Source organism: Tiliqua scincoides, chromosome 4 (genome assembly GCF_035046505.1).
Source record: "Tiliqua scincoides isolate rTilSci1 chromosome 4, rTilSci1.hap2, whole genome shotgun sequence".
In the NCBI taxonomy this organism is placed as follows: Eukaryota; Metazoa; Chordata; class Lepidosauria; order Squamata; family Scincidae; genus Tiliqua; species Tiliqua scincoides.
Genome location: NC_089824.1, coordinates 193378605 through 193522783, shown reverse-complemented (window position 1 = coordinate 193522783; position 144179 = coordinate 193378605). Strand labels below are relative to the sequence as shown.

Genomic DNA, 144179 nt, shown 5'->3' with positions numbered 1-144179 from the left:
TATTCATATAAATAAAAATCAAAAACAGACACAAATTATTGAATAAAATCAGCAGTGCGTATAGTCCAATATCAGGAACTAAAAAGCATAAGATAATAAAAGATTAAAGGAGTGGTAAGAGCATAAATTGATTTCTTGCACTTGAAAAGAGATTGGCGATGCCACAAACAAGTCAAAAACAGAGGTTGTTTGTTCCAAAGAGCTACTCTGAGGAAATTTGAGCTTTTCCCTCCTGTGTTTGCCAGGAGCAAAGGGTCTCCCTGGGCCAACCCATTCCCATCATTGGTGCAATAATAGGCAGCCCTTGGCTCCTTATTCCTTCCGTTTATGTGTTTGCATTGGGGAGCCATGAGTAGGCTTGTCAACTGGCCTGATATGTGGTTTTGATTTATTGCCTGTATAGCCTGCCTTTCTCAGGACTCACAGACTTAAGGCAGCTTGCATGGGGTTCCCAATATGGGGATCTCCCATCCAGGCCTTGGATCCCTTTAGCTGCAGCAAGGTGACTGCATTACATGGTCTCAGAATATGACATGTTTGGCTTGCATTCCCATTGTCAGAAGTTTTTCCTCTCAAAAGCTTTTTATAAAAAGAAAAAAAAATCTGTACAGCGAGTCCTCACTTAAACTCATTTCATTATAAGTCATTTCATTTTAAAGTTGTTGAGGAAAAAAATCAATTTCTATTCGGGGTCACTGTTTGTGTGTTTGCATGTTCTCCCCATAGTCTGTGTGGGTTTGCTCTGGCCTGGAAAGCTCACATTTATTTTAATGTTGTATATCAGAAGTGTTTTGGGTTTTTATTTAGATGTGTGGTGATGTTTTTGTGACCAGAAATATGATGTAGGAACTTGTCTCTTGTTTGCATTTAAGCCTATGGTAAAATTGGTTTCATTATAAGTCATTTCATTTAAAATTGTAGTTTCCAAGAACCTATCAATAAACTTTAAGTGAGGACTTGCTGTACTCCTTAGGCAGATTTTGCAGTGGCTCTGTTCCCATATCTGTCCCAGATCTGCTGGGCTCCACGCCTAGACTTGTTCAAAACCACTGGCCTGAATTCTTGACATCACCCCCCAAAACTGTAGAGCTCCACCTCTGGCTGCACCCCAAGACCCTCTTTGGGCTCTGCCAAGGTATCCAAATTCCCAGCTGTGAAGGCAGAGGCTGCACATGTGGGTGTATCTGTGCCTAGAGTGGCCCTCCTATGGTTGAGATGAAATGACCAACAAACCAAACTCTTGCCTGACTTTTAGCAAGGGTCCTACAGCCAGAACATCTCCTAAAAGGGCATTCAGGAATTCCTCTGGATCTGTAAATCAGAGCAGCCATTAAGATAGTTGAATATCAAGTAACATGCTGAATATACCCCTCACACCCACGGCCTGACTCTATGGACATATCCCAGATACATCAAAGTGCCCATATGTTTTTTTTAATGGTATGGGGGAAGCAAGCAGTGGCAAAGCTACCTCCCCTTCCCCATGAGATGCAGATAAGACATCATGCTATCCTCGCTCACCTTTCTCTTCTGTAATGAAACTGTCACACTGCAGCAATCTCCTCAAATTCATCACATTCTCAGCTCTCACATCTGGCAAAGATCAATACTTTTATGAGTCACAAGTGATCCTACTTTATGGTTTGGCCACTGACAATGAGAACTAAAGAACAAGCAATCCGGATCAGTTAAGGAGTGCACGTCACACCTATCTACTGGAGTGGGATCTGAGATCTATGTTTTATATGTATATGTGCTTGTCTAGCTGTGGAACCTTTAAACATGACCATGTCCTAGCCCAGGTTGTTTCATGATTATAGTCGCTCCCGGCTACACAAGAACAGCCGCGCTGGATCAGGCCATAGGCCCATCTAGTCTAGTTTCCTGTATCTCACAGCGGCCCACCAAATGCCCCAGGGAGCACACAGATAGCAAGAGACCTGCATCCTGGTGCCCTCCCTTGCATCTGGCATTCTGACATAGTCCATTTCTAAAATCAGGAGGTTGCACATACACATCATGGCTTGTAACCCTGTAATGTCCATAGCGGGAGGAGGCCCCTTCCCTGGGGTTGCCACTGAATGCGAGGGGCTTACCCGGTCGATGAACAGAGGTCAGGGGGGGATTAAAGGACGGGAGGCAGGTATAGTTGCTCGACACAGGCGGTTTAATCGCATCAGCTGTTTTACATTCATGTGGACTGTTACTTCACAGCCCACCATACATCATGCTGACACGTGCTGTCGTCATCTGGTAGGCTCCAGACACGACCCTGCCCATTCCTTGGCATTCTCAGCCCAATCTTTTCACCAAGCATCTCTGGGCCAGGGGTCAGGGTTCTTGAGGGCTGCAACCCTGCTGGTCAGGGTCAGGCTAGCTGGCCTTAGGGGGCCCCCCAATACCTCCATGCTTGTCCCTCAGGCAGCTAGCCACCACGGGGTTCAATTGGCTGTGAGCCCCTGTCCTGATAACCCCATCTCTCCACACTCTTGGTCCTGGCTGGTCTGGGGTCAGGGAGCTCTTCCCGAGCAAACCTCAGTCCTCTCCCTCTGGAGGCCTCTCCCTCTCTCCTTAGGCAGGGGTGGTTTTCCCCCTCTGCATTCCCTCTCTCTAGAGAGGAGCCTCCTCTCTCTTCCCTCTCCAGGCTTCTTATGGGGCCCCACCCCTTCTGTCTGCTTGTTGTTCCCAGCTGGTCCTTGTCCCTACTCCCAGGTAGGTGTTTGGCCAGGGACCCCAGTCCTGCTGGCACTTTGGTCTTACCCTCGAGGAGGCCTCTACCCTAGAGGAGATCCCTGCTCCTGGAGAGTTTTTGGCCACCCGGGCTGGGCCCAGGTGAGAAATGGATATTTCCTCTAGAAATTTGTCCAATCCCCTTTTAAAGGCATCTAGGCCAGATGCCATCACCACATCCTGTGGCAAGGAGCTCCACAGACCAACCACACGCTGAGTAAAGAAATAGTTTCTTTTCTAACTCTCTCAACACTCAATTTTAGTGGATGTCCCCTGATTCTGGTGTTATGTGAGAGTATAAAGAGCATCTCTCTATCCACTCTATTCTTCCTGTGCATAATTTTGTAAGTCTCAATCATGTCCCCCCTCAGGTGCCCATTCCTCACAAGGAAGGTGCCCCAGGCCAGTGATCATCTTAGTCGCTGTCTTTTGTGACTCTCACAGCTAACTGTGAACACAAACTGCAAATTTGTTCTCTGGGAAGCCATCATAATCACACCAATAAACAGACATGTTGATGGTTTCAATCTCTCATATGAATTTCCACTGCTCTAGGGCAAGATTTCTTGTTGTTTGTGAAAATTTCTGAAAGCTGTACAGCAATACCTGTATCTTTCTTTGGCACACTTGATTAAGCAGAGTGAAAAACCTAAATGAAGAGCAGGGTGTCAAAACATGTTCCCCTTGTATGTAGTCTTCCCCATAGACACTTTAAATTGTTGATCTCTCCCTTCTTTTTAAGGACATCATACAATTGTAAAATAGTATTGTGAGCACAATCCTATGGTTCCCCTCCTAGTATGCAGATGTGCCAAAATGGGCTGCGCTTCATGCTATTGGGGAAAGTCTCCTTTCTCCGCCACCATGCTCTGGGCCTCCAGAGCTTCTCCAGTGACAATCCAGAAGCATGCACTTCCACTTGTTTCCAGAGGACCATTTACAACAGTTGTAAAGCATCTACTGCTGCTGGAATACTAGTTCTGAATTGGGCTATGTGCATGTTTTTTTTTTATTATGTTTTCAAAGATTACAATAACACAAAGAAGAGACACACACACCCCAAAAGGACATAGCCTGTGAATGAAGATGAGAATGGGGTATTGCGTTATTTTTATTTTAAGATTTTTCTGCTGATGGTCATAACTGGTCTAATTTGGACAACACCATCTGAGCTGATCTATTGAGGATATACAGAAGTACATCCTAGTTCTTCTTGGAGGTCATCCTAACATCTCTCTCATATGAGGTCTACCACTGCAATGCAGTTAGAGGAATCAGGAAGGTGTGCCTGGAGGGGGACTGGGATGTGGTCATGTATGTCCCTAATCCCATGGTACAGGGCCTGCATGAATGGTATTATACAAACAGCCCTAAAACTGTCCAATAAGTGATCTGTCCATGTTCTGGAAAACATAAGAACCATACTCCATCGCTACAGTACAGACACTTGAGAAAGCAGTGGAACTCACTGTCTCAAGGGTTGCACAATCTGCTGCCTTAGGATTTGCTGTGCAGTTGTATCGCGCACCTCGCACAGAATAGAGAATGTCATCCAAGGCAGTGGAGAATCTGAATAAACTACAAAGAAATGAAGAGACACACACAAAATGTAAACTGAGATATGAAACAGATGTTCTGACTGAAACACACCAAGGCTACAGCAGTCTTCTACCAACCTACCACCCAATTCCAGCCTGAGCTCTGAACAGATGGGACTAGCCTTCAGATAGTAACACAACCAATTGATAAGTCAGCAGAGGTGCACTGCTTCAGTTTGTCCTGCTGTGAGTCCAGGTCACCATCTTGCAAGGGTGGGGGAAAATGCATATTGCAAATGGCCATAGCTGTTGGAAGAGGCAATGAGCGCAGCAAAATAAAGGGGGCATATCCATGCATGGCCTTGGAGTAGTACAGTGGATAATGAAGAGAAAGCTGCAAGATCAGGCTGTAATGGAAGATCAGAAGATCATCAGGTGGATGATGTGGTGTTGACAGCGATTCTATGTTTTGACAGCTGGTTGACAGCTCTGGGAAGGACAGGGCAGGGCAGGGCTGGCTCCACAGCTGTAATCAATCAAGGCCAATGGAGACCTGGTTGGACACCTGAGCTTCATTTGACCTTGATGGGGCTTTAAACAAGCTAAGGAGGTAGCTCACAGCTGAGCCACATTTGCACTTAATGGGACACAAAGGATAAAAGGCAGCTTCAGAAGGACCAAAGGAGCAGGATGCTGACCCAGCTGGAAGCCAGACCCTGATACTCTTTGGGCCTGCTTGGATCTTTTCAGTCACAATGAAGGCCTCTTTCTTTTTAAGAGTAAATTCCATGTTTGGGACCCTGAAAACATGGAAAACAGCTGTGTAACAGAAATATAAGATATACCCTTAAACCATGAATGGTCAATAGATTTTATAGGAATTATAAGGGCTGTCACTTGATTGAAAGCATCTTTTGATATGCCAATAAAGGTTTCAGAAAGAGAGAGAAAGCATCTTTGACTGCAATCCTTCATGGAGTTACCTGAGAGTAAGTCCTACTAAACTCAGAGATTACTTCTGAGCAGACATATATGTTTTAATTAACAATTGAGTTTTAGAACACAATCCTATGCTTGTCTACTCAGAAGTCCCATTATCTCCAATGAGGTTTAGTCACTGAAAGTGTGCACAGGATTGCAGCCTAAGATGATTAATTGATCAAACCATCATGTTGATCAATCAGTCAAAATTTTGATTAATCATATAATTAAATACAATAGTTCTGAGGCAAATATTATGTATTCTCCCTCTTTAGATGATATGCTGGTGTGCCAGAGAAGCATTCCCACTAAGTGATGAAAATGAACATCTCTTCTATCATGATTATTTTCTGAAATTTTGTCCAGACCTGCAGCCATACATATAACAAGGATGCAAGATGCCAGGACCATTTACCTATACAGCAAGTTTAGGAAATAGATAGTTTTTCAAAATGAAATGCCAGGTTACACAGTTTCAGGAAATTTGTGATACAAGGAAAGACAGTTATGATCTTTTAAGAAGCAGTGGTGAACAGGAAACAACCTCAGCATTGCTCCAGTATAAAAGGCAAGCTGCCAGGCAAAGCCCAGGAGCAAATACATAGAACTCACTCCCAGCTCATGCACTTTACTGTGTTTCTGATGTGTATTCTTCAGTTAATGTTACAGCTCTTGTGTAAGAGAAGACCCCATTGCTTGGCTTATAGCTAAATTGGCAAAGCATAAAAGGTATCATTTAGAAGAGAACATAAGAACAGCCCCACTGGATCAGGCCATAGGCCCATCTAGTCCAGCTTCCTGTATCTCACAGAGGCCCGCCAAATGCCCCAGGGAGTACACCAGATAACAACAGACCTTATTCTAGTGAAAGAAGACTGTTCAGACAAAAAGCATCAGGCTAATTTAACTCGGCTATTTTAAAGAGAAAAAATAAAAAGGATTTTGTGCACTTGGAAACAAAGTCTGTCCCTAGATATGAAGGCATTAAAAACATTTTTTTAACGATTTTCATCTGTACATTTCAGATGAATTTTTAGTTTGATGCTGACCCCAATTGTTCAGGTTCACTAACATAATTAATGAAGTGTTAATTAATGCACCAATTAATTAACCAATTAATTCCGGTTGCAGGTTGTTCCGTTCCCCCCCTTTCGCTACATGCAAAAGTCAGTTCATTATGGAAAAGCATCTACACATTTCCTAGCTTCAAATTTTTTAATTTGATGGAACAGAAAATTAGTCTGTACTATGAATTGCCATCACAAAACTCTGCAGAGCTGCACTTCACTTACCTGGGCTCTGAAGGGACTTGATTTCTGGTTTGTCAGAACCTGGTTTGGAATTGTTATACATAGCACCAAAGGCATGTCCTGCCTCTTGTTTAACAGGACAGCCTAAAGGGTGGATTTTGAAAGAAAGGGCTGCACAGCCATGTCTTGATCATGCCCTTGAAAATGAGATCCACACTACTGTAGATACAAGCTTAACAATATTTTTTTGGGTGTTCCCATGTGATTTGTTTTTGTGTTCCTGTTTAAAGAAACCAACAGGATTTCCCCTTTTGGGAAAGCTTATCCCATTACAGCAAGCCTCCTTCCCCCTTCTCCACCATTACATGAGCGCAGTGCTGCAAGATAGGGGCTAGTATCAGCTAGCACCAAAGGAGAGGTCAATCCTGTTCTAAAAATGATCCTCTGTACCACAGTCTCTGGTCTCACATCAGAAGAGCCACCAGAGTGGTTCTGCTTTCCTGTCACTGATACAATGTTGTGTCATTGGTGACTTGAAGTGGCAGTGTAGGATTAATCTGCCACATATTATGAACCAGAGAGCAAACTAGGTTAGAGTGTGAATCAAGGCCTGGGGAGATCTGAATTCAAATCCTCATTCAGCCAGGAAGCTTATAGGGTGTAGGATGCTGGACATATACACTGGACAGGTCGTTCAACAACCAGTGCCCTGAGTCACCCAGAATTTAACCCTTCATCCGGCCAAGCAGATTAGATTCTGTAGGGCAGGAGCACCATTTAAACTGCACAGCGGGGCTACATGCTGTCAGCTGACTACGAGTCAGCTGATCTCACAACCCAAAGGGGATAGATTCCTGTTTCCAAGTCAGTTCATCAGCCTGACAACTTCTTACCCGAACAGCCAGAAAGACTCCATCATCTTCACTTCAAGTGCCTCACTTATCCTGGTACCTGACCACCAGCTGAGCTCTGACCATGCCTTCTGCCTCTTGCTTCCTGTTTTCATCTGCCTTATCTAGTATGTACTGATCTAGTATGTACATCACCCTAGCCCATCCTTGATCAGTTCTCCTGCCTCCTGCCCCCACTCCTTGCCTGTTTGTGCCTGTACTACTGGACCACCCTCACTGTGGCCTGCCAGAGCATGATCAAGATCCAACAGGGGATGACCCTGAGCAAATCACTCTCTTGTTACTTAATTTAGCTCAGAGAGTTGGTGTGAAGATAAAAGGGAATGGGATGGACCATGTTTGCCAGGCTTGGAAAAGGGGCAGGCCACAAATATAATGAACAAATACATGTTGGCTTGGGATTTCATTGGCAACAGCCTATTTCACAACTGGAATCTGAAATATGAAGGAGAAAATCAAACAATACATCTTTTTTCCTTGCCTTAGTTGCATGACCCACCAGTTATTTCCTCATCTAAATAATTTGATCCTCATTTTCAAAGGTGTATATTTCAAAGATATATTTTTAAAAAATATATCAATGGAGGCACTGAAATTCTTCTTTAAAATATTTTCTTTGCAAGGCAAGGCAAAGGTATAAATGGATGTGGCCTCACTGAGCATGTTGCTATGTAATAATGACATAGAAACATTTCCAGTTCAGCAGAAAATATTGTATGATTGCTTACAATAGCTTCACTATGGTTTGCACACTCATAGTAGCCTAGAATTTTATAAATAATGAATAATTAGGTCATCTTAGGTTGGGCCCTCTGGGACACACTGAAAACCTTCTCCTTGAAAATAATTTATATAGCATATGTACAAAACAAAGTCATGAGTAAGAGGTAACTCCTAGGCCAACTTGATACATCTCCAAGATCCAGTGGATCTCATGCAACAGTGGAACATGACGGTTCCAGCAAGTCTGGCCCAAGACGTTCCAATACCTCAGGTGGCATATGAGCTGCTACCTCCCTTCCTCAACTATGTGCCAGCCTCTCTACCCACACTTGTATTGGAGTCACGGAAGATCTGGCGAGGAGGTAGATGTGGTGTCAGCAGTGGCCCCTTTAAGGGTAAGGCCTGGGCATCCAGCAGAGTGTGCTGCACAGCTGCAGCCACTTGAAGGCAATAGGGCCCTCAGGGATATAAGGAGCACCTGAGGCAGGAAGGGTTTGTGGGTTGTAGAAGGAGTGCAGGTTGGAGGAGAGCTGAGTTGACTTTGAGTTGGACACGCTGACTGACTTACCTGGAATTTGATCTTGGACTGTGACTTGGCTTATTGACTTTGCCCTGGATACTCTGACTGACTTTGTGACTACTTGAACAGGCTGCAGAGAGCTGAGGTGTGCTGCTATACCAGGAAGGACTGCTGCCTTAGGAACTGGGTCCCTGCAGTTTAAACAGGCAAGCTACCTTGGTGGTGGTGTCTAGCAGTGCTGCTGTAGAGAACTGGGGCCATTGTTGGGGAACAAAAGGGGAGCTAATTAGCTTAGAGTGGGCATAAGTTCCCTAAGTGAGGCTTGGAGTGGGAATCTGGCAGAACAACACTCTCCAATGTTTTTGCTCAGCACTGTCTTCACATTTCCTCTTTGTCACCTTCCCCTTCTTCCTTTTCTAATCTAAGGAGTGGAAAGAGGACAGGAAGTGGAGGCAATGAGGCAGTGCTCCTCATCAAGCTATATTGCTTGAGACAACTGCTTCAGTTTGCCTCATGGCAGTGGTGTCACTAGGGCGTGCTTCACCCAGAACTGGAGGCCAGTGTGTCAATCTCATGATGGACCTCCTCCCATGTAGTGGGTGGGGCAAAAACCTGGGTGGTGGGTATGGTGATGTACCATTGCCCCACCCCCACTGGTCTTTTGGCCATACCTCTTGATAGAATAGAGACATTTCAAAGCAGTTTGTTTCATTTCATTCTGCTGTAAATTACACACTGAATGGTATATAACATGATGGTATTATTCCTACAAACAGCAATTTTAGCCATTTTGGTCACTAGTGGTGTCACCCCCCCCACCTTACTTACACCTTATTGGCTCCATGCTATGTCATAGTAACATCTCATTGGCTCTTTGAACAATCAGTCTTATTGGTCTGTTTTGAATTAGGGAAATGGTGTACCCCCTGATGAAATTCCTCTCAGAGGCCCTGAGTTGAGGTCCCCCTTCTTTTGGAGTATGCTGTTTGTCAATGACTATGGCCCAATTCCTAACCCATTTTCCAGCATTGGCATAGCTGTGCCAATGGGACTTGTGCTACATCCTGCAGTGGGGTGGCACTCAAGTAGGCCTCCTCAAAGTAGGGGACTGCTTGTTCCCTTATCTCGGAGCTGCATTGCCCTTATGTCAGTACTGGAAAGTGGGTTAGAATTGCGCCATTTGTGTCCCTTTCCATGTGCAACACTGGTGACAACTAACCCCCTTCCCCAAATAACAGGTTGCACAGGCTCCTTGTAAGAACATTTGAGTCTCCCTTCCTATGTTGGTCTCCCAGCTCAGGTGGGACCTAACCGTAACAGTAGCACTGCCTCTCTGCTAGCATGGACACTTTGGACATGTTCCAGGCTGACACACATGGGATGGAGATCTCAATAGTCTTGTGGCATGGTGGCATTCTGACCAGCAAGTAGCAACTTGGGGCTGCCACCACACCACTAAAGCGAACCTTTGCATCAGCCTTAAGATCAGCCTCCTCTTTTCCAAGAGCATCAAAGAGCCCAAAATCTTAACATACACCTGCACTTATCTCATTATCACATATTCATACCTCCCTTCCTCCAAGGAGCTCAGGGGTTCCTCCTCACCTTTTGTCCTCACAACAACCCTGCATGGTAGGTGTGGCTAAGAGATAGCAACTGTCCCAAGATCACCCAGGAAACTTGAGGGGTCCTTGAAAATCCTGGACAGACAGCAAGATGATACAGGTTGCCATCCTCTGTACACTTTCCTGGGAGTAAGCTCCATCGACTAAAATGGGACTTACTTCTGAGTAGACAGGCATAGGATTGGGCTCTCCAGTTCGCAAACCTCTGCACACCTTCCTGGGAGTAAGCGCCATTGAGTACAATGGAACTTACTTCTGAGCAGACATGCCTAGCATGGGGCTGACACGTGGCCAGGAGCGCAGCCGGGGCCGGTCGTCTGCCTGCAGCAAGGGAGCAAGAGCCTCCCGGGCGAGGGGGACCCCCAGCGGCCAGACTCTGCCACTGCCCCGCCGCCAGCCTCCCCCGCCTGCTCCGCGCTCCCCTCCTCCTGCCCGGGCGCCGCAGTCACTTCCGGAGCAGGCAGCTCGCCCAAGCCCACCTGGCCCGGGAGGCTGGAGCAGGATGGCTGCGGCGGCGGCCGCGACGGCCACGGCGGCTGCCGGGGCTGCCGAGAAGGAGGCGGGCCAGCAGAGCAGCCTGGGCGCCTACTCGCCCGTGGACTACATGAGCATCACCAGCTTCCCGCGCCTGCCCGAGGAGGAGCCCGGCAGCGCCAGCGCCAGCGCCAGCGCCTCGGACAGCTGCCTGCGCTCCAGGAAGGAGGAGGATGCGTTCCTGGGCGAGCAGGACACCGGTGAGCGCGGAGGCAGACGGCCCGCCCGCCCGCCTGGACCAGGCAGCATCCTCCATCCATCCAGCCAGGCTCCATCCACCCTCCATCCTTCATCCCTCCTCCCGTGGTCCTGCCATCCCTCCCGCCCACCTGGACCCTGAGCATCTCTCCGGATGAGGCCCTCTCCTGCGTCATCCTGGCCTCGGAGGCGGCAGCGGACAGCCGCGGCCCCCTCGTGGTGCAGCCACCCCGCATCCCTCTCCCCTGCACAGCCCACCTCCGCCTTCTCCCTCCTTCCCCCTGGCCGGGCTGCCCCTCTTTTCCTGCTTGGCCCTCCCTCCTCCCCCCAGATCGAGGGACGATGCTGTGAGCATCCCTCTTCTCCTGCCTCCCCCCCACCCACACCCCTGTTATTTCCCTTCTCTTCTCATTCCTCTCTGGCAGACCAATCCTATGCATGTCTACTCAGAAGTAAGCCTCATAAAGTCCATGGGACTTACTCCCAGGAAAGTGTGGATGGGATTGGGCTGTGGCTCTTCTCATTCTCTCTCATCTCCCATCTCATTCTCTCCACTTTTCCAGCTCCTTTTCACTCCAGTAGAGGGGCAATAAAGTAAGTGACTGGGCTGCTCCTTCCCCTCCAGATCTTGTAGCCTACAATGTGTCCACTGCCCAGTTGCTCCAAAAAGAGTGCTCTCTGACACTAGATCACCCTTCTCCAGTCATTACTCTTCCATCTCCTATGAAAGCATCTCATGCTGATTAAGGGAACTTTTTCAGCCTCATGATTCCCCCTCTCTTTTTTCATGAGGTGGCTACCTACAAAATCCCCAAGTTTCAGTCTTCAGAGTGCTGCCAAGTTAATTACCAAGCTTGGTTGCTTCAAATTAAAAAAGGACACCTAGACTTTCTGCAATATTCTTTGATCCCCTAATGCAGTGGTTCCCAAACTTTTTTGACTGGTGGCTTCCTTGAGCGACTGGGCCATTTGGCCTTGGCTCCCCATTAAGGCTACAATCCTCTAAATTGTAGGCTGCAGCCTCCCAGGTCAGGCAGGATTTTCACAAGCATTCTGCAGCTCCCCTGGCTGGTTTCTTTGGCTCCCTGGGGAGTCAGGGCTCACGGTTTGGGGACCACTGCCCTAACGCCTGATAACCATGTGAAGATAGTTGGATTGGAGAGATTCATTGAAGTGAGTGAAGGCCCAGTGAATACTCCAAAAATCCACCAAGGGTGGAATTTTCAAATACCTTATCAGAAATGGCCAGGACTGCTTTTCTAGGGTTGCAATCCTATACAAATTTTCCTGGGACTAAGCACTACGGACTACAATGGGCCATAGACATGCATAGGATTGCACTGTGGGTTTTTGTCACCTTTGCATCAAACCTCTTTTGCAAGAGCCAGATTGACATGGGTATTCAAAACCTACCCAGTTTCTTAATTTCAGATTCTACAAATTATTGCAGTGTAGTTGTACAGAGAACAGTGTGTTTCTGATATATATATTATAACTGTAAATGCAAATATATGTCATAGTTAATAGCCAAGACTTAAGCATGATTTTATCTTTTGGGAGGCTACCAATGAAGCTGATTTGCAGTGAGTTCAAGACTGACAAAAGAAGCAGATCTTCATACAAAGAGTAATTATCATGGAGTTCACCACCCCAAGCTTGGATTGCTTCGGAAAGACAAATTTGTGGAAGACAAATCATAATAGTTAATGAAGCTTCCATGTGCTGAGAGATTATATCTCTGAATCCCAAATGTTGGGACCAATCACAGAGGAAGGCCAACAACTATATGGCCTGCTTTTGACTCTCCAGGGGAGAATCTGCCTAGCTGGTGCTAAGCCCCTTCCCCCAAGGAGCCGCTGCAGACTGCCCATATGCGCTCAGGATGCTGCAGTAGCCATTTTGGCACCGTGGCAGCCCTACATGCTGAGCAGTTCAGGATTGGGCCGTCATTCAGCAGATCAAAATCATTGCAAAAGCCAGCTTGTGCTGATGTCAACCTATAAAAACGTGCCATCTGATGAATCTTTTTATCAGCCTAACACACTGTACATTCCTATACAAGTTTGCATGGAAGTAAGTTCCACTGAGTTCAGTCGGGCTTACTCTCACATAAGTGTGTTTAGGATTGCAGCCTTAGAGCCCAATCCTATGGGCTGTGGTGCTGGCAATGCTGGTGCTAACAACATGCTGCTGACGCTGAGCCCAGTGCCGGTTGGCGCTGGGCCTCAGTGCCCAAAGATGGACATCAAGAGCTCCTGGTAGTAAGCATGGCTGGCAGCAGGGCTTTTGGGGGTGGGGGAGGGTGGAAAGGAGCAGAACTGGGCAGGGGGAGGTGAGGAGCAGGCTCGGGAAGGGGACAGACAGTGGCAGGCTTTGCACCATATCCTAACCCCCCCCCCCCGGTTTGGGAAACCCGACACTGGTCTCCTTGGTTTCTGCACCTGCTCAGGAGCAGGCACAGATCCGAGGAGACCCATTGGGGCCACCTGGGTTTTGCACAGGTAAGGGAACATTTTACCCTGAGGAGATCTGGCGCTGCTTCCCTGGCCCCATTGGATACAGTGATCACCATTTTGGTGCTGCTGTAACCCTGGGCACTAGGGAAGAATAGGATTGGGCTGCTTGACAGGTACAGATCCCCAAATCCCCAGACAGGTGTTTTTTTTGTTTCCTTTCCCCTTTTCTCTTTTTCCCCCCAGGGCTACATCACATGTAGCAAAAACATGAGAAAGCCAGAAGTGTGGTTGCAACCCTTTGTCTGGTAAAGAGTTGTATGGAACCTTGGATGAGCAGGCACACAAAACAGCATACACCAGCAGAGTTCTTTGAATGCAGTGGTTAAATTTCAGAGCAAGGGTTATCACAGGTAGAGTAATCAGTAAACAGTCCTAGTCAGCACAATGAGCAATCAGTCCATAAACAACAAATCCAAATCAGTTTTCCAAGATACACAAAGTTCATTCCATGGTCAGTATCAACATGTATATACTCACATCCAGCCTCCCAAGTTACTGGCGGCAGCAGTTCAGTACTCTCCTACTGCTGCACTGGAAGCTCAACAGACCAAACATTAAGTAGTTGGAGTGGCCAATCAGTGTAGGCTAAGCCACACCCAGGGTGAGGCAGTCACAGGTGTTTGCTGATCCTGCTGACTCCAGCAATCTGCACCTGTTCCTGAACCACCTTGTTGGCTGTGTTTGTGCCTTATCCAGAACATAGACCTGACAGACTCATACGTCCCTTCTTCTACTGTACACTGGAAAGTGAGATCGGGTCTTCTAAATGATGACACTTGTAAACTCATGACAGCTCTTGGAACTTCTTGAGTTTGCACTGGACAAAACCCTTAATAAAGACTTTAACGGAGAAGCAGGAAATGAAGAAGCACAAAACATTAGTGCTTCTTTTTTCGCAGCTCTTGGAGGATGCAGGAAACTGTACCTGATATGTAAATGGAACTTTTATTTTACTTCCCATCCCAGTTATCACATCTATGACTTCATTTGTGCAGATCGTCCTAGCCCAAAATTTTTTAAAAAGCACTCACATGTACACACACTTACATACAAATAAACACACATTTCTTACTACTATCCCAAGCCTCTGAAGTTTGAGAAAGGAAATCAATCAATCAATTATATTCAGATGTCATTACATTATCCATTCTTCTTGCATTGGTTTAATGAAAGCAGAAAGATCCCTTCTTTGAAGTTTGTTTGATTGCCAATCAACTTTTAAAGCTATAAAGTGTTGGGAGCTCATTCCTCTCGCTTTAACAGTCTGTCTTGTCTAGTATAGCACTTTTCCATGTTGAATTTTTCCATCCATGAAAAGAAAGAATCAGTGCAGAAATATAACAGCTGAAAAAAATCTGTGGAGTATTTCTGTCCTGACTACGGAGATGTTAATGAAACTATAACCTTTTGCACTTTAATACATTAATTTTTATAATACTTTGTATTTATATAGTGCATTCTGATTACACAGGCCAACACACATTTTGCTTATGTTACACCAATTCCTGGGTATATTTGGGGTGCTGATTCCAAAAATGGCATCCGTTTTGCCCTATCACTTCTAGTTTTGGAGGCATGGCATAGCCTCTTTAGTGAATGGTTCAAGCAGCTTCCTTATGAGGAAGCCTACACCATTGAACCATTCACTAATGAGACTATACTATATCTCCAAAACTAGACGTGATAGGTCAAAACAGATGCCATTTTTTGGAATCAGCACCCCAAATTCATACCAAACCACCATAAAGTTTGGGAAAAACTTTTCTGACCCTCAGTTTTGTAGTCCTGTGTTATTTAAAACACTTCATGTATATTTGGAGCAGAGTAGCATGGTGGTAAAGAGACTAACAGTGCAATTATATATATATTTACTCAGACGGTCTGCTGTGTTCAGTGAGGCTTATAACCCAATCCTATCCGCTGTTTACTACAGTGAAGCTAGCATTCCACCATAGCAACAGAGCTGCACCACCATAAATGGCTTGCCGCTGCTGGGTGCGAAGGAGCCACCAGCAGAAATGGCCAGTGGCTCCCTGCACACATCAACAGTTCACCCAGGTTGCACCAGAGCAAGTAAGGTGGGAGTGGACATTGGAAGGTTTGGGGGCAAGAAGTGGGCTGATCCAGGGGGCAGTTGGAGAGCAGGACCAGGAGGATTTCAGCGGCAGTCATGCATGCTAGATCTTATCTCTTTTCTGAGCCTGGATCTGTCCGCTTCCTCTCCTTGGAGTTATGCCAGTGAAATAGCCAGTATGGGTCTGATGAGACCCATAGGTGACCAGAGGGCCAACTGAAAGGTAAATAAGTTTTACCTCTCATCATCAGGCCAGGCCAAAGTATTTTACTTACTTGTCTTTGGTCTTCCAGTCACTACCCCACCATAGCATTCAGCATGCTCTCTGTTGGCATGACTGCATGGTATGGAGTGGCGGGGGGGAATAGGATTGAGCTGTATTTTTCAGATATGTATATAGAATTGCACACTGGGTTGCAAATCAGGACTTCCCTGGTTTGAAGTTTCTGCCATTAACTTGCTTTGTAACCTTAGACAAGTCACTTCCTTATCACATTTGCCGCCCACTCCTGCAATATGGAGATAATACCTTATAGGATTGTTTTTAGGATTACATCAAGATAATACGAGTGAAATGCTTTGCATCCTCCAAAAGCACAATATAAATGCTAAGTATTCTTATATTGTATACATTATCTCTATAATTATATAATTTACAGGTAGTTAAAACTATCTTTCTTATGGGTCCATATTTTTGTTTCTCTGCTGAGCCTCATTTCTGTTCTTCCCAATGCATTTTTAAACTGCATCTAAACATTAACTCCCCTGGCAACAGTCGGCACAAAAGAGGAAGCGCCTGATATAATGATCATCCTTGGGTGGGGGAGCTACTGCTGGCTTTATATAATGTTGTTGTCACTTCCCTCTATTGATCTTAGTGTCGATTGTACTACTATCATTGCACTGATTTCATTTATGCCACTCTGTGCCACTTCAGTGTTTGTGGGCACAAGCCTAACCAGGTCTACTCAGAAGTAAGTCCTATTTTCTTCAATGGGGCTTACTCTCAGGAAAGTACGGTTAGGATTGCAGCCTGTGTCACTTCAGTACTTATAATGAACCTCTCTTGCACTGTCGCTGAGCATGTGTAAAAGACAAATTAAGTTTTAAATGTGCTTGTATGGTTTTTGTTTTTAATTGATTGACCATAAAGATGGATATACAATTGCACTTCAACCTTCCTTGACTTTTTGTGTCACTGGTGAACAGCTGCATTCTGTCTAATGATAGATTCTTCATTCATCTATAGATTGATTTATATATCTACCCACCATTCCCCCCCATAGATATGTATGCCTTTGGGAATGGTTCCCCCCTCCCCTACCATTTTAACTTCTCTCTGAATGAAAGTGTCTCTTTGGTCACCATGAATGACCACAGCATGCTGGTTTTACTCAGTTCCTTCTCCCTTTCTGTGGCAGTGGGCACCTGCTGCTGGGCTGTTTCCTTCATCCCTCCCCCTTCTAGATTCTAGTGATACTGACAAGGTCAGGGAAAAGTCAATGTGCAGACTTTTGCTGTGGCACTGCTGAGACCAGTGTTGCTGGAGGGGGGGCTGCTTTTAGAGCAGTGTTTCTCAAACTATGGGTCAGGACACACATTTTATTTTTAATATATTAGACTTGATGCTACCCTGGTACATGACTGCATTTGGGGAAATGTTACAGATCTGTACTTTTGAACAGGCTACTTACTATGTATATGCTTTTAATAATGACAGTCAATTGGGCTTGCTCCTGGGTAAATGTAGGTAGGATTGCAGCGTAGGATTGTTAAATAATTTCCTGCTTAATGATGTCACTTCCGGTCATGACATCACTTCTGGTGGGTCTAAACAGATTCTCATTCTGAAAAGTGGGTCCCGGTGCTAAAAATTTGAGAACCACTATGTTAGAGAATAGATTAATCTTCAGATCCTGGGAAAGTCCGAATTCCATTACCTAGTACCATTAGCAAAAAACTTGGAAGAACTGGTTTAGAGGCATAAGGCTAGCTTTTAATTTATACACAACTCTAAGACACCGTTGACTTGAACTTCATACAGTTAATAATGTCACAGGCAACAACAATCAGTGTAATGCTCCAGTAAAATACAAAGAGATATGGAACCCAGTCCAATGAATGTTTATTAAGAAGTCAGTTCCACTGAATTCAGTGGGATTTATGGGGTCAGTGCAGCAGTTTTCAAACTCTCAGGGAGTTTGGAAACCACTGTAAGTCCTTGTGGGGGCTGGGGGTACACAGTGGGGGTGGGGGGAAGACAGCAGCACGATCCCCAGGATCACACCGCTCAGGGGGCTGCAGGGGCTTGGCTGCACTTACCAGAGCCTCCTGCAGCCCCCCAGGGGTGCGGGGAGCCCTGCATGAGTGTCTGCAGGACTCTCCGAAGCTGCAAAAGTGAAAGTGGAGCAATCCTCCTCCCTGCTTCCTGGTTGCCCCCACCCCTTAAGGAAGCAGAGGCCAGGGCCCACAGGCTGGGTGCATCGCGATGCCCCAGTCTGAAAAGCCCTGGGTTAGTGTCTTGTTTTGAATGGAGTATTGTTTTAAACTCAGTATTGTTGTTTGTGTCATAATTAGCTATGTTCTACTGGATGATGTACACCACAGTGTGAAATTATTTTTAGTATGTAATTTTTATATGCAGTATGTTATAATATGGTAGTGAAGTCTTATGATCCAATCAGAATGAAGCACTTTTAGGTGTCATTGAACACATGCCTAATTTTAGATCAATGGGGTGGGAAAGTGTTGCACTTTGTCCAAAGTGTGCTCTTAGGTTGTTGTGATGATAGTCATGGCATCAGCTGATCAACTGACACTGCAAGAAGAACAGTGTAAAAGGATTGCTCAGTTTTAAAGAATCATTGTATTAAAACGCATGTTCCATCCATTTTACTTTCTTCCTGCCCTCTTAAGTTCAATAATCACATATTCTGTGAAATAGTGGGATTACAGACTCTGATGCAGCCAAGTGTTAGATGAAATGGCATTGCTGTGCATCTTTTTATAGTTTTCTTCACAGAGATGTTGAAATGTGGCCCTTTAGCATTTCAGCTCATGTTTGGGAGGTTTTAAAGGAAAAGAACCAGGTTCAAGACCAGAACTGGAAGAGATCAGGTGCACTCTTGCAGTTCATTTCTGATGTCTGCAATCCACATGCCTTGTGGTTTTCAGCCATCAGTGATCAATGCTCACATGGCTGATGAGGAGATAACAGTACCATTGTGGAAGAGGCAATGAGCACAGTCAGATTCCTGGTCTAAGAATAAAAGAATTGCTGAAAGAGACCAAAGACCAACTGGGTCAGCCAGAAGCTCCCTGGAAAGTTTACCAAGGAGATGATGGAAATAGCTATCCCTTGTAGTTTGGTTCCACCACCTAGTAGCTGAAGCTATAGGAACACAGAGTCCACAGCTTTAGCTGCAATGGTGAAAGATACATTAATTCCTTATAAAATTGTCAATCCTTTTGTAAGGATAACATCATTTCCCACCACTAAGCCACCATGTAAAAAAAGGCAGAGTGCATGTCAGGTGCAGCATCTAGTGGTTAGTAACTAGCACCCACTTCCTTGCTCCCTGCATAAACCTGCAAACTGGGAAATAACTGAAAAAAAGTAGTTGCTGTCATGACTCAAAGCTAGAGATCCCAGACAGAAAGAGGTCACCTTGGGGAAAAAATCTCTCAGGATAACAGGGAGCCCCAAAATCCTTCACTAAAAATAAAACAATAGCAGAACATAAACGGTCTGGGAGTCATGGAGACCTGCTCGTTCCTGAGTGCACTGAGACCAGGCAGGTAAAATCAGAAAAAAAAATACAAGGCATGTATTAAAAGGCTGTAAAGGTATCAAAACAATGGATAAAAACGACTTTGAGCCCAATCCTGGGCTCGGTGTGCCGGCTCATCACCAGCGTGCATTGTTGCAAATGTGCTGTAAGGCACGTTTGTGGGTCCTAGTGCTGGTGCTAGTGCCAGGCGAGCACCAGAGCTCCACTGCTCGACGGTCTCATGGGCCACCAAGCAGTGGTGAGATAGGAGGAGGCACGCCAGGGGGAGGAGCAGGGCAGGAGAGAGGCGGGAGCCTTCGTTTTGGACTGCCGGCCAGACTCAGAGGCTCAAAATTCTATACTGACTGAAGGCTCGAATTTCTATGCTGACTCAAGGGTGGAATCAAGTAGCCCCATTGCAGGACTACTCAGCTTACCTAGGGGAAGGGAACAAAAGTCCCCTTCTCTGGACTGCTGGAGGAGCTGCTGGCAGTGCCTGCAAAGTGCGCAGTATGCTGCAGCAGCCATTTTCGGCGCCACTGCAGCCCCATGCACCAGGCAGCTCAGGATTGGGCTGCCCAGTATGCCAACCCAAGAATTGGGCTGCCCACCACCCAAGAAAAGGGTGGTGCAGCAAAGATTTCAAAGTTGTTAAAATGCAAGAAACAAAACAAAATGGCTACTCCCCCTACCTTACACATACTGTTCAGACATCCCCAACTTTGCTCTCTTCTGGCAAATATTTCTTGAAAACATTGAGAAAACTATGAGATACTGGTAGATTTTTTGCTTTGGCTTTTCTGCAGCAAAAATGCAGTATTTTGGGCAGAAGATAAAGAACTCCAAGTTCATTTATTAATAGCTGCAAAATTGTTTGTTAGTCAGTGCTGGAGGAATGCAAACCCTCCAACATTGATGGGCTGGCTGAGTAGATGTGGTGCATGTAGTGGAACTACCACTTGTAGTTGCTTGTAGTGGCAATGAGTGGAACTACCACTCATTGTCACTATGTTTGACAATGAAGACCACAAAGTGATAGATCTGTTCAGAAATGTAGCTTTTCAAATTCACCACTGGAATAATAAAATTCAGGACAACATGTAACCATATTCTGCAAAGTTAGCATGGGATTAAAGTAGCAGAAACAGTGTTTGGCTTTTCCATGGAGGCTTTCCATACTGAGAGCATGAGAAGCAGGTGTGCAGATACTCTGTGTGCACCCATGTTCACAGTTCCCACTCTGTGAAGCACAACATTCCTCCTAACAAATGCCCAAATTGTCTACATTCACTCCAGCTACGTTAGCAGTGCAGGATCAGGTAACAACATTTCACACAACAAAAATGGCCTTTGGTCTCCCCTTACACATGGTGGTTCCATGTTCAATATTGTATTCTTTATATGAAGTTCATAGCCATGCACCAAACATATAACAAGATTCATATCTTGGGTTTAAGAATGAGTGGGATACTCTGATTCTGTTCAATTCTAGGTTTTTTGTTTTTGTTTTTTCTTAATCATGACCACCTCTGTGCACACACCTACTTGGTACTATCTATTCCTTCCTCAAAAGGAATACCATCCCTGCCATGTGTATTTGTAATCTCTAAAAATAGCTCAGAAAATATACCACCTACAGAACAAAACTATTCTATGAGGACATGCAGGAAAGTAATTTTGGCAACAGTTCCGCATGATGCACTCTTCCTCCCTGGAATAATATGAATGAAACATTGGTTTTTCAAGTTGTTCTCTTTCAAATCTCAAATGCAGCATTTCTCAGGCCCACTTAGGTGGCAAATGTGTATGGATGTACAAGTCATGCCTTGTTATCCACTGATTTGGTATCCACTGATTTGACTTACCACTGATACCGAGGTTCACCTTGTAACAAGGCAAAAAATGCCTTGTAACAAGGCAAAAAATGCACCAAAATCCAATTTCCTTCCTTTGCACTGTTAGATATTTATAATTTCTTTCCATTAGATTCCATTATTCACCCCATCTAGTGGCTGAATGCAGTATAGTGTCTATACCAATGCATTCTGGGGTAACAGTAGAGGAGCAAGAAACCTGGAAGTGGGTCTTCAAAAGTGGGTCTACCATTTTTCGACTGATGTGGCAGCCACTGATTTTTTTTATCCACTGAGGGTTCCAAAACGGAGCCTCCATGGATAATAAGGCACAACCTGTATGTATATACAGAGTTATACTTGATATGCATGGCATAAGTATAAGTACTTGAGTTGAACTTGGTGTACATGGCACATGATGTACATGATATTTCTTATATAAATTGTAAACCTGTCTTCTGTAGGTACAGTGCTCATGTGTGGTGGATTACCATATGTCCTGTGCTCCCGCACTTACCTGGGTGAACAGATGTGCATAGTGTGCATAGTGTTACTGGGTGTGCTTTTAAAACCAAGTGTAATATGTGTATGTGGGGTAAATCTATTACAGGTGCAGGGACTGAGTGCTGTGGCCAATGATGCAACTCAGTGGAATGGTACAGAAAAAAGAGGGAGGCAGGAGAAAAGGACCAACCACAAAGAACTTTTATTGTAGGGATAATAACAGTGGGGAAGAGGAATCAAAATAACAATGCAATGCAATTTGTGCAGCAATTGCTCACACAAATAGGCCTAAAACATGAGACAGAGAGAACAAAATCCATGCGGGGACAAAGAGGCATAAAATGGCATAAGGAGGGAGGAAAGGCCATTGGGAAATCAGTTCTCTGTAGCTTAAACCAGGGCTACAGGCAAGGACTGAGCCCTTAGAAACCAATCATTTGTGGGAGGGCTATTCTCTCCCCCTGAAACATCACTCTTAACCAGGCCACAAAAATTCCCCCAAGAATTAAGTGGCAGTGGTGTTCTTGATGAATCAGCCAAAGAGAATAACTTGTTTGAGGTCTGAGTGCTAATCTCAGCCTCACCCTTAAATTTTTTTTTAAAAAAGACAAACGACACAATCCTATGCATATCTACTCATAAGTCAGTCCCATTGTGTTCAGTGAGTCTTACTCCCAGAAAATGTGTATAGGATTGCAGTTGGGCAGTCCAAACCCCGTGTGGCAATGCAGTGGCACCAATTAAGTGTTTGCTGTATCCTATGGAGGAGTTTCAGCCTCCAGAGGTCTCCCTGGGGTAAGGATATATTTCCCTGCCCGGGGTTAAGCCCAGGGCAACCCACCAGGTCTACTGGGTCTACTCAGACCTGCATCAGCAATATCACTGGTGAAAGTCTGTATGGACCTGTGAAGGTGGATCAAGCTCAGGAAGGGGGTGAGAATTCAATGAATAGTGCTGCCACCAAACCCATACTGGATGCTCTTTCTCTCTAATAACATAATAGAATATAATATAAAATTATGTCTTTCCTATTAGTAGATTTGGTTGTATTTAGTTATGTTGTTTAGTTTTTTTTATTGTATATATTGATTTTGATTTGTTATAAATAAAATGAATTTTAGCGCATGAAATTACACACACACACACACACACACACACACACACACACACACACACACACACAAACCCATCCTGGACCGAATCCACCCTCCTCCCTATCCCCGCCACCTCCCATTTTGCCCACCCCTTGCCCCGTTCACTTCCACCCTGCCTTCCTCTCATCTCTGCGTAGTCTTACTTGCAGCAGTGGGCATCTCCTGTTCATCACTGAGTGAACCTGGCTCACTACTTCTGGTAGTGGCCAGGCTGCGCTCTCTGGCATGCTGCATTTGTGATACTGGGATGCATGTTATGACACTGGAATTCACATTCTGGTGGTGTAACAAGCTCTTAGGTTTGGGCCTTAAGAGTCCTAGACTCTCAAGCACACAGTTGCACAAAGAAGGAAAAGACAAGCTTCACTGTAAGCATGCCGTCTATTTGACTGTGTATGAGATAAGAAGATAGAGGGAGGGAGCTTGTGGGTCAATGGCTAGGCTTTGCCAACAACCAAGGTTACCTGCCTATATCTCCTTGAGTGCAAATCGTTGCAGAAATCATGGGGGCTAGGAACATGGGTGATGTAGAGGTCACTGGGACTGGGGCATGGGAGACACAATTGCAAGGAACAAAGTGGAGAAGTGGAATGGGGGTTCTCCCTGTGGTTTCATGTGTGTCTTTACCAATGTACAAAGCATGGGCATCAAACACGATGAACTAGATGAACATTTGCTTCAGAAAGTGAGCACAATTGAGTATGCATTTCTGAAACCTGGTGGGGTAATCTGTGGTAATTGAAGGGTATAACTTCTTCAACAACCGACATGTTCGGAAGTGTGTGGGGAATAGTGCTGTAAGGTAAGTAAATTTATGTCAGACAAACTTTATGGCCTTCTACATTAGAGTGACAAACTCAGTAGTTGAAGAGAATGCTGTGAACATAATATATCTGGATTTCAGTAAGACCTTTGACAAGGTTTTCCACAACATCTTGGTGAACTAGCTGGTGGGCAGATGCAGGGTAGATGATGCTATTGTTAGGTGGATCTTGGCTGGCTGGTGGACCATACCCAGAGAGTGCTTGTCAATAGCTCCTTGTCCACCTACAGGAAAGTGATGAGTGGGGTGCCTCAGGGCTTTCTCTTGGGCCTGGTTTTGTTCAATATCTTTATAAATGACTTGGATAAGGGAGTGGAAGGCATGCTCATCAAATCTGCAGATGGATCCAAACTGGGAGGAGTAGCTCATACTTTAGAGCAGTGGTCTCCAAAATGGCAACCACTGTGTCCTGAAAAAGCACTCCCCGTCCTGAGCAGTGCTTACCGTTCTGCCTCAGCACTGCATTTCTTTCAAGCTGATCTGGACACAGGGATGCAGAATGGTAAGCGCCGCTCATGGGTGGGCTTTTTCCAAACCCCGGATCTGCCCTGTGAGCCAGTATTTGGAGAGTCCTGCTTTAGAGGATAGGAACAGGATCCAGGATGATCTTGATAGGATGAAAAACTAGGCGAATTTGAACAAAATGAACTTTAACAGGAATAAATGCAAAAATTCTGTGTTCTGGTAGGAAAAAATCAGAAGCACAAATATAGGAATGGGGATACTACCCTAACCAGCAGTACATGTGAAACAGATTGAGACCTTTTAGTAGGTGACAAGCTAAACATAAGACAGCAGTGTGATATGGTGGCAAGGATGCAGCAAATGTGATTGTAGGCCGCTTGAACAGAAATATAGTATCAAAATCATAAGAAATAATGTTATCTCTGTATTCTGCTTTTGTCAGACCTCACCAGTTTAGGGCACTGCAGTTTGAGATGGATATTGACAAACTGGAGAAGGTCTAGAGAAGGGTGTCTAGGATGGTGAGGAGGCTGGACACCATGTTTTATGAGGACAGGTTGAAGGAGTTGGGCATTTTTACCTTGGAGAAGAGACAGTTAAGAGGTGAAGTAACTATAAGGGTACAATCCTAACCCCTTATGGCAATGCTTTCCAGCACTGGCATAGCAGTGCCAATGGGACATGTGCTGCATCCTGCAGTTGGGTGTCACTCACAGAGGCCTCCTCAAAGTAAGGGAATGTTTGTTCCCTTACCTCAGAGCTGCGTTGTCCTTATGTCAGTGCTGGAAAGCACTGACATAAGGGGTTAGGATTGCGCCCTAAATATCTAAGGGGCTGTCATGTGGAAGATGTAGCAGATTTGTTCTCTGTTGTGCCAGAGGACCAGGAAAAATGGGTTTAAATTACTACAAGGCAGATTTCAATTAAACATTAGGAAGAACTTCCTCATAGTATGAATAGTTTGGCTCTGGAACAACCAGTCTTGGAATGTGGTAGCCTCTCCATTGTTGGAGGGCTCTAAACAGAGGCTGGGTAGCCCTCTCTTTGGTATGTTGTAGTTGCAGACAGCCTACATTGGCAGAAGGCTGGACTTGATGATCCTATAAGTCCCTTCCAACTCTATGACTCTATGATCCCCACTGCTGCCATGTTGACTCTTGGTTGTAGCTCAGTGGAAGAACACATGCTTTGCATCCAGACAAGCCCAGGTTAGGTCCTTTGTATCTCTTGATAGAATTGGAAAGGACACTTTCCTGAAAACCTATAGAGGCACAACCAACTAGGGTAGACGACACTGAGTTAGTTGAACCAGTGGTCTAGTTCAGTACAAGGCAGCTTCATATTTTCTCATGTGCAAGAGTACATGGTTCAAGAAATATGGTGAGTGGGGTTGAAGTGCCAGTCATGATCATGTTCAGCAGGTGCACATGTCAGGTGGTGAGCCCAGGAGGTAGAATGGCCCACTTACACTAAACTATTTAAGACTGCCAATAATTAATGGGAAGTATGTGTAAGCTGAGCCCTTAATAGTGGCCCTGAGCCAGCAAATTACCTCCAAGCTCAAACCAAGAAGGAAGGCTGGCACAGGTGTAACATGAGTGCCTGTGCAGGCTTTGAAATAGGAAGAATCTGAGTTTGTGCCCATTCAGTATCTAACTCTCATTGGCTTTCTCTCCTTTCTGAATGAAGATCCAGACTCCTTCTTAAAATCAGCTCGCCTTCAGCGCTTGCCTTCTTCTTCATCTGAAATGGGCAGTCAGGATGTCTCGCCACTAAGGGAGACCAGCAAAGACCCATTCTCCAGGGACTGCAGCTGTCGCCAGGACGGTCTGACTGTGATCATCACCGCCTGCCTAACGTTCGCTACAGGAGTCACGGTGGCCTTAATCATGCAGATCTACTTTGGAGACCCCCAGGTAAGAAGAGGTATCTGACTCACCTTCTTTCTCTTGTACTGAAGTGGGAAGGCCTGCCTTTCAGGTATAGCAGTTGTTGTGTCTTATTTTGTATGCAGCTGTTCGTTGTGCGCTCAGCTGTGTACAATTGAAAGGGCTATGTTCGGAACTGCGTACTTAACCTACAGTACCCATTTGAGATCAAATAAGATTTGCATAACTACTTCTTGCTTTTAATAGTTCCCATAGTTACCAGCAGTTTTCAGTGCTGTGAACTCACCTTCAACTTTGGGAGCATTAGAATGGCCTATTTATTGAAGAAGTCAGTTGCATGTCACTGTCCCTGCACTGCTGTGAGGGTGTACCTACAACCTGCCATCTTACTCCAGGATTGATAAGTTTCACCTGTAGCTTATTTTGTCCTGCTCAGGAATGCCCATGCATTTTTCTCCTTGGAAAACGCAGTTTTCTCATAATAGGGAATTGCATCTTCCCCACACTTGAACTGCAATATATTTTGGTGTGAGATAATGAAACGGCACCATGAGAAAATATGACTAGATCCTGTGCAACATTTCCTGAAGGAGCCCCAAATAATCTCTCCAGATTTCTTGGGTAGCTGTTCATTTCTGAATGTCCAGTTGCCATCAGCGTCAGCTTTTAACTGACATTCTGGCTTCTCACAGATATTTCATCAAGGTGCCGTGGTCACGGATGCTGCCCGTTGCACCGCGCTTGGGATTGAGGTACTGAATAAGCAAGGCTCCTCGGTGGATGCAGCCATCACCTCAGCCTTATGCTCAGGAATTATTCACCCACACACAGCTGGCATTGGCGGGTAGGTATCCACCATCATCTCCTTTTCTTGTAATTTGCCATCTTGTTATGTTGCACTGGGAATTGTACAAAGACAATTAGTCATCAGAAACCAGAGCTCAGCTTTTCTCTTCAGGTGGATTCCCATGATCAGCAGAGAAATTATTTTTTTAAAGGTTCCACAGCAGTATCTATCTTGTTCTTGCATGAAACTTGTCTTCTGAAAAAGTCCCAACCATGTTCGGCTCCCTGGCCACTTGTGGATGGCACATCTGAATGTTGATGCTGCCACTTGCATGAGAGCTTGGAAGTCAGCAGTATATTCATTGCCTCTCATAAGACTGCATGTTGTATGCATCTTACTGTTCAAACAAGTGGTGGTTGATGCAGGTTTTAAGATCTGGTTCCTTTATGACCCCCTTCATGAGGGAATGCGTGGGATCATGGCTGCTGCTGTCAAATGGTCCTCTAGCAAAATGAAACATGCATTGTTCTACTATGGCCAATACAGGGAATGCTGGCTGCTAGCTCCTTCTGGGCGCAATCCTAACCAACTTTCCAGCACCAAGTTGGGCAATGCTGGGCAATGCTACTCCAAGGTAAGGGAACAAACATTCCCTTATCTTGAGGAGACCTCCATGACTGCCCCCGCCAACTGCAGGATGCAGCACATGCCCCACTGGCACAGCTATGCCAGTGCTGGAAAGTTGGTTAGGATTGCGCTTCTACTTGCTTTCCCATGCAGGAAAGATCAGCCCAAACTTCAGGCTTTTCGCCTTAGATTAGAGGAAATCCTGCTGCAGGTCTGAGTCAGGAGACTTGCCAGAGAGCTGTATATTCAGATCAATGAAGTTATCAATACCTGTTTAGAGCCTGAATTCAATGATCAAGATTTAACAGCCAACACAAGGGCCTCCTGAAAAAATTACTTAGAATTGCTGGAAGGAAATAAGCTTCACCAGAAAATTTCTATCCATGACACAACAACAGTACTTTCTAATACTCTGGGCTGATATTGTGTAAGAATCAGGCAGATTGCAATGAGTCTATGCATCTAAGCGTGTCTTCAGATGTTACCCAAAAGTGCTGAAAGGAGATATGATGGTGTCATTCTTCTCCTTTTTAAGGAGTATGTGTAATGGACTAAAGATGCATCCAAATGGCTGCTTCCCAGTTTGGTGTTGTGGCATATATCCAGTGGCATGGGATTTTATTTTTTAAAAATGCAAGTACATTTTTTCCTTGGGAAATATCTGTGCTTGGTGTGAGCACTCAGTTATTTGGATGTCACATCCTGTGTCATGTCAGCCAGGCACGCTAGTCTTTTGTAGGCTAAATATCCCACGTGTTTGAACTATAAGGCCTGAGAGTGTTGAAAAAACACACCTAACCCTCAGATTTAGAGCTTAGTCCAAGGCAAGGTGGGCAGCACCCAAGCTTCTGCCTGGCCTCTGTGTCTGCTGGAAAAGTTCATGGTCCAACTGAGCCACCAAACTCTCAGCAGTGTACACAGTGACATCATTCTGGTCATGCCACAATGGGTCAGAAGTAAATGTTTGGAACCTGTCTGCTGTTGCCTCCAAAGAGGTCTGAAAAATAAAACCGTGAAAGGACTGTTGTGCAGCCTCATCCAAGAGGCAAGCATGTTTCCTGGAAACTAGGAGGATTTCTTCACTCCTAGCTTTGGAGATTGTAAGCTGGTAGAATTTCTGCATTCTAAAGGCCCAGTCGCGCTCTGAGCGCGATACCAGAGACTGAAGGTTGCCAACTAAAGGCCCAATTCAGCTGCCAGTTTCACCAATCTTTGCTTCCTTTAAGCCTGACCCATTGCCTGGAGCTGTTGCCTCCCTTCATTCATGGCAGAATTGTTTTCAAAAAGGCATTATGCAAGAGAGAGATTTTCAAGCTTTTGGTGGCCAGAACACCAGGAAGTTCCAGGGTATATTATGTAAACACTGTCACCTGAGAATGGCCCATCAGATGGGATTTGAGAAAACATTTGCTGAAACTGGAATCTCTTATTTGGTCTCAAAGCTGATTTTGAAAAAGCAACACAAACACACACACAATGTTCAGGTTTCACTAAACAGACAAAAAGACCACAAAGGTTAAAACGAGTTGAGACTGCATTTACCTGCTGGCTGATTTAATGTGCAAGATTGTTGTTCTAATTGGGGATTAACATGAACATACCTACAGTTTTAGTAGAGAAGTAGCCACCAGACTTGTTTCCCAATGTCACTGACTAAGAGCCCAATCCAGCATGGTGATGCAGCAGTGCCTGTGTGAGCTACATTGCATCCTGTGGGGGATTTTTGGCTGCTGGAAGTCTCCTCAGGGTAAGGGGACAATTGTCTCTTTGCCCCTGGGTAAGTTCCAGCAGTCACAACAGGTCAACTTGGACTTGTGCCAGCGATATGTGGATCAGGCCGAGGAATGGGGTTTGGATATGGCACATGCTGGCACCACCAATCCTGCTCCTCTTTCAGGCCCTATTTGCCCAGTCTTAGCCCACATTGCCACCCCGTTCAATCTACCCTTGCCCTGTTCTACCTCTTCCCAGCCCTCCCCCAACTCTGCACTGGACCTACCTGCTTCAGCAGGCTTCCTGACAACCACGCCGTACCTGGGCCTTGCGCTGTCACAAAGCACTTTACAGCACTTTTGTGAAAGTGCATGCTGGAGGAATGTGTGTTTCACCAGCACAGGCCCTTATTAGGATTGGGCCGTAAGGTTTTGTATGGAACTCAAATAGCCAAAAGACACTCTTTAAATGGTCACATTCATTTCACTCTGTCCAAGTTTGGAGAGCAGAGTGTGTCTTGAGTGTAGGACTACTTGTTGGCATTGTACAACTGTAGTGTTATATGAATGTGTGTCAGGCACAGAACAAGCAGCAGCCAGTCATCCTCATAGCAATACCAGCAGCTGAATAAATAGGGCTAAGGACAAATTCCCGATTTGGCAGATCAGGGATGCACAAGTTATGGTATTCCCACTTTATTCTCCACTTTGTTTCAAAGGTGGTTTTGCTGACAATTTTTTTAAAAACACTTTGGGACTTCTTATCTTCCTCATCCTTCATTCTAATGTTGTTTTCAAAGAAATTCTGTTAGAAAAAAGAGCTTTGATTGTGCTCTTCATGCAAGATCATAGGAACAGTGTTGCTACATCTGTATTTTGAAAGTGACATCATGGAGATGAGTGATGACTCTCCAATGGAGCTGTAGCAATCTGGTGCTCACTGTGTTCAATTTTTTTCCCCTGTGGATGAGGGACAACCCTTTGTAATAGGAAGTAGCCAGCTGATAGCAGGCAGACCAAATCTAGCCCATGGATCTGACCTCCATTGGCTCTGTCCAATTGTAATTAAAGCATGGTTTAAAAAAACAATCCCTGCTCACAGTTCTGCTGCTGGGGAAAAGAGACAATGATTCTTTGTATAGTCTTCTCTCTCTTTTGCATGCTGGACAGAGAATGGGCTACTGCTGGCTATCTCTTGAGAGGATTTTTCAGAAGCACACTGATACCTCAGCATCCCAGACTATGTCCTTCCAAGCACACGGGTGCTCCTTATGTCTCCTTATTTTCTTTATTTAGAACTTTTTTGTTGCCACCCTTTGGTTTTACAGCTTCTACATCAGGGTGAGCTGTGACTAACCAAATAATAATAGTAGTTTACTCAAGGTGACACAATCCTGGTTACAAACTAAACCTGGTTATGTAACTAGCAATGACATAAGTATATACAAGGTATATACACAAGTGACACAAGGGAGGAAACCAGTGCAGCAGAAGGTTTGAAAGGACAAAGTTCTTTGATAACATTTTTATGGTGGAATTGCACCTGTCTTTGTCAAGGACGATCACATATTCATCAAGAATAAGCACTTATTCCTACCCCAAAGGTTGTAAAGCAGTGTTTCCTAGGGATGGGCACTTCACTTGGGTTGACTCAACTTGTTGTGCTAAGCGGCTCTTTTTGATCACTCATGTTGACTGAAATTGTGAACTTCTTCAAATTCAACTCGACTCGCAACCAATCGTTGTTCTGTACTGCTAAACTTGAAAAATAGCACAGCTTTTGTTTACATACATGGTGTTTGAAGTCAAGGACTTCAACCAGGGATGAAACTCAAGTCAGGTGAGTCCAAGTTGCGAAAATCAGTGTTTTCGCTGACTTGTGGAGTCTCGAGTCACTTGCGCCGATGACTCAGGCATTGACTTGAGTCTGAGGCCACTTGTCTCAGCACTGATTCACCACGCATGTGCACTGGAGTCTGTCTGTGTCTGGATGTGCTAGCTTACCTTTTTCACAGCGTGATAGACCTTGGAGCCATCATTCAGACCAGCAAGCAGCAGGGACATTCCAGCCAGGAGGCAGGGAAGGGTTAATGTTTTGGTTTTGCATTGAGTGGGATGTGGGAGTGGGGTCTCTTGTCCATCTCTGAAAGAACCAATGGTCAGTGGACAAAGGATGGGCAGTCTGGTGGTTTTCCTTAGGATGTGGGAGAGCAGAAGGAGGAGCTCAAGGGGGTTCTTGCCTTAGGATTGGCTGGAGAAGCCCAGGCAGAGGGAGGAGACAGGGGAGTGGGGAGAGGCGGTTTATAGCGATCACGCTTTCCAACACATGGCTCCTCATGACTCCATTGTTAGTTGGAAGCAGGAAGCTTAATTGAATGACTGGCTGCAATGCGACTACCTTTGCAGTAGAGCTGCAAAAGACTATGTCGTTCTGGTAAGCCTTGCAGCTGTTGCACATGACCCTCCTCCCTCTTGCCATTTCTACACCACTCTCATGCAGTCCTTCCCACCCCCTCCCGCCTTGTTTACAGATGGGCTGTGACATCAGGGGAGTGTTTAAAGAGAACTCTCTCTCCCCCCCCCCCCCCACACACACACTGGCAGCAGCCCTGTTTTTTTCCATGGCTCAAGACTCGAGTCTTTTTGAGTTGCGAAAACACTATGGGAGACTCAGAAAATGCCCTGATTATGATTTGTTTTCAAGTCAAATTGTGGGGGGCAGAGACTTGTGACTCGACTTGAGTCAAGCAGTGACTGATTTGCCCATTCCTGACTTCAACATATAGCTGACTGGAATGCAGATGGGGTGGGAACATCAGAAGAGTGTTAAATGACAACTCACGTGCACAGAGACACACACACCCCGCCGCCACCACAACCCTTTTTTCTATGGAGTTTTGCTCAGAAAATTCCTTGACTTGCAACTAGATTTGTTTCTCTAAATGACTCTGATGTGAGACTCAAAAGACTTGAAATTTTTCTCAAGTCACGATGGGCGACTCAACTTGTGACTCAGGCTCAGTGACTTTAGTACATCCCTGGTGTTTTTGCGATCCCCGATGGAAGGTGTTCATGTTTGCTTTTGGGACGCTACCCTTTTAAGGAGAAATCCGACCTAAAACCCTTTCCTTTGACAGTGACTTTTCTATTGGAAGACATTTTTGTATGGAGGAGCATTCAGTTATCTTAGCAGCCACATGCAGTCCAGAAAACTCATTAACCATCTTGGTGGGAACTGGAACTTTGTCAGGAGAATGATGTTCTCTAGGGTTCTGTTCACCAAAAGAAAAAGCTAATCTAAGCTCTAAGGTTTTATTTTAACAGTTGGGAAACTGAGGCTGGATAACAATGGCAAACAACACAACCCATTAACATAAACAGGAAATTCCTCCTACTTGTCTGATAGAACTCGCTTATAGGAGCTAGGAATTGAACCCCAAACTGGTGAGTACATGGTTGGCACAGCCTTAGGGTGCGGACACTGTAGCTACAGGTGAAAGATTCTTTGTCATCCCATAGCTGGCAAGCCATTCTCAATGTATGTTTCACTCTCATGTGGCTCTGTTGCAGTGGAGGAGTAATGCTGGTTCATGACATCAGGAAGAATGAGAGCCGGGTGATTGATTTCCGAGAGACAGCCCCCTTCAGCATCCAAGAAGAGGGCCTTAGGAAGGCTTGGGAAACAAAGGTGTGAGAGACCCTTTACTGTTTAGGGGGAGGGTGGCTGGTAAATGTCCTCATGAATCCCTCGTAACTTACCTGTTCTGGTTCCCTGTTGCGCAATTAAAAGCTGTGAACTGCAGCATCCCCTCTAACTCTGATGGGAGCCCTGGTGTTATTTGGTATATTCAAAATCCCACCCACCTTTTCTAGAGCCCATAAGGGCTTGTTCTCTTAAAAAAAAATAAAGTCCGTCTCCTCTTTAATGCTTTCCATTTGGGGATTTTAAAAAAAAGTGTTTACCTTGCTTAACTAGAGCCATTACCTTTTGAGAACTCTTTCATTATGTCTTCTTTTTTTCAGCCTGGTCTCCTGGTTGGTGTTCCAGGCATGATCAAAGGACTCCATGAAGCACACCAGTCTTATGGGAGGTAAGGACATTTGCAAGGCTTGTACCCTCCTGTTGGAAGACTGGAAGACTGACAGCCCAGTCCTATTGAGGATTACCATTTTCTGTTGTCTGTTTTTCAAGCATGCTAGAAGCATGCTAGAAGCATGCTAGTGAAGTCGCTTCCAGCTGTTTTCTAGCTGAAAAATAAATGTAGCCTAGGATTGAGTGGCATTCAGTGGCAAACACAGGTTTGTTGCTATGTAAACGTGTGGCATGGCCCTCTTTTAGATATGAGAGTGTTTTTTCTCAGTGGTATTATATTCAATTCATAATTCCCTCTTGAATGTTCGAGGAGGTGCTCCTGCTCAGCAGTGGAGCATATGGTTTATCTGGAGAAAGTCCCAGGTTCAATCCCTGACATCTCCAGGTAGGCCTGGGAAAGAACCCTGTCTGAAACCCTGGAGAATGTCAACAACTGTAGACAATACTGAGCTAATTTGGCTAATGTTTTGTAGAAGACAACTTCCAATGTTCTGTATCACTTATTGTTAAGCTGTTGTGCATCTCAAGTACAACACAGCAAGAGAAGGGTAATTACATAGACTCTAACTCTATTTAAAACATGGATTTGATGTCTAACATGTTCATCATGGTGTAATAACCATCATATGACTGTGTTTTTTTGTTGGCCAGGCTGCCATGGAGACAGTTGTTGGGCCTTGCTGCAGATGTAGCTGCGGATGGATTCAATGTCACGCATGATTTAGGTGAGATCATTGAATCAAAGTCTAAGGCAAGGTTGTTTGGACAGTCTGTATTGCATTTCACGTTAGCAACTGCAAAGTTTTTCAGACTTCTTTTCTCAGGGTTGAAGCTGCAGACTGAAGCCTATATACTACAACTACCACTGAAACAGCCTTCCTTCCTTCCTTCCATTTTTCTACCCCATCTTTTTCTTGTGCTTATGGGTACATTCCATGCAATTGGGTTAATATAACAACTGGCTTAAAACTTCATGTCCTCTCACAGAGCGCATCATCACGGAGTAACAGTTCTTGTTTGCCTTCACATGGTGACTGCAGAATAGGCAATGGCAATTGACACAGTTTGCTTGTGTCAATCTAATACCCATAAATTGCTGCTTATCAAGACCTCTTATCACTACCATGAATTGTTTTCTGGATCCAATGATCGCAAAATTTGATGAATCATGTTTCTTGACCTCTGTTAGGAAGCCAGCTGGGGCTCTGGGGATCAAAGCAAATGTCTTTTTTCCGAACACATTTAGGAGCATGTCATATTAGCTTGAAACTGCAGGACTCAAAGACATTCACATAACTTACATAACTCACGTATTGTGTATGTTCCCCATATATATCCTCATTTGCTCTCTTTCATGTACACTCTTCTTTCCTCACTCAGCCTTTCAACCTCAAGGTGGCTTACAATTCATCAGGTAATATAATTGCAAAACAAAACAATCAATCCGTTTAAAAAGGATCCAAACACAGCACCCACAGAAAAGAAAGCCAAGCAGAAGACAGCATAGAACAACATGGGTCAGTTGGCCAATTATTGATATAGCTTGGGCAAAAGAACAGGCTTCACCTGGAGCCCAAATGTTACTTAAGTAGATCTCTGCTAGGTAGATGCAGGGAGGGCTGGGTCTTCTTTTTATTTTATTTATTTACTGTTTATTATTTATTTTAAATATTTGCATTCTGTCTTTCCCCCAATTACTGGGGCACTGGTAATGCATTTGCACCTTACCCTTCAGCTGACAGGGTTCTCAGATAGGCTTATGTAAAATCAAACAATAGGAAATATTACAATAGAAAAGGGAGGCAGATGAGATATGCCTTATTGGTTCCTCCTCTTCCTCACAGAAGAGTTGGTATTTCTATGGCCACCGTCAGGGAGAAGGAGCTCAATCAGTTTGAAGAGCACCAACATTCAGAGATTGTAATGGTGACTCTTTGCCCTGCTGGCTTTTCCTTCTTCTTTGCTGCCCCTTCCTCTCTGGGCAGTTGGTGGTACTATGGCTTCTGTCAGTGGGATGGGGCATGGTTCATACTGTGCTTCAATACCCAAGGCACCTTCACAGAGAAGGCCCTATCCCAGGGTTCCAGGGCCCTGGTTTTAGGCCAATGTGCCCAATGTCATCAAATTGGGTCCTGCACTTTTGGGGGCCGTGCACTGGTGTGGTGAGGGGATCGCCCACTGCTGCAGCTGGGATCTCAGCACATTTGAAGGCTGGTGGGTGAGCAGAGTGTCTGTGTGCTCAGTCCTCCCATTGGCCCCTGCTTCCAAACAACCCAAAATGGGTCTTCCGGAAGCAGTTGGCAGTGATGTCATCACTTCATTTCTGGGTCCCATGTTTCACACATGGCACCACAAACACTCTTGTCTCTGTGGCAGCAGTCGCCATGGCTGAATGGAGAGTGGGGGGCTGTAAAGAGGGTGGCCCCACTGGGAATGGCTCACATTGGGCCCCACTGCTCCTGGGGCCAGCGCTGCCTGATTCCCATCAACCTTATCTCCAAAGTTGAGACCACTCAAAGCAAAGTCTCCACTGAAGATCATAACACAGATGCCTCTGTGGAGACAATCTTTCTAGATTTCTGTCATGTTGTATTGGACTGAGCATCTTTTGTAGACACTACCATTCACCCACCCATTGTCTCTCCTGTTGCCTGTAGCCATGGCTATCCAAAAAGTGAAGCAACAGCATAACTACTCAGATAAGTTCAGAGAGACCTTCCTTCCAGATGGCCAACCCTTGTTACCTGGCAGGTTTATGAGAAGACCAGACCTGGCTGCTCTTTTGGACTTGCTTGGAGCAGGAGGAGTCTCAGCTTTCTACAGTGGAAATGTGACACAAGAGATCATTTCAGAGGTGAGTCATTTTCTGTATATGGATTGCCTGTACATTTAGTTCTGAACAGGCATTGTTACTACAAAGATGTAATTTGTCTACTTTATGAAAGTGTCTCAGAAGGATTGTTCATGATTTTCAGTTTTAAAGTCCCACAAGGAACTACCAAACTGAATAGTTGGTGTGGTTAACAAATTGTTTCCACCCTAATTCAGTGCTAAAGGATCTCTCTTAAATACATTTCTCTCTACTAACAGCCCAATCCTAACTAATTTCCCATGGATATATGCCCGATCTTGTCTGATCTTGGAAGCTAAGCAGGGTCAGGCCCAGTTAGTACTTGGATGGGAGACCGCCAGGGAATACCGGGTGCTGTAGGCACCATAGTCTTTCGAGACTGAAGGTTGCCAACCAACCATCCCTGAAAAAGAGATCTTGAAATTAGCTTTTGTATAAACAGTGAAGAATGATCAGAAACTAGAACATTCAACTACAGTACTGCCTCTCTGAGTGCATGAACACCAAAAGCAGGTATACTGCTTCTGAGAAGGAAACAGTGTCCAGAGCCATGTGCTCTCTGTCTTGCGAGTGACTGGAAGTCTCTGGGTTCAGTGGTGGCCTTCAACCATTTTGTACTGGAAGCAAAAAAAACAAACATGACCTCCTCCCCACGAAGACTTCCTAAATTTATTCAATCCCTGCTTCTAAAATGCTCAGAACTAGATGTGAAAAGCTGCATTTTGGAAGGCAGCCAACTCCTAGGGAGAATGGCTCTCACTGTCTCTCTTCTTTGTTTCCTATGCAGGAGAGGGGGTACTGCAAGAGAGAGTGACTCAGAAATCTACATTTAACTAATCTATGCAAATCCTTGCCTTAATATATCCCTCTTCCAGTTCAGTCCTCTGGAAATGTAAAAAATGGTTGCCATAGAATGGCTGCCAACTCTAAAAAATCAAACTCTTATGAGCACAAAGAATTATGAAGAGGCCATGATGATGTGTCATTTAAACTTGATATTTGAACCAAGAAGTCAGCTCAGGTCAGGAGACACCTAAGTGGTACCACTGTGAATAGTGTGGGAACACCTGAAGCTGCAGCATTGTTGAAGCTAAGGATCCAAGCAGGAATGATGTGGGAGGCTTTAATTTTGAAGAGCAGCAAGGAAGGGTATATGTGTTTCACTCCTGAACTCTCATATCCTGTATTATTTTCCAGTTATAAATCCTCCTCCCCAGACCCCAAACAGCTATTAGCCTTGCAGGGGAAAAAATACAAGAACAGGTCATAACAACCGACTGGGAGAGTATGTTGTATTTAAAAATAAACAAATGGATATTTTTATAATGAAACATCCTGAAAATGAAGGTATTCTTGGCAGCCCTCAGACTAGCTTCTGTTTGGGCAGTTCTGTGGGTATTCTAATCTAGATAAATAAATGTGAGACAATTTTTATATTTATTCCAGTTTAATTAAGAACAAATAGTGTTCCAGGCCACTGTAAGGTTCTTTGAAAACTTTCTCAAAGACCAGATTAGTTAAGGCAGACAAGCTTCCCTAAAAATATACCCACTATTGATCTTTCCTTGCAGTGCATAGCTGCAGGGGAGTGCTGTGTTAAAGCTGCAACCCTTTGGCTGGTAAAGAGTTGTATGGAACCTTGGATGAGCAGGCACACAAAACAGCATACACCAGCAGAGTTCTTTGAATGCAGTGGTTATATTTTAGAGCAAGGGTTATCACAAGTAGAAGAATCAGTAAACATTCCTAGTCAGCACAATGAGCAGTCAGTCCATAAACAACAAATCCAAATCAGCTTTCCAAGATACACAGTCAAAGTTCATTCCATGGTCAGCATCAACACACACACACACACACACACACACACACACACACACACACACACACACACACACACACACACATATATATATATATATATATATATATATATATATATATACTCACATCCAGCCTCCCACGTTACTGGCAGCAGCTCAGTACTCTCCTACTGCTGCACTGGAGGCTCAACAGACCAAACATTAAGTAGTTGGAGCAGCCAATCAGTGTAGGCTATGCCACACCCAGGGTGAGGCAGTCACAGGTGTTTGCTGATCCTGCTGACTCCAGCAATCTGCACCTGTTCCTGAACCACCTAGTTGGCTGTGTTTCTGTCTTACCCAGAACATAGACCTGACATGCTGGTTATCTTCTAAGGTGCCCTTGTCATGCAGGGCAGAGAGGAGGCTGAATAAGTATAGCCAGAGCCCCTTGTGAACTCTGTGAGCATCCTTGCTTGTGTCCCAGACTCCTCTGTAGCTTGCAGGGGTTCTACAGCAAACGTGGTGACATGGAAAGAGTATCCTGAGTGTTGGAAGTCTGCAATACTATGACTGTGGTGAATACCCCTTGGGAATCCTGAGTGATATTCAGTATTTCACCAGTGTTTAGCCAGTGACAAAGCTTTAATTGTTCTTTCAGCACAAGATTGCACTTTTACATGCAAATCTGTTGATATGATCTTCTGTCTAGGTTCTTCACTTTGGTGGAACCCTGACTGAAGAAGATTTTAGTAATTACACTGTCTTGGTGGAAGATCCAGTCCATACAGTCTATCAAGGTAAAATGATGCATCCGTTACATCTAGGTTGTTCTCTCCTACAACATGTATTTGGTCCAAAGTGCCTTCCACTTTCAGATAAGAAAATTGGATTTAGAAAGCAGAGGCTTGGGTCAGAATAGAGGGAAGACAGGGCTTTGTTTATTTCACCAACCAGGGGCTATGGTGCTAAGCCAAGACTGCCTCTAGTATTAAATATCTGGCATAAATCAGTAGATGGCTTTGAGTTTCAGCTGTAAGACAGAAGGGCAGCACCAACATTGCTCTGTTGGTGTGGCATTGCCAGGATGGTCTTAGGATATGATGGGTATCCGTGCACCATTGGCACAGTACTTGAACAGAATTGGACAATTAATTACCAATTAATTAGGGAATGGCCTGCTAAGAACATATCTGAAGTACCCTTAGATTCACAAAACTATTGTCAGTATTCTTAGGATGCTGCTCAGAAGAATTGCTTGCCTGTAGCTTTTCTTCTTTGCCTGACAGGTCATCTTGTTCTCAGCCCTTCACCTCCGCATGCAGGCCCTGCTTTGATCGCCGCTCTGAACATCCTCGAGGGTTTCAATATCACCAACCAGGTAGCCAGGGAAAGTATTTTTCATTGGATAGCAGAGGTAAGACTTGCTTAGCAGAATATTTTGGTTTTGGCAGTAGTGTAATAGAGTCTTTTGCCCTCATTGTTCTGTACAGAGAATTTACTGAGGTTCATGGCAAAAGGAACAGTAAACATTTCTAACTAAATCACACAGGGAGTCAAAAAGGTAGTTATGTAGGGACAACAGTGCTTTGTATGCTTATAGTTTGGAATTTACCAAATATGCCCTAAAATCCTACTTCTGACCCTAAGAGCGCAATCCAAAGAGGGCTGGCCTGGGAGTGTTGCAAACGTGCCGTAAAGCACATTTGCGCCTCCTTGAGGGGACGCCAGGCCAGTGCTCCGAGAAGCGCAGGCCTGCGGAGGATGACAGACACCTCCACGCTGGTTTCCCCTCAGCCGCTTGTGTTGGCCTATCTGCGCCGACACAAGCGGAAAAGGTAGGCATGGGGGGCGGGGAGGAGGAGGGAGGGAGGCGTTCCTGGGCGGGGGGAGGGAGGGCGATGGGCGGTCCCGGGAGCAGGTGGGCGAGGAGAGGGAGGTGGGGCTAGGATCCGGCAGTAATATTGGATCCCAACCCCCGTTCCCGGGGAGAACGGAGCAGCTTCAAGCTGCTCCGCTCTCCTCAAACTTGTGCCACCTCAGGAGGTGGTGCAAGTCCAGGGAGACCCATTGGGGCCAGCAGCCCTTACCCAGGAAGAGTTTCCCCTTGTCTCTGGCTAAGCCTCTTCTGGCCACAATCCTGCCCTGAATACAGTACAAGCTTCTTGGCTTGCCTGTTCCAGCGCAAGTTAGGATTGCGCCCTAATTCTGTTTACACTTTATCTCCTACTATCTAAACTAAGGAGATGTGGTGTGAGGGTGGCAGGTGAAGCAGAACCTCCCCACCGGAGTCCTTTGAAAAATGCTGTTGCCATGTGAGGTGTGCAAGTACAACACACATGCTCTGAACAGTGGTTGGAGCAAGTGGGTTGTGAGTGCTTGCATGCTCTCAGCCGAGGTGGCGATAAGAGTACATAAGAACATAAGAACAGCCCCACTGGATCAGGCCATAGGCCCATCTAGTCCAGCTTCCTGTATCTCACAGCGGCCCACCAAATGCCCCAGGGAGCACACCAGACAACAAGAGACCTCATCCTGGTGCCCTCCCTTGCATCTGGCATTCTGACATAACCCATTTCTAAAATCAGGAGGTTGCGCATACACATCATGGCTTGTACCCCATAATGGATTTGTCCTCCAGAAACTTGTCCAATCCCCTTTTAATGGCGTCTAGGGTAGACGCCAGCACCACATCCTGTGGCAAGGAGTTCCACAGACCGACCACACGCTGAGTAAAGAAATATTTTCTTTTGTCTGTCCTAACCCTCCCAACACTCAATTTTAGTGGATGTCCCCTGGTTCTGGTATTATGTGAGAGTGTAAAGAGCATCTCCCTATCCACTCTGTCCATCCCCTGCATAATTTTGTATGTCTCAATCATGTCCCCCCTGAGGCGTCTCTTTTCTAGGCTGAAGAGGCCCAAACGCCGTAGCCTTTCCTCATAAGGAAGGTGCCCCAGCCCCGTAATCATCTTAGTTGCTCCCTTTTGCACCTTTTCCATTTCCACTATGTCTTTTTTGAGATGCGGCGACCAGAACTGGACACAATACTCCAGGTGTGGCCTTACCATAGATTTGTACAACGGCATTATAATACTAGCCGTTTTGTTCTCAATACCCTTCCTAATGATCCCAAGCATAGAATTGGCTTTCTTTACTGCCGCCGCACATTGGGTCGACACTTTCATCGACCTGTCCACCACCACCCCAAGATCTCTCTCCTGATCTGTCACAGACAGCTCAGAATCCATCAGCCTATATCTAAAGTTTTGATTTTTTGCCCCAATGTGCATGACTTTACACTTACTGACATTGAAGCGCATCTGCCATTTTGCTGCCCATTCTGCCAGTCTGGAGAGATCCTTCTGGAGCTCCTCACAATCACTTCTGGTCTTCACCCCTCGGAAAAGTTTGGTGTCGTCTGCAAACTTAGCCACTTCGCTGCTCAACCCTGTCTCCAGGTCATTTATGAAGAGGTTGAAAAGCACCGGTCCCAGGACAGATCCTTGGGGCACACCTCTTTTCACCTCTCTCCATTGTGAAAATTGCCCATTGACACCCACTCTCTGCTTCCTGGCCTCCAACCAGTTCTCAATCCATGAGAGGACCTGTCCTCTAATTCCCTGACTGTGGAGTTTTTTCAGTAGCCTTTGGTGAGGGACCGTGTCAAACGCTTCTGAAAGTCCAGATATATAATGTCCACGGGTTCTCCTGCATCCACATGCCTGTTGACCTTTTCAAAGAATTCTTTAAGGTTGGTGAGGCAAGACTTACCCTTACAGAAGCCATGCTGACTCTCCCTCAGCAAGGCCTGTTCATCTGTGTGTTTTGAGATCCTATCTTTGATGAGGCATTCCACCATCTTACCCGGTATGGATGTTAGGCTGACCGGCCTATAGTTTCCCGGGTCCTCCCTCTTTCCCTTTTTAGAAATAGGCGTGACATTTGCTATCCTCCAATCTTCTGGCACCGTGGCCGTTTTGAGGGACAAGTTGCATACCTTAGTCAAGAGATCTGCAACTTAATTCTTCAATTCCTTAATAACTCTTGGGTGGATGCCATCAGGGCCCGGTGACTTATTGATCTTTAATTTATCAATGAGGTCTGAAACTTCTTCTCTTTTAACCTCTATCTGACTTAACTCCTCGGTCAGGAGGGGCCGTTCGGGCAGCGGTATCTGCCCAAGGTCTTCTGCCGTGAAGACAGATGCAAAGAACTCATTTAATTTCTCTGCCATCTCTAAGTCTCCTTTTATCTCCCCTTTCCCTCCCTCACCATCCAGAGGGCCAACCGCTTCTCTGGCGGGTTTCCTGCTTCTAACATATTTGAAGAAGCTTTTATTATTCCCCTTAATGTTGCTGGCCATGCGTTCCTCATAGTCTCGCTTGGCCTCCCGTATCACCTTCTTACATTTCTTTTGCCACAGTTTATGTTCCTTTTTATTCTCCTCATTAGGGCAAGACTTCCATTTACGGAAGGAAGCTTCCTTGCCCTTCACAGCCTCTCTAACTTGGCTGGTTAGCCATGCGGGCATTCTCCTGGATTTAGTGGAACCCTTCTTTCTTTGCGGTATACACCTCTGCTGGGCCTCTATTACTGTTGTTTTAAGCAACCTCCATGCACTGGAGAGATTGGACTCTTTTTACCCTCCCTTTCAACCTCCTTCTAACCAGCCTCCTCATTTGAGGGAAGTCCGCCTGTCGGAAGTCAAGGGTTTTTGTTAGAGATTTGCCTGGTATTCTTCCCCCAACGTGCATGTCAAAACGGATCGCAGCATGATCACTGTTCCCCAATGGCTCAGTAACGTTTACATCTCTAACCAGGTCCTGCATACCGCACAATATTAAATCCAGAGTCACCTGTCCTCTGGTGGGCTCCATGACTAGCTGCTCTAAGCCACAGTCATTTAGCACGTCAAGAAATCCGGTTTCCTTATCGTGACCAGAACACAAATTGACCCAGTCAATATGAGGATAATTGAAGTCCCCCATGATTACAACCCTGTCCCTCCTTGTCACCTCCCTGATCTGTTTCCTCATTTCAAGGTCCCCATCCGATTTCTGGTCTGGAGGACGATAGCACGCCCCCAGTATTACATCGCTGCACAAGCTAGTAATTTAACCCACAGAGATTCTACAGTGGAGTCGGACCCACCTTCAATCTCTACTTTGCTGGATTCTATCCCTTCCTTAACATAAAGGGCCACCCCACCTCCAACACGCCCCTGCCTGTCCCTCCTGTAGAGTTTATAGCCCGGGATTGCGGTATCCCACTGATTCTCCGCATTCCACCAGGTTTCCGTTATGCCCACTATGTCAATGTTTTCCCTTGTCACCAGACATTCCAGTTCTCCCACCTTTGCTCGTAGACTTCGGGCATTCGCATAAAAGCATTTGTACACGGAATGCCCTAGGATGGGCTGCTTATTCGCTCCTTTGTTCCCGCATCCTCTCAGTGTGCCAAACCGTCTATCACATCCCATCACGCTACCTTTCCCAATTTCATCTTCTACTCTGCCTTTGTCTTGTTGTTCTCTAACCTCCCCATCCTCATCCCATAGGGATGAGGAGTCCTGAACCGGATGCCCCTCGGCTCCTGTCGGCCTTCCCCCAGGGATCAGTTTAAAAGCTGCTCTGCCACCTTTTTAATGTTATGTGGCAGCAATCTGGTTCCATTCTGGTTCAAGTGGAGCCCGTCCCTCTTGTACAGGCCCCGCTTGTCCCAAAACGTTCCCCAGTGCCTAACGAATCTAAACCCCTCCTCCCTACACCACCGTCTCATCCACACATTGAGACCCCTGATCTCCGCCTGCCTAGCTGGCCCTGCGCATGGAACAGGTAGCACTTCAGAGAACGCTACCTTTGAGGTCCTGGCTTTCAGCTTCCTGCCTAAAAGCCTAAATTTGGCCTCCAGGACCTCCCAGCTACACTTGCCCACGTCGTTGGTGCCGACATGCACCACAGCCGCTACCTCTCCCCCAGCACTGTCTACTAGCCTGTCTAGACGAGAAGTGATGTCCGCAACCTTCGCACCAGGCAGGCAAGTCACCATGCGGTCCTCACATCCGTCACAAACCCCCCTCTCTATGTTTCTAATAATCGAATCCCCCACTACAAGAAGCCCCCGACCCCCCTCCCGCCGAGGAGTATCCCGAGTGCGTTCGGATACGGGCCCATCCCCTGGAGAAGGGGTCCTCCCTAGGGGATTGTTTCCCTCCTCTCCAGGATGACGTCCTCCAGTCCCGAGACTTCCCACCCGGGCAGCTGAGGACTGCCCGGGTACCTTTCAAAGGACTCTGGTGGGGCAGTTCTGCCTCATTTGCCATCCCCACACCGCATGTCCCTGATGTAAACATATCCAGTAAAGACATCAGGAGTCAGCATTTAGGGTAGTATCTTGCATGTATTGCTGGCACCAGATTGCTGGGGCTTTGGACAAAGCCCTGAACTGGAGCCTTGCCACCTACCTCCTAATGGCACATTGGGTGTTATCACAACCACCAGTAGTGAAGGTTTGAGGGCTGAGCCAGCCCAGTGGGCCCTCCAATGAGTGATGGTCTTAGGCCAGAGTCCTGTCTGCATAACCTTTGATGTCACCCCTCTTGCATGCCTTTCAGATCTGGTATCCCTTTTGTGGAATCAGGTTTCATGAATCTTGGGCAGGGGGTGGGTTTGCGTCTGAATAGTCAGTCTCCTTGTCTTAATTAAGATTGGAAACATGAAAGTGTTCAAAATTACTGCAATTGGATTAAAAATCTGTTGGTAAATACTGGAGAATATTTAAACTAGCATACCTTTGCATGATGATATTATAGTCTTTGATAAGATTATATGAATGGCAAGTTTCTGGAAGAGAAAATCATATGAACACATGCACTGCCATCTTCTGGCCTCTCCTCTTGTGGAGGAATATTGGCTGAAAGCACCTCCTTATACTGTTCATAAATGGGGCTCACAAATTTCAATTGCCATCTTCCGAAAGCAGACCCTTCCAGTCATCTACTGTAAACAAGTTATTCTTTAATCATGAGCTGTATCCAAATAAGATTAGTCATGATTCGGTACCACTGGAAACAGTGAGACAAGTTAGTCATGACTAACTTCAGTTGCATTAATTCTGGTGGGAATTGTGATTAACTTTTTTGGATACAGTCTGACATAGAACTGGAAATGTGATCTGAAGCAAATAAAAAAAAGAGACATTTATGTTGGAGACAGCACTGGCCATACTCAGGGGCCTTCCCACACCTCTCCTGGGAGGGACCAGTTTATTTAACAGCTCTATGGGAAATGCAAATGAGTAAGTTTTGCATATGGCAAATGTGAGCAACCAGGTTTCCTCCTCCCCCCAGAGGCTAATAAAACAATAAATGACTACAGATCTGCCATTTAAAAACCGCAGGATTCAGGAACCAGTGGGAGAACATTTCAGTCTCTTATGGTACTGGTTCTCAAACTCTCTGGGAGTTTGAGGACCAGAATACGTCTTTGCAGGGGCAGGGTGGAAAGCAGCAACATGATCCCCAGAATCGCACTGCCATGGGGGACATAAAGGCTTTTTTAAACTGCTCTAGTCCCTGCTGGTGCCTGGGGTGTGCAGGGAGCCCCGCGGAGCCCGCAGCCGGGCTCCCCGCACCTCTAAACCCTGGCAAAACACAGTTGCAATCCACTTCCAGATTGCCATTGCAATACCTGAAGTGGGTTGCAGTCGTGTTTTTCCTATGTTTATAGGAGCTGGGGCTCCCTGCACCCCCCCCCCCAGGATGTCTGTAGGGCCTAGGGTGAGTTACAAAAAAGCCCTTATGTCCCCCACAGCAGCGTGATCTTGAGGATCACGTTGCTGCCTTCCCCCTTTCCCTGCCCCTTAAGGGGGCAACAGCAGTGGTTCTCAGGTTGCTGCGTTATGACCCACCAGTTTGAGAACCACTGTCCTAGGACATTTGGTTGATACTCTGAAAGTCTCTATTCTCCCAAAAAGAAACTTTTGTGTGAAATTGCTGAACTTATTTATGTCAGTCAAAGCAATGATTTCCTCTCCCATTACCAGTGTTAGCATACTGAGATTAGAAAGACAAAATGATTTCCTATTACTGCTGGTGTGAAAGGTCACTGCTTATCTAATTTATTTTTGAGCTCCACATAGAATTGTTACAGACTGCATTTTGTGGTCAGTTGGCACCATTGGTTGCAGTTCTATTCTCTCTATAGTCATGCATGTGTGTGTGCGTGTACAGGGAGGTTAAAGACATAAAGGGCCCAATCCTATCCAATCTTCCAGTGTCAATGCAACCACAATGTAAAGTAAGAGATCAAGGTAACTTGAGGAGGCCTCTGTGAGGACCTTGACTGATCCCCCACTGCAGGAGGAAGTATACATCCCATTGGGACAGCTGCATCGGCAATGGAAAGTTGGATAGGATTGGGCCCAAAGTATCACCTTCTTACATTGTGCCCCTTAAGGCTCAAAGAGACATTTCAAGATCCAACTTTATATTATTGTCTCTATTTTTTTTCCTTTTGCCCTTTCATGTAGACATTAAAAATAGTACTGGCATTAGCTAGCACCTTGGGGGACCCTTTCTATGATGCATCCATTTCTCACAGTGTAGAAGACATGATGAGGTAAGTCCCAGTTACAACGAATAAAAGAACACTGAACATCTTCCATTTTGTACTGTTTACAGGGATGGCCACCTCCTGCATTCTTGGGGGCCAGTCTGTTAGTTGGACCATGGTCCAAGGTTTGGGGTTATTTATTTATTTATTTACAAATGTATACTCTGCTTTATCTCCCTCATGTTCATTCAAAGCGGTTGTGTGAGCCTCTCATCTCAGGTCAGGTTGTTTCATAAGGAATGATCAAGAAAGGCTTCATAGATACAAATACAAGCATTCAAATGGCAGGAGGACATTGATTGGAGGTGGAGGCTGAGGCATTAATAAGCATCCTGAAAGATTCCCTCAGGGAGTACTTTGGTTTTCCAGAATGTACATGGAATGGTAGCACAGTAACAGTGATGTGACTCTTTTTCCTGTTTCAGTCGGTCCGTATCTTGCGCACAATTGGTTTGCACAGCAGTAGCATAGCTAAGGGGGGGCAAAATGGTATTACAGGAGCTGCAATGGACTGTGGTAGCAGCCCCTCCCTCTCACCATTGCATCCATTCTGGGCAAAAATGGCAATATGCAGGGGATGCCATGTGATTTGGCAAGGCACCTATGCATTGCCATCGTTGCTTGGAATGGCTCTGATAGTGAGTGGGAGGGGCCACTTACATGGCGCATTGCGGCACCTGCAGTACTCACTGTTTCCTCCTCTAGCTAAGCTACTGTTGTCCCACTTTCTCAGTAAATGCCCTGCAGCAAGCCTGAAATGGGGGAATGAAGCTGCTATTCCCTCAGTCTCTCTGTATCTCTTGTACTGTGCTTCTAGTTCATAAAGAGTATGTATTGTTGGATTTGAGGGAGTTTTGCCTATTTGCAATACTGACATTATGTGCCAACCTCAGATGTCCCTTTGAATTGATGGAATAAAACCATCACGTAAGACGCAGGCCTACTGTACATGAAACTGAGCAGTTTTGTTTTTTTTCAGTAGAGCTATTGGGGAATAAATCCAACCTGTGGGCAGCCAGTTGGTCATCCCTGAGTTAGCTTATAATGCAGAAGTTCTGGTTCTGCTGAGTTGGCACAATGTGTGAGCAGTGAAGTGTGTGGAATGAGATTGCACAAACTTATATCACTTCCTTGCAATGTTTTTCAAACTAACAGTCCAATCCAATGTATAGTATTTCTGCTCAAAAGTAAGTCCCATTGAGTTCAAAGGAGCTTACTCCAAGGCAAACATGCATAGAATTGCAATGCTAAATAAGCTCTAAGGCTGCAATCTTACACACACACACTTTCCTTGGAGTAGGCGCCGTTGGACACAATAGGACTTACTTCTGAGGAGACATGCATAGGCTTGTGCAGCTACATTCCAGAAATAGTCATGATGTCTTTGTTCCAGCTATGGTTCTTGGGAGTGGATGTGGCAGCTGTATGTCACGTACCAACAGGGACTTTGATTATTTGAATTTCATTGATATATGGATGAAATATATGTGAATGTTATAATCCACTTAAGGGTGCAATCCTAAGCCCTTATGCCAGTGCTTTCCAGCACTGGCATAGCAGTGCCAATGGGACGTGTGCTGCATCCTGCAGTTGGGTGTCACTCACAGAGTCCTCCTTAAAGTAAGGGAATGTTTGTTCCCTTGTCTCGGAGCTGCATTGCCCTTACGTCAGGGCTGGAAAACACTGACATAAGGGGTTAGGATTGTGCCCTAAATGTGTTTTGTAACACTTCAGTGGCATCACTAGGGAATGTGGGCTGCACCAGGTGACATGCACAGGGGGAGTTGACACCACTATTGGCCAGAATTTTTAAAATCTTGGTATTTTTGAATAATACCATCATACTATATATCATTCAATGTGTAATTTCATGCTAAATGCAATGGAACAAACTGCATTGAAATATCTCTGTTCCATTAAAAGTTATAGCCAAAACAACCAGTGGCTGTGGGGCAATGGGACATCACCATGACCACTGCCTGGGACGTTGCCCCGCCCACTGCAAGGGAGGTGGTCCATCATGGGGGTGATGCACTGGCCTCCCACACCAGGTGATGCAAATCCTAGTGATGCCACTGGTTTTAATATAATATAATATATGCTATATCAGATCTTATGTTCTGTGTTTCATGGATACATTTTGATGTTGACTTTTGTATAGGCGTGTGCTGCTTAACAACCTTCCACTTAACAGCAGACCGCACCTATGACAGTGGTCAAACACAACAAAAAGGTTCTTAATGAGGCAGTCAGGTCTCCCATAGCCCATAACAGAGTATCTGTTGACATAGCAAAGAGGCTCATAATGCAAAGAAGAGGCAATCTATTTCCAGTAGCCTGTGCAGCCAGCCAGTGTCTGGCAGGGGGTGTCTGTTTACACAACAAAGGCACTAGATTGGGACTGAATGTTCACTTAGCAACCTAATTGCATAACAACGGGGATTGGAGAACGTTGTTAAGTGGTGCACACCTGTATTTATAGTTCAGTCTGTCTACCTTTGCGACAATTTTCATGTTTCTTTCCATCTGTTTTTATAACACGCTACTCTTTCTCTCTTCACTCTTCGATGCAGTAAATCCACGGCAAATGTCCTGCGACAACTGATTAACGACTCCCAGCCTTTTCCGTCTGATCCTCAGATTCCACATTTCCCCATGGAAAGTGGCCCCTCTGCTAGCCAGGTGCTTGTCATGGGACCTGATGACTACATTGTTGCAGTAGTAAGGTGAGAGGTTTTCTCTGGATGCTCACACAAAGCAACATGTGAATAACCCCAATATCACCTCTCAACTCAGGAAGCAATTTATTCCTGCAAAGTTCAATGGCAATTAAAGATGTCATTGGGGGAGGGAGAAGTGCATCTAGATGGCAGCAGGGCATGCCAGATCTTATCCCTGTTTTCTCAGCCTGGAAAATTTATGTGCACTGAACTGTGCGGAATCATGTCCACCAAGAAATAAAAGAGGCAGGATTTTCAATGCGGTGCTTTTGGCTGAAACAGACATTTTTTGAACAGAAGTAAAACATGTTCAGAAACCGGGCAGCCGAAGAGGTTTCAGATCCATAAGCTCTGAGGTGGGATATATCACTCACAGTGCAATCCTATGCCTGTCTACTCAGAAGTAAATCCCTGGAGTTTACTCTCAGGGAAGTATATATAGGCTACTTTGCCAGGTTTGGTTTCTTTCCACATTTTCTTTGTGCTCCCCTTTAGTTCTCTGAATCGGCCTTTTGGAAGTGGAATCATGACTTCTTCTGGAATCCTTCTAAACAGTCAAATGCTGGATTTTTCCTGGATGAATGAAACAGATAACCAGTCATCTCCTAGCCTGGTAATAAGCTGTGAAATTAAACTGACATAAATAGTGGTGCCTGGTGGGCGCAAGTACCTGTATGTGTGACACTATTACTGAAGTGTACAGTTGCTTCCAGTAGTGCCCTTTACACTGCAGAGGCATCACTTTTCTGCAATTAGCTGGAATTGGATTTAAAATGGAGGCTTTGGTCAGCACTGCAATGTAACACTATAGCACAGTGTTTCCCAAACTGTGGAAAGAGTGATCACTCCCAAAAGAGTGATGGAAAAATCAGATAATTAATTGCCTCAAAACATGAAGCTATTCCGAAATCAGCTACTGTAGCTGCTAACTACCCTGCGAGGAGCTGAGCTCCCGCAGTTTGCAAGCAAGTGTAAATATAGGGAAATAAATGTTTGTGGGTCTTTCTTTCTGGTTATTATTATTTATAAATAAATAAAAAAATATTTCTTTCTAGATCTCCTTTTTTTTAAAGTCTGGTAAACATAGGTGGATCTTGATAGTGTTGTTTTTAAAAAGTGGATCATGGTGCTAAAAAGTTTGGAACCACTGCTATTGCGCTTGAATGCCCTTCCCTATGGCCGAGAGTCTTCCATAATGTATATGTACAAGTTATAGCCCAAACCTGTGCAGGATTGGGCTGTCACATGGAGCCTATTATGTAAGAAGAAGTCATTTTCACTCCATCATTTTCACTCCATCATTTTGCAAGTGCTGCTGCAACAGGCCGCGGTACCACAGCTCCACTGATGGACACCACTGGGCCCACTGGACCAGGTAAAGTAGTGCTGTGGGTGGGGGTAGGGCAGGGAGGGGGTGAACTGGGGACAAAACTGGGTGGGAAAGGGGAGGAAGGGGTGGGAAGCTGACTAGAGGGGTGGATCCAGTGGCAATGGCATATGCTGGATCCTATTACCTCCGTTTTGAAGTTTCCTGCCCCTTTCCTCTCCTCAGACTTGTGTCAGCTACAGAGCTGGGGCAAGTCCAAGAAGACCCACTGGTAAGCAGGAGGCTTACAGAGGGGTAAGGAGAAAAGATTTCACTTTCCCTTCCCAAGCCTCTTGTTCTATCACCATGCTGAATGCAGTGAGCACCTTTTTGTTATGGCTGCATTGGTGGGGGGAGTGGAGAGAACAGAATTGGGCTGTTCCATTCAGCAAAAGTTTTCTACAATGCCATTTAAAAGCTTCTTGTTGGCAGCCTCAGCCCATTTTCTTGCTCCTTGTGCAGCGATACATTTCCCCTTAATTACTCTTGGATCAGTTTTCTTTTCCTCCCCATCAGGGTAGTGGCTTTAATTACCATTTTAATTATTTTTCTTCCTTTTAAAAATTGCAAAATGTATGTTCCACTGATATGATTGTGGGGACTGCTTGATCTTAAACTTTTCATGAGAAACTATGTTTTGTCATGGGAGGCATTTTCAAACTATCCCCCACATGCATTTGAGATGGAAGACTATGTCACATGTTCATTTGAACATGTGACTTGCTCTCAATCATTCCATCTAAACCAGTATTTCTCAAACTGTGGGTCGGGACCCACTAGGTGAGTCGTGAGCCAACTTCAGGAGGGTCCCCATTCATTTCAACATTGGGATGTGACTGCATTTGGGGAAATGTTACAGATCTGTACTTTTAACAAGCTACTATGTATATTCTTTTAATAGTGAAAGTAAATTGGACTTACTTCTGGGTGTGGGTAGGATTGCATCCTAGGATTGTTAAAAATGTCCCTGCTTGTTGACGTCAATTCTGGTTATGACATCACTTCTGGTGGGTCCTGATAGATTCTTATTCTAAAAAGTTGGTCCCGGTGCTAAATGTGTGAGAACCACTGATCTAAACAAATCATTTAGAAGGCCACCTCTGTACATATGGTCTACCTCAGACCTAAGATCAGCTTCAGGGGTCCTACTGTCTCTAGCTTATCTTTACTAGCCCATTGATAGATGGTTATCAGGGATAGTGCCTTGGTGGTGATGTCACTGGCATTCTGGGGGGGGGGGGCAAAACACTAAGTTGCTTCAGGTGCAAGGCCACTAGTGTAAAGCAGCCCCTCCTCCTCACCTTCAGAGTCAGTCATGGCTGCAAAAGATTTTGCTTTTGCAGCTGCAACTGACTCTGAAGGTGAAGAGGACACCAGTGGCCAAGTGCCTGAGAAAACTTAGTGTATTGCCTCCCCTCCAGAAACTCCAGTGGGTGATGTCACTGGCTCTGAAGGTGAGGAGGAGAGGCCACTGTACACCAGTGGCCAGGTGCCTGAGGAAACTTAGGGCCCAATCCTATCCAACTTTACAGCACCAGTGCATCCGCAATGCAGCTCCATGGTAAGGGAACAAATGTTCCCATACCTTGAGGAGGCCTCCAAGTCTGTCCCCACACCACAGGATGCAGTGCATGCCCCCCTGGCACAGCTGCACCGGCAATGGAAAATTGGATAGGATTGGGCCCTCAGTGTATTGCCTCCCCCTCCCGCTCCCCCAGGAGCGCCTTTGGGTGATGTCACTGTGGTTGTGAAATTCTCTCAGGAAAATCCAACAAGCTCCCCCCTGCCTTCTTGCCTTTGGATGAGTTTTGAAAACGTTTTTAAAAATGTCAACATGCATTTTGTGTTCGATCTCTATTGTTTAATGATCTGATGTTTTTAAAAATTATTTTATGCTCTTAGTGACGCTGTTCGTTTTTACTGTTACATTTGTATGATTGATTTTGCTGAAATGTATTAGCTTTTCTTCATTTTTATTCACTTTATACTGTTTGCCACATCGATCGTATTTGTAAAAGTGGGGTAGGCACTGCCTACAGACCTTTGGATTTCCTGCTGTGAAGGTTATTAGAGAAATGTGACGCATTATCAAAGTGCTGGGAATGAGATTCTGTTCAGTTATTTGGAAATCAGGTAAGGAAAAAGGGCCTTAAGGAGGAAAAAAAATGATACATTCAATAGAATTTCTTTTTCTTTCAGAGGAATTCTATTCAGCCTGGGAAAAGGCCTTTGTCTTTCTTACTACCCACTGTTGTTCGGCCATCAGAAGGCATGTGTGGGACCTACCTTTGTCTGGGAGCCAATGGTGGGGACAAAGCATTGAGCAGCATTACACAGGTGAGTTCTGAACTCTGCAGTATGTTCCCCAGGAAGTGGCATTCCCTTTCTTACTAGAAGCACAGGTCAGGTCTCTCAGGCCAAGTTCTCATTGAGGGGGGTAAACCTGCCTCTGGGTTGAGTCACTTTAGACTGTGGTGGGGATTCATTGTTTGAATCCCCAGCTTCCATATTTCCTCCACATATAACACTATCATGGCATGGAGATAGAGTCTAACCTAGCTTCCTCCATGACATGCTAGTTTTCTGGGTGAAGGGATTTTGTGTGTGTGGTCAAACTAGACCATCACTTCTCAACATTTTCCCCTGCTGTATCACTTTACATGGTCCTCCTGTTGGAAGTACCATCAGAAGTAACTGGCGATTATGTCACCTGGTGAATTGGAAGGCCAGGCACAACACCACAGACACCACCTCAAGTGCCACCAGTGGTATGAGTGCCACTGGTTGAGAAGATGTTTCACTAAGTACTTAATTGGAGAGGGCCTGCTTCTTTATTCAGTAAGTAGCAGCTGGATTCTGTCCTCCTGCCTTTCAGATTGAGACTGTGGCTGCAGATGCCAACCCAAACACTATGCCATTATGAGCACAATCCTATGCATGTCTATTCAGAAGTAAGTCCTGCACCACTATGCAGATGTACCTTCCAATGCTCAGGCGGCATTGTAGGTAGGTAGAAGTCTGCTGCCATGGTCATTATCAGGGTGTAGGGTCCCTGCCCTGGAGGGGCCTGGAGCAGGCTTGTTCCGCCCCCAGGGAGGCCTCAGATAGGCTAAAGGGGGAAGGGGGTTCCAGCACCCTTGTCCTCCTCCCCAGCAGAGCTACCAAACCTGGCCTAGGAGTAGGAGCTGTTCACCTCACAGCTCCCTGCTTCACACTGACCACCTCTCATCCCTGGCCTCCCTGTTTTATGGAGCAAGCCCGCCCTCTTTGGCCCCTCCCCTTCCTCCAGGTGGGGCAGAAAAGGCCTTTCCTGTTCCTGGCTTGTTTCCTGCAATGTTCCTTGTTTGCCCTGCCAGCCCCCTCTGGCTGGTTGGGGTGAGCCAACTTGCTTTGCCCCCTTCAAGGGCAGGGAAGCCTCCCCACCCTGGGCATGGGGTGCCTGCTCCAGGGTAAGTCGGGGGTCAGGGCATCTGGGAGGGGCCCCAACACAGGACTGGCCCAAGATCTTGTGGTGTTTGAGGTAGCATGCCAAATACTGTCTCCTTAGCTGGTAATGATCCACTCTCTCCTCCTCCCTCTCCTTGGAGTGGAAAAAGAAGAAGGGGATGGGATAGAACAGAAAAGCAAGTGTGGAGGAGAGGAGGGTGGTGGGCAAGCTACTGCATCTCCAATTATCTACCCACCACTCTTGTTCCCTCCACACTTCCTCTTCCACTCCACCCCCCTCTTTCTTTTCCAGTTCAGGATGGAGGAGGAGTGAAAGTGAGTATGCAAGTGAAGTGGGCATCCCCTGCCAAACTGCTGCATGAGATGACCACCTGAGTTGGCTTAATGGATGGGCCACAATTCAACACCTGAACAAAATTCACTGCTAACCGTTTATCAAAATGATTAATATACATGTTGTTTTTTAAAACAGGTTTTAGTAAATGTTTTAACGTTCAACAAGAACCTGAGTGAGAGTCTGTCACTAGGTCGGCTTCATCCCCAGCTTCAGTCCAATAACTTGGAAGTTGATAGTAAGTATGGAAATGTGAACATTGTCCTTGGGGTGCTTTTTTTAAAACTGCACTTCTAGTTTATTACCCCTCCCCCCAGGAAGTTTTCCGAATATGCCTGTTCTCTTTCTCTGCTGAACAGTCTGTTGAACTTTACAATTTAGCTGTAGCAGAATAGCAGAATCTTTTTATATCAACACTGGAAGAGGGGAAAGAGAAACATTATGGGAAAGAAAAATGACAACATGTAGTACATTCGTGTCCAAAAGTGACTTAAGGCACAATCCTAACCTCTTATATCAGTGCTTTCCAGCACTGACATAAGGGCAATGCAACTCCGAGGGAAGGGAACAAACATTCCCTTACTTTGAGGAGGCCTCCATGAGTGACACCCAACTGCAGGATGCAGCACACATCCCATTGACATGCTATGCCAGTACTGGAAAGCACTGACATAAGGGGTTAGGATTGTGCCCTAAGTACTAGTGACTGTTTTTTTTACATTGATTTCATGCTTCGTCAGGAGTCATTTTCTTTAGACACAACCCTGTGTTTCTAGTGTTATTTCTCCATAGCCAACAAACATTATTTGGCTTGGCTACTGAAGCTCTTTCCATTTTTCTTTATTAATACATGAACCCTGCAGTTCCTTTTAAGCACTTCTGACATGCCGCTACAGGTACATGGTAAGAAATGTGAACATAATGGAATAGCTGTTCAATATACAGTAACATGTAGAGAATCTCCTTGCATTTGGGGAGAAACAGTGGATCTAGATATCTTCCCTTCTGAATGTATCCGTTGACATAGGATCCCGCTGCAATTGGGCCAGTTGATTGACATAGACAGAAAAAGATGTAGTTTGGTAAGGGCTAGATATGCCAGTGGATCCAACCTGTAATGTGTGGAAGAGGGTATGCCTTCCCTTCCACTTTGCATATCTGGTTACCAGCTTCATTGCACATGGATGTTGCCAACTAGTCATCACCCACAGCATGTTGTGTGAGGTTGTCTCTAGGTTGTGATCTGGACACATTATAAGTACTAGATGTGTAACAGCATTAGCATTCTCCTTTGCTGTTCTCTTTTTTGTTGTATTCAGACCAACGTGGGAAGGTTACTTTCTGTTTTTCCTGAAAAGTTTGTTTTGTGACTAGGTCTTTCTTTTCTGAGATTAACATTTTGGGGGAATAGGTTGATGTGGAGTTGTAGGGGCTGTCCAATGTACACAATTTATTTCCCTGTACAGGTCCAACCTTGTTATACACGGATTTTTTATACACGGATTTGACTCAACACGAATGGCCACTGCAAATGAGAAGGAATGTGCTGATCCCTGGAGAAGGGGAAAAATGCATCCTTTTAAAATCTGTTTAAAAACTGAACAGCCCTTTAACAATAGCCTCCTTAATGAGGGGGGGGGGCAGCTGGCTGACAATCCATCAATCCTTCTCTCTCCAGGCGACCCTTCCCTTCCCCCTGAGCAGTGAAAGAAAGGTGATCAATTTGCATTGGTGAAGGGAGGGACTGAGTGAAGTGCCTTTCTAAGCGCTTGGAGGAGGACTGATTGATGGATTGTCTTCTTAAGTACTCTTATCTTACATCATAAGGTCAGCAAGGCTGTTTTTATAACACCTAGCAAAGGGGACTTTGTTTTTTAAGTTGATTTGCTTTAGCTTCACGTGAGTTCTGGGAACAGAACCCAAGCGAATAATGAGACTCAACCTGTATTAAATGTATGGGGTCCCTTAGAGATATTCCTCGTTTCCAGTTGATCACTGCAGTGTCTCATTGGGAGGACAGGAAGATGCTGGTGAGATGAGCCTTCTAAGGTTTCAATAGGTGGGAGGGAAGAAGACATAAAGGAGGTTTAAAATGAAAATAATTACTTTGAACATTCCCCATCAGGTGAGTTTCCTGAAGACGAGATTGACTACTTTACAACCAGGGGTCAACATGTGAACAAAGTTGAGGTCCTTTCCCTTGTTCATGGAGCCAGAAGAACCAACAACTTCATAATTGGTGTGAAGGATCCTAGAAGTGTGGATGCGGCTGGAGCCACAATATTATAGCAACTCCCAGAGGGATTTTTTCCCCATGAAATGAGGCTTTTTTCAGAATACAATGTGCATGTTCCCAAACAGTCCCTTTATCATCCCCCACTGCGTGGAACAAACAGTGTCTCTTGTGGACTTCTACATTGCTAAATAGACCCCTCTTCTTTACTGAAATAATGCAACAACAACGGCTTATACAGTCACAATACAGCCCTTAGAACAATTTTTTTTTTCTTTTGATAATCTTGAGTTATAGGAATCTCAGGCATTATTGCAATAGGAGTACAGAGAATAGGCTTGATGTCAACAGCGCCCTCTCAAGGATTGATTCCAACCATTTACTATACAGCAGAGAGATGTTTCTAAATTAAACACTGGGAGCATTCAAGAAGCAATCCACAGGGTATGTACAAATATACCATTTTGAAAGCAGCAGTAGCAGTTTAGTTGTACGGTAAAAAACGCATCTTTCTATTAAAAAAATGGTTCTGCAGGTTTGTGTTCCAGTGGAAAAGATCCACCTGTGGAAAGTGCCTGGTGGTTAACGTCTGTCATGTCAAGAACTCATTTCCAGTCTCTGGAGTAGTTTTATTCAATACATTTCTATTCTGCCCTTCCTCTAAGGTGTTCAGGGCAATGTACTTTGTACAATTTTATCCTCACAACAGCCCTGTGATGAAGTAGATTAGGAAGAGAGAATGAAAATGATGGGCCCAAGGTCACACAATGAGCTTCATGGCTAAGAGGGAATTTGAACCCAGATCTCCCTGAACCTAGGCTAATACTAGGCTAATAATCACTATTATACCTTACTAGCTATTGGTTTTACAGTTTAAAATAATCTTTGTAGTTTTTTTTTCCTCTTGAAGGGGAATGATAAAGGAACATACATATGAATGCTTCTTTTTTTTTAAAAAAAAAAGACAGATAGCCTGCCTGACTCACAAGGGAAAGGATGACAGTTGTGGTTGTGATCCAGTCTTTGGTCTCTTGTCTTGTTAAGCTTCAGTGTGAAGAAACTGCAGGTGAAGCAACTGCTTTGAGTGCTTCTAAATCAGGGGTGTCAAACCCATTTCATACCAAGGACCGAACATTATTCATGGTGCCTGGTGAGGGCTGGAAATGATGTCATTAGGCAGGAAATGATGTCATTGAACAGGTCATAACCAAAAATAAGCACTTTTTCTCACTTAGGAACTCGTTAGCTGCAAATGACAGAAAATACACAAATCTTGATCATATTTCAAGATATGGGAGAGTCCAATTTTCATGTGGGGTGCCCTTTCAGCAGTAACACCTTGGCACTGCTCAGCAGCTGAGAGCCTGGGGGCCAGATAAAAAGCTTCCACAGGCCACATCTTGCCCCCGGGCCTTATGTTTGACACCTCTAAATGGTACCTATGTCTTCAGCCGCAAATGTAACAAATGGTTTAATTCTCAAGCTGTGCTGAAGGTTAGACAGAAAATCTGGGTTCAGGATATTTATTGATGATGTTTTAGTAATCACCAGTCTGCTTTCTGGAAGACCCTTCCCCAAACTAATCATGTCATTTGTTCTTGCATATTCACGTGTGTGTATGTGCGAGTGTGTGTGTATAAAAATAGCAAGCATAGGAGGCCCTAATTGAGATTGGGACTGTGGCATGGGGAAGGAGATAAGTAATCATTTCCTCCAACCACAGACTCAGCCCTGGGTATTCTTTAATATTCCCTGTGAGTCAAGTAATTTGTATTAGTATATATGCTGTATCATCTCCTAACCCTACATTAACAGCCCAGTCCTATCTGAGATTGGGCTGCTGGGTAGAGCAAACTATGACTTGTAGAAGTAACTTTTACTGTCGTAAAATGGCCACAGATGACGCATGCATCATTTTGTGATGACGCATCATTTTGTGTGTGCTCCCCTCCCCTTTACTCTCCTCAGACATAAACCACCAAAAGTGATGGCATATGTCTGAAGAGACCCATAGGCAGTAAAAATAATTAGCAAGTAAAAAATAATTTTAAAAAATAAATAAAAAATAATTTTTACTTACCTCCTGTTTGCCCATGGGCCCCCCCCCCCCCCCCCCACTGGATGCAACGTGCACCTTTTTGGTGCGGCTGGCAGGGAATAGGATTGGGCCCTAGTTGTCAGTGTTTATAATCCTCTTTTTCTCTTTCCACCCCAAGTGGGAGTTCCTCCCATAAGGTCCCTTGGTGGCATCATATCAACAATATCTTGTAATGATTTCAACAAGATGTGGATCTCATTTCAAGTATACTGCCGCCATGCACTATGTAGTTCAGCTCTGGATGTGATCTATGAATTTTGTCTGTACTGGGGAAAAAAGTGAACTTCAGTTTCCTAGTGGTGGTATTCATAGTAGTTCTACCAGAGAAAGAACATTGCAAATTCTAATGCAGAAAGAACTCAGGCAGATTCACTGTCAATTTACACTGAATAATTTAATCATAATCTTTATGTTAGTCCCTTGGTTTTCCAGTAATGTTATGTTGGTTTTCCATAGTGCTGCAGATCTATTTCAGCTTATTGCTGCATTTCCTGAGAAATACCAAGGACATCCAGTTTAAAACAAGGCTCACTCTAATAAAAAAAAGGCAATCCTTTTTTCATTCAAATGTTATAATCTAAGGTTGGGATTTTTAGTTTTGGAAAACACCTGGGGATGAACACACATACACCCAAGCAGATAGATTGTGGTTTATCCGCTTAGAAGTCATCTACATTCAGATCCACCATGCCTTGACCCAATATCCCTTTCTTGATTAGAGGACAGCTAATAAAATGTGGTCAACTTACATATATTATCCTTTCAGCTGACATTCTCAAAGTATGTTGAAAACTATTAAGGTCGTTCATATTGCCATATTCTAACATTTAACCATAGGTATAATCTTTTATCTGCTCTTTAGTATGTTGTAATCCTAATTGACATAGAAGACCTCTTCCCAAGCTTATCTCACTTTTCTTCATTAATTCGGAACTTTTTTCAAACTGCCCTGATATGTCCTAGCAGCTCACTTACACCAAAGCTTATTTGTATGACCTGCCGACAACATAGTACACAAAATGTGAAAAAAGAAATTTTTTTCATTGTAATTAAGATGAATCCAGGGCATAAAGTATGAGGTAGTAAAAAAAATGTAAAAGTAAAAAGACTGTACAGTTGCCCAGTTGACTGTACATGTGATCCTGAATAGTATTTGCATAAGCAGAATAGCACTTCCAGTTCTACAAGGAAGGGTGGGATTTCTACCATCTCTTTTCACCAGTGGTAGCTCACCTGTGTCATGCCCCACACTATTCTTGGAGGTCCTCTAGCCTTCCCCATCAGCTTTTCAGGTAGCCTAGGGGCTGCAGGATGGAGAAGGGGGCAAAAAAGACACATTCCATGACCAGCACACCACTTGTGGTCCTCTGGACCAAAGCCCTACAACGCAATCCTAGTCACATTTACACAGAAGTAAGTCTCTCGAAGGGGCCCAGTCCTATGCTTGCCTAGGTACAGTGGCACTGAAATGAACACCTCTGTATCCTGCAGGGCCAGAGCAGCAGCTGGAGGTCTCCTCATGGTAAGGGAACATTGATTCCCTTACCCTGTGTAGAGCTCTGGTGGCCCTGATGGGTGTACTTGTAGCTGTGCCAGCTATTTAGCTGGCACAGAACTGAGAAGACCCATGTTGGGATAGGATTTGGCTGCAGCCTCTGCCACTGTCCCTGCCCCCTTCCTGGACCTAAACTGGGCAGGAGGTCTGGTCTAGAGGGTAGAGCCTCCGTCTGCCTGAAGATAACATCCACAAGGTCACCAGTTCGAGGCCACCGGCACCGTGCGACCTTGGAGCAGCTGACAAGCTGAAGCCGAGCAATTCCATCTGCTCTGAGCGTGGGAGGATGGAGGCCAGAATGTGAAGCCAGATCGGATTGCAACACCTTGAATGTAGTAGTTCTTGAAAGAAAAGAACCTTCTTTGAAATTGTAAAAATCCCTATTTAAATAGGGATTTAGATAAAGCCTGCCTATGTAAACCGTCTTGAATAAAGTCTTGAATAAAGACCAAGAAAGGCGGTATATAAATACCTGTTATTATTATTATTATTAAACTGCCCTCCAGCCTGACCCCTTCTTGCCCAGTTTTACCTGTCCCTGCCTTCCCCCGCCCTCTCCCACCCCAAAACACCTTCCCACCCTGTGTTCCTTGTCATCACCCCCCCAGATTGGAGGCCCAGCGTTGACTGGTGCTGGCCTTTGTGCTGACGCTGCTCATCACACGGCTGCCATAGGCTTTAGGCGCGTTTGCAATGGCAATTGCTGGGGCAGCACATGGACCACCAGTGCTGTCCTGGCAGAGGACTGGGCTCTTAGTTTACACATAAAACTAAAAGTCAGTTACCCACTGACAGCCCAATCCTATCCATACTTTCCTGGGAGTAAGCCCCATTAACTCTAATGGGACTTACTTTTGAGTAGACATGCATAGGATTGGGCTCTGAGTTTAAACTGGTACATCTTCTCTGCAGTGATACCATTGGCGCTAATGAAGCTACTCCAGGACTACCAAAGTAAGTTGCTTTATGTCAAAGAATATTTAGCCATATCCTACTATTGTGGCCAAACCAGATTTCATTGGATTGATATTTGAAGCCTGAGAACAGCTGCCAGTTGTTAAAACCCAGGGCAGTACTCAAACCAACATGGGCAATTGCTTCTGATTGTTTCCAGAACGACCACTGAGACCCAGTCATGTTGTTGCTCTTGGCTTATGACGATCATAGATCACAAAACAATTAATGGGATGTTGGGATTTGAGGCTTGTCAAAATATTTCAGAGCCTCACATGGATGGTGATTACATCAGAATAACCCTTTTGTATGAAGGTCATGTATTCCGTGAATGCATGGAGTGGAGAAGCAGGGTTGCTTTGGTCCCTGATATCCGCATGTTCAGGTGAATGTGTGGTATAGAGTCCAACATGCTTACAAATGTACATGCATTAGGTTCCTTCAGTGCCATTGGGGTCTCTCCAATGGAAGCTGTATGGCTGTAGTTGAATATGTGGAGGCTGGGGGCATGGACAATCAGCACGATCCTGCTTTCTCCCCCTTATGTTCACTGAATGTATGAAGACAAAAGAAAATTAAGAATTCTACACCATGTAAATCAGAGAAAATGAAGGAGTGACTCTGCCTTCAGTTCTGTAAGAAACATCACTGCGCAGTTTTGTTCCACTGAGAAATTGATCATGTTTTAGGTTCACAAAAGTTCACAGACCTTTAAGATTGAAAAAAGGAGTTTTTCCCTATCGTAATTTCAAGTGAAGGCAATGCCTAACTTCTGTTGGTTTCCCCCTATGATGTTATACCTATGGCTACTGTACATATTCTATATATGTATTTGCTAACAGTTGTTTTAGTGTTCCAGGTCTTATAAACCAGTGAACTGGAATCCTGTGAATACTGTCTTTTTCATGTCCCACATGGCTTAAAAGCATCTTAATATGAAATTAGCCCTTTACAGGGTAGGGGTGTCAATGAATTAACCATTCTTAAAGCCATCACTGGTATGCTTTCTATGTGCATATTGATGATCACCATGTAATTTGCAATCATTCACTATTTAAGGGCTCACTTGTTATATAGAAAGTCGCTATTGGCCTGCACAAGATATTTGAATGTTTGTATAACACTTCTAACAGCAACCAAGATATGCGTACAGCCTATACTGACTATCTATAAGGCCAGTTCCCAGTGTTCTGTTGCACACTGAAATGACCAAGAAACAAAATGTAGGATGCAGCTATTTAGATGGAGTGGTACTTTCAGGAAGGAGGAGACTGTGTTGCAGATAGCACTCTGGGACATGGTTCATGATGGAATCTCTCCTGTCATCCAGGGGAGGTAGAGCCTTTTCTCCAGCTTGTATCTGTGTGCTTCACCTTTACGTTCTCCCATAGAAGTGAATGGCTGCCTTTGGGAAAACAAAGCTGCTCCATTTGAGAACAGCAGCAGTGCTGTCCATGCAGTGGGCATGAGTTCAGTGAACACACATAGGGGAGAAATGGGATTGCAATGACAAGCCCATCCCCAAATTTACACGTTTGTTCAACCGTCTACATGCAGGCATGCAAACTGTACACGCACAAGAATCATACAGATGGTCAGTTATCCCAAAAAGGGTACTCCACTGCATATTCAGAGCCTATGCATGGACAGTTTGTATCCATGTTCAGATGGTTGAGTGAACATGCATTGATTAAGGGTAATACTTTTGCTGTGATCTTCCGTCCATGAGCATTCAATGCATGTACAACCAATGCTTTTTGTGGAGAGGACAAAACTGATCCAGCACACTTGCTGGTGGCTGATCCAGCCTCCATCAACAACCCCCCCCCCCGCAGCCCCCTTCCCCTTGCTAAGGTGCAATGCATCTTTGTGTACAGAGCACTCACAGATACATTTCACCACCTCCCACCCCGGAGTAGGTGTCCTTGAAACATATGAAGTGTCTCTTTTCACATGCTCACCTGCCATGAGAACAAAACCAATTCAAAATCTTACAAACAGATGCTTAAAAACTGTTTCCAAATGTGTTAACGCATGTATTGATTTATGCGAGAGAAGGAAAGAAGGTTAACACAAAAGACATACCCATGTGTTAGCCTCTCTGAGGACGCAGTGCAATGCATTCTGAATGTACACTTACATACCAAGGTCCTGGTTAACCATGCAGTGCTTAGAAAATAGGTAAAACTGTGAGACAATAACAGATGTAGTAAAATGTCATGGTCCCAAGGGTTTAAGCTCATTACCTTCTCAGAGCATAGCACCCTTGCTTCTGGGTGAGTCTGTTGCTGATTTCCAGCAACAGCTATCATTTCCTGAGAAGATCATATGCATGGCAATACCAAGCACACAATTTGGTGCAGATTAGTTTCTGCACAACACTGTGAGAGTTAGAAAACCATATACAAAGAGAGCCTTATATGTGTACACAGCTTTTACAGATCAGCTTTTTGCAAGAGTCTGCAAGTTTAACATCACCTGTGCACATGTATATGGCCCTATTTGTAGATGCAAATCTGGGTTCCTTTACTGCATTTTGTTGCAAAATGTCTCCTAGCCCTTCACCCCACTGGTCCTGGAGCATGCAATAATTGTCATGCAACAACACCTATTATGAAAATGAATAGAATACCAGGAATATCTAGATCAAATGGGCACAAACTGCAAAAGAGGAGATTCTGGTTGGTTATTAGGAAGAAATTCTTGATGGGAAGGGAAGATCAGCAGTGGAACATATTGGCAAGGGAGGTGGTGGATTCTCCCTCACTGGTGATCTTCAAGCAGAGGCTCAATGGCACTTGCTGCAGATACTCTCTAGGACGATTTCCTGCTATAGGCAGGGGGTTGGACAAGATGACCTTGTGAGTCCCTTCCAATTCTATGATTCTGTGATTAATGTTCATATGCTTTTACAACACACTTTCATCTAAATGCATACTGTGTTTGCTATCATGCCAGCAGCCAGCACTTATGCTGAGATGTCAACACTGCACACATTTAAATCAATGCGTTTGGTAAATGCTACTTCTTACTATATCAATTGTCTGCACAAGGAAGGGCTTTTTATAACCATGTTTAGTAAGTACCTTGTATATTGACCCATAGATCAGTGTTGTCTATTAGGCACAGCAATGGAAGTGTTCCTGAACTCAGGTCTCTTGCTTCTACAATTCAACTAATGATGTTAGAATATGCATAGTTCCTCCATAATATTTTTTTTAAGCTAATTAGAGTATATTTCCTTCCTTCTTTTTAAAGAAAGTTTTTTGACATGAATGAACAACTTGTAGGCACAGGGTGGCCTTGGAATATCTTGAGTTGCATATAAGGCCCGGATAACGATGTATGTCCATAGTTTAGAATTTACCAAAAAATTAACTGGAATTGAAAATAGACCAGAAAATGGTTATGTTTATTAGTCTAAAGTTCTTCCAAATGTCTGACAATGCCTTTTTATTGTTGCTAGTAAGGTAAAGATACAAGCTATCTGGGAAAAGGCTATTTTTGGAAAAGATGAGTAGTTATTGTGCTATCAAAATGTAGACTGAGTAGATACCTGTATATGGGCACCTCCAGAAACATCTACCAAAGAACAATACTCCAGCTGGCTGATTTCTAGGGAGGTGGTTCCCTATAAGAAAGACCATTTGAAGGGAGAGAATGATGGGCACTTTATGAAGTATTCACCCTAAGGGCTGTCACTCAATAACTCTTAATTACCCCAGATATATTTAATAACCATATCGTATTCACTCATCTAGTGTGGCTTTAACATATTTGACATAATAAACCTGAGTCATCTAGATGTATTAACTCATCTAGATGGTTCAGATTTCAGGGACTAGGGTTGCAATCCTATAACACTTTCCTGGGAGTATGCACCCACTGGACACAATGGGACTTGCTTCTAAAAAGAAATGTATAGCACTGTTCCTGTTCTGCTGCTTCTGATTCCTGTAGTTCAGTCACGCAAGGTGGTTATAAGCCTGCACTGATTTCCATACCTAGTACAAACCAGCTGATACTGTTCAATTTGTGTGGCTATCTTTCAATGTCTTTCAAGAGTCATGCAGATCGTTCCAGGATGGCCTAGGGAAAGAATGCTTGCGTTTTGCTAGGGCATTTCATACTTATATGCAACAGCACTGAAACTGGTGTGCAGGAAGTCATTGCTTACATGAGAGCTTAGAGCAGTGATTTTCAACCTTTTTCATCTCGTGGCACACTGACAAGGTACTAAAATTGTCAAGGCACACCATCAGTTTTTGCACAATTGACAAGGCACACCTTGCTGGGTGGGGGGCTCATATCCCCAATGGTCCTCTTAATAAATGACCCTCCACCAAACTCCAATGGCACACCTGGGGACTATTTGTGGCACACCAGTGTGCCACGACACAGTGGTTGAAAATGGCTGGCTTAGAGGGATTTTAGAAGGTCTATTTCACCACTTGTTCAATGCATAATTATGAATGGAGCAGGAACTCTAATCTGTATCCATGATTAGGAATACAGAATGGGTGTGGAAGATGGTAGTTACAGTATTTGAGATTAGCTAAAAAGCAGCAAAAACTTCTATGATCTATATGTATATATGGCATAAAACAAAGAGGGTCATCCTCAGGTTTGTGCAATTGCTCTGCAATAGCCTCTTTGTTCTACAGGGGCTCCCAGACCAACCTCTTCAGCAGGACCCTCTAGAGCAGGGGTGCCCAAACCCCAGCCCTGGGGCCACTTGCAGCCCTCAGGGCCTCTCAATGCAGCCCTCAGGGAGCCCTCAGACTCCAGTGAGCCTCTGGCCCTCTGGAGATTTGTTGGAGCCCACACTGGCCCAATGCAATTGCTCTCAGCTTGAGGGAGACTGTTTGACCTCTCGCGTGAGCTGTGGGATGAGGGCTCTCTCCACTGCTTGTTGTTTCATGTCTGTGATGCAGTACAGGCAGCAAAGGACAGGCCAGCCTTGCTTTGTGCAAGGCCTTTTATAGGCCTTGAGCTATTGCAAGACCTTCATTCATTCATATAAGTTCATCTTCATTCATTCATATAAGTTCATCTTAGTTGAAAAGCGGTATATAAATACTGTTAATTAATAATCTTTAATATATTCATTTATGTAAACTTATGTAAATTTATTCAAATTTTAAATGTAAATTAATCCCCCCCCGGCCCCCAACACAGTGTCTGAGAGACAATGTGGCCCTCCTGCCAAAAACTTTGAACACCCCTGCTCTAGAGAATGGGCTTCTCCTCTTTTTGGTCTACCCTGCAAACTTCACATTGTTTTGATTAGTCTTGTCTCATCTTCTAAGCAAACTATCTTGTGAAGTATTAGACTGAACAACATACAGATCATAAAAAGCAGACAAAATCTCAATAGACTGTATTTCCCCTATGCACCTTCAGGCACTGGTCACAAAGTGTTTGGATCACATAAACATATTTTGCTGCTGGGAAACCAAAATGTACAATTCCACTGAAGGTAAAATGCAACAAGTGATTTTTTTTTAACATTATGTAAACTTTGAAAAAAAACAGTTTATTAATACAAATGCAAAGATGTCATGTTTACTGTATAGCACCATTTTTATTTGAAAATGAGCAATACAAAAATGCATTGTAATCACAGCCGTGACTTTGATTGGGCAGAAAACAAATGTATCCATGTATTTTCCCACCAAAACAAAAAGGCTGAAATAAAAATAGTTTTCTTTTTGTATGACATGTTCACAAGGCCTATCATGCATGATTTTTAGCTTTTATACTATTTTACCTAGTCCTGAAACCAATAATGAGTCTACCACTTGAATTAATGTGTGTAATAATAATGTATATAGACATTCCAAATACCTTATTTCTAAAAAATAAAGTTATCTACCCAGTGGGCACAGAGCTTGGAGCTGAACACAGTTATACAGGTCCTGAATTGCACCATTTACAATGGGCTGGATAATGCAACCATCATCAAAACATGCTCTTTTGCCACTATTTATTTGGGGCATGGCTTGCTCATGGAATTATGTTTGGCCAGGGGTTCTTATTAAATATCAAACCCACTGTAGTGTCTGCAGGGTGAAGAGGTGGGAAAACCAACTGAGTTATATGTGAACATCGACTAGGCAGACAGGGTTGAAATGAAACTAGTTTATTAAAAATCTAAATGGAAAGGGAATGAAACAATATGGGAAAAGAAAGGTGGGTAGTAACAGTACAAGCAGGGTGAGGAAAAAGGCCTGAGGTTGGCTGGAAAGCATAAAGCAGTTTTCATCAACTGGCTGTAGAAACTAATAACATCCTTCAGAGGGAGCTGGGATGCTACTCAAAACTCTCAGCCCACAGACCCCCACCTCTGACCTGTAGTTGCCTTAAATTCAGGGAAGTTTCCATCCTGGCTAGAATCACTCAGCAGGCAAAGCAAAAAACATTTCTTAACACAAGCTAACTAGATGATACCTAGCTAGATGTTGCTAGATGTTGCTCAAGGAAGCCCTGGTTCTTGTACTCACAGGTGAGTGAGTGGGTGCTCTTTTCTGACCAAATGGATTGCAGGCAACTGGCAGAGAACAACCCTCAATTCCTGTGGGCTGGAAAATAAGTAACTTTGTGTTGATTATGTAATCAACTGCTTGGAGGAATGGAACCCACCAGGGCCTAGGAGAAGGGGGTAAAGGGGGTAATTTGTACCCAGGCCCAGAGTCAAAAAGGGGCCCAGCAGCCAAAGAAGGGGACCCAGAAATTTCCTGGGATCTTACATTTTCCTATCAGACTTGTTGCCCACAGGAGATACTGGGGACATTACCATGAGCGTGCGGCTGAAGCTACTGCAGTAACTGGCAAGCTATATATGCTGGGCCAAGGAATGCATACATGATACTCCTTAACACAGTGTCAAGTCTGGGAGGAAACTAGACTGCTACAGTAGCTCTTTGGCTTGTGGATCAGCTTACCATGAAGGAGCGTATAGGAGCTCAGGGACACAATTGCAAGACTACAGCTGCTGCAGAAGCAGGTTTTGGTCTACCCAGGACACTTTCCATTCTAATACAAACCTAAATACGATGATGCTAATTTTCTGCATGATTTTCTATATTTAAAAGATTTTTAGAGCGACTTAGGAGTGTGTTTGGTTTTCCATATTACTGTATCTAGCTGCTGATGCCACTTGGGTGAGTAAACCTGGGTTCCAAAGACTTTTCCTGCTGTTTCCACCTCCACCCTTTCCTCAACCCTGTTTTGCCCCTCCCTGCCCCCATTCTGCTTGCCTGTGACTACCCCTCCCCCTTTGCAAAGGGGCCCAAAAGCAACTTTGTACCCCCTGATAAAATTCTTCTCAAAGGCCCTAGAACCCACCTGGTCACTCCATCCCACCTCCCTTGACCTAGATCAGTGATTTTCAACCACTGTGCTGCAGCACAGTGGTGTGCCATGAATGGTCTGCAGGTGTGCTTGAAGGAGGAGTTTGGGGAGCATCATTTGTTAGTAGGACCTTTAGGGGATGTGTGCCCCCAGCTGGCAGTGTGATTTAGCATCTTGCTGCTGTGAGATGAAAAAGATTGAAAATCACTGACCTAGATAGACAGGTTTGGCAGCCCAATCACTAAGCTAATCCGGGAGGAAGGGTAGCCAACAACATACAACAAACCTTTATTAGGCATATATGGAAGGGTAGCCATTTCATATGCGAAGAGAAGCCGAATCCAACACATGTTTGGGGAATAGTGGAATTTCCAAACAAAAGACAAAGGCTGCTTGTAAATGATGCCCCATAGCTTTGTAGGCCACTGAACCTGCATAGGAGCTTCTGGGGAGTTGAACATGTACAAAAACACAGAAGAAGACACAAAATGGGGAGGGGGGAACGAGATCATTCTGCACAACCCCAACCTGCTATGTGAAGTTGCAAACTAGGGTACTTACTGATTAGTGGATTTTCGTGGCAGAGAATGTTCCTGTATATATCTGAAAGGGAGCCTTTCTTGGTCCACACATCTCTTTTCTTTGGTCTTCCTTTGTCACAAATCCATTCTTTTTACCTCTGTCCAAAACTCCAGTGCCAAACATCATCCCTCTTGCTGCTCAGATCACTGTTTTTTGAACAATGTTTTCTAATTTATTTATTTATTTATTTATTAGATTTATATTCTGCCTTTCTCCCCAAAGGGCACCCAAGGCGGCTTGGTAATAATAATTGCTATATTTTGCTAATAATTGCTATATTTGGGTCTGTCCAGAATATCTTTATGCAAGTTACTCTAGTTTAAAAGGTGGAAAGATAAATCTCATATTTTTGGTGGGGGGGGGGGGAGTGAGAAATGCAAGAGGCATGAATGAAAATTGACTATGAAGAGGAGGTGCTCTGGACAACTGTATAGGGGCATTTTTGCCATCCTTCTTCCACTGCAAGCAAAAGGTGGGAGAGAATCATGAGTGTCTGCTGGAGCCCCCTTCCCAATTGAATGAAATGTAGTAAAAAGTTCCACTCCCCAGAGAGAAACTTCCAGTCTTCCCTTCTTCCCATCAACCTTTGCTCCACCTCGCCATCAATCCATACTCCCACATACACAGTGCCTTCAGGACCAGCACTTCCATTGCCACCTGTTCCAGTCTGTTCTACTTCTCTTGCTTCCCCTCTGATAATCATCACTACCTGTCTGCCCTCCTACTCTGCTCCAGGCTGGTTGCAGAAACTTTTGGTGATACATACAAGGCACAACTGGATGCTGGGAGCAGAGCTGGTTCTTGGCTTATGTCTCCTAGACAAATTCAGCACGTTGTTTCCTGCTGAACCTGACACTAGATATGACAGCTCAGGTTCCAGACTTTGAAAAAAGTTTCCAACACAGCACTTGAGTTCCAACTACAAATTGGAATTTCCAATTACAGATTTCCAACTGCAGGTGTTGTTACCTCTCCTGTGGTTGGGAGAAGTCTCAGATGGAGCTTCCAGATGGAGCCACCGTGACTTATCCCATTTTGATTGGTCTACCTATTTCAGAAGTTGGCAATCTGGTCCATTTCCCCCTTCCTCCCAAAAACCTTTTATAGACCAGAATGGATACTAGAACATGGAATTTGGGGGAACTTTGTGGTTTGGTATATCATTCTCAATAAGTCAAACGAGATGGAAATTTGGTGACTCCACCTATTTTGGAAATGGGCATTCTGACCCCTTTCTGGAAAACTGTTCATAGCCCAGAAAGGTACCAGAACATGAACTGTCGGAACTTTTCATGTCTTGCTATATCACTGCCTAATAGTCAAATGACTCTGTGATTTTGGCTCTCTGCCTGTTTCAGAAGTTGGCAATCTGGCCCTCTTATTGAAAAACTGTCTATTCCCGAGATCAGGATCCAGAATGTGAAATTTGGGAACTTTATGTGGCTCATTTCATCACTCCCATCTAGTCTGTTGTGTGTGAGCTTGGGTTGTTTGATGCCCAAAGACCAGTCATTTAAAAACTGTTGTTTGTTAAAAATGAGTTTGGGCTGAGAATGGGTTAATACCATTCCAAAAGGCATAGATCGAATTTCACAAGTCTTGCTCGCATGGATCTCTAACATATGGTCCATTCCAGCTTGTTCTGTTCCAGTCTGGATGGATTTCGGCTAGGAAGAGGTTAATAAGAACACAAGAACAGCCCCACTGTATCAGGCCATAGGCCCATCTAGTTCAGCTTCCTATATCTCACAGCTGCCCACCAAATGCCCCAGGGAGCACACCAGATAACAAGAGACCTTGTCCTGGTGCCCTTCCCTGCATCTGGCATTCTGACATAGCCTATTTCTGAAATCAGGAGGTTGCACATACACATCATGTCTTGTAACCCGTAATGGATTTTTCCTCCAGAAATTTGACCAATTCCCTTTTAAAGGCATCTAGGCCAGATGCCATCACCACATCTTGTGGCAAGGAGTTCCACAGACCAACCACACGCCAAGTAAAGAAATATTTTCTTTTGTCTGTCCTAACCCACCCAACACTCATTTTTAGTGGATGTCCCCTGGTTCTGGTTATGTGAGAGTGTAAAGAGCATCTCTCTATCCACTCTGTCCATTCCCTGCATAATTTTGTATGTCTCAATCATGTCCCCCCTCAGGCGCCTCTTTTCTAGGCTGAAGAGGCCCAAACGCCATAGCCTTTCCTCATAAGGAAGGTGCCCCAGCCCAGTAATCATCTTAGTCTCTCTCTTTTGCACCTTTTCCATTTCCACTATGTCCTTTTTGAGATGTGGCAACCAGAACTGAATGCAATACTCCAGTTCTCACAATACTCCAATAAAAGCACAATATTGGAACAGTTTAGGTTGAAACAATTGTTCTCAATTTTCTCTGACACATCCTACTAGGTTCTTTTTGTTTGTTTCATTTATTAATGGCCCATTCCAGTCCATTTTCTTCCATTCCAGCTTTTACAGTATCCCATGGCTGAGTGATAATTTTGAGTTGAACAGAACTTAATAATCTGTAGTGTGCCGATAGAAACAAGACAGTACAATGGAAATTTATTATATTCTATAAGGAGAAGAACATAAGAATTCTATGCCTGGATCACAGTGGGATCAACTGGGACCAAGACCCATCTAATTCAGCATTCTGGTTCCAGTTGCAGTCAATCAAAGAAGAGGGCAGAGGGAGGATGTATTCTGGAAAATATTGTATAGAGGTATGGGGGTGAAGGGGAACCCACACTTTTTCTTCTACAGCAGTGTTTCTCAAACTGTGGGTCAGGACCCAGTTGGTGGGTCGCAAGCCAATTTCAGGTGGGTCCCCATTCATTTCAATATTTTATTTTTAATATATTAGACTTGACGCTCCTGTGGTATGTGACTGCATTTGGGGAAATGTTGCACATCTGCACTTTTAACAAGTCACCACAGATACCCGCCTATAAGTTGACCCCACAGATAAATCGAGGGCAGGTTTGAGCCAACAACAATGGAATTTTCTATGACCCTCGGATAAGTCGGGGGTTAAACTTAGAGGGGTGTCTGACTATAGTTTTGTCTGATTTTACCCCAGGCCAGATCCTGAAAAATAACCTACCACTAATTGTTACCTAAGAACTGTAGCCTCTAATTTATTAAAAACATAGTAAAAGATCATGATACATTTTTATTCTTTTTAAATTCTGGTCTTCACCACCTTTTTGTAAACACTATCGAAGTAAGTGCACTGTAAACAACATACCAGTAAATCACTGGTTCCCAACCTGGTATTCATGTACTCCCAGGGACACTCAACAGGACCTTTAGAGGTACTTGAAAAAGAATGGAATAATGGTAGAAAAAGGCTGGTCATGCTCCAGAATGCCTTGCAAGGACCAGCAAAGCAGGAAGGGAGGTAGCTAGTTGGCTTTGAAAGCCCCACCAACAGCTAGTTTTTGGTCATCAATTCATGTATGTATGGTCATCAATTCATGTATGTATTTTCATGATTGAAAACCAGCACAGTAAAAAAGTTGAAACATAATATGTAAAGTGATCAATCACCCAGAATTTCTCAGCACACTTCTGGTGCAAAACAGTGCAAAGGCAGAGTCTTCTGTTCCTCAAACAGATAAAAAGAGAAAACACTGTGATGAATACATGAAGTCTGGATTTTCAAAGAGAGGTGATGAGGGCTTGTATTATTACAAACATTTTGCTAATATGAAGGGTACAGTTTATTATTGCCAAGGGATATGCAAGTGAAAAAGGTTGGCAACCACTGTAGGAGAACCATGAATCAAATCCACCTTTAAGGTGTCTGATGTGTTAAGCCAGAAGCTCTACATACAACATATAACACATAACTGAGAGTTTGCAATTCAATTCACAGCAGAGAGATGCAGCTGCATATATTTGCAATCCTTTTTACTCAGAAGTAGACCCACTGCTTTCCATGGGTGTTATTCTTAAGTAATGCTGCGTTGAATTGTAGCCTGGGAATTGTTGCTTGACCACTGCCAAATGCAAAGCCTTTGCAAAAGGGAACAGGGTTGCAGCAGCAAAAGGGAACAGAGGGGAATAAAAGGTTAACTTTGGCTGAAATGTTCCAGGAAAGTAACTGTAGCAACTAACCAGCTGCCTGCCTAAGCTTATCAGAGAAAGAACCTGTTCAGAGTTGAAAGGCTCTGCCCTCTGATTGACCCGGAGATAAGGCGAAGTGAGAATTGGAGCTTGATTACTTGGCAAAAATTTCAGGTACTATGCCTCAGTATCTAAGGTAATCTGTATGTACTTTTAACAATAAAAGTAAATGGAACTTAGTCCTGGGTAAGTGTGGGTAGGATTGCAGCCTATGATTCCTAAAAATTTTCCTGCTTGATGATGTCACTTCTGGTCATGGCATCACTTCCCGTGGATCCTGACAAATTTTCATTCTAAAAAAGTGGGTCCCGGTGCTAAATGTGTGAGAACCACTGTTCTACAGCATTTGTGAGGATTTGCTACCCATAAGAATGTAAGAAGAGCCCAGCTGGATCAGGCCAAAGGCCCATCTAGTCTAGCTTCCTGTATCTCACAGTGGCCCATCAGATGCCTCAGGGAGCACACCAGAAAACAAGAGACCTGCATCCCTCCCTTGCACCTTGGTCCCTCCCTTGCACCTTGCATTCTGAGGTAGCCTACTTCTAAAACCAGGAGGTTGCACATACCCCTCATGGCTTGTAACCTGTGATGGACTTTTCCTCCAGAAATCTGTCCAGTCCCCTTTTAAAGGCATCTAGGTGAGGTGCCATTATCACATCCTGTGCAAAAGAGTTCCACAGATTAATTACATGCCAGGTAAATAAATATTTTCTTTTGTCTGTTCCTATTCTCTTGATGCTCAATTTTAGTGAATGTCCCCTGGTTCTGGTGTTGTGTGTGAGGGAAAAGAACATCCTTCGATCCATCACCTGCATAATTTTGTATGTCCAATATCCAGTCTCTGAGAATTTCATGGAGAAAGCCAGAAACAGACCATGTGATCCTATGCATGTTTACTCAGAAGTAAGTCCTGTACAGGTAAAAGAAAAGGGATTATTTCCTCTCAAGTACTGAATATTTTTTGCTCTCTACCAAAGTGCCATGTACTGTACATCCATGCATGGTGCTGCTGTGTAAATAATAATAATAATAATAATAAAGGAGGTGAGCATGTGCATTGAGCTGATGTTTATCAGCTTCTGTGGGCTGATAAACATCCCCACAGTGGTGTCCCTCCATGTGTGGGTTGTTCTGTGCAAGGACGTTCTGTGGGTGGGGAAGCAGGTGAGGCAGTGCCTCCCCACTGGAGACCTCCGAAAAGTGCCACTGTCATGTGAGGTGCCCCAGCACCCACAAATGGAGCAACCCTCTAGTGGAGAGGCACTGCCTCACTGCCTTCCCACCCACCACGTTGGGATTTTGGGTGCTTGGGCGCCTCACACAACGGCAGCGCTTTATGAAGGACTGGTGGGGAGGCACTGCCTCACCTGCCTCCCCAACTGTGGGGAGTGCATGGAGGTCCCACTCCAGACAGAGGGTTTTTCTGTCAAAGCCCAGTTAAAGCCATAGGTGGAGAGAAACCCTCTTCAGTGTGTGCGTGTGTGTCCCCTCAAAGGGAACCCCCCACCCACGCCAGGGTGGAGAAGGCTTTGTGTGTGTGTGTCCGTCCCCTCAGAAGGAACCCCCCACCACTCCAGGGCGGAGGAGGCTTCGTGTGTGTCTGTCCCCTCAGAGGGAACGCAACGCCCCCCAGGCTTCTCGTGTCCGTATCCAGAGGCTCGCAGAGCCTGAGGGGAGCCCACCTCAACCCAGCTCCTGAGAGGACTCGCGCGCCACCCGCTCTGAGCGGCGGGGGAGGAGCGGGCGAGGAGGCCTTCCTGAGGGGGAGGCGCGCGCTCGTGGCTATAGGCGGCGCGCGCGCAGCCGGGCTTGTCACGTGCCCCCTCAGGAGGAGGAGGAGCCGCGGCCGGGCCGAGGGTCGCTGTCCTGGAGGCTCGGACTGAGGCTGACCTGCTGCCTTCCGAGCCCCGTTCCCTCCACCTCCCCGACCCGTCCTCGGCCCCCTGCCAGAGCCGCCTTTCCCGCCCGGGCGTCGAAGGAGGGCGCGGGAGCTGCGCCCCCAGGTGAGCGCGCGGGTCGGGCGCCGTGCCTGTGCGCGAGAGGCGGGGCCGGGACGGGACGGGAGACTCTCCCGGAGGGAGTGGGCGAGCGCCCCGCGCAGCCTTCCCCCGAGCGTGGGGGAGCCGGGCCCGGCCTGCCGTGGGAGGGGCTGGCCTGACAGCCGCGCGGCCGAGACGGGCCTGGGCAGGGTCGCTCGAAGCCCCGGGAGGGGAGAGTCGGGCCTGGCTTTGGAGCGGGGCTGCGTCGTGACTGGGAAGCCCCCGAGAGGGTCGTGGGGGGTCGTGCTGGGGCCCGGGCAGGCAGGCCTGATCACCCTGAGGGTGCGTGTCAGAGGGCGCCAGGTCTTTCTGAGCGGGGGGAGGCAGGGCTTTGAGGGAGGTCTGAGGTGGGGTAGAGACTCTGAGGGTGGGAGGAGGCTACACATACAGCAGGACTTGAGGATGGAGGGTCTTTAAGTTGGGGGTGGGGAGAGGCTACACACAGAGCAGGTCTTTGAGGGTGGGGGAAGGCTACACATACCGCAGGACGAGGGTGGGGAGTCTGTGAGCTGGGGGTGGGGGACATACAGCAGGTCTACACATACAGCAGGTCTTCAAGGGTGGGGGGGTCTTTAAGAATGGGGTAGAGGCTTTGAGGTTGGGGAGAGGCTGCGTATAGAACAGGTCTTTGGAGAGGAGGCTACACATAGTTTGGGGTAGAGGCTTTGAGGTCAGGAGAGGCTACACATAGAGCAGGTCTTTGAGGGTGGAGGGTCTTTAAGGATGCAGGGAAAGGTTTTGAGGTTGTGGGGAGGCTACATATACAGCAGGTCTTTGAGGTTGGGGGATAGGCTTTAAGGTGGGGGGAGGCTACACATGCAGCAGGTCTTTGAGGGTTGGGGGTCTTTGAGGTGGGGGAGAAGCTCTGAGGGTGGAGGGAGGCTACACATACAGCAGAAGGGATACATTTAGGTCTAACAAGGTAGTTAACTATTCAAATTAATGCTTTAATGGCTTCTTATGATTTTTGTTTCTCCTTCCTTATTGTGATGTTTCATTGTATTTTTATTTGGGAGTTCTGAAAGCTTCTTTGGACATTTGCTTTCTGCATGGGAAAGGTGGAATATTCACCATCTATCTATATCTATATCTAAATTTTTTAAATAAATCAGCTGTTATCAACCACTGTGCCATGGTGCACTGGTGTTCTGTGAATGGTCTGCAGGTGTGCTGTGGGAGCTTGGATGAGGGTCATTTCTTAGTAGGGTAATTGAGGAATGTGAGCCCCCCACCAACAGCATGGTGTGTCTTGTCAATTGTCAAATAATCAACCTTGTGCCCTGACCATTTTAGTACCATGTCAGTGTACCATGAGATGAAAAAGGTTGAAAATAACTGAAATAAATAAATAACCCCCTGCCCTGATCTGGACCTGCTCCCCCCATGTTGCCAGATGTCTCTTTCTCTGTGGGAGTGCTCCAGCACCACAAAACACAATGGCGGACCCTTTTTTCTCTTAATACGTCATAATTGCTGGGACCATTCTGTTTTGTGTAAAATAATTGCTGTGGGTTGTGCTGTGCAAAAGCACAGGTCCTGCCTCGCTTGATATGACAGTTGCTTGGAGGGGGGGTGGGGAGAGAAGATGGTGGTAACTTCTGATTGGGCATGATGTGGCTTAGAGCATGAGGCTTGTGCAGAAGTCCAAGAAAACTGGGCTCCCAATGCACTGAGGCTTGTGCGGCCATCCTTTTGTTTTTAAATCTTATCCCAAGTGATCTTGTGTCCAAAATGATATGTTGGAGCTTATGCTGCTTTTAAAACTCCAAGAAGCACAAGCTGAATAATTTATCTGTATGCATCTGACTTCTTTCTCTAAATTATTCACGTGTGTCTCTTTGAGAGTTATCAGATAGACAAAGACTGGTGTTCCAATCATGGCTTGGATTGCCTGGGATAACATGAGGCATAGACCTATAGGTTGGTGCGTTTATTGTTTTGGTAGTCCACCCATTGGTGTGGAAAGCATAATTGGAACTACAGTGCTCTTGTCTTGATATGCAGATGCTTATTAAGTGCTTTTATCGGTGCTTTTCAACCTCTTCATAAATGGAGACGGGTGAGCAGTGAGGTGGCTAAGTTTGCAGACGACACCAAACTTTTCCGAGTGGTGAAGACCAGAAGTGATTGTGAGGAGCTCCAGAAGGATCTCTCCAGACTGGCAGAATGGGCAGCAAAATGGCAGATGCGCTTCAATGTCAGTAAGTGTAAGGTCATGCACATTGGGGAAAAAATTCAAAACTCTATACATATAGACTGATGGGTTCTGAGCTATCTGTGACAGATCAGGAGAGAGATCTTGGAGTGGTGGTGGACAGGTCGATGAAAGTGTCGACTCAATGTGCGGCGGCAGTAAAGAAGGCCAATTCTGTGCTTGGGATCATTAGAAGAGGTATATGGAACAAAACGGCCAATATTATAATGCCGTTGTACAAATTGATGGTAAGGCCACACCTGGAGTATTGTGTCCAGTTCTGGTCGCCGCATCTCAAAAAAGACATAGTGGAAATGGAAAAGGTGCAAAAGAGAGTGACTAAGATGATTGCTGGGCTGGGGCACCTTCCTTATGAGGAAAGGCTACAGGCAAAAGAAAATATTTCTTTACTCAGTGTGTGGTTGGTCTGTGGAACTCCTTGCCACAGGATGTGGTGATGGCGTCTGGCCTGTGCGCCTTTAAAAGGGGATTGGACAAGTTTCTGGAGGAAAAATCCATTACGGGTTACAAGACATGATGTGCATGTGCAACCTCCTGATTTTACAAATGGGCTGTTTCAGAATGCCAGATGCAAGGGAGGGCGCCAGAATGAGGTCTCTTGTTATCTGGTGTGCTCCCTGGGGCATTTGGTGGGCCCCTGTGAGATACAGGAAGCTGAACTAGATGGGCCTATGGCCTGATCCAGTGGGGCTGTTCTTATGTTCTTATGCACTTCTTAACTGGTGATCTGCTAGCATCACACCTATTGTATTGTAGCCCTGTTGATAAAGATTGTCTAGCTATCAAGTTTAGTTCTTTGTGTGAGTATGTTTTACACTTGGTATTCCAAGAATGGAGTCTCCATTCCTAGAAACATTTTGAAATTTGACAAACTCTGGAAGGCTAAAATATTAGGATTTGATAGCTGTTGTGACTTTGTTAACTTGTTCACATGACTTACCTTTTATATCAGGGAAATGTGGTCCCAAGATGACTGTGGTCCAAGTTAAGGGACCCACAGCCCTAACAACTTAAAGCAAATTAATCACCTCAAAAATACTCCTAATTGCATGTTTTAATTTTTTATTAAATATCTGTTTTAAAATATATTTAAACAGCAGGAGTGTATATATAAACAAAGGTTTAGTTAGTAGGGTATTTTTTTAAATGCAAGCAAATGCATTGGTAAAACTGCAATTGGAAAATGTCATTAAAATAACAGTAGTTTAAATCTCTTGGATTAATTGTATGGAATACCTGTATATTTTGCAGTTGGCTTGACAAATAATTGCAGATGTGGACGGTTTGAAATACTTGGTAGCCAGTTCTATCTATTGTACATTTTTGTTCTTGTAGACTTTTATTGCCAGTCAGATCATAATTTACAAGGTTATTGTAAGTTAAGTTTGGCAGAACAGAATTCTAGTCTTGAAGTTTGTTTTCGTTTAAGTTTACATGCTTTTTCTTCCCTTAAAAAGATGACCTTACAGGGGCAAATACAGTCCCTAAAAATAACTTGAGCACAAAGATAGCTTAGCATGAGTATCAGTTATAAGAAGCGTTTTCTTTGGAGGAAAATGTATTATCTGGAAGTTAGGAAGTCTCCGTCATTCTTTATGTTGAGACTAGAAACTTCATCTTGAGTTTTGGAGAAATGGACTATAACCAATTGGACAACAGCTACTGAGTGTGTAAAAGCAGTGCTTGCATGTGAAAGATCAGGGGGGTCAAACATAAGGCCTGGGGGCCGGATGTGGCCTGCGGAAGCTTTTTATCCGGCCCTCAGGCTCTCAGCTGCTGAACAGTGCTGAGAAGTTACTGCTGAAAGGGCAGCCCGCTTGAAAATTGGGCTCTCCAATAACCTGAAATATGATCAAAATTTGCGTGTTTTATCTTCTGTCTTTTGCAGCTAATGAGTTCCTAAGTGAGAAAAAGTGCTTATTTTTGGTTTTGACCTGTTTAATGGCATCTCTTCCTGCCTAATCACTTCTGGCCCTCAGCAGGCATCATGAGTGCTATTCGGCCCTCCGTATGAAACGCGTTTGACACCCCTGTCTTAGATTTTGATAAAATCACGCTATGTAGTTTGCTGAGGAAGAGACTAAATCAGCCTTGTAGATACAAAGCAATTAAGCCAGCCTATCCAATTGTATGTGTATTTATGGCAACTTAAGTGGTGTGTGGGGCATTCTGTCTACTGAAATTGTATTGTTTCTTGCCCAGGATGAGTGACTAAATGCAGTTCTAGATCAAATCACTGACCAAATTGCTAGTCCATTGTTGATACTGTTTGAAAAAAAGAAAACTGGCAGGTGTTTCATGATGATTCACATAACGTCAGGGCCTGACAAACTTGCTTTGAATCTAGTGCCTAGCCCAAAAACTTGAGAACAATTCTTAAATTTTAGGGGTTTATGTTTTAATGCCAATAAAAAAAAAACAGTGAGCCTACTTATCTGTGGATTTTATATCCGCAGATCTAGCTCAGCGCGGATCCCCTGGAGGCTTGTAGAGGCTGTGCATGACCTTTATGGGCCTCAGAAAGGCCTCCAGATGTCCTAGAAGGACACTTACGGTTTTTGACCAAAAACCTTTAGGTGGTAGGTAGTTTACCTTTCTCCGTCTGATTATCTCCCCTATTCTATCTCCATTGTTAGTTCTTTTGCACTTTCTGCAAGCTTACCTGCTGTCATCCCACTTTCCTCCTTTGACCTTTGTGCTCCTGGTCACATTGCCCCCTTTGCTTTTGAACAGTAGTCATTTCTGTTTAGTTGGTTTGTTTACTAGTGTAAACCACTTTCAAAGACATGACAGAAAATACTATCTTTTCTGTTAGTTTGTTACAGAAAAGATAGCAGACATCATTGATTGAACAAAAGTTTCTGTGGGCTGCAGTTCGCTACATTATAGACTTGAAGTGTTATCCTAGAAAGGTATATGCAGGTATTCAGAGAAAAAAGAACAAAATTAATATAAGAGCCTGTCTTGCTGTATTCCCATTCCAAGCTTTACTTAGAGAACTTATGCCCACTTTAAGCTTATTAGTCCCCTTCGCTCAAACCCGACTCGCTCTAGCAGCATATAAAACTCCTATCAAGCCTCAGTGCTAACGGGAAGGTAACCAGTAGGAAACTTGCCTGTGGGGCTGCAGAGTCCCTCTCCTGATTCTCAAAGCAACAGCTCTTCTGGGTATAGTAGCACCCCTTCAGCTCTCTACCACCCAGCAGTTTCTGGCCATTCCCATTCCAGCAATCCTCAGTAGTTCGTCCATCTGTAAGTAAACCAGTCAGTCCGTTGATCAGTCAGCAGATACAATAGTCCATCAGCCAGTCCATTAGTCCCTCAATCTGTCAGTCAGCTAGTCCATCAGCTAGTGCTTTCCTTCCTCCAGTCCTTCCTCCTTCTGCTCTCTGTCTCTCTAACCTCCTTGCTTCTACACCCACACCCTTTTCCTTCCTCCAGGTGCTGCTTTTATTTGTGAGGGCTTTGTTGCCTCCAAGTGGCTGTAGCTGTGCAACACATTCACTGCAATCTAAGGCCCTGGTGTTAACCCCATGCTTTCCAGACCTGCCAGAGCAAGGAGCCACAGTTGACACTATGCCACATCTCCTAGAGGGATCTTGTGCATTTCTATTACAGAGCCCTGCTGGATCAAGCTAAAGGCCTATCTAGACCAGCTTTTTGCACTTCACAGTGGCCCACAAGATGCCTTGGGGAGCACATAAGACAACAAGATACCTGTATCCTGATGCCACTCCCTTGCATCTGCCATTCAGAGATAGGCTGCCTCTAAAACTTGGAGGTTGCATACAGCAATCATGACTTGTAACTTGACTGTGATGGACTTTTCCTCCATAAATCTGACTAATCCCTTTTTTTTAAAGGCTTCTAGGTTACCATCACAGCATCCTGTGTGAAGGAGTTCCGCAGGTTAATTATGTGCTATGTAAAGAAATAGTTCCTTTTATCTGTTCTCCTGCCAGTCAGATTTAGTGGGTGTTCCCTCTTTCTGGTCTTGTGCGAGAGGGAAAAGAGTTTCTATCCACCCCATGTATAATTTTATATATCTCAATCAAGTCTCCCCTCAGATGCCTTCTTTCTTAGCTGAAGAAATGCTGTGCCATTTCTTGTATGAGAGGTGCCCCATCCCACAAATCATTTTGATTGCTCTCTTCTGCACCTTTTCCATTTCCACTATATCCTTTTTGAGATGTGGCAATCAGAACTAGACACATCAGTCCTGATGTGATTTTACTATTGGTTTGTAGAGTGGTATAAAATTGGCTGTTTTATTCTCAGTCCTTTTTAAAATTATTTTGAGCATAGAATTGGCCTTCACAGCTGCTGTGTTGACACTTTCATCAAGCTGTCCATCATCGCCCCAATAACTCTCTCCTGACGTGTCGGACAGCTCAGTTTATATAAGAAATTTGGATTTCTTGCCCTAATATGCATCACATTACATTTACTTACATTAAAACCAACTGCTATTTTGCTGCCAACTCCCCCATTTTGGAGAGATCCTTCTGGAGCTCTTCACAATTCCTTCTGGATTTCACCACCCAGAGAAGTTTAGTGTCACCCACAACCTTGACCACCTTGCTGCTTATCCCACCTCCAGGTAATTTATGAATTAACTGAAAGTCCTTGGGGCACACTACTTTTTAAATCTCTCAGTTGTGAAAATTACCCATTTACACCTACTGTTTCTGGTTTTTCAACCAGTAAAGTGTAAACAGTAAAGCTAAAAGGCCATGAAATGCAAGATATATTGTCTGTAACTATTCTGTGTCAGACTGAAATGTAAACAGTGAAAGGTGATAACGGCAGTAACTGATGATAATGATGTTCTCCTTGCTATGCTTGTAATGTGCTAGGAAGTTATTGTCTTGATTCAATACTGAATGGGTAGTATCAAACCTCCTTGATAAATTTTGATTTGCCTGTTTCATGCTGGATTCCTGCTTTTCTGTTTTAGGGTGTTGAAATTTTCTTCCACTGTTTTCTAAATGGCGCCCCTTTTAAATGTTAGATTTGTTTCAGTTTATTCTTTTGTGCTGAGACTGATGTGTCATATTTAAACAGCAGCAGGATGCTTTTGCCAGCTGATAATGATACCATCAGGACTCATTCACTTTGATATATGCTATCTGTAAGATCTCAAGCAATATGATTTTGGGCCTTACAGCTGTTACTGCTTCAACAGATATGGGGATCAGGGTATTTGAGGGACTGTCTTCCTGCCTTTACAGCAGCCTGCAGCCTGAGATAATCTGAGGGGGCCCTCCTACATGTGCTGCTGGTGACTGAGGCTGGCTGGCCAGCAAGAAGGGGTAGGGCCTTTTCTGCGGTGGCACCACAACTATGGGACTCTCTCTGTTTTGAGTTCTGCACCCTTCCAGCTGGTTTTCTTATGAGGTTTGAACAATTTGCTTTACTGTTTGGTTTTTTCATTGTAGTATGGTTTGAAGAGGGTGAGATTATTTTACTGCCGTGGATATTGTCATCTCATTTGCTTCTGATTGTCATAGTTTGTATTAACACTACAGTTTACTGTTTTTTACGCTGGTGGTATTATTTTTATCATGATTGTAATGTATTATTTTTGCAAGCTGCCTTGGGTGTCCATTGCGGAGTAAACAGTGTTTAAATAAACAAATGTTGGCAGATGGGGTTGTTGTACGATCTGGTCCTTGCAGCTGAGTCTGTTGTGATCTGTTATTGCAGGTGAGTGGCTGTTCAAGATTCAGAGCTTGTCTAAAAGCAAAGGCTGACCTATTCTAGGCCTTTGAGAGGGAACTGTCATTGTCCAAAATGAACTGTAGGTCACTGATGATACAGTATATTGGAATGATTCTAGTTCAGAGATGTAGGTCACAACTAGTGACATTCCTTTTTTGTCTGTAGTAGGTTGTTCCTTCTTACGCTTTGCCTCTTCTGTACTTTTTGTTTATCATTCATCTCTTTGCTATTACTTTACAGAGCCATGTTTATCAAAGTGCTACAATGGCAATATTGCTTAGTGCAGTGGTTCCCAAGCTGTGAGTTGGGACCCACTGGTGGGTTGCAACCTGATTTTTGGTGGGTTGCCAGAGGGTCATGAAAGATCAGATAACTGATTGCCTCAAGCCCTGAAGCTGTTCAATAATCAGATACTGTAGCTGTTAATTGAGCTGAGCTGTTGATACTGAGCTGCAAGGAGCTCAGATCTTGCAGTTTGCAAGCATGTGTAACTATAGGGAGATAAATATTTGTAGGTCTTTCTCTCTGGTTATTACTTATGAATAAATATTTTTTTCTAAATCTCCTTTTTAAAAGTTGGGTAAACCTAGGTGGGTCCTGATAGAGTGTTTTAAAAAGTGGGTTCTGGTGCTAAAAGGTTTGGGAACCACTGGCTTGGTGCACTCTGAAAGCAAACTAAACATTTTGCATAGTTTAGGCAACATTTAGAAACATTTAGGTAACATTTTGCATAGTTACACATCTGCTCATTCACAGCAATCCTCTGTGATGGCCATTGTCATATAGCAGTGAAATTAAGTAATTCTGCTTTGTATATGATGTATAATTATCTCATGAAGCACCATAGATTTTTATGGTGTGCAATACATAGTATTACACAATAAGGGGGGGGAGAGGTCTTTTGGTGACTGCCTAAGAAATGCAGTTTCATGTTCACAAACAGTAACTTCCGTATGTTAGATGTTGTGAATAAACAACATGGATATTGCCACCTTGCCTTGCTGTGAACTTTGTGTGGCATCAGTCTAGCAGCTGCTCCCAGAGACCTGAATCGAAGGTATAGGACATGGTTTTAAAGTTAATTTGCCCCCAACTAGCATAATGCTAGGGTCAATACTAGAAAAGTGGCAGGGAAGCTGGAAGCTTTCTGTGACACTTGTCGCAACCGGATATCTTTGGAAATCAAAGATTCTAAACTGACTTGGGGGCTCTGTAACTAGCAAAACCATCACGAACCATTCAAACTCCTTCTCACATCTCTTGCACCCATTTTGATTCTGTTGCTGTTTCTAGTTTGTGCTGCAACCCTCTTAGGCTTGTTTCTTCATTTACTTGTCCTGTGTAGCAAAATGACATAGATCGTAATCCAGAGATTGTGCTGGGCTGGCGTAAGTTCCTTACAGGTGAGTTTGTCAGCGATGGGTCACTGGCAGGAGGTTCTGGGGAGGACAGAACTGGGACGTTACAAGATGGGTGGCAGGCAGGCCTGTTGGTGGGTGGGCCAGACCCAGGGGGGTGGTGCAGTGATCTGGTACATAGGCTGGATCTTAACACCCCACCCAGGAGGCCTGGCCTAGTGCTGGGCTGCTTGGATCTGTGCCACCTCTAGTTGGCGGAGATCCAAGTAGCCCCGTTGCGACCACTGCTGCATTACCTAGGATAAGGAGAATCTATTCTCCCTGCCCCAGATTGTGCCTCATCCAGCCCCAACCCTGGGCTTAAGTTCAGAGAAGTCTTGAAATCACAGTTGGAAATTACTAATCAGCGCATCCAGGTGAAATCAATAAATGGTCAAATCAACAGAAGCACTAAGTTCCTCATGTATTTCCTTTCAAGCAGGAAAATGAAAGAAGTCGCCGTGTTCTAACTGTCCACAAAGGCAGCTTGCCCTGAAACCCAACTATCACACTGTAAAATTGACAAAACGTCTTGATTAGTTCCTTTAAGAGACTTGTTGAGAATGTTAAGGTGCTTTGTGATATCAGTAAGAAGTGCCAGTTCTCTAATAAACTCTGTATTGGACATTTTCTGTTGAAAGGATTCATCAGTGTTCATTCCAGTGAGGAACAGATGCACCCCTTTTCTAAGTGCAAAGAAATCTTTCCAGACAGTTCCTTGAATTAAGCCAGTAAACATTGGAGTGAAGGAGAAGGTCTCCAGACTCTGCATCTAGCTCTACAAGGAAACTTTTTAGCTTTTGATGGAATGAGCAGTTTGTACCTCATTCCTGTACAACGGCCTACATAGCATCCCTCAGTTTCAGATGGTTGGCATAAAGTGTTTCTTGATGAATGTTCCAGTGACTGAAAGGACACTTGATGCCGTCTTTCTGAAGCAAACCTGCAAGTCCCGAAGTTTTCTCTGTCATCAATGGGAATTGGTTGCCACACAACTGAGCTTGTTAAATCCTCCAATTTTCTGTATAACTGTTACAACTCTGTAGATGTTTTCTTCTGTGGTGGTTCCATGAGGAAAAGCCATGGCTAATAGCTCCTCTAAAACAGTGAATTTGCTGAGCACAGCACAAACAAATATTAGTTGTGCAATGTCTCTCACATCAGTACTCTCATCAAGAGCAATTGAGAAATAGGCTGCCTTTGATAGGTTCTTGTGGAGCTTTTCCAACACATTCTGTGACAAAGACTGGATGCAGCACGACACCGTTTGTGACAAGGACACTGATTCAAAATGCTTTATGGTTTTGTCATTGTTAAAGGCTTTGGCCATTTTAATAGCACCAGATTTCACAAATTCACCTTTGTGAAAAGTTTTCATATTCTGCCCAGTTGCTTCAGCCACAGCAAATGAAGCTTTGCGGGCAGCTACCTGTTCAGAAGTCCATATCTGAAAAAGTTGAAGAGCAAATTCTTTTTTAGTTCCTTAATGAGGGTTTATCTTGCCTCATCTTTGACCTTATTGTACTTCGAGGCGTGATTCGTAACATAGTGACTGATATTTACTGCTTGAGTACACTGACTACTTGCATACATTCAAGACATTGAGTCTTGTTGCTGGATTTCAGGAAGAGATAGTTGATTGTCCAGTGATCCTGAAAATCACTTTTCTCATCTTTAACTGTCCTCTTCCTCTTCTTGCTCATGGCTATGCAACAGACTTAATATCCAGCAGACTGATCTAAGAGCTGAGTGAGCACTGCAGGAGCAGAGCAGTGACCACTAAACTGCAAACTAAATGTAGTGGAAAGCTAGCCCGTGTAGAACAAAACTGCAAACTAATAGAAAACTGATCCCCAGAACCTTTGCAGAAATGAGGGGCAGCTTTTTAATTTCCAGCAGACTGGAGTGAGAACTGCAGAAGCAGAGCAGCGACCACTAAACTGAAAACTAAATGTAGTGGAAAGTTAGCCCTAACAGAGAACGGAGCCTCAGAAAACTAAAGCCTTGTAGGCCTAGAATTAGAGATCTGCAAAAATTGCAGCTTGATTTTGCTCCTTCTTCTCCAGCAACCAGAGGCAGACTGACCACACCTCAGTGGAGACCCTTCCCTTTCTTCCTCTTGCTGTTACCCTCACACCTCCCATGTGACTCCTGGCCCCTCCTGCTCTCACTGCTGCAGCCAAGCAGGAGTAGAGCCTCAAATCCCACTCTAGCCCCATCCCACTTGAAATGATGAGGCGGGTGAGGTGAGATCAGAGCATGCTAGGCAATGTAGTTCTTAATAGCCTGGGCAACCTGGCTAGACCCCCTTGCCCAGCCATTCCCCGCCGCTTCTTCTTTCTCCCACACTGCTTGAGCAGATGATGAGCAGCACAGGAGAAAGAGCAGGAAAGGGGAAGAGGTTGGGAAGGCTGGGTAAAGGAGTCTTGTGAGACTGGCCAACCTTGCAAGAACTACATTGCCCAGCATGCCACTCTACAGTCTCGCCCACCCATTTCAGGCAGATGAGTGTGAAAGTTGCCGTCTTCATCTCCTTGAGGCAGGTGGAATTTGGGAAGTGAGCTCTCTCGAGGATGGTAGAGCTCATTATAGAGCCTACTCGGTGGCCGTGGTAGCAGCGAAGAAATCATTCTTCTCTGCTACCATTGCATCTGCTGATAGCCGTCCGGCAGAGCTGTTCCGTGTGGTGCGGGGCCTCCTCCATCAGGCTCCGCCAGTGGATCAGGAGGAATACACGGTCAGCCGCTGTGACGTGTTTGCGCAACATTTTGCAGATAAAATCGATCGCATTCGTTACGACTTGGATGCCACATTGACAATGTCTGATGATGTCCCCCTGGCAACTGCTTGTCCAGTGTTGTGGGATTCTTTTCAGCTCGTGCAGCCTGAGGATGTGGACAGACTCCTTTGGAGTGTGAGGCCGTCTGCCTGCCTGTTTGACCCTTGCCCAGCTTGGCTGATAAGAGCGGCCCGGGGGGGACTGGCTGAGTGGACAGGGAGGGTGGTCAACTCTTCTTTGGGGGAGGGGACATTGCCGCTTGCTTTGAAGCGGGCGGTGGTTCGCCCCCTCCTGAAGAAGCCCTCCCTGGATTCCACTGTGTTGAACAACTATCGGCCAGTCTCCAACATCCCGTTTCTGGGGAAGGTAATTGAGCGGGTGGTGGCGGCCCAACTCCAGAGGGTCTTGGATGAAGCGGATTATCTGGATCCTTTTCAATCTGGTTTCAGGCCGGGCTTTGGGACGGAAACTGCCTTGGTCGCCTTGGTGGATGACCTACGCCGGGGACTGGACGGGGGAGTGCATCCCTGTTGCTCCTGCTGGACCTCTCGGCGGCTTTCGATACCATCGACCATGGTATCCTTCTGGGCCGATTGGCCGAGTTGGGAGTTGGAGGCACTGTTTTGCGGTGGTTCCGCTTCTTCTTGGAAGGTGGTCCCAGATGGTGGTGCTGGGGGATGCCTGTTCGACACTCTGGCCATTGAGGTGCGGGCTGCCGTAGGGCTCAATTCTGTCCCCCATGCTATTTAATATCTACATGAAACCGCTGGGAGAGGTCATCCGGGGGTTTGGAGTGGGGTGTCATCAATATGCTGATGACACCCAGCCTTATCTCTCCTTTCCTCCAGACTCCAGGGTGGCGGTTGAGGGCCTGGAGCGCTGTCTGGAAGCAGTGAGGATCTGGATGGGGGCGAACAAACTGAAATTAAATCCGGATAAGACAGAGGCTCTCCTGGTTTGGAAATCCTCGATGCAGGTGCTGGATTACCAGCTTGCTCTGAATGGGGTTGCACTCCCTCTGAAGGAGCAGGTCCGCAGCTTGGGGGTCCACCTGGACTCGCAGCTGCTCCTGGATTCCCAGGTGGCGGCTGTGGCTAGGGGGGGCCTTTGCTCAGCTTCGGCTGGTGCGCCAGCTGCATCCATACTTGGATCGTGCAGACCTGGCCACGGTGATCCATGCTACGGTGACATTGAGGTTAGATTATTGTAACACGCTCTATGTGGGGCTGCCCTTGAAGACGGTTCGGAAACTGCAATTAGTGCAGAATGCGGCGGCCTGTGTGGTCACTGGAGCTAGGCGGTTTGACTCTGTCAGCCCGCTTCTCCGGGGGCTACTTTGGCTGCCCATTCGTTTCCGGGCCCAATTCAAGGTGCTGGTTTTGACCTTTAAAGCCCTGTACTGCTCTGGGCAAGGTTATCTTAGAGATCGCCTACTCCCGTACAATCCGGCTCGTCCTCTCAGGTCATCAGAGAAGGCCTTTTTACAAGTGCCGCCGCCTAAGGAGGTACGTGGGGCGGCGGCAAGAAATAGGGCCTTCTCAGTAGTGGCACCAATGTTGTGGAACTCCCTTCCCCTTGACTTGGGAATGGCTCCCTCTCTTGAGACCTTTCGGCGAGGCCTGAAGACCTTGTTGTTTAACCAAGCCTTCTGACGTTATGGCCTTTTAAACATCTTTTATATATCTTTTAGTTGCTTTTTTACAGGCCCGATTCCTCTAAGAACTGCTGTTTTATGCTCTTTTATTCTGACTCTTCTGACTACTGTTTTTATGGGTTCTGCTAATGTGTTTTTTAATATGTTTTTATCTGTTTGTGAAATTATGTTTTAATCTGTTTTATATGTTGTTAGTCGCCCTGGGTCCCTTTTTGGGAGAAGGGCGGGATAAAAATAAAGTTTTATTATTATTATTATTATTATTATTATTATTATTATTATTTCCCCAGCATTGCTGTGCCCTCCTCAAGCAGACAGAGCCTAAGACAGTAGCCTTCACCCTTGTCTGCTCCAGGTGGGCCGGGGTGCAGCAAGGCCAGTGGGTGGGGGAGGCCAGGCAGGCGTCATGCGGGCTGTGTGTTGGACCACCCTGGTCTATCTATATCTTTCTGTTTTTCTTAGAATAAAGATAGGTTTTCCCTTTGCAAAACCTATCTTTAGCGAAAGACTTGCTTAGTATTTAATTCTCCCTAACAGTGTTTTAAAAAGCACTTCAGTTGGACTGCTGAAAGGTGCTTGTAAAGTTTTTGTGTTTTTTTTGCTTATGCAGTAAGGCTCATGCAGACTTGTGTTGTAAAAATAATTTATTTTGTGTACTAAATTACCTAGATGTGAATCAGTGCCCCTTGGATAGAAATAAATAGGAATTGATTCTGAAGCATAAAGTACAATTTGCATTCCAAATCTGTGTAATACAACTTATATGAATTGACACATATGGTACATTGTTATCTTGCTCCTTTTTCACTGAGTGTACTGAAAAGGAGTAGGGGAAAAAATTGCAGTGATTATTCAGAATGTAGTTCATGTTGTCATTTGTGCCATGTTGTTGTCAATGTTCAATGTTGAACATTTTGTCAATGTTTAAAAATAGATGCCTATTTTTCCAATTTTTGGACATATACTTGGTCGTTGCTGACCAGAATAGGTAATTGTGAACATTACAGAATCTAATTTCTTAGTCAGTACTGCAGCAAATATTTTATGGTTGCAGTTTAAAAGAACTATAAGCATACATGAAGAACATAACATCTTTCCCTGACATACGAATGACTGTAATGTTCCATTTCCCTTAAATACTGGAACTTGACCTTTTAATAGATTAGAATTTCTAGTCTGCAGTAGAAGGTTAATTAAAATTGAAGCAAAGAGTTCTGCAGTCCTGCAAAAGATTTAGTTTCCACTGTTATGCTGTATTCCTTTCCTCCTTGGATTAAGAAAAATAGCATTCTGATCTGCTTTAGCCAGTGTTTCTCAAACTGTGGGTCACAAACCAATTTTAGGTAGATACCCATTCATTTCAATACTTTATCTTTAGTATACGTATTAGTCTTGATACTACCATGGTATGTGTCTGCATTTGGAGAAATGTGACAGATCTGTACTTTTAATAGACTGCTATGTATATTCTTTGAACAATGATAGTAAATGGGACTTACTCCTGGGTAAGTGTGGGTAGGATTGCAGCCTAGGTTGTTAAAACAGTTTCTGCTGGATGATGTCACTTCCAGTCATGATATCACTTCCGCTGGGTCCTGACAGATTTTCATTCTTAAAAGTGTGTCCCAGTGCTAAAAGTTTGAGGACTTCTGGCTTAAGCCATTTCTGCCCAATATTGCATATATGCAACAAGGATCAAATGTGTATACCTGTAGGCTGGGCAGATATGGGGTTGAAAGAGGCAGATCTCACTGAAATAAGAAATTCTGGTGTTATCCTTGAGTAAACAAAAATAAAAAAGCTATGGCTTTTCTGCTTCCTTCCCATACATGTCCTGTTCCCCCTTGTGAATTTTGTTTCCTCATTCACTAACAACATCATAAAAGAAGGATTCATTCATTAATTAGTTAGATCTGTCCAACAAGCAATTTATTAATGAATTATGCTTAGTTTAATTTTTTAATATTCACCAGATTCAGAGTTTACTAATACTTTATATAGTGTTTGTATATTACTGGAAAAAAGTTTGAAGAATCAGAATCTGAGTGAATCGTCCACTCTTAATCCTTTATAATTAGTCAAAATTGAGTTCTATGAATAATTCTTAATCACTGTTTAAAGAATTCAGTCAAATTTTTAAATTTTGTAGAGGTGAGAAGAAGAAAGTGGTCTCTTAGAAAGAAGTTGGGTTAATATTTTAATGGTTAAAAACTGAGGGCCTGATCCTATTGGTCCCACGCAGATGCAGTGCTGGTGTTTAGTGTTGCAAACATGCTGTAGGGCACACCCTACTACTGGGCTGGCACCAGCACTGGCTCAGTGTGAGCCCACGTTGAATCGGTGCCAGGTGGAGGCCAGTTGAATGCCGCCCAGAGGGTGAATGAGGGTGTGGGGGGGTGAGGGGAGATGTTCCAGGGTGGAGAAAGGTGGGGTGTGTGTGGAGATGCTGGCAGGCTCTGCTGCCATATCCTGACCCCCTTCCTGGTCTGGGAGACCAGACATGTGTCTCCTAGAGTCTGCTCTTGAGCAGGTATGGATCCGAGGAGACCCATTGCGTCCACCAGGGTCTTAAATAAGGTGTGTAAGTTCCCTTACCTCGAGGAGACCTGGCACTACTGGATGCAATGGTTGCCATTTCAGTGCTGCTACAGCCCTGGGTGCTGGGAAGCACTAGATTGTGCTGTCAGGCAGTTAGCAGAAAGACCAGTTCAGCCAATCAGAAGGCTTTATTCTCCTTTTTCATATTTCTTTTGAAGTCCAAAATCTCTAATCAAAAGAAAGTAACTTACATAATCAATTGTAGGGAATGTCTCAGGTTTCACAAGCAGCCTTCCCTGTAAGGGGACTGCACCAGTGCATTAATCCCTCCTACAGCTGTGTGGTATTGCAGTTCATTGTGATGCTTCCTCCAGCTGTTCAGCAGCTATTTCATGTCATTGCCAAATTTCAGAGTTGCTGAGCTCCATGTTGCATGGAGCTTGTCAGGGAAGTATGTGGCCGCTCATCTAACCCCCCCCCCCAAGGAAACTACTTTCAAACCCCATATATCTTGAGTAGATAATGTTCATTAGGTGTCTTAGCTGCACACTTTGCACATTATTAAGACACTGCCTCAGCTGTTGCCTGCTGTTTTCCAGGACAGCCTGGAAATCATTGCCACAGTGGCCAGTGTACTGCTGTCCCAGCTCCTGATAGAGTGAGACTTCCTAGCCTGCAGGCTATTCTGTTGAGGGAGTAACTAATGAAGGAGCAGGTGGAGTGAATCTTGCCATAATGATAATCTTTTTACCCTTCCCAATCTGCATGCTCAATAATTTTTCCTTTAACTGTGCATTCCATGAGATCATCTGGAACTGTTGTTAAGCTGAGTAGCCTATAATTCTGAGACCCCTTTCTAAATAACAGTGTTGCACTGACTGTCTTCCAGTCTTCTGATGCAACAACTGGTTCAAAGGACACAAGTTACATATATTTTGCACTTGGTCCTGGGCACTACATAGGTTTAAGTTCAGGGTTTTCTCCCATCTGGTCAGTTTCAACACCAGTTGTTCTGGGACATAATCATGTAGTGCAGTAATTCCCAAACTGTGGGTCAGGACACACTGGTGGGTTAGGACACACTGGCTTTTCAAAAATCAGGTAGCTGCTAACTGCCCTGCAAACAGCTCCTGCAGTTTACAAGTATTTGCAAATATAGGGAGATAAAAGGTTGAAGCATCTTTTTCTGGTTACCATTACATGTAAATAAATAAAAATATCATTTCTTTCTAGATTTTTTTTAAAGTTTCGTAAACCTAGGTAGGTCCTGATAGCGTCATTTTAAAAAAAGGGTTTCCAGTGCTAAAAAGTTTGGGAATCACTGATGTAGTGCAGTGTTTCTCAGACTGTGGGTTGGGACCCACTAGGTGGGTTGTGAGCCAATTTCAAGTGGGTCCCCATTCATTTCAGTATTTTTAACATGTTAGACTTGATGCTTCCATGGTATGTGACTGCATTTGGGGAAATGTTACAGACCTGTACTTTTAACAAACTACTTTGTATATTCTTTTAACAATGATATTAAATGGAACTTACTCCTGGGTAAGTGTGCGTAGGATTGCAGCCTAGGTTATTAAAACTATTCCTGCTTGATGATGTCACTTCTTGTCATGACATCACTTACGGTGGGTCCTGACAGATTCTCATTCTAAAAAGTGGGTCCCAGTGCTAAATGTGTGAGAACCACTGATGAAGTGTTTTGGGAAGTTCTTTCTGTGTGTCATGATTACAATATGTTGTTACAGTCTGTGTGAGGGTTATTAAAATTTCCCATTATTGCAATATTTTCTTTGATTTCTTTATTTATGTCAAGATCGCTCTCAACGTTCTATTCAGAAGGGCCATAGAATGACCACAGTACAGCATTACTTTGGGGGCCTTGTACTTCTACCCATAGTGGAACTCTGTAGAAGCCTTCTCCCCCTGAAGTTTCTTATTTATTGTATTCTTTACGGAGAGTTAGATTTGTGAATTGTCTACGTCTGCTTCAGGAGAAATAGATGAGAAATCAAAATAGCACATACGGAAAACAAGTGTGGCATTTCCCAGCACTTAGCCCAGCTTGCAATTAGGCCTGGTGATCAGTGGTGATTAAAAATGACTGCCTGGCAATTCTCATTTTGAGAAAATAGCTTTCCATGGCTCTCTTATTCTCCTTTCTAATACTACAGAAGCTAGTGACCAGTTAAGATTAAAAAGGAGACAGCACACAGACTAATGTTTTGTTTTTTCATCTTATTTCATTTCTCAAATCAGGCTCTATTTCAGCTGTCAGTGCAACCTAGAATGGGGTAGGCTTTGCAGTTGTAGAGGCAAGAACTCATGCCTCTTTTGGTCAGGCATATTTTGACCACTGCCTTGGTCTTGGTCACTTCAACAGACTTGAGGCTGAGGGCAGTGAGAGTTTGAAACTCTCAGAGAGAGTTTGACCTGCAGTAAGCTCTTGCAGAGGTGGGTGGGAAGGCAGTGAAGCAATCCTGGGGAAATAGCAGCTATAGTGCTCCACATCCGCAAAACCGGAAGTGGAGCGCAATCACTGCGTTTTCATTTTTCAAGACCTGGAAAGCCCTGCAAACCCTCGCGCACAGCTCCCCACACCCCCCGGGAGGCTGCTGTAGGGATTGATAAGTAAATGTCAGTCCCTGCAACCCCCTTAGTGATGTGATCCTGAGGATCGTGTCGCTGCCTTCCCTCTGTCCCTTAAGAGGAAAGCAGTCAGGGCTCACAGGCTGGGGTGTCTCAGCGCCTCAGTTTGAAAAACCCTGGACTAAGGGTTTCATGGTTTCCAGGCAGAGGGCATAGAATCACCTGCCGTACTAGGAAGCAAGACAAGTTGGAAAGCATGATGCAGATATGCTCTGGTATGTGGTGATGTTGGTGGAGGCAAAGCAGTGGAGTAGTGATTGTTTAGTCAAATGGAACACAGAGTCAAGTTGTGTTAAGAATATAGAAAAGTAGAGGCACATGTAACAAGAGAATCAGACTGTTAATAATAATAATAATAATAATAATAATAATAATAAACAACTTTATTTATATCCTGCCCTTCTTCCTAAAAGGGACCCAGGGCGGCTTACAACATGTTAAAAACAGATTAAAAACAGTTACTCATTCAAGCAGGAACATTTAAATAGAGCTACAACTAATGTAACTTCTGGTTTTACCTTAACACTCATAAGTGAGATTAGCACCATGCATGTGGATGCACTGTATAAATAGGTCAACTACATTTCACTTTGAACATAATGCAAAGTATTGGAAACAACCTTTTCCTTAAACCCAGTTGGGGATTTCTGAGGATTAAAAAAATTTGTGCTGAGTAAAACAAATCCGTGTGTGTTCTGATTTAAAGGTGGCTTTCTAAAATGCTTACTGTTTATCTGCTGTACTACGTCAAAGGTATCTTTTTTTATCATGCCACCTGCTCACTGATAATTGTGAGGCAAAGAGGGTAATAATTAAAAAATAGGTTTTACTGTTGGCTTGGAAAATGGATGTTTCATTTTCGACAAATAGCAAAAGGGGGAAGCCATACCATCATGTGCTTTATATGAATTAGGTTTTGTATTAGATCCTAAGCTCCTCTAATTAAAACCTTGGTTGGCAAGGTTGGGAAATATCTCTGCCTATGACATTAGTGAACCTTTTTCATTCAGTGGTGAGAGTAATGGGCTAGATCAGCAGTTCTCAAACTCCAAGGGAGTTTGAGCCCCGCAGTAAGTCCTTGCAGGGGAGGGGGGAGGCAACAATGCAGTTGCCAGGATCGCATTGCTGTGAAGGGGTGCAGGGGTTTGGCTGGACTTAACCAGAGCCTCCTGCAGCCTCTTCGGGGTGCAGGGAGCCCTGCGTGACCATCCGCAGGGCTCCCCGAAGCTTAAAAAGTGAAAGCGGAGCGATCACACCCTGCCTCCACAGAATCGGAAGTGAAGCGTGATCGCTCCAACTTCACTTTTTAAGCTTCGGGAAGCCCTGCGGAGGGTCGCGCAGGGCTTTCTGTACCCTTGGGAGGCTGCAGCAGGGACTGCTAAGTAAATGTCAGTCCCTGCGCCCCTCCTTAGCTGCCTACTGTTGCTACCTGGCACTGCCCCTTAAGGGGGCAGAGGCCAGGGCCCTCAGACTGGGACGTTGCTATGGCCTAGTTTGAGAAGCCCTGGGCTAGATGAACAAATATGCTGACTTGATTTAAGATAATTTCTCTTGTTCAAAATCTATTTCCTGAAAGAATTGTATTTTGGGGACGGGATGGGACAGGGACTGCTTCATTAATTTTGCCTCTAATTTTTTATTTTTAGGTTTAAATTCTGTGCTATGAAATATCACCGAAAATGTTTGCCAGACCAAGATGAATCAATACCTCTTTTAACCAGCATACATTAAGGAAGCTTTGAAGTTCATCTTAGTAAGTGTTTAAGAAAAATAAAGATGAAAGTTAGAGCATTTCATTCATTAGTTCCATTAGAACATTCAGTTTCATTAGTTGATCTCTCTCTGTATATACACACTTTTCTGTACATTGTCTTGTCTTGATAACCTTGCTTTTGATGTAACTAGTGGACTTGTATCAGTATTGCACATCTGTCAATTTGAAGTACAGGAAAAATTTTCATCTGAAAGCCTCTGGAGAGAAAAGGTGCTGGGGCAGGGAATTGGCATTGGAAATGATGACTGGTGAAACATTCCACCTCTCCATTCTACATCTCTAAAAGCTAAGCAGCTTTGCTGTATTGTAGAAAGGTGACAGGGCTTTGTTACATGCATTCATGTATACCCCTGCTAATTGGGTAAGAGGCACCTTTTCAAGTGGGTGCTCCTTTTTTAGCAGGGGGAGAGTAACTGGCCCATCTCACCCCAGCAGTGTCTGTTCTGGTGGCTGTCTGCTGGTATTCTTTTGCATCTTTTTAGATTGTGAGCCCTTTTGGGACAGGGAGCCATTTAGTTATTTGATTTTTCTCTGTAAACTGCTTTGTGAACTTAGTTGAAAAGCGGTATAGAAATACTGTTAATAATAATAATACTAGTTAGTACTTGAACTTGGACATAAACCCAGGTTTCACAGTTCTAGCACACTTCACGAGAGTTGTGGTTTGTTTGTGTATGTGTGCTTTATTGAGTGGGTTTATTGTGGAGAGTTTGTATTCTTTCTTGAAAATTATTTATTATCCAGGAAGGGAAGCCTCATTCAAAATCAAATTTATCATGCAATGTGATTTTGTGGATAATATGATGACCACTCTACTTAAGATAATTGTGGAGCTATGATTGACAGGTTGCCAACCTCTTTAGAAGAGCTAGTACTATATTTTAATAACAGCAAGCCACTCTTGGCTGTGATGTGAGCTTTTACCATGGTGATCTAGCAGAGAATAATGCTGATATACTATATACAGATGTGGTTCATTAATGGAATGGTTTTAGGGCAATGGTTTCCAAAGCCTGGGAAACACTTGCTGTTGGCCCCTTTAAGGGGTGGGGAGGGGAAAGGCAATAATGCGATCCCCAGGATTGCGCTACTGGCAGGGACAGATGGTTTTTTCCCACTTACTTCTGCCTGTGCTGTCCCCCGAGGGGGGCGGCAAGTCTCGCAGACACCTCTGCAGGCTCCCCAAGCCTTGGAAAAGTTAAAAATAGCTATTGGAAAGTACTTATTTCTGCAAAGACTAAGGAGAAGTTTGGGAATCACAGTTTTAGGGATTCAGACAAATGCAGATTATAATCAGAAACATTCAGAGTGGAATAGGTAGCCAGCCCACTTCTGTTTATCTAGAAATATATCCCATTGAGCTCCATAAGACAGAATATTTTATTTGGATCCTGATGGTTTTACAAAAATGTTAAACATATTTTTTTCAAAAAATTTTCCCCATGTAACAAGAAAATCAAAGACAATATTTATTTCCTTACACCCATTCTAAATGCTTCAAGTTCAGGAGTTTGATCAGCAATTTGGGAATCTGCTAATGTTCTTCGTATTTGGGGAAGGTTCCTCTACTGACTTGCATGGGTACTGGGGAAGAAAAAAAATTGCGAGGCATGCTATAAGCAGTGAGAAGATAATTCATTTTAACTCTCTTTATTTACAGATTCACTTAGGTCATCTGACTGGTCACAGCTGAAAAATTTAGAAGATCAGACTCCAAAAGTCTGAGTGCTATTATGGCTCAGATTTTGGGGATCAGCTTAACTAATCAAATGGCTTCTGATACAGAATCTCCTGGTAAGCTATCCTGCTCTCTGTGATTGATAAAAATATTAGACTCCTTTATATTGTCTTTTTAGGCTCATTCCTTCTCTGGAATGGGAGTAGTCGGTACCCTTCTGTTATGTTCATATAGAAAATAGTATTTGTTGATAATAATTAAAACAGAAGTGACATTCAAAATAGGGAAAAATGGCCAACTACCTGGTGACCTCTTTGGTTTACCTTAAGATTAGCAAATGTTCTTTTCACTTGAAACTTGTGAATAGCTATATTCCTAATGTCTAAACATGTTAAGAACAAAATTGAAGCAGTAGTAACAGTAGGCTGTACTTAATTAGATGTCTAATTGTATGTCTGTTTTTAACATTTGTTTCCTTTTATAGGTTTTTCTTAATACTTGATTAGTTTCCACTGCAACAAACTATATAGTCATGGTTTGGGGCGATATACCTAATTTAAAAGATAACTACACTTCACTGTGTTCTCCAACCATGGGAGACTCAGAAGTGGATATTGACTCTGGAGTAGATGAAGGTGATGTAAAACCTGAAAGTCTCCCTGAAGATTCCACCATCTTTGTAGCTTTTAAAGGGAATATCAGTGATGATGACTTCAAACAGAAGTTGGGCATCATATTGGACAATGTGCCTGGCATTTTACATATGGGTACTTTATTTTCTTGTATCTTTTAACTAGAGAGTCTTTTAATAACTTTTTATATGAGTGAAAATGCAATGCATTTATTTAAAATGGTAACTGTAGAATATTGCAGCCTTTATGAGAATTGCTTTAGGGCCCAGTCCTATCCAGTTTTCCAGTGCTGGAGCAGCTGCATCTTGTGGTGGGGAGGCAATCATAGAGGTCTCCTTAAGGTATGGAAACTTTTGTTCTCTTACCTTGGTGCTGCATTGCGGCTGCACAGGTGCTGGAAAATTGGATAGGATTGGGCCCTTAGTTAAAAATGTGCTAAAGCTGTCCTACAGAATAAAATATCTTTAATCATTTTACTTTGTGTCTGTTCTATAACTTTCTCAACATTTATTTACTATTCAGCTGTTTCTTTGGCTGCAGTCATATGCACAGCTTTTGTGAGTCCTGTTCAACACAGTGGGCCTTTTGTGTAAACATATACAGTGGTGCCCCGCAAGATGAAATTAATTCGTTCCGCGAGTCGTTTCGTATTGCAAAAATTTCGTCTTGCGAGGCATCACTGCAAACTGCAAACAAACAAAAAAAATGCAAAAAAAATTCGTCTTACGAAGCACGGCCATAGAAAAATTCGTCTTGTGAGTCACCAAAAAAATCGCAAAACGCTTTTGTCTTGCGAGTTTTTCGTTGCGCAAGGCATTCGTCTTGCGAGGCACCACTGTATAGTTTTGCACTATCAGTTTCATTCCCCCTAGCTCCTGTAGCATCTTAAAGCATATCATTCCTCTTTGGTTTACAAGTAATTTGCCCAACTCTATGCTTGGGATGAGAGTAAACTCTGACAAGAGTTTCCTTTGGGAAGTTCAGACCATTAGCTAGCAACTTTTGATAGGTCAGGTGCCTGTTTCTGCTTTGAACTGTCTAGTGAGAGAAACAAGTTTATTTCCAACTCCAGGTATTTATTTATGCCTGCATACTGAAGCATTTGTTACAGATCAGAATTTGAACTATTAGCTTCTAAAGTGCACTAACTATTTTATTATCCCCATCTTGCTCATGCAGCAGTATTTCAACTGTTTTCTGCATTATCATGGTTCATTCTTGTTATCAAATGATTCATGCAATTCTACTTTGGGAGTGACTGAAACAGATATTAATCAGTGGTCTGTTTTAACATAATTTCTATTCTGATTCCATTTCTGTGAATCTTTGCAGTGAATATTTGAATAGTTTGTAAAGCTGTGTTAATTAATAAATCCCTTTCAGTTCCATTGGGAGAAATCATTGGGTACTTGGAAATCAGTGGAACATTTAAAACTAATTTTGTCAGAGAATTTTATGATTGATTCGGCTTTCATCAGGGGAGGAATGCTCACAAGGACGGAAGTACAAAAGGGTTCATACACTACTTGTGGCTGGTTTCTTCACTAAAAGTTGTCATTTATCCATGTGACCTAATTGCTCACGGATCATGGTTGCTGTAGTTCCTGATGATTCAGAATGCACTTTCAAGATGGTATAAGTTGTCATGAACTTGCAGATTTCTTGCTTTTGCAAGTAGATAACAAGTGAAAAAAAAATAATTAGGGACGTGAGCCATGCTGTGTTCAGGTATACAACATGCATTTGTCACTACTCAAAATGTCTAATGAGAGCTAGCCCAGAATTGTTGTGTTTTTGATACACTTAGGCTGCAATCCTAACCACACTTTCCTGAGCGTAAGCCCCATTGAACAAAATAGGACTTAATTCTAAGTAGACTTGGTTAAGATTGTGCCCTTAGTTAGTTTTGTGTTAAACTGGGGAGAAGTACATTTTCAGGGAAAAAAATTGTTCTGTTAGGAAGCAGTGAGTAAACATGAAAGAACCTTTCTAACTCTTACTCAGAATAACTATATGGATACTCTTTTTCTTTTTCCTCATTTAAGAATCTGACAAACTAATGTTGAAGAAGGTGGAACCCTGGAACAGCGTACGTGTTACTTTCAATATTCCTCGTGAAGCAGCTGAGCGACTACGAATGCTGGCTCAGAACAACAACCAACAACTTCGAGACTTGGGAATTCTTTCAGTTCAGATTGAAGGTGAGTGAAAGTACTAGGTGAAACAGGTAGTTCATCCTGAACCCCATAGCATAAACAAGTAAAGTTTAATTATTAGCAAAGTAAATATACATGTTCATTAGAATTTTTTCAGTATCTTGACATGATGTTAAATATATGCCTCATGAACATCCTAATATTCTGACTCAGAGATCGGCTACATGTTACAGTTTCTCTTTGCCCCCAGTTAAGTGACTTTACACCACTCACCATGTGAATCCTGGCCATCAAATAGTGAGTTTCTGTGTCACTGGTGATTTTTGAATAGCGTGGGAAAATTCACTACATGATTACTAGCATTCACACAACAAGCAGTCTGTGAATGGAACCAGACTGCTGGCGCATAACATTAAAAAGGTGGCAGAGCAGCTTTTAAACTGATCCCTGGGGGAAGGCCGACAGGAGCCGAGGGGCATCCGGTTCGGGACTCCTCATCCCTATGGGATGAGGATGGGGAGGTTAGAGAACAACAAGACAAAGGCAGGGTAGGAGAAGAAATTGGGAAAGGTAGGGTGATGGGATGTGATAGACGGTTTGGCACAATGAGAGGATGCGGGGACAAAGGAGCGAATAAGCAGCCCATCCTGGGGCATTCCGTGTATAAATGCTTTTATGCGAATGCCCGAAGTCTACGAGCAAAGGTGGGAGAATTGGAATGTCTGGTGACAAGGGAAAATATTGACATAGTGGGCATAACGGAAACCTGGTGGAATGCGGAGAATCAGTGGGATACCGCAATCCCGGGCTATAAACTCTACAGGAGGGACAGGCAGGGGCGTGTTGGAGGTGGGGTGGCCCTTTATGTTAAGGAAGGGATAGAATCCAGCAAAGTAGAGATTGAAGGTGGGTCCGACTCCACCGTAGAATCTCTGTGGGTTAAATTACCAGGCTTGTGCAGCAATGTAATACTGGGGGCATGCTATCGTCCTCCAGACCAGAAATCTGATGGGGACCTTGAAATGAGGAAACAGATCAGGGAGGTGACAAGGAGAGACAGGGTTGTAATCATGGGGGACTTCAATTATCCTCATATTGACTGGGTCAATTTGTGTTCTGGACACGATAAGGAAACCGGATTTCTTGACGTGCTAAATGACTGTGGCTTAGATCAGCTAGTCACGGAGCCCACCAGAGGACAGGTGACTCTGGATTTAATTTTGTGTGGTACGCAGGACCTGGTTAGAGATGTAAACGTTACTGAGCCATTGGGGAACAGTGATCATGCTGCGATCCGTTTTGACGTGCACGTTGAGGGAAGAATACCAGGCAAATCTCTAACAAAAACCCTTGACTTCCGACGGGCGGACTTCCCTCAAATGAGGAGGCTGGTTAGAAGGAGGTTGAAAGGGAGGGTAAAAAGAGTCCAGTCTCTCCAGAGTGCATGGAGGCTGCTTAAAACAACAGTAATAGAGGCCCAGCAAAGGTGTATACCGCAAAGAAAGAAGGGTTCCACTAAATCCAGGAGAGTGCCCGCATGGCTAACCAGCCAAGTTAGAGAGGCTGTGAAGGGCAAGGAAGCTTCCTTCCGTAAATGGAAGTCTTGCCCTAATGAAGAGAATAAAAAGGAACATAAACTGTGGCAAAAGAAATGTAAGAAGGTGATAGGGGAGGCCAAGCGAGACTATGAGGAACGCATGGCCAGCAACATTAAGGGGAATAATAAAAGCTTCTTCAAATATGTTAGAAGCAGGAAACCCGCCAGAGAAGCGGTTGGCCCTCTGGATGTTGAGGGAGGGAAAGGGGAGATAAAAGGAGACTTAGAGATGGCAGAGAAATTAAATGAGTTCTTTGCATCTGTCTTCACGGCAGAAGACCTCGGGCAGATACCGCTGCCCGAACGGCCCCTCCTGACCGAGGAGTTAAGTCAGATAGAGGTTAAAAGAGAAGATGTTTCAGACCTCATTGATAAATTAAAGATCAATAAGTCACCGGGCCCTGATGGCATACACCCAAGGGTTATTAAGGAATTGAAGAATGAAGTTGCAGATCTCTTGACTAAGGTATGCAACTTGTCCCTCAAAACAGCCACAGTGCCAGAAGATTGGAGGATAGCAAATGTCACGCCTATTTTTAAAAAGGGAAAGAGGGGGGACCCGGGAAACTATAGGCCGGTCAGCCTAACATCCATACCGGGTAAGATGGTGGAATGCCTCATCAAAGATAGGATCTCAAAACACACAGACGAACAGGCCTTGCTGAGGGAGAGTCAGCATGGCTTCTGTAAGGGTAAGTCTTGCCTCACAAACCTTATAGAATTCTTTGAAAAGGTCAACAGGCATGTGGATGCGGGAGAACCCGTGGACATTATATATCTGGACTTTCAGAAGGCGTTTGACACGATCCCTCACCAAAGGCTACTGAAAAAACTCCACAGTCAGGGAATTAGAGGACAGGTCCTCTCGTGGATTGAGAACTGGTTGGAGGCCAGGAAGCAGAGAGTGGGTGTCAATGGGCAATTTTCACAATGGAGAGAGGTGAAAAGCGGTGTGCCCCAAGGATCTGTCCTGGGACCGGTGCTTTTCAACCTCTTCATAAATGACCTGGAGACAGGGTTGAGCAGTGAAGTGGCTAAGTTTGCAGACGACACCAAACTTTTCCGAGTGGTAAAGACCAGAAGTGATTGTGAGGAGCTCCAGAAGGATCTCTCCAGACTGGCAGAATGGGCAGCAAAATGGCAGATGCGCTTCAATGTCAGTAAGTGTAAAGTCATGCACATTGGGGCAAAAAATCAAAACTTTAGATATAGACTGATGGGTTCTGAGCTGTCTGTGACAGATCAGGAGAGAGATCTTGGGGTGGTGGTGGACAGGTCGATGAAAGTGTCGACCCAATGTGCGGTGGCAGTGAAGAAGGCCAATTCTATGCTTGGGATCATTAGGAAGGGTATTGAGAACAAAACGGTTAGTATTATAATGCCGTTGTACAAATCGATGGTAAGGCCACACCTGGAGTATTGTGTCCAGTTCTGGTCGCCGCATCTCAAAAAAGACATAGTGGAAATGGAAAAGGTGCAAAAGAGAGCGACTAAGATGATTACGGGACTGGGGCACCTTCCTTATGAGGAAAGGCTACGGCGTTTGGGCCTCTTCAGCCTAGAAAAGAGACGCTTGAGGACATGATTGAGACATACAAAATTATGCAGGGGATGGACAGAGTGGATAGGGAGATGCTCTTTACACTCTCACATAATACCAGAACCAGGGGACATCCACTAAAATTGAGTGTTGGGCGGGTTAGGACAGACAAAAGAAAATATTTCTTTACTCAGCGCGTGGTCGGTCTGTGGAACTCCTTGCCACAGGATGTGGTGCTGGCATCTAGCCTAGACGCCTTTAAAAGGGGATTGGACAAGTTTCTGGAGGAAAAATCCATTATGGGGTACAAGCCATGATGTGTATGCGCAACCTCCTGATTTTAGGAATGGGTTAAGTCAGAATGCCAGATGTAGGGGAGAGCACCAGGATGAGGTCTCTTGTTATCTGGTGTGCTCCCTGGGGCATTTGGTGGGCCGCTGTGAGATACAGGAAGCTGGACTAGATGGGCCTATGGCCTGATCCAGTGGGGCTGTTCTTATGTTCTTATGTTCTTATTAGTGTTAAATAATGTGGTGGAGGGCAGTAGTTGGAAATGTGCCACAGGGATTCTCATTCTTGTAGTAACTGCAATGTTAAGTCTGACTTATTTAACAAAACAAAAAAAAGTTATGTGTATATGATGTCTCTTTTTTAACTGCTTTCTATAATTTACCTCTGTATTTGGAGGTTGCCAGAATCTTATTGTTGTCCAAATTGTTGCTTAAGTTTTGTGCACTAATTGGTTTTTCTGCTGCTTTATCTATGATAAAGATGAAGCTGTATTCTCTGCTGTAGATATTTGTGTAGGTTTTTCAAGTCTGGGTTGACCCATACATTTCTGCAGAGTGAGTAAGTTTGAACAAAGGAATGCAGTCATAGACTGCTTTCTTCATTAAAATAAATGGAAGAGCATTTGCTGGTAGAGACGCTATCTCTTAGAATCATCTTCTTCTAAGCATAATAGACCAAGTAGACTAGAAAACCAATGCTAAACTCTTGGATAACTTCCAAGAATGTGCAAGCTCCATCCTCTTCTGTGTTTTTTACATAAATGTTTGTAGATGTGAATTCAGTATACCAATTTTCAGCACTACCATTTAAATGCTACTTTGTTGGTTCCCTCCCTACACCAAAACCATGTGCTCATTTTACTTCAAGTTTTGATCATTGCTTTCAGGTGAAGGTGCCATCAATTTGTCGTTGGCTCAAAACCGAGGCCAAGATGTGAGGATAAATGGGCCTGTGGGACCAGGCAACTCAGTACGAATAGAGACAGGATTTCCCATGCAAGGTAGCCAAGGTAAGTGCTATTTTTTTGTCTTGTAAGCTGAAGAACTTACAGAAAGTTCTGCCTTTGTACTTGTTTTCTCATGATGTTTCTAGCTTTTGAGAGATGTTGGGAGACAATAATGCTAATATAAAAATGCCCCATTCTGCCTCACCCCTTCCTGCAACAAGATTACAGAGAGAGTTGGTGGGAAATAGATGGAAGAGAAACAAATGAAATGAATAGGCAATGGAATCAATAGAATTTAGAGATTTCTAGAATACGGTGCTATATAGGCTCATGACTCTTGTAAACACTGGAAAACAATGAAGAATCTACCATTCTGGTTTAACTTAAGTTAAACCTATTTTCTTTCCTGTATCTGTAATAAATAAAAAAAATATATTTTTTAAAAAAAAGAATCTACCATTCTGTCTTCAGTTCCTCCTGCAGTGATTTATGGCAGAAGGGGAAGAGATGTATGTTGGCACATGGAGCATTGAGCTGTTATTAATACCCCTCTATTTTGAACTGTCACAACTACTGAAAAGGACATTTTTTTTCTTTGCCTATGACTCCAACAAAGCTGTGTAAATTCAGGTTTCTGCATCCTGGGAAATTCTGTCAACTTTCCTTTTTCATTTGTAGTTCTGTCAACTCAAAGACAGAACTAGGAAAGAGTAGCTGTGGCAAGAATCTGATGGAGAGCTGCGATACCCATCTGAACCACTAGTAAACAAAGATCAAGGACACAGAAATGGTTCTTTAGACTAATTAAGGGCACAGTCTAGAGATAACAATGTAGTCTCAATATAATAATGTAGAAGATGGTTGAAAACTACTGTGTTAGTGCCTTAAATTTGATACAGTTTGTACATAGAAAAGCTCAAGGGGCAGGAACAGAAACTAAAGCAGGCAGAAAGAAAGTGCAAAGGAAGATACCAAGGGAAGAACTAGAAAAAGATGGGAAAAGTGAAGAGGGGTAAAGAGGAGCTCCCTAGGAGAAATAGAGGAGAGATAGTGTGAGGAGAAAGCCCATGGCCAGAAGAGCACAAGAGAGGGAGGTGTTGAGGAAGGGGTTGTCAAAAACACTGAGAAGCTTCTCCCCTGAAGAACCCCCTTTTTTTGGCTCATCCATAATCTGTGAATGAAGCCCTTATTTACACCAGCAGACTTGGGCGTACAGATTTTATTTAATGGCAACATCCCACAATATCTTTCCCTATCCCATATGATGTTGAAATTTCCTCTTGGGAGGGGGTGGCTCACAAGGCATTACACAGAAATACAGCTGGCTTTCAGTAAATACTTTATCCACAAAAAACCTCATTTTTTTTTTGAACCTGTTTGATGCACCACTATTTCCTTGCTGTACATAGAATATCAGCTCCCTGGAAGCAGGGTGACCAGATGTCCTCTTTTTCTAGGATGTGTCCTCTTTTTTTTTAGCCTTGTGTCTTGGAAAAGAACTTAAATGTCCTCCTTTTCCCTGTGAGCGCACCCCTGCAGGCAGTGCATAGCCTTCTTGTAATTAATAAATTATAGGTAATATAGTTTTAAATTTAATAAGTAATAGTGTTTAAATTGACCACATGAAATCAATGAGTGTTTTTTCTTATTATGTGAACAAAAAAATAAAAAAGAGCATTGCATGGATACATAATTATGAATTACATACTAAAAAAAGAAAAAAAATGAAAATAAACGACTGAAGTTGATCTGCATATTAACACCCTTTGTGCGACGTTATTATATCAAGGAATGGCCTCCAGATATCCTCAAATATGTAATATATGAGTGTTTTTAGCTTTTATTTTGTCCTCCATTTTTCTTTTCAGTGCCTTGTCTTCTTTTGTGGTTATGACATCTGGTCACCCTGTCTGGAAGAGGAGCTAGGTTTAGAAAAGGGAATTTCTGGGTTCCATGGTTCACGGTTATGCCTAAATTTCAACTTAGAATGTTAGAATATTATTGGCGGGACAAGTGGAAGAATTGGAAAGCATCAGGCTGGAAATAAAATGTTAACTCTTGCCATACTAAGATTAGATGAAGTAGTTTGGTTAAATATAAATTACAGTCAATTTTCATTATCTGCTGGGGTTAGGTTCTTGGAAAACCCAGCAGATACAGAACTGGTGGATAGGGCATCATTGATCCTATGGGATCAGTTGGGGGGGGGTAGTTAACCTGCTCAGGAATGCCAGCAATGGATAGCTTCAGGATGGCAGCTGTGGTTAGCTGAAAACAGGCAGTGGATGGCGTGACTAATGATTATGTTCCTGTGGATAAGCAAATTCATGAAAACTGAGTGTGCGGTTACCAAGGATTGACTGTATTTCTTCATTTCATTTATCCTTTATTGGCATAAACAATTTCTGATAAATGACAGCAGTATGAAAGCTTACAATAAACAGAGGAATATAAAGCCAAGGTAGAAACCACTCATTGTTCAATACCACTATGCAGCAGAGTATTAGTATTGGCAACCTTCAGTCTCGAAAGACTATGGTATCGCGCTCTGAAAGGTGGTTCTGGCACAGCGTCTAGTGTGGCTGAAAAGGCCAATCCGGGAGTGACAATCCCTTCCACACCGGGAGCAAGTGCAGTCTGTCCCTGGTCTGTCTCCCTGGCTATGGGCCTTCCTTCTTTGCCTCTTAGCCTCAGACTGTTGGCCAAGTGTCTCTTCAAACTGGGAAAGGCCATGCTGCACAGCCTGCCTCCAAGCGGGCCGCTCAGAGGCCAGGGTTTCCCACTTGTTGAGGTCCATCCCTAAGGCCTTCAGATCCCTCTTGCAGATGTCCTTGTATCGCAGCTGTGGTCTACCTGTAGGGCGCTTTCCTTGCACGAGTTCTCCATAGAGGAGATCCTTTGGGATCCGGCCATCATCCATTCTCACGACATGACCGAGCCAACGCAGGCGTCTCTGTTTCAGCAGTGAATACATGCTAGGGATTCCAGCACGTTCCAGGACTGTGTTGTTTGGAACTTTGTCCTACCAGGTGATGCCGAGGATGCGTCGGAGGCAGCGCATGTGGAAAGCGTTCAGTTTCCTCTCCTGTTGTGAGCGAAGAGTCCATGACTCGCTGCAGTACAGAAGTGTACTCAGGACACAAGCAGGGTAGCAGAGTAGATATACATAAAATACTGAGTAGATATACTCAGGCAGCAGAGTAGATATACATAAAAAATTTACATCTTGATAACACTGAGAACGAATATCTTGCAACATAAAACGAGCAACACTTGACTGTATTTCTGTAGTTAGTGGAACATTCAGGTGAAGAGGGTCATCTTAATAAAATGAGAGAAAAGTATTTTCCCTTATAGTGAGAATCTTGGAATTTTCAACCAATGATCATAGTATTAATTCAAAAACTGCAAACTGCAGGCTGTGTTGGTGAAAAAGCAGAAATAATGAGCAGATCAAAGAACTGATTGTTATAGTTAAGAAGTTGTTGAATTGAGTGAGGAAAGGTGCTTGTGCGTGTTGGGTAAGCATAACTGCTATCCAATAATACCAAATATATTCTCTTTTGAGGTATATAATGATGCACTTGAAAAAGGCTAGGAGAAGAAAATAAATGTTAACTAGATTCATAATAGATCTAGTTAAGAATTGCATACAGAATACCAGGGAACAAATAACAAGGGGAATAAGTTTGGTGGGCCGCTGTGAGATACAGGAAGCTGGACTAGATGGGCCTGTGGCCTGATCCAGTGGGGCTGTTCTTATGTTCTAAGTTTACCTTTGAGGAAAAACATTATAAAAACAGATGTGAAAAAAACACTTGTATGGATGTGAAGCATGACTGATAGGTAAAATGGAACAAAGGACACTGGAGGTATTTGAAATGTGTTTTGAGAATAATGAGCAAAACGAATGGATAGAACTGTAAACTAATTGGGGAAATGTACAGGGCATGACTGGAGAGGAACAAAGATTGATGCAAAGTGTGAGGGAGAGATGGTCAGGTATTAGAAGGCATACTTAAAGAAATGGGGGATTAGATAAGATATATTTGAATGGAAGGAAGAAGGTCAAGTAGAAGACCTAGTCCTAGATACAATTGTATGAAACAGTAAAAGAGAGGGAAAGAACAGTGAAGCACGTGGCTATGAAAGGGCTTGTGCAAGAAAGAATTGTCTTCAGCAGCACTCGTGTTTCAGTATTTCAAAATTGAAATGTGAGGAAGAAGGGCTTTGTAATGCTAACATCCATGAGCAAACAATGGAATAGGAAGGGGTCACCTTAGTAAGAACAGATTCAAAGTTCTTAACAGACTTTGATTACTGGTCTTCAGTACTTAATTATATTTCCTGCAGAATAGGAGAGCATATAAATATTTTAATGGTAGTATTTATAAATATAAATATTAGAGTGCTCCTAACTATGAAATCTAGCAGGCCCAAGTGCTTGATATGATTGTGTAGCTATTCTGTCTGCTTTTAAGTCCATGGTAGAGTTGTTCCAGATCTAGATTGGTTAGAATGTCAAAGAAACAGACTTGAAGCTCTACCAGTGTTTTGATTTTGATATTGATATTGGTATGTGAGAAATTGCATTTTCATACATTAAAACAAATGACCAAATTTCTAGGGTTAATACGAATAAACAATCCTGCAGCTGTCATGATGCAGCAGAGTGGGAACGTATCGTCTTCTATTATGACAAGTGCAGCTAACACAGATCTACAACCCAGAACCCCTCGGCCAGCCTCTCAGTCAGGTAACCAATACAGATGGTAATATCTTTACCCCTGTGTTTTGCTTGCAGAAATAATCTCTGGAAAGATGTGTATATCTGTGTCCATTCCCCTTTCTTGTGCATAGTAATCTGAGAATAGTGTGAAATATTTACCAAACCTAATACCTGCCTTTTGAGTGAAAGGAGCCTCTCCTTTGAGGGATATCCATATACTCTTGTAGATTTTGTGTTAATGGCTGTTGTGATTACAACATGAAGTTTGATGAAAAACTTTTGAAGAATTTTCTGAACTGTGGTGAATGAGAGAGAATGCATTTTATCATATGTTTAGTAATGATTAACAGCCCAATCCTGAGCTGTCCAGAGCTCCCAGGTTCGGCGGCTCCAGCCAGGGCTCGCGCTGGATCCTGCATCTCCTACGCTACCTCGGGCAGCACTTCAGGAGAAGGGAATGTTTGGTGAAGGTCGGTGTTACAGTAAAGGCACTTGTGTAGGGAGTGCCGCCCTCCATGAGTGCCTTGGATCCTGTGGAGCTCGGCTGTGTGGCTCCACCTCTCCCCCTCCCCGGAATGCCTCCCCCTCACCCCCGGCTACGCCCCCTCCTGTTCCGCAGCCTGGTGGTCCGGGAGACCACGGAGCTGCGGAACCTGGGTGACTGCTATGCACTAGCCCAGAGCTGGCCGGAGCCCAGCCGTGAGCACCGCAAACATGCCTTATGGCATGTTTGCGACTATGGTTCACGGAGCCATGCCGCAGACCTCAGGATTGGGCTCTCAGTTCCTTGGAAATTAATGGAACTTAGCCAAGACAGTCTTGGATACAGCCCAGTAAGAACAAGATAAAAAAATACACTCAATCTAAAAATATGGGTGGTTTTCTTTTTCCTGCTGTTACTTCAGTGGGACAAAACAATGGCTGTCTTTGTAAATGTCATTTTGTTTTCATAGATGCAGTGGATCCACTCTTATCAGGGCTCACTATCCAGCAGCAGAATCATCCATCTGGATCTGTCGTGCCTCAGCTTCATTCAGTGCAGACGGTTCCTGTTAATAGACAGATAAACCCAGCCAACTTCCAGCAGATGCAGCCACAGCAGCAATTGCAACCACGCCCTCCTCAACAGCACCAGCAGCCACAACAGGGTATTCGTCCTCCATTTACAACATCAACTCAGGTTCCAGTTCCTCCTGGTTGGAACCAGGTGCCTTCTGGAACAGTTCAACCACCTCCATCCCAAGGAACAATGGGCACACTGACAGTTAACCAGGGGTGGAAAAAGACTTCTTTGCCTGCACAAATGCAGCAGCAACTCCAAGCCAGACCATCTTTAGCAACAGTACAAACACCTTCCCACCCCCCACCCCCATATCCTTTTGGAAGCCAACAAGCTTCTCAGACACACACAAACTTTCCTCAAATGAACAACTCTGGCCAATTTACTGCTCCTCAGATGAAGAATCTTCAGGGAGGACCTTCACGGGTCCCAACACCACTACAACAACCCCACCTGACCAACAAGTCTCCTGCCTCCTCTCCCTCCTCCTTTCAACAGGGATCTCCTGCATCCTCTCCCACAGTTAACCAAGCACAGCAGCAGATGGGACCAAGGCCTCCCCAGAATAATGCCCTTTCCCAAGGATTTCAACAACCTGTAAATTCTCCTGGCCGTAATCCTATGGTACAACAGGGAAATGTACCTCCTAACTTCATGGTGATGCAACAAAACCAGGGTCCACAGGGTATACACCCTGGGTTAGGAGGTAAGTAATTATTTTAAGAACAAATATTTGGGCCTGTTCTCTGTAGCAGGCAGATATGTTATGATCCATATTCACTATATGCATTGCATAACTTACGTGAATTCACTGCTAAACTCTTTGTCTGGACAAATGCAGCAGCAACTCCAAGCCAACAGTAGAATCTTGTACGACTGAAGTTTTCCTGGGCAAAGACGTCTTATGCTTTGGTATGCCGTTCCTGTAGAATTGAGTTGGAAGAGGCTCTTCATATCACCTAATCCTGTCTCTTGCCCTGAGGTGGAATTGGCTAATGAAAGAAATCGGGCAGCCCTATCCTGGAACAGGCAGGCTGGCCTGCTCTGTATCCAGCACAGGGTTGGAGATGGCTGCCATGCAACTTGGAGTATGCCGCACAACCTGGAGTATAATTATCCCCCTACCCCATGTAATGCTCCAGCCATCTAAATGGAGCTATTCGGATCTGTGCCAGGAAGATAACTGCTTGGGAGGGCTGCTTGGGAGAGGGGTTAAGATCTGCCCTTAGTGACATCCGCCCGGGCCTGGTTCACCCACCAGTTCGTTCTCTTCCTGCCCAAAAAAGCACCCATGCCACCCTTCCCAACCCCTCCCCCTGTTGGCCTCCTTAGGCTGACGCGAACTTACCTTCAGGCTCAGATCTGGTGAGGGGAGGCCAGCAGATGTCCTTGCACCGGACCAATGAGAGCTATGGATTTCACTCTTAGTCAGTCATATTAGCATTTTCATACCTTTTCATATAAGAAAAAAGTACTTTGTCTGTGGCAGCAGGCATCATGTTAGAGGAGATATTTTCTCTTGTGTGAAAGAGAACAGCCCCTTTTAAGATGACTTTTTATAAGACCTTGTATTTAAAAATGATTTTTCTTATATAGGCATACCTCGCATTTCTAATGTGGTGCTTTTCAATATCTGAAGCGTTAGCATGTTTTTAAAAATATGCATCTCTGTAACTCCAAGCTTGGCTTCCAAAACCACACCTCACCTTTCCCCTTGCGCAGCAGCCATCAAGAGCACTATAAGTCAGAAAGGCATCCGGAGCTGTATAGATGCCTCATTCCTCAGCAATAGCAAACGGGGGGGGGGGGAAGCCTGTGATTCACTTTAAGGTGATATTCACTTTACAATGTTGATCTGGAACCTAACCCACTGTTTTAGCAAGGTTTGCCAGTAAATCTTGTGGCTAACCATCAACCTTTTTAGTTTATTAAAATGTTCTTAATTAGTGTAACCAGTTGACTAAACATTTCAGCTGTAGACAGAATACCTTAAATTTCTAACATGTACTTGACAAACATGTGCTTAGTCTTGAAATCTTCTGAGGAAGGTTCCATACGTTATTAAGTAATTTGTTCAGTTATTGAAATGATTTTTTTTAAGTACAACCTTTTTGTGATGTTTAATCTCAATGTCCTTTGCAATCATGTAAAACTATTGCACTTCTATTCTCAATGAATACAGACAGTTTCTTGGTCTTTCTTTGATTCAAAAACCATTAATCTTAATGCTCTGTGTTTAGAGCAGGGATATAAACCTGTTTCATGCAGAGGGCCATAGCTAGCATTGATGGTGCCTACTGAGGCCCAAAGTTACATCATTAAGCAGATGATGTCCAGAAGTAAGCAATTGGTTCTTGCATTGAAGCTCATTGTCTGCAAATGACAAAAGAGAAAATGTGCAAATCATATTTTCAAGATATGAGACAGCTCAATATCTAGCTGGGAGAGCCCAATTATAATGGGGGCTGGAGAAATTGCTTCCAGTGGCCCCAGTTGCCCTATGGCCCTTATGTTTGACACTCCTGTTTTAAAGTATGTAGTCACTCCTGTATATGGTCTTTAATGAATGAAATTATTTTCTTCCCAGGAATACCCAAGCGCCTCCCACCTGGTTTTCCTGCAGGACAGACAAATCAGAACTTCATGCAAAGTCAGGTCCCTTCTACAGCACCAGGGACACCTGGAAATAGTGGAGCACCTCAACTGCAAACCAGTCAAAGTGTGCAACACACAGGTTTGTTAACTGTGTTTTGTCAGCTAACTTACAGAGACTGACTATAAATGAAAGTACAGTATTTGGCATATGTGTGTTGATAAAAGTTGAATAATGGTAGTGAATAGTTAATTCACAAATGGTGAATTGTGTGTGTTTTTAATGCAAGCAAACAGTTGCATTTAAAGCAACATCTTGAGAGAAAAGGGCAAGAAGTTCTAGCTTGTTTTCAAAAGCTCCCTTCTGTTGTTTTACTGTAATGAACTCCATCAATCAATAGCCATAATGATGGTGCAATACAACACTAGGGCTGTATTGTCAGTTACTTAGGAATAAGTTCCATTAAACTTGTTGAAGCTTGTTTCTGAGTAGTAATGCAGAGGATTGCACTGTAGGTTTCTGAGGCAGAAGGGGGGAAGACCAATTGGAATCTTTTTTACTTCATGCAAAAAACATTGTCCCGGAAATCTTTTTAAAATTTTACTTGTCCTTCAGAAAAAGATTGTAAGTATTTGTTTCATAAGAACATACATAAGAACATAAGAACAGCCCCACTGGATCAGGCCATAGGCCCATCTAGTCCAGCTTCCTGTATCTCACAGCGGCCCACCAAATGCCCCAGGGAGCACACCAGATAACAAGAGACCTCATTCTGGTGCCCTCCCTTGCATCTGGCATTCTGACATAGCCCATTTCTAAAATCAGGAAGTTGCACATGCACATCATGGCTTGTAACCCGTAATGGATTTTTCCTCCAGAACTTGTCCAATCCCCTTTTAAAGGCATCCAGGCCAGACGCCATCACCACATCCTGTGGAAAGGAATTCCACAGACCAACCACACGCTGAGTAAAGAAATATTTTATTTTGCCTGTTCTAACTCTCCCAACACTCAATTTTAGTGGATGTCCCCTGGTTCTGGTGTTATGTGAGAGTGTAAAGAGCATCTCCCTATCCACTCTGTCCATCCCCTGCATAATTTTGTATGTCTCAATCATGTCCCCCCTCAGGCGTCTCTTTTCTAGGCTGAAGAGGCCCAAACGCCGTAGCCTTTCCTCATAAGGAAGGTGCCCCAGCCCCGTAATCATCTTAGTTGTCCTCTTTTGCACCTTTTCCATTTCCACTATGTCTTTTTTGAGATGCGGCAACCAGAACTGGACACAATACTCCAGGTGTGGCCTTACCATAGATTTGTACAATGGCATTATAATATTAGCCGTTTTGTTCTCAATACCCTTCCTAATGATCCCAAGCATAGAATTGGCCTTCTTCACTGCCGCCGCACATTGGGTCGACACTTTCATCGACCTGTCCACCACCACCCCAAGATCTCTCTCCCGATCTGTCACAGACAGCTCAGAACCTATCAGCCTATATCTAAAGTTTTGATTTTTTGCCCCAATGTGCATGACTTTACACTTACTGACATTGAAGCGCATCTGCCATTTTGCTGCCCATTCTGCCAGTCTGGAGAGATCCTTCTGGAGCTCCTCACAATCACTTCTGGTCTTCACCACTCGGAAAAGTTTGGTGTTGTCTGCAAACTTTGCAACCTCACTGCTCACCTCTGTCTCCAGGTCATTTATGAAGAGGTTGAAAAGCACCAGTCCCAGGACAGATCCTTGGGGCACACCGCTTTTCACCTCTCTCCATTGTGAAAATTGCCCATTGACACCCACTCTGTTTCCTGATCTTCAACCAGTTCTCAATCCATGAGAGGACCTGCCCTCTAATTCCCTATGGAGTTTTTTCAGTAGCCTTTGGTGAGGGATCGTGTAGAACGCCTTCTGAAAGTCCAGATATATAATGTCCATGGGTTCTCCCACATCCACATTCCTGTTGACTTTTTCAAAGAATTCTAAAAGGTTTGTGAGGCAAGACTTACCCTTACAGAAGCCATGCTGATTCTCTCTCAGCAAGGCCTGTTTGTCTATGTGTTTTGAGATTCTATCTTTGATGAGGCATTCCACCATCTTACCCGGTATAGTTGTTGGGCTGACCGGCCTATAGTTTCCTGGGTCCCCCCATAATTCATGAATGTCGCCCTGTATGTAAAAATCCTAGGTAGCTGTATTGGTCTGTTTGAAATTCAAAAGCCACAGTAGAGTCATAACATTTTAGTTGGTCTAATAAAGGTTTTGCTTTCTGTGGTTTTTGAATTTCTTTATGGCTTCTATTCTAATACTCCAGACTGCTGCCTATCATTTTTTCTTGATGTGATCATGTGAGGTAGGCCCTGTTAGCATCAAGAAAAGCAAAATGCAAAGGACTATGATGCCACTATTAGAGAATAAATATTAGGAATTGTTAATGTTTAATTGTTTCAGCTCTTCTGTCACAAAGTCTTTTGAACTATGAAATATGTTCAGTGTTAACTACATTAAGGTTTTTAATCAGCTTATTTGTATGTGCCTCTGTTGTCTGGATTATTTATTCTGTCTCATTATTGGTATTTTAAATTATTGTTATGTTTTTGATTGTGAGCCATGTTAGTGGTCTCTTCACTGGACCTGAAAGGCAGTCTAGAAGTATTTTTTAAATAAACAAATAATGTATCTATGCCAGTTCAGTTTCTAGTGTTTCCTAACTAGATTGATGTGTTTTTTAAGGTGGTCAAGGAAATGGTCCTCCTCAGAATCAGATGCAAGTTCAGCATGGCCCGGCAAACATGATGCAGACCAATTTAATGGGACTTCATGGAAACATTAACAACCAGCAGACAGGCACCAGTGGAGTTCCCCAAGTTAACATGGGCAACATGCAGGGACAGCCTCCTCAAGGACCACAATCTCAGTTAATGGGGATGCACCAACAAATAGTATCATCTCAAGGACAAATGGTGAACATTCAGCCTCAGGGGTCTCTAAACTCTCAAAACCAGATGATACTTTCTCGAGCTCAGCTCATGCCACAGGGCCAGATGATGGTAGCACCTCAAAACCAAAATCTTGGTCCATCACAACAAAGAATGACCCCACCCAAGCAGATGATTCCCCAACAAGGCCAACAGATGATGGCTGCACATAATCAGATGATGGGACCCCAAGGGCAGGTGTTGTTACAGCAGAATTCAATGATGGAGCAGATGATGACCAATCAGATGCAAGGAAATAAACAGCCATTTAATGCTCAAAACCAGTCTGTTATGACGGGGCCAGCTCAAATCATGAGAGGACCAACTCCCAATATGCAAGGAAGCATGGTGCAATTCTCGGGGCAGATGATGACCCAGCAAGGCCCTGTGAATGGCAATCCTTCTCAAGTTATGGGGATTCAAGGACAAGTTCTGAGACCCCCAGGACCTAATCCTCACATGTCTCAGCAACTGGGTGATGCCACAACTACAACAAACAGTGATGTAAACTTGGCACAAATGCTGCCTGATGTTTCCATGCAGCAAGGAAATATGGTGCCTCCCCACTTGCAAGGAATGCAGGGAAACAGCAGTACGTCAGGGAACCATTTTGCTGGACATGGGATGCCTTTTAATACTCCTTTTAGTGGAACCCAAAATGGAAATCAGATCTCTTGTGGACAGAATCCAGGTTTTCCTGTCAACAAAGATGTCACCCTAACAAGCCCACTGTTGGTGAATTTGCTCCAAAGTGATATATCTGCAGGACATTTTGGCGTAAACAGCAAACCAAATAATCAGAATGCCAATAAACCCAAGAAGAAAAAACCTCCAAGGAAGAAGAAAAATAATCAGCAAGTTGAACAGATTAAGTAGGTTTTAACATTTTTGTTTCCTACACAGCTGAACAAAATTTTGTCATTTTTGAATTGAATATAGTTTGGCATTTGGTAGCAATTTTTTTCATTCAAGCTTCTAAATTATGAAGTAGTGTCAGTTTGGCCATTGGAATCTCCATCCCATTCAGAAGAAGAGTATTAAAGGTGTAATTTTACCAACAGCTCAGTACGTGTTTGTGTTAGTTGTTAAATTTAGACCCTAAAAGCTGCCACTTCCCAGATGGAAAATGTGTTTGTAGGGTTGATGTGAAATATCTCACAAAAAAAACAAAAAGGCTTTTATCTAATTTTTGGCCACAATGATGGTTTGACAAGCACTTTCAAATATATTCCCATTTAGTGTGCATATCACTATTAGGAATTTTCAGTCCAGTATATAAAATGATGTAGAATGGGACTATTTTGAATAGGGCTGTGATGGTGATTACTGTCACAAAATGCTTCTGACAGTATAAGATTGCAGCCACCTAATACCATTGGGTCTTTCTGTTACCTTCTCAACTACAAAAGAGCTCTCCTAGATCAGATCAGAAGACCATCCTGTCATCATTCTTCCCATACTGTCCAACCAGCTGGAAGCTCACAGTGTGCCCTTTCTTGCTGATGGCCCCCAGCAGCTGGTATTCCTTGAAGGTTCTGTATAGTTGTCATATTATCGAGTAACCACTGTTGAAAAAGCTATCCACTCATTTGTTTCATCTCCTTTCAAAGCCATCTTCGTACATGTTCTAGCTCTCATTCTACCCTATTTTCTGTGGTTTTCATGCCATTTTTGTGTGGCCAGAGTATATGTCTATTATTAATATAGGACCATTCATGTTTCTAGGTTATGTGTTATCTCACTTACCGTTGACTTGGAAAAAATGCCAAGGCGGACCAACTGAAAGCAACAGTGTTGATAAGGGAAAGGCAGGTTTGGAAGAACTGAACCCTGCTGGCTGCTTGAAGCCACCTGTAGGATTAATAGTGGGACAAATGACTTTTGTCCTGCATAAAACATTGCTGAATTAAACCAGCATTTGATTGACTGTAACACAACTAATTAAAATAAATATATGCACAGTCATTTTAAAATATTATTACTTTCTCATATTTCACATCATGTTAGGTGAACAGTCTCACTGTTACCCATTTTGGTTAATAAACTGTGACCAAATGGGGATGCAGTATTTCGAAATAAAAAATGATTCCTACAACAGCACAAGAATAGAATATAACCCTTTCATGTCATGGAGTGTGTTGGTTCAGATTGTCATTCTTTCACATAAAGTTGAGCCTCAAGATCTTGCCAACTGCCTCTGTACAAAGGAAGTAACTTATGAAACAAGGTTTACATAATTCACCCATTTTCCAAAATCTTTCTCCTCTCAAAAATGATGGAAAAGAAGAGGAAATTGTGCAAATCACATATACATGCAGACTCCCTGGTTGCACATGATTTCCTGTACATGGTGATGGGTAGGCATCCCATCATGGGTTGTAATAAACCCACTAATTTCTGAACTTGATTACTTCCTTCAAAAGGTTTATTTTGTCTTTTAAATAAAGATTTAGTATTTGTTATAATGAACTCAAAAAGTCTCTAAACTTCGAAAGAGGCAGCAAGATTAAAGGTGACCCCCCTGTAGAAGGAGGGCCTGTGGATAAGGAAACTGTGGATAAAGGGGAAACTATATAAATTACAATACTTTCCCACCCCCCCACCCCCGTGCCCATTACCTCCGTCTTTCTTTAGTAGCAGTGGAAGCACACCTTTTCTTTTTTAATGGGGAACAGTTTTTTTACTTAACACAGGAATGTGACACTCAGGCAGGTAGCCTGCAAAGCTAGAGAGACACAGCCAGAATGTTAATAGGAAGCAGGACAGTTCCTGCAGGAAAAAGGCATTAGGAATCTTCATATTTGTCTGGTCATATACATGTGGCCAGCTGTTTTTACTTTCAGTTGTGCCTCTGATCTTGGCTGGCTTTTCATTAGTTCATAATTACTGGTGTTTTTAATATCTTATTTGATATTTTAAAAATTGCTTATGGTAGACCTTTAACAGAGGTCTGCTTTGAGTAGGAAAAGAGGCTGGCAGCCTTTTGTAAAGCTTTTTGAACAATACACATCTCTTCCAATTTTTGGAGAGAGTAGCATAGAGGTAGTTTGGCCAAAAAGATATACAGTGGGCCTATGTTATGTGCAGGGGTCCATTCCTGGAACTCCCACTGATAAGAAAAACTGCAGGTATTAAAACGCTCCGTTTTTGGGTCCCCACCTGTGAACTCAACCAGAACTGTGTTCTCCTTACTTCTGGAGGGTCTTCTCAAGCCTGCAGAGACAGTGCAAGACCACCCACTTCCTCTCTGGGTCTCAGAATGGCTGTTATGGCTGAAAAAAATGGTACTTCCTGTTTCCCTTAGAAAACCAGAAGTGACATCTTTATGCTTTAAAAATGTCACTTCTGGTTTTCTGAGGCAGCAGGTGGGCATGCACTCCTCTGCAGGCCTCAGAAGACCCTCCCAAAGGCAAGGAGAGCACAGCTCCCCTCACTTCTGGAGGGTCTAGGTCTGCCCACCCAAGGGATAAAGGGAATCTGCACATAATGCAGGCAGACCTGTAGTTGTGTGGAACAGAAGTGCCTCACCTTTCACTGATCACCTGTTTGTGCTTTGTGACATGGCATAGCCCTGTAGGAGAACCCATGCTTTGTATGAATCAAGTACTATGGTCAGTGTTCTATGTTCATCTCTGGTTAAAGGATCCCAGGTTGCAGATACTGAGGTAGACAGACATAAGAATTTTCTTATACTGAATCAGGCCATTGTTCCATCTAGATCATTATTGTCTGCATGGAATAGCAGCAGCTCTCCAAGGTTTCAGACATACTTTTTTCTCTGCCCTACCTAAAATGCTGGGAATTGAACCTGGGCAGGTACTTTCCCACTAAGCTACCACCCAATAGCTTTCTGTGTTCCTAGAAATTGTTTTATCAAAACTCATGGTATATCTCTATCTTGATTATTTTCATTAGGATGCTCTTCATGGTACAACAATCTTAAGTTTTTTTAATTTTAAAAACACTGCTCTGAAGCATGTGGCCCCTTCCCTTTTAAAAACAGGTTTCCTAAGTAGCTAGTAACTCAACTTTTATAGGGCATTAGTTATTAGAACATCAGTGTTCTATTCTGCTCTGGGACAGAATGTGTCTACCTTGAACATGGTAAAAAAGTATCTCTGGGAAAGTATCTCTGAAGGAGATTACTTGTTTTTCAGGGTTATCCTGTATTTCTCTTCCCACCCCCTTTCTTCACAAAATCAGGTGTCAATAAGATAGAAAAGAGGAGGAGATAAAAGAATAAGTGTGAGAATAAGAGTGAATAGAAAAAGTTTCTCAGCTGGCATCTTCCAGTGCATGATCTGTGTTGTTATATCTTGGCAATCTTACTCGGAAGTAAATTTTACAGTAGTGTTTACTTCTGAATAAGTTTGTTTGAGATTGCACATGTGTGTGTAGCAGTTCATTTTACTAGCAGACATTGCAAGAGCAAGTTGTGGAGCCTACACCTTATTTTGTGCTGTTTGCACTGCTTTGGACTTCTTTGACAGGTAAATTACTACACAAAATGGACGCTGTCTTCACCTGACCATGACTGTTCTTTGGGTTATCTGCTTCTTCTTGACCTTTGCTTGGGTGGAAGTGCATGAACAGGTGACTATTCACCAGTTACCACCTAAATGGTTGCTTTGATGCTTCATATTCAGTCTTGGCACAGTCTTGGCACATATTCAGTCTTGGCACAATATGGAGCCCTTGGAGCTCAAAGTCCCTCTCCTCTGTTTCCTTTAAGTGCAAATACAAAATCCAGTGAAGTTAAGTCTTTGCAGGAGCACACAGCTATCTCTGTGCTGCTTAGGTATTCTTTTTAAATGTAAAAATTTAAGCCTGGTCAAAAGCTTCAGTGCACCTTAAAATCAGGAGAGGAAGAGGCATATATGTTCTTCTGAGCATAGAAGTGCATGGGGACAAGAAGTCAAATAGGAAGGAAACCAAGCAGTACAAAGTAGTGGCAGTGTGATCTTTAAACCATAAACACATTGGAAATATTTCGCTATGTTTTGCAAGTGTGACACTCTTCTCTGACATGGCAAAAACACAAATTAAGTGGCAAAGCATCAGTTCAGTCAAGCCAAAAGATTAGGCCAACTGAATTCGAGAAGGCAATGAAATTCAAGTAAAGCAATTCAGCCCTCCAATTATAGATGTGAAGGCCCAGAAAAAAAACTGGAAAAATTTGGGGAAAAACCGTTTTTTTCCTGAAGTCTTTTTTGTTTTTTTCCGAGAAATTGGAAAAATTGAAAAAAGAAAAAAATTTGATTATGGAATGTTTTATTTTAACATGATGAATAAAATATTTTAAGACAAGGTGTTCAAATATTTTTCAAATCATTTCTAAAAAATATGTATGGTATCAGATTATTATAATTTCTGTGCACTGAGGATAAGCAAGTCCTAGGTTACAAACTGAACAATGCAAGAATAAAATGCATTTCTTCCGTTAGGAGGTGCTGCTATTGTCACAAGAAAAGAAAAAGATTTCAGTTTTGTTTTTGCATGTGGGTGGGTATGTTTGGTTCTGTTCTGTCTTCTTCACTAGCATTGGAAGAAAATACAGAGCAACAAAAAGGACCTGAAAGTATATGCTTCATTTAAAAAAGGTAAGAGTTTACATTTATCTGATTCCAGAAAACTGAATCATTTAGCTACATTAGTTTATCTTTATAACCTTTGTGTAAATAATAATTACTACTTATCTGGTTCTTTACTTCCCCTACCCACAACCATAGATTAGTGTCTTCTTGCAAACTAGCCATTAAATTATTTTTCTTTCCTACACCCCTCAGGAAAGTGGTGAGACCAACATCTAGCATATGGAGGCATTTTCACATTACAAGTTCTTCTGAGAAGAAAAATGTGATTTGCAAATATTGCCATATGAAATATGCATTTCCAAATGCTACCAGGATGACAAAACACATTCTTATATGTAACAAGTGTCCTGTAGAGATAAAAAAAATCCTTCATGGATCTAAGTGAAGAGGACCACGATGATGAAAATGCACATAGTTTTTCTCAACATTCTCGTTCAAGAAGTCCTCTTTCTACTCCATCTGTAATATTAGCAACAACACAAAGTGTTGTTGTCCCATCAGCAGCATGTTCAAGTAAAGAGATACTTAAGACAGCTGCATCCAAAAATTATTCAAGAACTTCATTTGTAGACAAGATGACACCTGAAGATCAGGAAAAAATAGATCAAGCTCTTGCAAGGGCAATATATTCTTCTGGAACACCAGTTTCAATAACTGAAAATACATACTGGCAGGAAGCTTTGAAATTACTAAGGCCATCATACCATTTGCCCAGCAGACATTCTTTGAGCAAGCCTCTTTTGGAGTCAGAATATGAACGTGTAATGGAATCTGTAAGGAAAAATTAATGAAGCACTGTGTCTTGCACTACTTACAGATGGATGAACAAATGTGAGAGAAGGAATTATAAATTTTGTTATAACAACACCTCAACCAGTTTTTTATAAAAGCATTGAAACAGGAGAGAACAGGCATACTGCAGAGTATATCAGCTGTAAAATATGTGAAGTCCTACAGAAAATTGGGAGTGGTAAAGTATTTGCTTTGCTGACTGACAATGCCAGCAATATGAAAGCAGCATGAGAGATCATAATGGATAAGTACCCACATATTACTGCAATAGGATGTGCATCTCATGGGCTAAACTTGTTTCTTAATGATATTATGAAACTAGACACCTTTCAAATTATCTATAGATGAGCAAAAGAAGTTATAAAACATGTAAAAGGTACTCATATTGCAGCTGCAGTTTTCAAGAAGAAGCAAGTAGAAAAAATGCAAAGAATAAAATAGTGATGCTGAAGCTCTGTAGTCAAACTTGGTGGGCTGGAATGGTGATCTCCTTTGAAAGTTTACTGGAAAACGAAGCTCTTCAAGAAACAGTAATAGTTCTTTAGATACTTTAGATAGTAAAAGATCTTAAAGTATCCAGGAGTGTGAGAAACGCTGTTCTTGATCAGGAGGTCTTCTGGGTTCAGCTGCAAAATTCCCTGAAGATTCTAAAGCCAATCGCTCCAGCAATCCCTGCGTCTGAATCAGATAGTACAATTTTGTCAGAAATTCCTTATTTAATTACCAAGATAAAAACAACTGTTTTTGAAAATCTCAGTATATCTCCACTTACAACTATAGAAGAAAGTAAAGTGAAAGATTTTATTTAAAAAAAGAGAATTTTGTTGCCATCCAATTCATGCTGCTGCAAATCTGCTGGATCCAAAATTCAAAGGTGGAAAATAAGCAGTGTTACTGCATTTGACTGATTACAAAACAAGCATCACAATTAGGACTTGATGTTGGGAAGGTACTTTGAAATGTTGCAGAATATAGAACATCTTCAGGGATTTGGTCCAGGAATGCAATCTGGGATTCTGCCAAACATTCGTCCTGCAACCTGGTGGCAAGGTCTTTGCACAACATAGCCTCTGACTCCTCTTGCTTCTTGCCTTCTTCAAATTCCTCCATCTTCTGCAGCATGTGAAAGAATCTGGTCTATGTTTGGAAACACACTAAATCAAGAAATAAACTGACATGTGAAAGGGTAAAGATAGTTTCAATCCAGGCAAGCATTCAGTTTTTAGAAGTCTATACTAGTGACTAGATGGCAACCTTCAGTCTCGAAAGACTATGGTATCGCTCTCTGAATGGTGGTTCAGGAACAGCGTCTAGTGTGGCTGAAAAGGCCAATTCGGGCATTTTCAATAATAGAAGTCTATAATAACTGATAATGACAGACACAAGAGTAACTGCAGAAGCAGAGACTGAAACTGATGCTGATAATTACAGAAAATCAGAAAATGATTCTGATTACATTTCATACCCATTCATTGAAACTTAGTCACACTCCTATACGCTCCACCCCTCTTCAGTTGTATTTATGAAAATGGGTTTTTTATTTTTATTTAATACTGTGGAGGGGAAATATGGATAATTGTTCTGGATTTTTTAAAATTGTTTTGTGGAGGTTTTTTTGTCTTTTCCACATAAACTAGTAAACAGTTCAGGAGAGTGTTGCTCCATTTGTTACAATTACAAATAAATATTATAAAAAAAGTAAATTCTGTTTGTAATAATTGTTTGGATACACTATATTTATTGTATATATTTGGATACACTATATTAATATGCTAGTTTTTATGCCAAGTCAAATTGTCCATAGTTATAGTTTATGTTCCTAAAGTAACAGAATGACTTTCAAACTGGACAAGAAAAAAAAGTGCTAATGTAGCATTTTCTTAAATTTTTCTGAAAATTTCCGTTTTGTTTTTTTAAAAAAAGACTTGAAAAAAGCTGGGTTTTTTCTGAGCTTCAAAATTTCCAGAAATTTTACATCTCTAACTCTAGTGCTCATCACAAGAGCCTTAACCATGTGGCATGTCATGAAACAACAAAGCAAACAGACTCTGTTTACAGTCAGCAGCTGCTTAGCACCCTTACAGAAGGGTGAACATTAAGGTGGATATATTTGAGATATAATCTTTGCAACTCATACTTCAGGTTTAAAATATTTTTAAAAGTCGGCTTGTAAATTGGGAAAAAATCCATTTTTAATTTAAACCCTATTAATTGATAGCAGGAGTTTTCACAAGCAAGAAAGTACTTCATCTGATGCATTATGAAGAAACTCTTGTTCACATCGGCTGATAGAATATTGTGCAATAAATGAATTTCTGTTACTATTTTTTAGTTGCCCTCGAGATGGCTGTTTGTCTTTGCTGTAGCAGATTTGTATGGTTTGTCTTCTGGACTCTTACCTTAGAACCACAATTTTATTTAGTCAGAGGAAGACTATGGCTATGCCCAATAAAGGCATAATTAAGAGGCTATGCCCAGTAAAGTCAGTTGATGTAAGACTGACTGAAGAGCCTCCTGATCTCCTGTTATCTCATGTTACAGCCAAGTTAAGGTCACTGTCAGCCGAATCCTAACCAGTGCTAGTGCAGTGGCCCACACTGGGAAGGAGCAGGCTGGAGATCTCCTCATTTTAAGGGGAACATTTATTTCCTGGGTAAAGCCCCAGAACTGCACAGTGAGGCTGCTCAAATCTGCACCAGCAGAATCACTGGCGTATGTCCAAGAAACCCCATTTTGGGCTTTCAAACCCAGGAGAGGGAATAGAATATGGTGTTCGTTGCTGTTGCTAATCCTACACTCCTCCCCACTTCCATTCTGCCCTCCCCATGTCCCTATGCTGTCCAGCAGGACCTTACCTGCTTCATCAGGCACTTCTTTGGGATCAAGTACTGTTGGGACATTGCCAGCCTTTCCATCATGTGCTGCTTGCTCTCCAGGTGTTACAATGTGCTTTATGGCATATTTGCAACACCCTAGGCCAACAGAGTCATTGCTGCACCACTGCTCGAAGAGAATGGATGTGCACAATGTGTTGCCCAATGAAGGCAGAAAAGTTTTCCTTTTTCTTGTTTGGGGGTATTTAAATTCTGTCTGTTAATATCCCCCTTAGTGCATAAGGTAGTAGATTAGAATTGAGAGAAATGAATTCTGAGTCTAGCTGGGCAGTTGTGTATGTGACAAATCTCTCAGTGGGATAATCAAAATTTTGCTTTTAAAAATGTCATTGTCCTATTTGTTTGCTTCACATTCTGGAGATAGTCTGTGAACATTGATCTACAGCAGGGGCCGCATTGCTCATCTCTTCAGTTATCAGGAATGTATGTGACTATGATGAGCCATACAGGTTATACCTGATTCTTGTGATTGACTTTTTTTGATGAAAAAGCACTCTTACTAAAATTTTCCAATCCAATAAATATTTTGGTTGATCTTTTTCCTTTGCCTTCAATATCAAATGAGGAGATAACATTTTTTTCATCCATGGCCACGCTGGATTACTTCTAAATCCTGTTCAGCCTCTAGTGATTTCTCCAACAGAATGTCAACAAATGGAGACAGTTTTATCGCCTTTGATATGTGTAAATAACAACCCCTTTGAAAAATTTGCTAAAAATCTACAAGAACCTTGTGATGTTGACATTAGCATCCCTGTTGGCCACGCTGAGGGATGTGTGATCAGTTTGTCAGAGACGGTGTTTATTATCAGCTGTGTTAATACCCTTGAAGAGAAAAAGGCAGTGATCAAGGTGAAAGGAAACTGGGTGGTGATGATTGGGATTTCTCAGACCTGCCCTTCCTCTTTATGTTCAGCTATAGCAATGATTTTATCTCTGACTTTTAAAAGTCAAATCAGGAGGAAAACCAATCTCCTACTATGGAGCTTCTATTGCACTGGTTCAGGAACTATCAGCCAGTGAGACAGTGGATTGTCCCCACAATGTCCGTAGCTTATAATCATTCTACACAGCTTTTTGTTACTTAGTTAACAGATCTAAAAGTACCAGATTCATATCTGCTGAATGCCCTTCAAAGGTAAGGGCCACAGTTATAGGGATAAAGCTCTCCTGTAGAGTTTGGACTGGTGTAAGTCGTTGCGGGGGAGGGGGTGATGGCGGTGTTGATGGTGCTTCTGGGATTGTGCCGTTACTGTGGTGAAAAAAGGGCATTTACACATACCTAGTTGTAGTTCAGGCCCCTCAGAACTGCTCCTTAATGAGACTGCAATCTACTTGCATTAGGAAACAGTTCAGAGGTGCATGGAAGTCTGCAGAGGTGGCTGCAGGCCCCCCACCCCACCCTCCGAAAGGCTAGTGCTTCACCCAGGTATATGTAAACACCTTTTTTGTACTTGGATCCTGGTGTGAAATCCAGAGGTCTCCTCCTGTTTTTATTTGTGATACTAAAGAGTTTTCTGCGTGCTTCTCACCAAATGAAGGAGTATCTCAAAGTACCTTGAAGAAAGCAAATTACCAATTTTCAGTAATATTCGTTTACTGTAATGACATTGCCTTTTGGGAAGTATCCTCCTGCTCCAACCAGTACAACTCTTGAGTCTAAGAAACTGAGGGATGGTACTAAATTATAATTATCTTGGTTTAGTCTAGAATGGGCTATAGCACAGACCACAAGTGAGGCTTGAGGGGCATATCCTGAACAAAGGTTCCTCCAAGGTGGATTACCACTCTTTTTGCCTTAAAGCATTTTGAGATCTAGGACTAGAAGATACAATTCCTCTTCTTTTAGTTTAGATTAACTCGAGCTTCATTTACTGAACAGAGTGAAAGCAATGTTTGTCCATTAGTACCATTTCTGACCAAAGATAGGTGAGTAACTGGGTGTTGTGCATAACAACTGACTATGGCTGACTATGATACTGAAGAATGGCATAAGGAAAGTGCTCTACATACGGTATATATGTACCTCATTATAATTTAAATAAGTTAACATTTTTAAAAAAATCTGTATTAATTATGCGTATTTCTTTCTTTAGTGCTTCAGAATCACGCACAGCTGGCCTTGAAGAGGCAGATCAGCCACCATTGCCAGGAGAGCAAGGTATAAATTTGGATAATACTGGACATAAAATGCCGGACTTCACAAACAGGCCTCCAGGTGATGAACATACTTTTACGATGATTCTAGCATGCTCAGTAAATGCCAGTATGATGTGTATTTGTTCTTCAACATATTGTCTTCGTTATTAACACCTGACTCTAAATGTGATCTTCCAGCAAGATCTGGAGGGGCTTTGTCTTTTATTTTTGCAGTGTGCCCTCTAAAGTAGGTGGCATATATCCCTTATAGTATCCTTTTTCAATATGTGTACTAGCTAGAGAGAACTGCTGTTGGTCCCAACTCTACCACATGTTCATATAGTAGAAAAAGTTGTGTACCAATAGTATCTTAGATTACAAAACACAAATAGTTAACTGTAACATGTCTGCTAATTCTCTAATGGGTTGACCCACCATAGGAACAAAAAATGGGTCATTTCCCCTTGACCCAGTAACGGGTGCCCCAGTGACGTCACAGCAATCATGGCACCACGGGCACCCAGAGGCTTGCCAGGCTACCTGAGGGGGTCTGCAAGCCTTGGAGAGGGTCCGGAAAGCCTGCAGCCCCTTTTACAGGTCTCCCCCAAGCTTCATTTCGCTCTGACTTAAAGTTCGGAGTGACTATAGTAAACTGAAGTTGCTCCGACTTTCAGACTGGAGTGAAACAAAACTTGGGGGAGACCCACAGAGGGGGCTGTGGGCCTCTCAGACCCCCTCAGGTAGGCTAGCAAGCCTCTGGGTGCCTGCAGTGCTGCAGTCACTGCAGTGCCGCAGGGGCACATCCCCCCTCCAAGTCCCTGCACCTGCAACCACTTACATGCGGTTCTCAGACTCTCAGCAAGTTTGAAAACTGCTGCTCTAATGTGGTGGGGTCCTGAGTCAGTGACTATATTTTAAGGTGCCAAAATCCTGTTTCCTCTCCAAAGACTTTTCTTAAGTTTTACCATGCAATTACAACATCCTTTAAGTTTATATTTTGTTTTCTGGGTTTTTTAAAAACTGAAATCAAATTCTGCAGAGAATAGATTCTGCCATTTTGCATGTATTTTTCTTTTAAGGGTCATATTAAAAAAACAACAAAGTACTTCTTGGATAATGTTGCTTCTCATTGCAGTGCTACCCATTTTGAAATATATAAGAGCAGCCTTCTTGTGTCAGATCCAAGCGTCTGTATCCTGCAGTGTCCTGTTTTCAGCAGTAGCTAAACAGGTGCTTCTAGGAGGTCCACAAATGGCATAAAGGCAACAACCGTGCCCCATATTTGCCCTCCCTTCCTATTATTCTAAGGCAGTGGTTCTGGAACTTTTTAAAGGCCCTAGAGGCTTTTGCCTGATTTAAAAAATGCCAAGGGGTGTGACTATAATGGTGATTGGACAGCAGTGCTCCCCTTAGTAGCAGTTTGTTTAACCCTTGATGCGCATAGCCTAATCTGCCCTGTTACTTTTGTGAACCACCAGAAATTGGGACCCACTCACTGGTGGGTCCTGGACCCCAGTTTGAGAACAGCTGGGTTCTCAGGTTGACTGACCCAAACTGATCCAAAGTTTGAGAACAACTTCCTCTCAACCTGGAATTCACTTGACTAACAGTTGTTGGCGAATAATTCCATCAGTTGCATATTTTTGATAAAACTATAGGCTCCCTTCTCCAAGAATTTATCTAACTTCCTTTAAAAACTGTTTAAGGCAGCCAATGGCTGTCATTGTGTTGTTACTGAAAGTACTGCCCAGAATCATATAGGGATGTGGGCACAACTAACACTCCCATGAAAGGATCTTTCACAGTTTGTTTGCAATAATAGGGAAGAGGGGACATGCAGCAAGGCAGCAATAATTGAAATTGACGAGTATGTATACAGAGTACTGGATTTCCTGGGATTTCAAGAAGTTTCTGAGGTATAATGGGCTCTAGAGTGAACAAGAGAGGAATAGAAAAATCCTACAGATAGGCATGGAATAATGGGGGTGGTTGGCTGAGATGCAGAGGCAGGGCATTTAATTAGCATGCTAAAATGAAGAAATGAGTGCAAGAAAGGGCAGTGCCAGCGCTAGGATGAGCAACTCGCAACCCTCTATGGTTGAAGAGTTAACTTTTTGCTGCATGGCAGCAGATTCTTAATTTTCAAGGCTCCATGAAGGCTTGAGAGAGGTGATTTTTCTTTGGAATTCTTGCTTGGTTGATCAAGAGGACTGAATCTAAGGGAACTTGGAGGCAGGTTTCCAGACTGCTATTCTTACTGGGTAACAGGCTTCAGAGAAGGAGGCAAGATGGAAAATAAACTATAAGATTGTATTGCACATTTGACTGCAAGCAAGAGGAAAACTAGAAATGGAAGGGCAGGCAGAGGCTATACTATGCTGAGGGCCCAATCCTATCCAACTTTCCATGCCAATGGGGCATGTGCTGCATCCTGCAGTGTGGGGGGGGGGGCGGCAGTCACAGTGATCTACTCAATGTAAGTGGACATTTGTTCCCTTATCTTGGGGATGCATTGAGGCTCTATTGGCACTGGAAAGTTAGATAGGATTGGGTTCTGAGTCGGTTTCTAGGTGGAGGTTTTCAGAGAGAAGTGCAGTTGGAAAACACCAGGTATCGGACCAGGTTTCCAGGAGATTTCAGTTGAGCCAGAAATAGCAGTTTCTGGACTTTTGTTCAAGCAAATCTTTGTAATAGTTGTGAATTAGATGACATTGGAAAATTTGGGCAAGTTGGGTTTTCATAATTCCAAAAACAGTAAAAACAGGAGAGGAAACTGAATGCTTTGCACATGCGCTTCCTCCAACGCATCCTCGGCATCACCTGGCAGGCCAAAGTTCCAAACAACACAGTCTTGGAATGAGCTGGAATATATATATACACTAGGGAATCCCTAGCATGTATGCACTGCTGAAACAGAGACACCTGTGTTGGCTTGGTAATGTCGTGAGATGGCCGAATCCCAAAGGATCTCCTCTATGGAGAACTCATGCAGGGAAAGCACCCTACAGGTAGACCACTGCTGCAATACAAGGATATCTGCAAGAGGGATCTGAAGGCCTTAGGAATGGACCTCAACAGGTGGGAAACCCTGGCCTCTGAGCGTCCCGCCTGGAGGCAGGCTCTACAGCATGGCCTCTCCCAGTTTGAAGAGACACTTGCCCAATAGACAGAGGCAAAGAAGGAAGGCCCGTAGCCAGGGAGACACACCAGGGACAGGCTACATTTACTCCCAGTGTGGAAGAGAGGGATTGTCACTCCCGAATTGGCCTTTTCAGCCACACTAGACGCTGTTCCAGAACCACTTTTCAGAGCGCGATACCATAGTCTTCCAAGACTGAAGGATGCCAATGAATGAATTTGATATCCTCAGCAGATCATACTATTGCTGACACCAGATCACTTAAGAATATTAAACAGCACCAGTTCTAATACTGCTTTGGGGGGGGGGTCTCCATTCCTTACTACGCACCACAGGCTTATCCTCAGCAACTGTTATCCTGCACATGCCTGATCTTGTCTGATCTTGGAAGCTAAGAAGGATCAGGCCTGGTTAGTATTGGGAGACTGCCAGGGAATACTAGGTGCTGTAGGCTTATACCATAGTCTTACGAGACTGAAGGTTGCCAACCTAGTGCTTCTCTGTTACTGATCCTCAAAGAACCTCCTCTTTTAGCTTAAATTTGTCTCATACAAACTGAATAGGCCTAGGATTTCCTGGCTTCCTGTTCTCTGTTTCAAAATTGATATATTTGTCATCTTCCAATCCTTTAGTGATGAGGTTATTTTTACTGGTGTTGAATATTTTCAGTAAAGGCTTGTTTGTCTTATGTCTATCTGTAGGCTACCCATCTCAGCCGATGGAACAAAGATCACTTCAGCAACTACCACCTCAGCTTTTGCAACATGGGCAGCAGCAGCAGCAGCAGCAACAACAGCCACCACCCACACCTCAACAGACACAGTCTCAGCAGCAGCAGCATCAACAACAAATGATGATGATGCTCATGATGCAACAGGACCCTAAATCAGTTAGACTTCCAGTTCCCCAGGGTGTCCATCAGCCTCGGGGTCCTCTGGGTGTAGAGTCACAAAGAATGCCAATGCAGCAAGGAGGCAACATGTCTGTTATGGTTAGCCTGCAAGGTCCTGGTTCGGTGCCCCCATCACCTGATAAGCAAAGAGTTCCTATGGCAAACAACCCACCTCTGGTGAACAGTGCACGAAAGATGGTTTACCAAGAAAATGCACAGAATCCTACTAGCTCTCCACTGGGAGAAGTTCCATCCATACCCTCTGTTCTGGAGGGAAATGGGGCTGAAGTTCCTTCAGCGTCAGGGGCTCAAAATAATATAGCATCCCATTTAGTGGTTTCACAGAACCAGTTAATGATGGCGGGGCCAAAACCTGGACCTTCTCCAATGTCTGCTTCCCAAGGTGCAAGCCCTCAACAGCAGTCAAATTCTCTTGCTGGTCCTCACCCACATCATTTTCAAAGTGTTGCTCCCACATCACAAACATCAAGGCCTAAAACACCAAATAGGGCAAGCCCAAGACCATACTATCCTCAGACTCCTAATAATCGTCCACCAAGCACTGAGCCATCAGAAATAAGTCTGTCTCCAGAAAGACTCAATGCTTCTATTGCAGGTCTCTTTCCTCCACAGATTAATATTCCTTTACCTCCTAGGCCCAGTCTTAATAGAGGATTTGACCAACAGGGTCTTAATCCAACCACTTTGAAGGCCATTGGACAAGCACCCTCAAATCTCACAATGAACAATCAATCAAGTTTTGTCTCTCCTCAGACACATAAATTGGATCCTTTGGCCATAAATTCAGGAAAGCAAACAAATGTTGGAGGGGCAAAACGAGCTAGTCCAAGTAACAGCCGAAGGTCCAGTCCTGGATCCAGCAGGAAAACAACACCAAGCCCTGGGAGGCAAAACTCAAAAGCAGCTAAGTTAGCTTTGACAACCCAGCAGAATCCAGCACTAATGCAAAATATGGACTTGCAGAGAAGCATGATGGTTGGTCCACCCTCTTTACAAACACCCATGCCTGGAAGTTATCAAAATAATGGTATGCTAACTCCTCAAAACCCTGCAATCCCTGTATCTGTTCTCACTGGTATTCCTGAGGATAACAAAGAGAGCTTCAATGCCTCTCAAGACAGTGCATGCCAGGCTGTGCAGGTTGCCACAGTGAACAAAGATCAGCGTAACATTGAGATGAAAGGTGCTACCAGCCAAGAAATCAAAGTACTGGTCCATGAAGAGCAACAGAAAAGAGAGGGCCCTCTTGTTGAATCTAGCAAGCTTCCCAGTCTGGAAGAAAACAAGACTATTCTTTCTCCAGCCATGAGGGAGGCACCAACATCCTTAAGTCAGCTACTTGACAATTCTGGAGCTCCTGATGTAACCATTAAGCCTCCTGGTCACACTGGCCTTGAAGTGCCTCCATCAGTGGCTTGTGCAGAGGAATTTAAAAAGATTTCTGCATTTCCTGCTCCCCAACAGGATCCCTCTTCTAGCAAAGATCCTGCTTGTTCTCTGAGTTTAACGCAGAGTAGTGAAACCTGTTCAACCCAAACACAACAAGACCTGGCAGAGGCAAGTTCAAGTGTTTCTCAGAATATTCCTCCAGTTATACAGAGGCCTGTTAGCTCTGCTTCTATTTCTACATCACTCCCACCCAATCAGATAACAGTATTTGTAACGTCAAACCCCATTACGTCATCTTCTAACACACCTGCGTCATTACCTTCTCATTTGCAACCTACATTAATGCCTACTGTTGTCACCATGCCTAATGTGGGTAATAAAGTTATGACTTCTGAAGGACAGACAGCAGTTCAGTCTAATGCTCGACCTCAGTTCATTACTCCAGTTTTTATAAATTCATCCTCAATAATTCAAGTTATGAAAGGGTCTCAGCCAAGTACAATTGCAACAACCCCAATGACTTCTAATTCTAATTTAATGCCACAGTCTGTTGCAGTGGTTGGCCCTTTGCATTTATCCCAGAATATAAAGTTCTCATCTGGGCTTGCTCCTCCTAGTACATCATCTAATACTCCTGTCTCAAGTATACCAAGTCGATCATTGGTTATTAATTCACTGGCAACTCCTGTTCAGCTTCCTTCTCCCTCATCTACAGCTTCTTCATGCACTTCTTCACATCCTTCCATTCAGCAAGGCAAAGATTTCAACCCAGAGGAGATGAATTCTCAAACTTGTGCCGCCTCCGACCCGTGCTCTGTAGCACAGTCTGGAGTTGTGGCCTCTCCGCCACGTGCGCACAGCCCTGGATCATCTATCAATAGGCGAAGTCCAGTTTCATCTACTAAAGGAAAGGGAAAGTTGGACAGAATTGGTCAGTTTTTACTGACAAAAGCATGCAAGAAAGTTACAGACACCCTTGAGAAAGGGGAAGAACAATATTCCATGGAGGGAGACGTAGAAGACCAGGGACAAGACTTTTCAATCTCTAGCAATCTGGAAACAGAGCAGTTACCTGTAGAACTAGTAGACAGCACTATGGCACCTCCAGCAACTCTTCTTTTGAAACCAAGCACTTCTGGTACTGGACACTTAAACGTTAGTAGTGCTGCTACCGTTTCTGCCTCTGTATCTCTAAGTTTATCAGGCAGCACTCCTACTAATGTACTCACAGTAGTGACCACTCCAGTGATTTCTGACATGATACCCACAGTTCAAAGCACTGGTAATGGTAACCTTGGTAGTTTACCTGTAGAGAAGGTTGGGATTGGACCAGATTATGAGAAAACAGAAGCCCATCGTGAATTGCCTCAGAATATAGGTATGTACTCGTAAGTGTCTAGGACTGTCATTCCCTCTCCCCAACACTCAGAAGTGCTTTTGATGTATATTTCATGGAATCATGTGAGAGGTAGAAAGATGGGAATGCAAACATTTTGATAAATTTTAAAAAATGGAATCATGGACCTTAAGGGGGGGTCTTCAAGACCATCTAGTCCAACCCCCTGCTTGAAGCAGGAAAATTCTCCAAAAGGTGCTTGTCAAGCGTCTGCTTGAAGACCCTCCAGCAAAAGATGATCTACCATTTTCCTTGGTAATTGATTTCATTACTAAACCACTGTTACTATTCTGTTTCCTGGTATATAAACTAAAAAATGATTTTAGTAATGGCCAGACTGTCTCTTTATGAGTTCCATGAAATAGTACAATTGGAAATGTAGGAAAAAATTGAAACAAGCTTCTTATGAAATACTTTTTTTCTGAATAAATGAAATACTTTATAGCTATAGCCATATTTTGAAATATTGTTGCACCGTCAGTTCATTTTGCTGCAAGTCTTTTTCATTGAAGATTCAGAGCTAGTGATAGCAGCATCGCTACTGCATTTGACTGAATTATTAAACTTTTAGGATGATTTTGGGAACAAGGACTTTCAGATGCTGCAGAATGCATATCTTCAGGTATTTAGTCCTAAAGTGAGATCCAAGAGCCTGCCAAACATATTCTTGCAGCATGGTTACAAGACCTTTATACAGCACAGCTGACTAGTTGTGTTTCTCAGATGTATGTGTCAACTGCAATTGATGAACATTTCAAAAGATGCCCACACAACTGATGGACAAAGTAATATGTGAAAGGAGTTGAAAAGCTTGTTTCAATTTATACAAATGTTCAGTTTTCTGAAATCTTTTGGGCTCAAAATGAAAGTTCAAAGACAGAAGTGATGTCACAAATAAATGAGCCATTTATTGGACACAGAGAACTGGTTGCACAGTATTCGGAATCTTGGCAAGTATGTTCACATGCCCTTAATATGGTGCCGTTTTAATGACGGGGCAAGAAGGCATTGCAAAAGTTGCACTCAAATGAGATTTAAAAGAGATTTAGAATTAGCTTTTCTACTCCATAACACCTACATAACACACAGGGTCCATAATTTGATCTTTGCCCTGGTTACCTGGCAAACAGGTCTCCTTACCCCCTCCAACATCTGAGTGAGGGGCTTGTTTGATCATTGTTTGGCTGTGGTGCTCTAGACTCTAGGCTGGAGAATGGCCAACTCAGCACCTCTCACCCACGTGCCTTCCATTCCTGCTCTTCAGGATACTCGGATTGTGTTCATAATGCAGTACCAAATAGCCTCATTCATTCTTTTTACATGGCTGTTGGGGAAGGGTTGGTGGAGACAGTTCTTCCCACCTCTGCAGTTCTGAGCTGGAGAGGTCAACTGAGGTTTGCTTGACTTTTTTGCTGGGAAAAGCACCTGCTTTCCTTGGCAAGGAAAGCAAGCAGAGTTCTGGAACCCTGAATAATATTAGTATTTCGATGGTCCTTATGGGATTTGAAGAATAAATTTGCCTCAGTTGCAGATTTTAAAATGTGCATAGTTGTTTATGTTCCGTATGAAAGAATGCTCAGGGTAAATTATATTATGTTATCTGTGTTGATTTTGAGGAATGAGTTTAATGTGGTTTTCCAAACAAAGGCTTTCATCTCCTTTTACAGATAAATTAGTATTTTGATGAAATTTTCATGTTGTAAGTACTAGCAATCAGTTCACAAGAAACAGAAAACATCTTTGGCTGTTGGTTGATATTTGCTAATAAGTGTCCTTGATGCTTCGTTTTATTCAGTGTAGTAAAGTCAATACATACAGTTTACCTTGATTTGTTTCTTTTTTTATAATTCGGATATTCATAGCAAAGAAACAAAGTTTAAGTGTCAAAATGCAACTAATATGAGTGATTATCTCAGAACAGCCATGTCTGAACCATAGTTTTATAAGTTACTTTATAAAATGCTAAGAAGGCTTAAAAAGTTTTACTTTCAAAAGCTTTCCTTGCCTTTGTTCATGGCATAACTCAGGACTGTCAGTGAGACATCTCTTCAACAGTTCAGTATCCAAATTTTTGCAGTTGTCCCATTCATAACTTGCAGTATAAAACGGAGCAGTCTGTCTTTATTGGCCTTTATTAATAAGAGAGCTTAATAGTGATTAGTCTTCGCTGACTTTATAGATAAGTTTTTCTTATACTTGGGTATGATAGACAAGTTAAAAGCAATGCTAACTTTTCATCTCTTGTTTTTAGCATCCTCATCTCAGACTCCAATTGCAACACCAGAAACTGTTGTTCAAAGGCCAGGTAAATTTTACCTTGAACAAATGGTTCACAACCACATAAGGGGATATATGTGTGCATTCAGCTCTCATTAACATGATCTTAATTTGCACATTTTTGAAATAATGATTTACAAATTTATCCCAGAAGTGCCATTTACATGGGCCCATTTTTAAAATACACAGTCCATTAGCTGCTAAAGGTTACTAACCTGCAAATCCCTCCCATCCTGGGGGGGGGGGGTTCTCTAAAGTGAGAAGATAAATGTTTTTGCAGTGTTTCTGAGGCTTTTACAATTTTGCATCTTGTGAAATTTCTGCTTGGTGACAAAGGCTGGAGCATGCTCTGGTGCTTGGGGATACGTGCCAGTGAAGGGAGACTTCTGAGTCTCTTCTGAGTGGGAAAGAGAAGAGACTTTTACCACTCACTCTGAGAAGGAGCAATCCCTGTGATTGTCTCTTGCAACACAAAAAGTATGAAGCAGAAGCAGCAAGGGCGTTTTTTCATCAAGATAATTGTTAAGAGGTCTTGGGACTGAGCTTTGCTACTTACCGCTTTCTCAGTTTTCTTGTCAGCATTTTAATTTTTCCTCATTGCTCTCTCAGCTCTTGACATCAGTAGCCTCCCTCAACCCTCCCTCTAAGTCAGGGGTGCTCACACTTTTTTGGCTCAAGAGCTACTTTGAAACCCAGCAAGGCCTGGAGATCTACCAGAGTTTTTTTTACAATGTTTGCACCATCATAACATATAACATTTATGTGTACAATGTATGTTGGTGTACCTTGAGCCCCACTGAGTATAACAGGACTTACTCCTGAGTAGACATGCCTAGGATTAGGCTGTGAGGCTGCAATCCTAGCCACACTTACCTGGGAGTAAGCCCCATTGAGTACAATGGGCCTTACTCCTGGCGTTTCCTCCCAGAGGCACCTGAAGGGGGGGGGTTGGCACTCCGCGATCTACTCATTTTGCCTCGCGATCTACCGGTAGATCGCGATCCACCTATTGAGCACCCTTGCTCTAAGTCATTTTGGGCAAGCTGAAGTCACCAGTCGTCAGCATGAGTGTTAAATCACTTTTCCCCTAACACAGATCAATTGCGTTGTTTCCTATGGGAAAATGAGCATCAGTTAATGTGCTTTTTTTATATGTGCCATTTTCCAGGAACATAACCCCCACATAAATTGAGAGCTAGTTGCCCATATATAAAACTCCTTGCATTTTGTGTTATAAAAATTGCTCATAATTCTATACAGTACTGGAACAGATTGTAGGCCTTTAGTTTGGTAGGTTCAAACATTTATACCCTACGTTTTCAATTCTAAAGTTTCAAGGTGTCTTGTGGAATACATTTTTTTAAAATTCAAATACACTACAGAATTTTTTTAAGTCCACAGCAAACTATAAGATTACACAGTTGTAATGGTATTGCACTAAAAAGTGTTTTTTAAAATCATTATCCCGACAATGATATTCCTGGATCATAGAGCAAGGGAAATTGTAATGGGATATTGGTCACTGTGTGGCTTTAAAACAATTGATATAAATTTAAAACAAGGAATGGGTTTAGAGAATATTGGCCGACAATTGGGAACTTTTATCAGAAAAAAGGTGTACTTGACAGAAATGGCTGTCTATACTGTATTTTGGGGACACTCCAGACTAGAGTAGTGGTTCTCACACACTTAGCATCGGGACCCACTTTTTAGAATGAGAATCTGTCAGGACCCACCAGAAGTGATGTCATGACCAGAAGTGACATCATCAAGCAGAACATTTTTAACAATCTGAGGCTGCAATCCTACCCCCACTTACCCAGGAGTAAGTCCCATTTACTATCATTGTTAAAAGAATATACATAGTAGCTTGTTAAAAGTACAAGTCTGTAACATTTCCCCAAATGCATACTATGGTAGCATCAAGTCTGATATATTAAAAATAAAATATTGAAATGAATGGTGATCCACCTGAAATGGGCTCACGACTCACCTAGTGGGTCTCGCCCTACAGTTTGAGAAACACTGGACTAGTCTTCCACACAGTCTGCCCTTCTCTCAAGTGACCAAGCTTTGTAATAAAGTTAGCACCATCTGGTACTAAAGGCATCACAGTTGTGGAGTATATATGCTCTGGCATAACGGGCATTTTCTACAAAAGATACAGGTAATGAAGTGTGGAACTTCTGTATTTCTTACAAACTTGAAACATGATTGGTGGTGGTTTTTTCCTTAGAAGTGAGCAGACTTCTTGCCACAATTAAAAGTTGACAGGGTCTCAGTTCATATTATTTCTACCTGATTTCCAGCCCTTATTTTGTCAAGGAATTGTGAGGAACTGGTGAATTGTGTGCAGCAGGTCCATTAATAACTGAAGCACCCTTCATTAAATCAAAAACCATATACTGCTTATACAAATGTGAAAACTAGTTCTAGCATTGTATCCTCCACTTATTCCAAAGTGGCCTTCCAGAAACTATCTTGATTCCTTTCATATGTGCATCAATAGCAGATTAGGAACTTAATTGTGTTTTTCTCTTTTAGAGCTGGAATCAAATTCTGCAATTATTGCTGGCCTCAGGTAAGTAATTATAGAATGAAAATAAGGAATCAATTTCTGCAGATATTTTGGTTCTGTTTCATAACCTTAATATGATCTTTTGCCATATTTCCTTTTATGTGGCAGTGCTTGGATATTTTTCCATAGTAGTAATCTGTTTAGTGTAGGGAGAAATACTAGTTAGTCACCTCTTTATTATGTGGGGCTGTCCCTGAACAGCTTCTGGAAGCAACCGCTGGTGCAAAATGTGGTCACAAGAATATTAAGTGTAATATTAATATTACAAGAATATTAAGTGTAATTCATATCACACACCCGTTCAGTTTCCTCTCAGATGACCAAATATGTATTTTGCCATGTTTTTTCTGCAGCAAGACATTTTGTTTCAGAATAATGTTACTTGATCTGCCTTTTAGCATAAAGAGAATGAAATATTCTGGGCATACACCCTATGTTCCAGATGCAGTATATTGGCAGTGCTTCCCTAAAAGACTAGCTCTATATATCTGCCTTAGTGGAAAAATTCTGTCCTTTAGTAAAGTTTTCAGATGTCTATGAGCAAGAAAACTGTGGTAGTGGTGTTCCATAGTTACAGATACTCCCTTGCTACTGATGTTTTTGTGCCATGAATTGTATGTAAGCACACACACAGCTGGGTATACTCCACAATTCATGTCTTACTTTTTACCAGCAATGAGTCAAAGGAGAGCTGTGAAAAATCTAAAATACCAAGTAGAAGAAATTCAAGAACAGAGGAATCTGCCACAGTGCAGGAGTCTGTGGAAAATGGTCAGCGCAAGAGGTCCTCCAGGCCAGCATCAGCATCTAGCACTTCTAAAGGTAAGAAGCAGTCTTTGTGGAAAAGAAGCAATTTCTGTAACAAAATATCACACTCAGGGCACAATCCTAATCTGCTTTCTAGCACTGACATAGCTGTGGCAAAGTGGCATGCAGTGGGGAGGCAGTCAAAGGGGCCTCCTCAAGGTAAGGGCATGTTTGTTACCATACCTTGGGGTTGCGTTGCGGCTAGGTCTGTGCTGGAAAGTTGGTTAGGATTGTGCCCTCGGTGTTGTTTTGCTGTTGCTTGAGGTTAAACTTAGTGTGGTGAATCTTAGTTAAGAACAAACAAGAATCAATCTGTTATAGCTAATTAGGTAATTTTTAATAACTTTCTGTCATGTGTCATTAAACTTCATTAAACTGTATTATGTGCCATACTTATTAACAAAGCAAATAGTTTGACAAGTCATTTTTTAAAATCTTTGCCACTCTTAGCCTATGAATCATAGGACTGTACGGTTAAATTGTTTTTTTCCTTTAAAATAGGAAAGGTAAAAGACAAGTGCTCATGTTTCCAACAGTAAAATTAGCTTTGCAGAGCCAATCTTTCCACAAGGTGGTTTGATTTCAAGGAAATTACAAAGGAGAAAGAGGCTTACACTGATTTATTTATTTAAATAAATGATGAATTATTTATATACTTTCTAAATACTAATGCATATTAATTGGTTGCCAAGATACAGACAATCAAGCCTTGCATCACTTTGCACTATTTACATTTGACACATTTTCCTTTTTTATCCAGCAAAGGGTTTTCTTCAAAATATTTCAACATAGGATCTGTTTTGTTACCTACAGCTATGCTAGACATCAGCTAGTCTCTCCGCTTTCCCTTTCTGTTTTAGTCAGCCCCCTTTTCTTTGTCATTCAACTGCCTTTCTGTGCCCTATTCCTCAAAAAAAGTAGTTAGTGGGTAGATCAGTGTTCTCCAAGAAAGGGGAGGTAAAGGGTATATTGTCTGACTGTTAGATAAGTCATACATATGTATAGTCATATGTATATGACTCCAAACCTATTGCACGTCATCAGATAATTGCTATCTGAACAAGTGTCAACAGTTGTCCAGGGGAATCAGTGGGTGACACCTATAATGAATTGCCAATTCCTTGTCCCCCTAGTATCAAGCCATAATATATTTGCACAAATTATTATGATGAAGATATTTTTCCTACTGTTTTTCCTTTTGGGGCAAAAACAGTCTTTTGTAAGTTCATCAGAGGGTCATAATTCAGTTCCAAAAGATTATATATTTGCATTAAGTTCAGTTTTAATTTTGAACCAGATTGTTTTAAAAAGCAACACTTATAAAGAAAATTATACTATTTAAATTTTTAATAATGTATTTTTTACAGATTAAAAAAACATTTTTATCCATACTGATTTTTCCCAAACATTGGTATAGAAGATAATAGGATAACAAATCACTGCACAACAAAGTTTTTGCTTCTTGAACACTGTTGGGTGTTCCTTATAGATTTTTGGCTGCTGATCACGAAAATCACATCCAGATTTGCCCATCACACACTGTTTCATTGAAATCTTCAGTTTTGTCATGCTTTTTCTTATATTTGTGTCCAAAAATTTTTGTTTCTGTAAGAGACCTGTGAACTATGTTTTGTGTGGTCTGGGCATGAAATCAGGCCAGGTTGGAAGCTGTTCTGTGGAAGTATGCAGCCTGAGCATGCCTGGGCAGGCCGGAGCCAGCTTGACACTGTCTCAGCAGGCTATAAAAGTGGCTTGCATACACAGATGCTGCTCATTGGATTAATATAGACCTTATAGCGTGTACGTATTGTTTCAGAATATAGCATTGTTTCAGTAGCACTGTAACATTGTTTCAGTAGCACTGTAACAAGTAAGTTAGATGTTATAGACATTTTACAGGACGATTGGTGTTGCTCAATATGTCTCGTCAATGTCATATCAGTCGCGATACATTCTTCTATATTTGTGGCGAGTATATGCTTGTTCATCAGAGATGCTCAACAACTGCTCTTGTGAAGAAAGCATATCATCTGTACTTCGGCAGTAAAATTGGTGATCAAGACAAGGAATGGGTGCCTCACATTTGTTGTGCGACATGTGCTGTCTGTCTGAGAGCTTGGCTCAGAGGCACTCGAAAAACAGTGCCGTTTGCTGTCCCGATGATATGGCAAGAACAGAAAGACCGTGTGATGGACTGTTACTTCTGTTTGACTAATGTGTCTGTTTTCTCTGCCAAAAACAAGAAGTCAATTGAATACCCTAATCTGCCTTCAGCAATGAGACCTGTGCCACATGACGACAGTCTTCCAATTCCCAAACCACCAGAGGACTGGACCTTAGACGAACCAGATGAAGAAACTGAAATGCAGGGAACTAGCAGTGACATTGATTTGGATTTTGAACCGTGCTCCTCAGGCGATCGCCATCTCATAACACAGTCAGAATTAAACAATCTGGTCAGAGATTTGGGTCTGTCAAAAGCAAAAGCCGAATTGCTGGGTATGAGACTGCAGGAATCCGTCAATGCTTGCTGACTACTGTTGGACACTGCAACGCGATGCACCAGGCATTGAATACAAATGAAAATCAGGAGCAAAACACCTTTAATTATGTTGAACTTAATAGCGTATTAGAAACATAAACACAATTAAATACGTTATTGCCTGTAAATAGTTAACTGTCTATTTCTCAGAGTTCCTACGTGATGCAGCAAAACCAAAACTATATTTGTGCATACCCACCAGGTACCTGTCCTGATCAGCAAAAACTTTTCAGGAAGCAAAACTTTTCACAAAAATTGTTGTGCAGTTATATGAACCTATACTCAAAATCCAGGGTTTTTAATCTCCAGTTTCTTGCTTGATGACTTCCTTCTGTAAAAAAAAATTTTGGGGTGGCTTCTTGAATTCAAAAATAATTTCTAAATTATGTTTTCTTCCTCAGAAACAAATGCCAGTGCTATGCAGTCAAAAAGAAGAAAATCCAAATGAATTACTGAGTGGATATGCAAGACTTGTAAATGTGTGAATTTTACCAGTATCAGTTCGGAGTTGTGATATCTCAACCTAAAACTCTGTACAGTAACTCATTTTAATACTATCCCATTTTCCAATAAATGCAAAGGTTTTTTTTAAGACAAAATGATTTTTTTTAAAAATCAGGTTGTTTGTTAAATTTTCTGGTTTTGTAAAGTCAGCCTAGCACACTAGCTTGTTGTAAAAAATCTGAAGAAATAATTGTAAATTTATTTCAGCGTTTTCACTTTTCATATGACAAACTAGAATACAGGGTTGTCATTTTTTAGATATTAAAATAATGTATTGTGCTGTTGGTCAAGTACTGTATGTGAATAGCAGTAAAAGGGTTATATATGGCCCGATCTTGGAAATGTAAATAGTTTTATTATGCAGTAGGCTTCTTGATGTATTTGTTGTAGAAAAGGACCAGTGAAACAAAATGACATTGAAGGGTTTGTGACATGTGGATTACCTAATGCTCTAAATAAATGTTATTGACCTATAATTTGTTTTGTGTATTGTTTAGCATAAGCATCCTACGGTGTGAGAGAAGCACCTATTTGTTTCCTTGACTTTGACTTGGCAGCTATGGCTATCACTATGCCTCAGAATGCTGCAGACATTTCCCCATTTCTATCCCATGGGGATATGGTTTCCCCAGTCCATATCTATTCAGTCTCTCTTCTTTTGGTATCTATTCTCAATATCTTTTCCATCTGTTCATGCTCAACCAGGCGTGTGGTGTGGTGGAACCCAGGGCTAGCTCTGATCTTTAACATAATCAATGCTATATACCTGACTACATCCTGTTGGTTGATGGGTGCTTTGACGCAAGTAATACCTTGGATTTCTGAAGGTACTGAGCAGCCCAGTTGCAATTTAAACAAGAAAACTGTCAGCATTGTCGGGGTTCCCCTCCTCCCACAGGTCCCCAACTTACCCAGGGAGAAGACTTCTGGGCCAAAGGATCAGGG

At 43.4% G+C, this 144179-nt stretch overlaps 2 protein-coding genes across 5 annotated transcripts; both read left to right on the top strand.

Annotated features, from left to right (window-relative positions):
* Positions 1-10762: 10762 nt before the first annotated feature.
* Positions 10763-62169, top strand: GGT7 (gamma-glutamyltransferase 7). The gene is made up of 15 exons (XM_066625505.1): positions 10763-11012; positions 25859-26085; positions 26751-26902; positions 32755-32872; positions 33208-33275; positions 33929-34002; positions 35935-36131; positions 38640-38727; positions 39217-39344; positions 46459-46547; positions 49115-49267; positions 49757-49874; positions 52827-52964; positions 54547-54646; positions 56534-62169. The coding sequence occupies exons 1-15, from the start codon at positions 10781-10783 to the stop codon at positions 56695-56697; spliced, it is 2046 nt and encodes a 681-aa protein (XP_066481602.1). The 5' UTR covers positions 10763-10780; the 3' UTR covers positions 56698-62169.
* A 13002-nt stretch (positions 62170-75171) lies between these two features.
* NCOA6 (nuclear receptor coactivator 6) lies at positions 75172-143877 on the top strand. Of its 4 annotated transcripts, none has more exons than XM_066624852.1 (16): positions 75172-75315; positions 95948-96054; positions 97746-97869; positions 98238-98520; positions 100431-100586; positions 104856-104978; positions 109543-109671; positions 110598-111410; positions 113292-113438; positions 116026-117142; positions 127647-127768; positions 131530-134508; positions 136778-136831; positions 139348-139384; positions 140055-140203; positions 143132-143877. In XM_066624852.1, the coding sequence occupies exons 4-16, from the start codon at positions 98286-98288 to the stop codon at positions 143176-143178; spliced, it is 6108 nt and encodes a 2035-aa protein (XP_066480949.1). In that variant the 5' UTR covers positions 75172-75315; positions 95948-96054; positions 97746-97869; positions 98238-98285; the 3' UTR covers positions 143179-143877. The 4 variants fall into 4 exon arrangements, with proteins under 4 accessions (XP_066480949.1, XP_066480952.1, XP_066480948.1 ...); XM_066624855.1 differs by having other exon boundaries at positions 97736-97869; positions 127647-127711; XM_066624851.1 differs by having other exon boundaries at positions 97736-97869.
* The last annotated feature ends 302 nt before the right edge of the window (positions 143878-144179 follow it).

Excerpts from the sequence above, each read along its gene's own strand:
- GGT7 (XM_066625505.1), top strand. The coding sequence starts at position 10,781 with ATGGCTGCGGCGGCGGCCGCGACGGCCACGGCGGCTGCCGGGGCTGCC. Across the intron at positions 34,003-35,934 it reads CAATGTCACGCATGATTTAG|CCATGGCTATCCAAAAAGTG; the intron begins GTGAGATCATTG and ends TGTTGCCTGTAG. Across the intron at positions 46,548-49,114 it reads AGTGTAGAAGACATGATGAG|TAAATCCACGGCAAATGTCC; the intron begins GTAAGTCCCAGT and ends TCTTCGATGCAG.
- NCOA6 (XM_066624852.1), top strand. The coding sequence starts at position 98,286 with ATGGTTTGGGGCGATATACCTAATTTAAAAGATAACTACACTTCACTG. Across the intron at positions 117,143-127,646 it reads CAGCAAGTTGAACAGATTAA|TGCTTCAGAATCACGCACAG; the intron begins GTAGGTTTTAAC and ends TTCTTTCTTTAG. Across the intron at positions 139,385-140,054 it reads GCAATTATTGCTGGCCTCAG|CAATGAGTCAAAGGAGAGCT; the intron begins GTAAGTAATTAT and ends ACTTTTTACCAG.